This window comes from Ischnura elegans, chromosome 4, assembly GCF_921293095.1.
Source record: "Ischnura elegans chromosome 4, ioIscEleg1.1, whole genome shotgun sequence".
In the NCBI taxonomy this organism is placed as follows: Eukaryota; Metazoa; Arthropoda; class Insecta; order Odonata; family Coenagrionidae; genus Ischnura; species Ischnura elegans.
The window spans coordinates 102970875-103092701 of record NC_060249.1 but is presented as its reverse complement, the minus strand read 5'-3'; the positions used below and the strand labels follow the sequence as shown (position 1 = coordinate 103092701).

Genomic DNA, 121827 nt, shown 5'->3' with positions numbered 1-121827 from the left:
TCTTCATGGTCAGAAAGTCTATTGGGAAAAAATTCTTTACACAGCCAACGACTACTTGGTCCAAACATACATGGAATAAGATAAATTGTGATAAATGATAAGCGTGGAGAAGAGGAAGCTGAATCCAGACGCTAGGCTTTACTTCAGAAACGCTTGGAAACTTATGTTCAACATAATAGGAGAAGCGTAAGACAATTAAGGTGCTGAAGTTGATACAGAATTCGGTTTTTCCTTGAGGAAACCTACAAACCGATAATATATCACAAGGATAAGGTAGAGTGTGACATGTGCATGTGGGGAAAAACGCATACGACGGACTCGGAGAGTAAACATCAATGCGAGGGATTAAAAAAGTAAACCTCACGGCCACAATGGACCTGAGGATGGCAGATAAGCGAGGAACGGGGAGACTTAATAAAATAAGGAATAGGTTGATAAACACGATCCATTGATAACGAAGATATGGGAATAAGAAGCGATCATAGTCTAACTCGTACGCATGCTATGCAATCCCCGTTACAATTAAACTATGTAGTTGCCTACTCTTCAGGATATTGACAATTTTTACACGCATTCTGCCATTTGCTTACCTATTAGTGTTGAGTGGTTGAGCTGCTAAACCTAACAAGATCACAAATTGCTCATATTTTTATTTTGAAAACGATTCCCAAATCAGTCAAATCATACTCCCACAGATCGGTAATGTTTAAACCGATTTCCCTACACAATACAATTTCTAGCATAATCAAACTAAAATTGTTTTTGGATGTCATTAACGTTGGTCAGAGGCCTACAAGCGGGCGGAAAACCCCGTCACTTCTCGATCGCGAACGTTGCTCGGCTGAGCCCGTACCTGGATCCACCTAGCTTGGGCTTGAACTGGAAAGCGCCAGAGATCGACCAACTGGACGACCACCTTGTCGATTTATGTAACAATAATTCCTATTCATTGCCTGTTCAGTAGGCCGTTGGCTACCTGTTCCTTGTCCGAGAGACTAAAGTCAGGCGACTGCTGGCGGAATGTAAATTAGAACTTGTCGTCTGTTTCACGACTGTTAGAAGAGGGTCATTTGTCTCTTCTCTCCCTTTTGTGGGAAACGGCATTCTCTGTTCTTTACTTGTTGGACCACAGTCATTGAACAGGTGGTGGATTGTGCGTCGTCAGTTCGCTGCCTCTTAATTAGGCTGTTAGTTCCCAGTTCGTTGTCCGAGTAACAACAGTCAGGCGATGGTTGGCAGAACGTCAGGTCCCAGCGAAAGATTTTTTTACTTTATAGGAAGGCAGTGGTGGATCTAAGGTGGGGGAGGCTAAAGGGCCTATAGCCCCCCCACTTGGGTACCCAATTTGCACTAGATATAATGGTACTTTTTCCGACCCCCGCTACTGCTGGAATTTTAACCCCCCCTCCATTGTCCCTATCCTGGATCCGCCACTGTAGGAAGGTACTAATTTCCGTGTACACCTGACAACATTACGGCGAAAAGGAAACAGTTCTTTCATGCGAAGTACGCTTGATTATACATTAATTATTTACAGTTATTTTATTTTTTTATTTCATTACATCAATCTACGGATTCGATAGTTTTAATGCGATTAAAATCCAGATTTCTTTCGTAATCCAATATTTTTCGCCATAAAGTCTCTCTTCTCGATTTTATGTTCACATTTTTGTCTTAAGAACTTAATTTTTAACCATACCTAGCTTATTTTTTCAGCGCAAACTGACTTAATTTTTTCATAATTGAGCCGCCAATATCTGCGAAAAGGCAACTATAAGATGGAAAAAACGTGACAGATACCCTTCATGCCAGGAAAATATGCTTTCTTTTACGCTACCATTAACAAGATAACACGAATAGGTGGCGATTTTGCAAAATAAAAACAATTTACGTGATGTAATAAAGAAGCAAAGCAAGATCACGACACTACTACCACTCATGTTGAATCGACACACCAATCACCAACATTGAGATAGAACGAATGTTGCAGAATGTTTACGTAGGATTAACGCATCCAGCTGATGAGATAAACTCTTTGTAGCACCTTCGAGTCACGGGAAATTCTGTTAAAAAAAATTCTGATTGAAAAACACACCCGTGTGATGATATCAGCAAATTCCCCAGTTGCGCCTGGAAGTTCATTATTTCAACCGACGCGACTTTATTTAGATTAAATAATCTGGGAAAATTTTTGGGTGGAAACGCATATATATAAATGCCGATGATACTCAAGTTTTTGCGCATCATATTTAACAATTCTTCCGAGAGATTTCTTTTAAGAGTTCGTAAGTGGAGGAATAACATACATTCACCGATTAGCTAAAGTTGCAAGGGAGGCGAACCGGATTCCAAGGATGAAGCACATAGTAGCTATTCTTTTCTTAGGCTTGGCTCTCTCTATTCAAGGTAACAATTAATTTAGTTTTTAACCCACATTTAGAGACGAGATGAACGCAGCACACATAGTCACCTGTAAGACCCAAAGACCTCATACCAGTCCCAATATTGTCATGGGATCACTTAGTACTTTCAGAATGAACCCAGAATTCCACATTTATACATCAATACAAGCATCACCATATATGGTGATGCTTGTAAGGTCTTGTTATTACTTCTCAAGTAAAGTGAGAAGTAATCTGAATCACATCTGTTATTAGATATATTTCTTGCATTTAGCTCTTCGTAAAATACATTGAATTTCAGACATGACCCATATTACTGCTTGTTTTCGTCAAAATTTGCACACTGGTTCTGGAAAACTGATTTATATATGCCAGAATTTTTATATGTTATATATAAGTTTTATATGATTTCTTGGATACTATGTTGAGAGCTTGTCAAGTTATACAACTCATTAAAGTTAAATATTTTATGCCTTTTCAAAAAATTCTCATAATTAAGGCAAGATATTACAGTTATTTTATTTTATTATTTCATTATTTCGATCTTGCATTTCATTATAGCTTCCTCTCTAACCTATCAGGTCCTATCTCCTTACACCAAGTAATCTGATCACTACCACATAACTTTACACTATTCAATGGTGAAAATGGTATCAGTGCAGTCAGTGGTTCACTTCATGAGTAACCAATCAGCCCTCGACAAAAATTAGGGCTCCTAGCACTTAATCATGCGATTGGAGGCAGACTACCTAAAAAGCAAAGATGCCAATAGGCCCCAAAGTAGTGGGGCTAGGTTATTTTGGCTTTCATGAATTCTTCTCGGGTTCTCAGCCAGGTTAATTCTGTCATATAATTTTAGGGTGAAATTGAACTTTCAAACAGTAACACGGCCTTGAAGATGGGAGACAAGTCATCTCTTGAAACGTTGGCTTGGATGACAGAATTAACCTGGCTGAGAATGCGAGAAGAATTCATCAATAGTATTCACCAGGAGTAATTAAAATCGTTTATTATTTTGGCGTTGCTCGAGTTTTTTCTCACCTTACTATGGTATCAATAAATTTTAATTATCTATCAGCACATCAATTCATCATCATTATCATCATAACTGGTAAACATTCCTAAGATTTTGAAAAAGGCTATTCGGGCTTCCAGCCGGGTGGTCTCCCTCCATTCTGCCGATGTTTCAGAACACGAGTCGGGTTCCATTCTCAGGGTTAATGGTGAGTGGATGAAGTTTACCAGCTTATATAGTCTTCAATTGGTTGTACAGTCTAATGTGATTGGCTGGGAGGCTGCCAACCTTATTTTCATAAGTATAAGGTTTTTCTGTCTTCTTGTCATGGTTTTCATGAGGCTCCTCTTCTCTCCTCCTCTTCTTAAGACTTCCTCATTACTAACTTGGTCAATCCACTTGATTCCCATCATTATTCTGTAGCACCACATTTTGAAGGCATCTAACCTTGATTTTTCTGCTGCTGTCATGTCCATGCCTCACTTCCATGACAGCCAGGGGTGGATCTAGGATAGGGACAAGGGGGGGACTAAGTTGGGGGTAATTTCCCAGCAGCGTTGGGATGCTGGGAGTCCAAATCAAATTTCCATTCTATCTAGTGAAAATACCCAAGTACATATATACTATCCATAAATCTATACCAAGTATGTACTACAAATATACTATCTTTAGCTCCCTTAGCCCCTCTCTGGAATTGCCACTGGATTGTGACATATCAAAAGCGTGTAAAATAGGCCCTCATTTTAGAGCTAATTTGTATTTCATTTCTTAAAGTAGGTTAATATATAGGAAAATATATCTAAATACTTTTGTACAAATATTTTCGATTTTATCTAGAAAGGGATTCGACCCAAATGGAAGGGACTCATTAGCCGCCCTCCCCCCATAGATCCGCCATTGATGACAATTATGTCGAGCACAACAATTGTATGAACTAATTTCATTAAGGGGAATTAAATTGCCATTAAATATAAAAATACACTTAAGTGAAGTAAATGTCATCCCTTCACTCCCCAATGCTTGGACTGCCTATAGATACACAAGTACATTAAGCTCCACAGGAAATACTGTATTTCTCCGAATATAGTCCCCCTCTGAATATAGTCCCGCCCCCTAATTTTGAGGCTTCAGTTTCGGAAAAAGTTATTTAAAATGCGTTTGAATATAGTCCCCCCCTTTACTTTTGCCACAGGCATTTTTTTAAAAAAAGGGGGGACTATATTCAGACATATACGGTATCTGTCTTCAGATGGCTGAATGGTTAAAAATACAGCATAATTCAATGCAAAAAATTATTTTTTATACAAAACGCTGCAATGCACAAAAGTGGATCAACCCAACAGAGTGATAATTGCATCTATACATTACCACCCTAAGTGGGTACAATAACTCATAAATCGTTTTTTTTTCATTACTTTTCACATATTTTTTTCCCCCAGGGAGACCTAATAATGAACCATACATCATTGGAGGTGTTCCTGTGGAGCCCAGAGAGTTTCCAGAAATGGTAAGATCACCCAATCATCATTGACAACAAATATTCCAATGCCCATTCAAGCAGCATGCATCACCATAAATAATTAAGATACTCTGAAGACTGGATTCTACCTGAGCATAGATATCTTCTAAGTTAGTGATGCTGATTCTCCAGTCATAAAATTTGAGCCCTGAATATCATCTAAATATGTCAAGAATGTATTGTACTATTAGTGGCAATACTATACTATTAGTAAGTTGTTATTGTGGTAGCACTATATTAGCCCAATGGAGAACCCACATCCAAACACACTTAAGAGAGTATCAGCCAGGAGCAATAGCCATGATTAATATTTCCATTCATACAGAAAAGAGCAAGCCCTTAGAGTAAAAGGAAAAATATTCAAATGATTCAAAAAAATTAAAAATTTCAAGTATATTTGTACATATATCCAAAGAATAGATTAATTGAAAGTTTTTAAAGCTAATTATTCAGCTTTAAAACCTTTAAAAGAGAATTATTGTTTGCAAAACCTTTCAAATGAGTATGTCCTTTGATCCTAGCCCATTCTATCCTCAGGCTATGAGTTGATCCCAGTTGGAATGTTTTTAAAATGAAAGGTGTGACTCATTAACTGAATAGGAAAGGTACCTTATAATGAATTTGAATGCACAATAGGGTAGTTTCCTTCATCAAAGAAAACGAAGTGCATTTATTGCTATTCGTTAGCCACCATTAGGGTTTTCATAATATACAAATTATTTGGTTTTAGAAATCCCAGTTTAAACGAATGGCAATGGTCAATTTTATCCTCATTTGAAAAAGGCCAGATTGGCACCCATGCGATTCCACTCCATGTGACGTCACAGGGACCTAGTTTCTATACGAGTAGATAGGAGTTTTACATCGTCTGATATTACCAATGCATGCATGAGTCACAGAGCTCAGGGAAACATCTCTTAATAATCACTTATTAAAACTGTCTAAGGCCGGAAAGTTTCCTTCGTTTGACAAGGTATTAATAATCCATATATAAGCCAAGCGCTACCTGCTAGCAGGGTACTCTGCTACCTGCTAGCAGCCTGCGTCGTATCAGCGCTCAAGCCTCGCCTCGAGGTCACCTCACAGGGCGGCAGCGGGAACCAGAAATATGTCACACCGACTTTTCCCATCATTCCTACTTAGCCGTCGTATTTTCGCACGCTTGAAAATCTTCACTTTCGTTTAATCGCGAAAAATAGATATCTTCATTCGAAAATCTAAGATCATGAAATACATACTCCAGGAGTAATAATCTTTCGATTTAGGCAATAAAAAAATATTAGGAAACCACCCTATGGAGTCACATTAAAGACAAGTCCTTAAGATGAAAAATGATGATATCATCCCTATCTTTTTCATTATTCTTTGCGTTTCCGTATATTCTCTAGTCAAGAATTCAGCCTCCACTCTCTTGCCACAATATGTAGGGCTAATATGGAGGGAATTATGTACAGTACATACACTCCCGATTATCCAGGCTAATGATGGGGAGAGATGGCACGAATAATCGGAAAACACAGATAACCCATACTTTCGCTTAAATGTCTTGTAATGTTCATAATTTACCTAAAATAAATTATATATTATTATTTATGGAGGTATTTTGTTATTTTAGAGTGCTTCCCAGACTCTGTGAGAGCTTTCTTTGCCAGTTCGCAATCTTTTTAGTGGCGATAACACGGTTGTACTCTTATTATTAATGCTCCATGTAAGGCCTGGTTTTGAAAACCAAACATCAGTGGCTGTGTGATCACCGATACAGAAAAGTGGTTTGCACCAATGCTTTTAAACCACTGCTCAACGTTGGAAACTACACTTTCAGGCACGACGTCACGTAGTCGCGTCTCTCACAAGTTGCCCGGGTTGCAACTGCTGCAGGACGTGTATCTGTGATCACGGAGTGCGGTCGTGCACAGCGAGGCTTGGAAAACAGGAACACGGTGCTCCCATGAATGCAGCTAGTGTGTGATCGCTTCCATTTCACAAAGGGTATTCTAGCAGAAATAATAAGCCCGGTATATTCTAGCATTAACGCCGTAATTTCGGTGATTTTGCGTCCAATTTTTTATTTTTTATTATTAAGATCGCGGAAAAAATTGAGCGGCAGTGAAAATCATGCACGGATAATCCGCAACCCGGATATACCACAGCCGAATAATCGGGAGTCTGATGTTTGAGCACCCCACCAATTAGTTTAATTCTTGGGGAGTTTGAAAGCATTATTCAAACATGATTACTTTTCTTCCACAAAGCAAATAATAAAAGCAACCGGAGCATTTTAAAATTTAAATTATGTAATATCTTTGGTTATAAAATTACTAATTTCATTACATTTCATGAAAACCTCAATTTTTCCTCTACCAAAACTCAATTTAATAAGACAGATTGAATACTCGTTTTGGATCTTTGGGGAAGGTGGGTAAAGTACCAAACTGACTTTTCATCTCTCTCGCTTGAATAGTAAATTAGGCACTCCATGCAATGCTGCACTGAAGGCCTGTAATTTACAACAGTTGTGAGATTTCTAAACTTGGATATAAAACAAGAATATCTATACTGTACACTTTTGAAGGGACTGCCTAACGGGTGTATTGCTATATGTCTTTTGACACTGACGAACGCAGGGAGACAGGTAACTCGAAGATCCAAGCGTGACGGAGAGGAATTTTTGCATATTGAAATTTTAAAAAATTCAAGACAGGAAATTTTTCAGTTCACATGAATGAAAACTAAACACTGCTAACAATATAAAAAGAATACACATCAAAACACATCAGAACCTACCCCAGGAGCACCTATGCTCTGACCCTCAACTTTTTTATATACATAGTTACATTTCTTAATGCCTCCCAATAACCAACACTGAATTTAATTTTCTGCAATATTCCAACAAAATTTATAGGTGACCTATTCAAAGGCATGGTTTACCGATGCATATGAATTGATTACAAAATATCAGTGCATGCAAACTGCTAAGCATTGAAGCGCCCAATAGAGCAAAATTCGGACTACGTGCCTGTGTCTCAATGAAATATCTCCTGCATAACTACAAAACTACGCACCTGTCACTGGCCTCCTATGGCATCAGCCACCTGGCAACAGTCACATAAGGCTAATGCCAGCCAATTGGAGGGCAATGATGCTGCCCATGACCAACCCTCAATCAAGTTGAGTGTGGTCACACACAAGGAATAGTAGTAAAACTAGACGAGTTGAAGAAATCTAACTACAGTTTTGAAATCAGAATGCTTATTTTAACTTAAAACAGCTTAAAAATTGAAGTCAGCAGAAATAAGATAAAAATTGTTCCCCAGTGTACTCATAGGTAACCCCAGTTATCTCACTGAAGTGTAATTTCAATTATTTTTTTGGAAAATAACAAATCATTGACTCATCATCTTCTTTTCACCCAAGTACTTACCCATTCATGCCAACTAAAAAGTATTATAACTATGAGAATTTGTTTTTCAAGTACATACATCATATTTTCAAGTCCATAAATCATTTTGTCAAATGGACAAATACATATATCAAATGCATCTTCTGTCATTGCTGCGTAGTTTTGACAAATAGCTGTAATATTTATACAAGAATTTTTTCGATGGTAGGTTTCTATTCAAATTGATGGCATGCCAAGATGTGGAGGGACCATATTATCAGAAGGCTGGATCATGACAATTGCCCACTGCATGGTGTAAGTATATGCATTAGCAAATTGTTATCTTTACCAGAAACTTTGATAAAGAAATAACTCCATTATACATAATTACCGTAGTATCCATAAAGAATAGCATCAATACATGTAATAGTTTTAGAACCACATATTTTATGTGCATCAACTTCTCTGCTAAAACTTTATTACAAGATGTCACCACATATGGCAGCAACAGCACCATCTTGAATTGAAATTTATGACAAAAAATACATTAAGAGTGGCCCTTTAATAACACTATTTAGATTATTTGAGGGTTTGTATGAAAGATATATGTAACATCATTTATGTTCTTTTCAGGCATAAATAGTTTCTATAGGGGTACCCGAGGCAGAACGAGGAGGTGGGGCGAAAAACAGGGTAAGTGATTTTTTTGAGTGCGAAAAAAGGTGTTGTGCAAGCGGCAATAACTATATCTAGTCCAGATTGGTGTTGCTTATAAGTTAAGCAACACCAATCTGGACTAGATATAGTTAATGGTTATTGCCACTTTTTTTTCACACTTAAAAATTGCTTACCCCATTACACCCCGCCACCCTGTTCCACCTCGCATTCCCCTACATATATACTTTCTTTCCTACAACTTATTTTCACTAAAAAAACTTTCATGGATTCGGAATACACTTTCCTAAATGACTCCCAATCACCATAACCTTGTTGATACTTTTCTAATCACCAATCAAGGATAACATACAATGTGTGGTTAGCATGTTTGCAACAGCATACACATTAGCAAATAAAAAAGTATAAATACCTTTTTCTCCTTTCTAGCTATGATATGCATGACTACGCTGTAGTTGCAGGATCTGACAACTTAGACAAAGATCAAGGGACAAGACACTCTGTAAATAAAATAATAATTCATCAGAACTACAGCAAAGAGGATTCTTGGAGGAATGACATAGCTCTTGTTTCGGTAATACTTTTGATGGCTTGAAAAACTCAATTAAGAGCAATGCACTTTTTATTGGATGAATTTTATGCATCTTCTCTCAATTATATACAAACGTGCAGAGAGAATTAGTATCCCAGATGGCACATCCATTGTCCTACCTAGATACAAAATGTATTAATATTGTACTAAAGCATGGGCTAGAGAAGTTAAGTACTAAATTTTTCAAATAAATTTCAGCAGGTAATTAGAAATATGTATGTGCTGGAAATTTTAATTTATCCAGGCAATTAAGTAAATAGCTTTACGTACAGCATTCATATTTCATTAAAGTACAAATAAATAATTCTCACAATGCTGCATAATATCCACTTTTTAAACAATACAACAAGATACCAAATCACATTCTATATATGTATCTGACATAATGCATCATGAAACTTACTTGGAGGCAATTTCTGAATTGCTTCTTTTATATCCTGGCTGTCATTTGCCCAATATATATTTATCTCATTTATACATGCTTTTTACTTAAATGGTATCTAGATACAAAATATACCAAGAGTAGTAAGAAGTAGTTTGTTACTGGATGGTATACAGATACAAATGAGATACTAAGGAAACTGCTACCTGGAATGCACCTGCTTTAATTTATAATTTTTTAAAGTACTTAAATATTAATTTATATGTATCTTCTTAATGAAGGTAACACCACCAATTAAACTTGGAAGCATAAATCAGGCTGGAAAATTGGCAGACCCTAGTGAAGGAATAAATGAGGGGGATATGGCAACAGTGATTGGATATGGTTCAAATAAGGTATGAAGCGCTCATTTATCAAAACTATTCTCTTATGCTGGCTGAAAATCAAGAAAGATCTGGGACATGAAGAAGTACCTACATATTAGTACAACCTCATTAGTACTCCTCTCTGGTATTACGTATATATAAGTACATATATAGGTTTGTGTCCAACCCAGCAAGCCACTTTGCTGGGCATGTGACGCAAGTCCCTAACAAAAAAAAGGAAAAATAAATGCACACACTGAGTTCCATATAGCATTTATTTAAGCCCTTCATTGCTTGGGGGAAAAATGAATTCTTGCACGTATCCATTAGGCAAAAGATCTCTTTTAATTTGCCACTTCTGTCGGACCTAGAAATATCATGAGGTTCCCAAATGATGCTCTTCGTGTCATTATGACTAAAGTGGCTTAGAGGACAATACAATTAAAGTAGCTTTAATTGTTTGCTGCAGCTACTTCTTACTAGTAACGCAAGCTGTTGAATACAGGAAGAGGTTGTACACTTGTTTTCATAGAAGGGAGACAATATGATTGAAAAACTAAATAAGATGAAGAATTATCATATAAAGAAGGATTAAAGAGGGAACTATTTGACTGACAAAGCAAAAATTGGTGAAAGTAAACATAAATGTATTACAAAAATTAGTATTTTGGTAATAATGCCCACTAATACAATTAATTCAAATGAAGACAAAGAGTATGAGAATATGTGTATCAAGTCCACTTCATCATTTTCACTTGATGGATACTTGGAATTCTCTAATTGGAATTCATGAATTAAAGCCAATCCCTTACAGTAGTAACAGTTTTCCTGAGGATTTTGCTCTTTCTAGTACTAATTTTGTAATTTTGAATATGTACATACTATGTATGTGCATAAATTACCAGAGGTGGTAAATAGGGTTGAATAAGGGGGTGATTGATTTTTACACTCCAGGTAACTTCCTTAGTTTCCCACTTTCATCACACTTTTCAGAAATATTAGTAGGTACACCTGAATCCCAAACAAGATCCTCTGAATTTTTTTCCAGAAGTTTTGCCTTCACAACTTTTAACTCCTAATTGTCACTACCACAACCAATGCCCACAGGCAGCATCAACATTGGAATTTCAAAAACTGCAAGCTAATTAAACCACAGAAATAGATTTTTCCACAACTAACTAATCAACTATCTGATATATGTATGTATTTCTATTTTAAAAGTATTGGTAAAATTTAATCTCTACATTGGTAAGCTTAAGCTTATTCACCCAATTGGATGCATATAAATAATAATCTCAAGTTGATTAAAAAAACTCACCTCATTTCATTAGGCTTGTCACAAGCATGCATGAAAAATTCAAATTACTTGAACCGAAATGCAAACCACCAGGATTGGAAGCTTGGTCCCTGGCCAACAAAATGGTTCCAATTCTAGGTGAAAAGAGGTTACACCTAGCAGATAAATGAAAAGAATGCAGTAAATTACAGTATCATTCATTCCCAGACAATATATACGTGTACGTACTTTCACTTACAGTATGAAGGGCTTCCGACCAATGTTTTAGAGAAAGCAAACATAGCAGTCAGCAACCATGACCAGTGCAACACCATATACAATTCCAATTTTGGCCTGAATGTCCATGACACACAACTCTGTGCTGGCATGGAAGGACGCGGATTCTGTGGGGTAAGAGCAATTTGTCTCACTCCAGTAGAGAAAAACAGTAAATATGTTCTAGCAATTATTAATATTTTAAGTTCAAATGCAATTATTCTCCAAATGAAATGTTGTCAACAGAGCCACACATAATGAAGATGCTTAGTGCAAGATGAGCTACTAAGACAAATGGAGGCGAAGCAAAAGTTTTTGGGGGATTCAAAAAATATATCAATGGTTAAGTTCTACACGTATCTCAAAAATAGCAACTTTTCAGGAGAGCAAAAGAAACAATTTATTTTTTTAATTGTCCACTGAAATAAAAAACCAAAAATTCATAAAACTGAAAAAGAAGCATACATTTGCAAACAAAGAGTTGTGTTTTGCTTGAATTTTATTTTTTAAATGTCATTACACTTTGTTTAAGATACCTGTCTCAAACCGGCCAAATTTTGAGATATGTGCCGTTAGAAGTCAGCCATTGATGTGTACAGTTGGGTCCGGATTAAACGTTTTCACATTGAATGTTTTTCCGCATTTAGAATCTATTTTTAGGGTTTTCATTTCATAACTGAGGTCATAAAAGTTTTGCTGTTCGATATTATTTTGCCCGATTTAATGTTTTTTTATTATGGTTGGTTAAAATGATTAACAAAATCTTTGAATTTCTGGTCAGCAACAAAATAATTCTCATGAAATTTTAGCACTAATGGATTGAACCAAGGGTATGATTCTTCATCAGCATTCTTCTGCGCATGTAGCGCTGGCACCTTCAACTTGCAAGCAAAGTTATTTGTCTTCACGTAATTTTTCGTTCCCCTTCTTATTCAAACACTTTTTATATCATATTTGATCTAATGGAGTTCAGTCATCCCTTAATAACCAGTAAAAACCTTATCTTTCACTTCTTGAACCTGACTTCGATGATTACTGATGACACGAGTTATTCTCCGAGGGCCCCTACTATGATGGTTTTCTGGGAATGTTTTTCATTGATAGCTTATGCACCTTTCAACTTTCAACTCTACTCTCTATGGGAAGTCCATTGTTATTTCAATATTTATCCAGTCCACTACTTTCCCTTCAAAAGAGAAGGCCCTATATTATTTGCGCAGTTCACCCAAAGATTTTTTCTATAATCCATTCCAAGGTCAGTTTCTATGGATGAATCATAAAAGAACCAAGGAAGTGTTTTCCCTGACATGATGGTGGGTGAGAGTATTCTTTCTCAGTGGAAGAACATCATATTACATCGTATTTAGATATCCCGGAGCCCATTCGACAACATGCAGATGGCTATCATCAATGTCAATTCAAAGATCTGCTCCTATTTTATGTCAAAAGAGACTGGCAATCACAGTTTTGACAACTGTATCACAGTCCATGACTCTTTAATCATCGAGGGAACATGAGTAATATGCATTCAGTGCCTATAAAGATCATACCTTGAGAATTTTAATTTGCCTGCAATAGCTGGTTTGCATTGGAGATTTACGAATTGAACGGGAGGATAGTTGGTCAGTATACACAAAGAAGATACATGCATAGTTTTTAATTAACCTTTGGATAATTTAACATTTTCCCAAACATTTCTATTGATAACATCATTCAGCCAAAATACATGTATGTACATATATATAAGCTGACCACTAAAGTAAAGTCTCCATCAAACTTGGTTACTACAACCTTATTTTATATTCTTTCAATTTAATCAAGCTCTAAAATTGATTATGATTATCAATAGAAAACTCAAGGCTATCCACAGTGGAGATTTGGACTTTTCTATTAAAACATATACCGTATTTCTCCAAATATAGTCCCCATCTGAATATAGTCCCCCCCCTCCTAATTTTGAGGCTTCAGTTTCGGGAAAAATTAAAAAAATACGTTTGAATATTGTCCCCCCCTTTACTTTTACCACAGGCATTTTTGGAAAAAAAGGGGGGAATATATTCAGACATATACGGTATTTAAGATCATAATATCACAATATTTTTGTTACCTTAGAACTACTAACCAGCTTAACTCTAGAGACCCATTCTTTATATTGCTTAAAAATATATAAAGCAAAATATTATCAGTCAAAGTACATCTAATTAACTATTGAGAAGCATTAAAAACATATCACACAATTCAAATCAGATGTGGTTCCATAGTACCACATTCTGTGAATATGAATGCTTCAATACCAAAAGATTTGATCAACTACCTTGAATACCAAGGACTATCGGTAAAGATATGTATAATTTAGGGATGAGTCGATTCCACTTTTTTTCGATTCCGATTCCTTCAAATCGATTCCCGATTCTTATTCCTTCTAATAGGTGGGATATTGATTTATCTGTTGCCTTGCTGTCATTAAAATTTAAGAATTGAATGGAATAAAATAACAATAGCCATGGTGGCTACAGTCGTTTGGCAGAGGTGGCTAAACAATAATGTAGCGTTCATTGCATCCATACATACCAGAGCAGCCTGGCGGGTGCGTGGTGGCGGCAAAACGCAACCTGTCGAGTCCGCCCGGAGGCCGTCAACTTTCATCAAGGGTTGCATTGATGAAACTGGGATGTAAAAACGCGAATGTGTCTAAATTTTTATCATTGACACAGACGCGTGTTAGTCTATGAAAAAAAGTTACATAAAAAAACCTGCTCTCTTCGTGAATTTATAAGAAACTTTTTTTTCACAGGAAAACTCGCTCTGTGCACGTTTTCATTACATATCATCAAACTTCAAATATCATTCGAAAATAAAAAATATATATTTCGATCTATCATACCTTAAAATTGGTGGTCCAGATGAATTCTCCAATGGTGATTCATAATCGCAATAATTTGATTTACCGCGACCAGCGGTTAATAAAAGAACGAAAAACAGGTGCATTGCTTCCCGATCCCGTGGTTTCCAATTTTTTTCTCTGAGAGTTGCTCATGAACACATGCCATTTCAGGGTTCCTCGGTTTGTCGCTCTTGCCAACATTTTCATGTTTTCCAAGGCCGCTTAGGTATGTTCGTCGCAGCACCCTCGTGCTGGGCGTATCCTCTGCGTGGGCAAAGCTGACACCGTGGCTGCTTAGGTGTGTGGCAACCTTCATGCCCCAATCTTATAGTCTATGCTTAAAACATGGAATCAATGGAATCGGAATCAACTTTAGGCGACCGATTCTCAATTCCGTGCCCGAGAATCGGTGGAATCGAGAATCGACATTTGGAATCGACTCATCCCTAGTATAATTAACCATCAAGGAACATTAAAATTTTATAGCATAACATGATGGTCACAAATATTGCTCAAGCAATAATTAAGATATTCTCATCTTTCAGTTTGACACAGGAAGTCCATTATTCATCAAAGGAAAAGTCATTGGAATATCCTCTTGGACTTACAAGTGTGCAGAGCCTGGATTCCCAGAAGTTTTTACATATGTTTCAAAGTATATTGACTGGATAAATGATAATCTTAAACCCTGAAACATTCACTTTTAATACCTTTCCCAAGTTTAAGTGCATGGTTATTCAGAGCAATTAAGCCATCTCATCAATGCAGAGGGTTGGGTTTAGGTTTAAGAAAATTATGAATCATTGAACTTGGATATTCCATCAGTACACATTTATTGAATTAGTACAAATTTATGATAACATACAAAAATATTTACAATGCATCCTGAGGACTGAAACTGATCACATTACAGCACAGGTTATATACATTGATATTAACATTTCTCAACAATAAATAACATTTAGAACAACATTTTCTTTCATTGAAACAACTGATGTGAATAACTGTGCATTAAAATTTCATAAAATGTTGTTCTCTTTACTATGCACTGAAATTCTTTCAATGAAATAAAAAACTGACTTCATTTTACTTTACTATTCTCTCAGAATTTCTAACTCTTCTGGTGACACATGAAGCCGAATTTCTCTTTCAGTTATCAAGTCTTGAATTTGAGTATTTTCTTCAGGTAAAAGACGAGCAGCATCTAAATAAAATGCCTATGTAGAGAAAGAAAAACAAAGAATTATACAAACCTTGAGCACAAATAATCATTGATTATAAAACTATATCAAATTCAAATTCAACAGTAACCTGTGAGTAAATCAATGATATTTTAAGTAACTGAGGCAGTTTTGATATGACAGCTACGTCTGCCTTCATGCTATCTACCAGTAGACATTCCAAGCAAATAAACAAGGGAGGCACTTAACAGCAGGTCACTTTGAACTGAATGGGTTGATTGAAAACCTGAAGATAAATTTCATGCCTGATTGTTCTTGCGCAGATGTACAGACAAACAAAAGGTGGGTAGAATCACCCATGACAGAATCACTGAGGCTTTCAAGATGGTGGTGTTAAAATGAATAACAGCAAATGTATGAAGGCAGTTCTGTGAATTCCCTTTTCTTGCTCTGCTGGCTGCATGATTCTGCAAACATTTCTTTTCTAGAACCATTGCTGTTCATTAGAATGGAAAAAGAAGATTGTGACAATGAAGATGGTGAAATTATTGAGCATCCTCTCTTTTCTTGAAAACTAAATAGCAATAACAATGCAGATATTTATGTTTCAGGATGATACACATTGGGATGAGAGTCAATAGGTCTGAAAAAATTTATTAATATGGTTTACATGCATATTAAACTAGTTTACATGAAAATACAACACAATGAAAGAGAGAAAAGGGAGTAGGTTCACGCATCCCCAAGGTAATTGCACAGTAAGAAGTACAATTTCATAGAGAAAAGCTGCAAAAAGGTAACTAAAATGGAACCACAAAATGTTATGTATCTGCATGATAATTGGGGCTCTTAGATTGTGGTAAATAAAATCTTCACCACACGGAATAAATAAGGGACAAAAATCAGTACATATAAAAAGCCGGTATAAAGATTCTGTTTGCAGTAAAAGCCAAGCATAAAAATCGTTAAATAAAACCTCTTCCACAAGGAAAATTAAATTTTCAAATACCCAAATGCATTTCCAATGGTGAAAGAGAAGTTTGTCCAAGGTGTCCAGCCAATCACAGCAAAAAAAATCATGTATAATAGGGTGGTTTCCTATTATTTTTTTATTGCCTAAATCGAAAGATTATTACTCCTGGAGTACGTATTTCGCGCTTTTAGATTTTTAAATGACGATATCTATTTTTCGCGATTAAATGAAAAGTGAAAAATTTCAAGCGCGCAAAAACGCGACGCGTAAGTAGGAAAGTCCGTGCGACGCATTTCTGGTTCCCCCTCTCTCCTTGTGAAGTGACCTTGATTGAGGCTCTGAGCGCTGATAGGACGCAGGATGCTAGCGGATAGCTGAGTACCTTGCTGAATGGTAGCGCTTGGCTTAAAAAAGGTTTATTAATACCTTATCAATCGAAGAAAACTTTCCGACCTTAGCCAGTTTTAATAGGTGATTATTAAGACATGTTTCCCTGAGCTCTGTGCCTCATGCATGCATTGGTAACCTCAGACGATGTATAACTCCTATCCTCTCGTGTAGAAACTAGGTCCCTGTGACGTCACGCGGAGTGGAATCGCATGGGCGCCAATCTGGCCTTTTTCAAATGAGGATAAAATTTGACCCTTGCCATTCGTCTAAACCGGTATTTCAAAAACCAAATAATTTGTGTATTATGAATACACTAATGGTGGGTAACGAATCGCAATCAATGCCTATCGTTTTCTTTGATGAAGGAAACTACCCTATTCCCAGTTTTGCAGGGAAATTTAACAAAATTCCAGATTAATTTTATATTCCAGATGATGTCTGACATTCCACGTTTCAATACGGCTGTAAAAATTCTACTAAGCTACAGCACTTAAATTTACGACAAACACATTTTAGACAAGAAAATGGGTGTTGAACTGGCAAAAATTTATGTGAAATGAAATTGAAATCAAAGATTTAGCAATTCCAGGTTGGAACTAAACTTCAAGAATAATTCTAGTGCGTGAATTTTTAGTTTAGGGACTAAAAATTCACCCACAATTCCAGATTTTCCCAGTCACTGGACACCCTGTTGTAGAACGGGAAGTAAGATGTGTGGGTCATACCTAGACGGAGCACGGTTGTATTCTGAGGGGTAGATCTGATTTTGGCACACATTATTTCACAAATACAAAAGCATAAGCCAAAACAATCAAAATTCGGTCCTTGAGGTCATAAAAGTGTGTGGTTATCCTGCTGAATGCAACTCTGCATTACAATTTTGCATTAGCTTAAGATTGTGATGAACTAATCTAGCTTCGCGAGCGACGCGGATGGAGCCGAATAAAATGACCTGTCTGCGGGAAGGAAGATCGGGTTAAATGCTGAGCAGTTACTTACTTAACAAAGGATTTAATTGACACTGCTCAGAATGTGCCCACAGTGCGAGTTCCTTTATATCACACTGCGTCGCATCGGCCAACTACATACAAAGGTGCCAAATTCGAAATTTTGGGCACGCTTGAATTTTTCTAATGTTCGTATCTCTGAAAGTTGGTAAATGGAATGTTTGTAAGAAGAAGACATAACGATCACAATTTACGAGCAGTAATGAGTGGGTCACCATGATTCCATAGGAATGAAGCTTATTATATGATGTTTCGTGGAAACCCCAGTATCTCCTACTGAAGCAAGAAGCACCTATAATTGACGCTCTTGGGCACAAAGTAGGAGAACTTAAACATAGTGCAATGTTTATGACGTGTATATCCACCTTCAAAAACACCATTACGTAGTGTGTTATAAAATGCCGTTAGTTAGTGTACAAACACTGTTGCTTATCAGTCGAACTTTGTGATAAAGTTTACTTTATAATCCCCAGGATCAGACATTAGCAGACCATTAGCATTTCCCTTATGAAACATTTTCAAGAGTCATGAACTTTCCAAAGCTAATAGGAGATTTCAGTATTTTTTCAGACATATCACAGGAATTTTGTTTACGAATCCTTATTTTGACACAAGATAAATTCTAAAATTAACCTCAGAACATTACTTCACACAATCATCAATGAAGATTCAAATAACAGCACCATCTCAAATTTAAAGACAAAAAACTGCAAAAGCTGCTACCCTCTTGATAAGTCTAAGACGTCAACAGATTTATGTATAGCTCAGGGCCCAATTCAGCAACTATGAGTTATTGCCTCCATCAGATTGCAGAGATTTACCTAACAGCCACAACGTGCCCTGGGATTCAGCCTCTCACTAGAAATACATCTTCATTCACAGACACCATTTGACAGCTGATTAATTTGTATATTGCAGTGAAAGTCTTTATAGCAAATTCTGAAGATTCCTTGAAAATCATTCATCAAAATGATGTATATCGAATATCACTTATTTTTTCCAATACAGCAAACTCCTGATTATCCAGGATAATGATGGGGAGAGGCTGCACAAATAATCAGAAAACACGGATAAACCAAACTTTCACTTTAATTTTTTGTAATGTTCACAATTTACGTAAATCAAATAATGTTTTATTATTTATGCACATATTCTGTTATTATAAGTTGCTTCCCAGATTCATTGAGAGCTTAATTCACTCAACCGTGATCTTTTTAGCGGCATTGATGTGACTGTACTCATATTCCTACTGCTCCATTTAGGATTAGGTCCCCAAGAACCATGCATCCATGCCTGTCAGGTCATAGATTCAGAAAAGTGCTTCAAAACTACTGCCCAATGTTGGTCTACACTGTCAGGCACCACGCCACCGTGTCGCATCTCACCTATGTTGACCGGGAGGAAACTGCTACGGGATCTGTGGTCACCAAGCGCAAATGCTCACCACGATGCTTGGTAGACACGGTGCTCCCACGAATGCAACTGGCATGTCATAACTCTATCACGTATCAGCAGTTCTAGGATACCAGGGCTTGCGGCAAACTCTACTCAGGCAAATGCCTGACTATGACTCGTACAATCTCTATCTCCATCATCTCTGCTTCCACTTCCCGCACTACCTTCACTTCTACTATTCCCTTCCTCTCTGGTTTGACCTTGACTGGTCATGGCATAAAGATGCCCGAGTGCAACAATATCTTCAATTCTCTTGCGCTCTATTCAACTGCATGCAAGGCCGTGGCAATAATTGTGCATTTGTGGTATAAATAATACATTTAAATATAAAATTTTTCTTCATTTACCATTGATTAGCTTTCCAGAAGAATCTTTTTTAACAATCAATGAAGAGTTTTTTTCCCACCGCTCATCGCATCGTCTTCTGCAATTCTAGAGCAGACGTCCAAGTAATCTTAAAACATTCGTTATCAGCAAGCAAATAAAATAATTCCGTTTTACAAAGGGAATTCCGATGAAATAATACGCTCGTTGTAGCCTTGCATTAAAATACAATAATCCTTGTACTTCTCCGCCTGATTTTATTTTCTGTAAAGATCACGGAAAACATCAATTGTGTGAGAAACTCATGCACGGAAACTCCACAACACGGATAAACTGCAGCTGGATAATCGGAAGTATACTGTATTACAAAATAAGTAGAATATTTGAATAATCTATGCTTTTCTACTGATCCAGAACTGAATACACCAATATTTCAATACTTACTTTTAAAATAATTACATAAAATACAGTGCAACCTCGATATAACGACACCCCACGGTGCACTAATAAACACTCGCTATAGCGAATTAACGCTTTACCGGAGGTGGAGCAAATAATAGCCAATATACCTGTTGCAAACAGATTTACAGGAACAGGAGTGGTGCGGCGACAGATAAACATCTATCCGATAAACGTAAGCATAAATCCAGACGAAAGGCGATGTTTTTTTGGATCACTAAATTTCCTTACTCAAATAACGACTAACTATTCAAACAATTTATAAGCGCCGCACTGAATAAAAATTATGCAAAGCTTTGTTTCATCAATCATTATATTTATCGAACGACAGTTTACCACATAAATTTGAGACTGAGCACTCCATTAACTTCATTTCTAACAGATCGCTAGCAATTACAGAGGTTAAGGAGTCTTGATGAAAGTCTTCCAGCGGTGAGACCCTCGCTATGGCGAGAGCCAACACCGAAAGGGTCTCGTAAAAACGAATTTTTTAACACGCTTATTATAGGGTCAATTGACGGTGCATCGGCTATCTCTCGTAATAGCGGGGGTGTCGCTATATCCCGTACTTGCTTTAACGAGGTTCCACTGCATTGAACATAAACAACATCGTAAGGGTAGAAATTTTAAAAGGAGGTACATCAATATACTTGGGCCAAAAATAGTTTACATTTTGCAATTTTAGAGAAATCTAAAGTTATTAATTACCTTCACCCAAGGGCATTCTTGAAGACCTCTGTAAACAACTCCCTTGCAGGTACTTGGTCCTTCCACGCCTCCCACAAAACGCAAATACAATCTCCAAAGCAGTGGACAGCTTTTAGTTCCTGAATCAGCAACTAAACGACGAAAAACATTTCGCAGCCTATTTGCACCAAAGGAATCGTGAACCAATGGTCCACCTATATTGGAAAAAAAATTATGACAGATGCTCAATACCTTATCCAGAATTACTCTATACATATATGTATATGTATAGAGTAATTCTATGTATATGTACCGGTATATTAAGTTTTTTGTCTTTATTTATAACTTATTATTCATAAGGTAGGGAATGTTTCAAATTAATATTTTCAATCAACAATTTCATCCCAAATTTGAAGCACATACTTAACCCTTAACCAGTAACGTGCCATTCTTGTTACACTACCAGTGACGTGTGGTCTGGGAGACCGCATTAAATCAAAAATTCATAAAATGTTGCAACACCACTTTTATTGTTTTGTTTAATTTTTCTTTAAATGCTTCATCATTCTAAAACTTATATTAAAATTTTTGCATTCCCAATATGAACCAATTTGTCAGTAAAATTTGTTATTTGAAACAGGATCAAACAACTGATGACAAAAACACTTGAGTTATAATTATTATATTTAATATTTATGCATCAAAATTTTGCCAGATTTAAAAAAAAGGCCTTAAATGCTAAAGTTGGAAGGCTAAGTAGTAAGTAGCCATGAAATTTATCCCACTTATTCCTTTTCTTGAGGAATTCTGCAGGTGACCAAAATTGCAATTTTTCACTAAAGCACAAACAGGCTTTTTGCATTGGAAAAATAAGAAAGAGGTTTTCCGTGTTTTTGTATGGTGGGATAAGTCTCCATATTGTCCGCATCTCAAACCTTTCAACTTCTTCAGCCTCTTCCTACGGTAGATGGAGAATTTGAGCAGTAATTTATCCTACCTGTCTTGGGACCCTTACATTTGACATTATCCTTCCCATATGGAGTCTAACGAGATCTCCACCATTGATTTAATACTCTTTGAATATTTGAAATAATTCTCAGACTGCTAAAGCTCAAAAGAGTTGACAAAGGAAATATTTCATATTCTGAAAAATACCGTATATGTCTATACCGCATTTAGTCCCCCCTTTTTTTCCAAAAATGCCCATGGTAAAAGTAAAGGGGGGGGACATAATTCAAATGCATTTTTTTAACTTTTCCCGAAACTGAAGCCTCAAAATTAGGGGCGGGGGGACTATATTCGGAGAAATACGGTACTGCCATTGGAAATCTCCCAGATTTGTATCTACTAGAGATGGGTCGAATAGCAGATTTCTCGAACTCGAATATCGAATTCAAATATTATATCATTGCTCGAATATTCGAATACCTCGAATACTAAACGATGAACGCTGGAATGTTTGACTCGGTTGCCTATGCAGCAGGCAACACAAGATTTTGGGAAGTAATTTTGATTTCCTTTCAAGGATTCTAACAGGAATTTAGCTGATTAATGGCATATTTTACTTTTATGGAAAAAATTGGGAATATAATTAATTCAACTAACATCGCTTTACCCCCACTCCTGCTGACAAGTGCTTGCTGACAATCTGAGGCATTTTGTAAAATACAAGCTGTTCTCCACCGGATTTTCTTCAATTATTTTCAGTCCATCTTTGGGAGTTCTCACGAGATAAGAAGATGAATTGGAATTGCTATCAGGGAGAAACCGAATATCCAGAGAAAATATCCCTACGTCTGGGACTGTAACAATAAAGATTTATAGCACCACTCATAAATTGTAACTTGATATATGTTTTCGGAAAAAAATACCGCATCAACTTCTGAGAAGCTCTGCTGCTCATATTGAGTCTCGCCAGAATGCCAAGTCTCCGTCCTATTTTGACATTTATTTCCTCGCGTAAAATGCTTAAATAAAGTCAGAAATGCGTCGCGTTTTGTCTTGTTCTTTTTGAAATTACGCGCACATAACTAATATTTCAATCCAACAAAGGTGTAATATCAATTGCCGAAAGTCATTGTTAGACACCTTTTGGGCTAATAGGTGATTCATGCAGCAGTTGACCTCCAGAAACTGGAAACTTAGAAGCAGGTAGGCTGAAAAAGGTCAGTGGGTGAGAGAAGGGGGCGTGGGGAGCAAAACACATTTCTTTTGTTCTCGTGTAACTTGATATTTTTTTCGAAGCTAAGGTCTTCGTAATAAGATCCCTGCGCGAGCGTGGACCTTTTGTTTGATTTTGGAGAAGAGGAAAGCGTCAGAGTGGGTGAGGCGAGTGCTGAATGGAGGGAGATAGCAGATCGTGGGAAATGCGCCAATGTTACTATCCCACGGCACTGAGCTTCTCCCTATGGTAGTTTCATCTCCTGGAAAAGATTCAAACTAAGTGCCTGTCCTTATTAGCCATAAATGACACATGGTAAACACTTCGTCTCATTTATAGGAAACGCGAGCTGCACGAGCTGGGGCCTTTTGTTTGATTTCGAAGAGGAGGAAAGCGTCGGAGGAGGGGCTGAGGGCTGATGGATGGAGGGGGAAGCGGATTTTGGGAATTGTGCTACGTAGTTACTATCCCACGACACCAAGGTTTTCCTGGTGGGGGAAACCGGGGATTTTCGGATTTTTTCACCCGGATCAATTTAGGTTCCCCACATCAAACTCTCTTCACCGCTCTAACCCGTGAATTTGATGTAGTTCGTCAACTTGCCTAAAACGGCGCTGCATGCACTAAAAGACTAGAGTTCTCTACATTTTTCCGAGTCAACTACAAACGACGTGCGTGCGACAGTGTACGACGCGAAATTCTAAGTATTCGAGGCAGTACTTTTCGCGTAACTATTCGAGACCTCGAATATCGAATACTTTCTAGTATTCGAGTATTCACAGATACTATTCGCACATCTCTATTATCTACAGTACATTTTGTCTCAAGTATCTACGCCACCTTGAGTTGTGTTGTAAAATGCAATCACTACTGGTTTCCCTTACTCTATATCATCATTATCCCTGAAGTGAAGTAGTAATATCTCCACATATTTTATGTTATTTTTAGATTGCTTCCCGGAATCATTGGCAGCTTTATATTTCTGGCTGCAATCTTTTTTGCAGCGATAACGTGATTGTACTCATATTCTTCCTGCTCTGTATAATACTTAGTTTCTGAAAACTGTGCATCTGTGGCGGCAAGATAATGGATTCAGAAATGTGGCTTGCACGAATGCTTAACATCACTGCACGACGTGCGAAACACTGTCACGCACCACAGTCCATATTTGCTTCTCGCAAAAGTTGCCCGGGATGCAGATCCGTGATCACCAAGTGCGATCGCGCACCGCAATTCTTGGAATACAGGAAAACAGTGCTCTCGTGATGGCAACTGGCGTGCGATCACCCCATCACCCAGCAGTGATTATAGGAAACTTGGGATTAAGGAAAACTGACAACGCAAGCAAGCGCCTGGCTATGACTCATGCTGCCTCTACTTCCACTTCCTCGTTTCCTTCACTTCTACTATTCCCTTCCTCTCCAGTTTGACCTTGACTACTCACGGCATAAACATGCCCAAGTGCGACTAAATCTCCGGTTCCCTTGGCCAGTATTCAACCATATGTGAGTCCAGGGCGATAATTACGCGTTTGCAATATGAAATATGTATACATATAATGGCCCAAGATGACATTTTTCTTCATTTAAGATTCATTTACCATTAACCCTTTTACTGCCAGCCCATTTCCGGTGGGATGTGCGAAGACTGCCAGGGCTGTTTTTCGGAATTTGCAAGATTTCAGATTTTAAATTATTTCAGCTAGTTAATTTCATTTAATACATCTATTTTTTCCCAATACTAAAGATATATTTATATCTTAGAAACATAGATAATGGGGGTTTACTTAAATTACAGCCATTGAAAAGGCCACAATCACAAAAAAAGTCAAATAAGTCGGGCTGATAAATCGGTCTGTGGCAGTTTTTACACAACCAGCGAGGGCAGTGGCAGCAGGTGGCCGTAAAAGGGTTAAGAATCTTCGAAAATTACTCTAGTTTGTTTTTCACCTCTGATCATCGTCTGCAATGCTAGATCAGAAGTCCAAGTAAATATGAAACATTCCTTGTCAGCAAATAAAATACTTCCATTTTACGATGGGAATTCTAATGGAAATAAAAGGCCCGGTATAGCCATGCATTAAAATGCAAATATTCTGCTGGTTTTGTGTACGATTTTATTCTCTTTTACAAATATTGTGGAAAACATGGAAGGAGTATGAACTCATGCATGATAATCTGCAACACAGATAAGCTGCAACCGGATAATTGGGAGTATGCTGCATATGACTACACTATCCAAATCCATCTCTGTTCTTATTCATAAATTTCTAATGGAAGTCAACCAGCTTACCTAAGTTGAGTACTGCATGACCCTTTCTTCTTCCCTCCTCAGTTCTCTTTCTTCTCTGCTCAGCCAGCAAAATAATGAAAACCTTTCCTAAAAGTGACGGACATCCACCGCCAGCTCTGCCCAGGCCACCATCAAAATATGACGTCACTGACCACCATGGACTGCCTCCAAAGCCAACATCACTCTAAAATGGGCAAAACAAAAAGCAGTATTATGAAAAAATCTCCTAAGAACTTGATAACACCAAGATAATGCATACTTACAAAGGATATTTTCAAGTTTGGCAATATTTATTTTGTTTTATTTATTAGCTCATATCTTTAAGTTTTGAATTTTAAATACAGTACAATTCCATGGGCCACACTGATACACCTGAAATCTATCTCATTTTTGCCCAAGTCTAAGTGTCTCATTGAGGCCAAATGTGCAGCCTTTGATTGGTTCCATCATGCAACTTGCTTCAAGAGTGATAAATTAATTGAAATGTCACATTTGAAACACTCTTTAATGCTTTACTATGAAAACATAAAATACCTATCTTAACTGAGTAGTAATTGATCATGAAAAACAGCAGCATTTTAACTTTTGCACTATAAAAACAATGAAAGTACATCAATCTGCAATAGAGTGATGGCAGTCATATGCAAAGTGGAAGCATGGTTAACAATGAGTTTTATGCTGTTCCAAAAAGATAATAGCACCAGTCACACAACTCCAAAGTTAAATATGCTCACTTTAATTAATGGTAATTAATTCCATGGTAGTGTTTGGTGGCCATTTTTTAACTAAACTCTCTATTTAACTTCAAATTATGAATAAAAATCGAAATATGTACAGTGAAATCGTAATATTAGTGCTAGAATATTACAATGTCATCTGGTTCTGAATTATTCTGAGATTTTCAGCTTGATAGCTAATCAGAAAGTTGGTTATAATTGAGTTGCAAGCTTTGACTCCTGCAAGAAGTTAACGATAGAGCTTTCAATAATAATAATAATAATAATAATTTTATTTGTCCAGAAGATCATATATTACATGCTAGTTAGGGCAGGCATAAAAAACTTTCTTTCAATCTTTTAAATTGGACTCTTAGAGATAGGACTAGAATGGAGCTTACCTCAGTCACAGCAACAGCTGAGGCAAAGTACACATTCTCAGGAAACTCACTAAGAGCTCTTCTGATAACATCTCCTAAAATTGGGTGCAGACCAGATCTTGCCTCATCAGACCAACGTCTAGAAAGCAGCATTGTTATGTACCCTTCATACATGGCCTCTCTTATGTTTCTTAATCTGAGAAGAAAAAATTTGTGAAACAGACACAAATACACAACAATGTATTTTCCTTAATATGTATATAATAATAAGAATCTTTGATGATCCATCTCAATGAATAGGGAAGCCCAAACATATTATGGAAAGTGGGATATAACTAGGGATGGGTCGAATAGTAAATTTCTCGAATTCGAATATCGAATTCGAATATTAAATCATTGCTCGAATATTCGAATACCTCGAATTTCGAATACCTCGAATACTAAACGATGAATGTGAAAATGCTTGACTAGGTCGCCTATGCAGCAGGAAACCCAAGATTTTGGCGAGTACATAATTGTGATTGCCTTTAAAGGATTCAAACAGGAATTTAGCTGATTAATGGAATATTTTAATTTTATGTCAACAATAGGGTAGTTTCCTTCATTAAATAAAACGATAGGTATTGATTGTGATTCGTTACCCACCATTAGTGTATTCATAATATACAAATTATTTCGTTCTAGAAATACCGGTTTAGACTAATGACAATGTTCAATTTTACCTCATTTGAAAAAGGCCAGATTGGCGCCTATGCGATGCCACTCCACGTGACATCACAGGGACCTAGTTTCTACACGAGAGGATCGGAGTTTTACATCGTCTGAGGTTACCAATGCATGCATGAGGCACAGAGCTCAGGGAAACATGTCTTAATAATCACACAGTCTGCTTGATAAGGTATTAATAATCCTTATTTAAGCCAAGCGCTACCAGCTAGCATGGTACTCGGCTACCTGCTAGCATCCTGCGTCGTAATAGCGCTCAGAGCCTCGCCCCAAGGTCACCGCACTTGCGGCAGCGGGAACCAGAACGACGTCACGCGGAGTTTTTCCCGGCATTCATACTTACCCGTCGCGTTTTCGCGCGCTTGAAAATTTTCACTTTTAATTTAATCGCGAAAAATAGATATCGTCTTATAAAACTCTAAAAGCGTTAAATACGTACTTCAGGAGTATTAATATTTCGATTTAGGCAATAAAAAATAATAGGAAACCACCCTATTTGAGCATTACGCCTCCGTCGTATTTCTTCTTCTTCCCGGTATTTATTTTCCTGCGCAAAATGCTTAAATAAAGTCAGAAATATGTCGTGTTTGGTCTTATTCTTTTTTAAATTACGCGCACATTACTAATATTTCAATCCAATAAAGGTGTAATAACAATTGCCGAAAGTCATTGTTAGACACCTTTCGGGCTAGTAGATGACTCATGCAGCAGTTGACCTCGAGAAAGGGGGAAATTCGAAGCAGGTAGGTAGAAAAAGGTCAGTGGGTGAGAAAAGGGGGTGGGTGCGAGACACGTTTTTATTTTTCTCGCGTAACTTGATATTTTTTGAAGCTAAAGTTTTTGTAATACAATCCCTGCGCGAGCTGGGATCTTTTGTTTGATTTCGGAGAAGAGGAAATCTTCAAGAGTGGGTGAGGCGAATGCTGAATGGAGGGGGATAGCAGATCGTGGGAAATGCGCCAATGTCACTATCCCACGGCACTGAGTTCCTCCCTATGGTAGTTTCATCTCCTGGGGAAGATTCAAAATAAGTGCCTGTCATTATTAGCCACAAAGGACACACGGCAAACACCTCCTCTCATTTTATCAAAAGATGGATGCGGGAAAATGGTCAGTGGGGAGAAAGAGGGAAGGGTGAAACACGATTCTATTATTTTCCGGTAACTTGATATTTTTTTCAAAGCTGAGGTCTTCGTAATACGATCCCTGCACGAGCCGGGACCTTTTTTTGTTTTCGGGGAAGAGGAAATCGTCTGAGGGGGTGGGGCGAACGCTGAATGGATGGGGATAGCGGATCGTGGGAAATGCGCCAATGTTGCTATCCCACGGAACTGAGGTTCTCCTGATAGGGGACACCTGGGATTTTCGGATTTTTTTCATCCGATCAATTTCGGTTCCCCACGTCGAACTCTTTTCACCGCTCGAACACGTGAATTTGATGTATTTCGTCAGCTTGGCTAAAACGGCGCTGCATGCACTAGACGACTAGAGTTCTCATTTTTCCGAGTGAACTACCAACGACGTGCGAGCGACAGTGTATGACGCGAAATTCAAAGTATTCGAGGTATTCGAGACGGTACCTTTAGCATAACTATTCGAGATCTCGAATATCGAATACTTTCTATTATTCGAGGTATTCGAGTATTCGCGGATACTATTCGCACATCTCTAGATATAACCCATTTGTGGCCACTTCATTTTCAAGTTTCACTTCTGTTCTATGTTGTGCTTTCTCCACGTATACATATGAGATATAACTGGAGAGATAAATATGATTGATATTTGTTTCCTCCATAGTTACAATTGCCTAATGAGGCCTCACAAATGAAAAATTCCTTTTCCCCAAACTTAAAATGGCAATGGCTGTTCTAAAAAAAACAAGGTGAGATAGCAAAATAAAATCTAAAAATTGGCTTATTATTACTATAATGATCAAATATAAGTTCTGTAATCAAAATCTAAAAGCCAAAGCATGTGATAGCGGGAGTCATAGCTTGGCCAAACTGGTGTGAAACGATGAAACCTATATCAACGATAGTTTATCTCCACATACCTTACAAGCACAGGATTATATCTGCCACCACGCAATCGACGAGGTCCAGTTAAGTCAGCATGATCCACTTCCTCCTCATCTTCTTTTTCCTCAACTTCCTCCATTTCCTCTACAGTGACTTTGACTAGGTTCTTGAGTGCTTCCTCAAATGCTGCCCCAGCAGCCCAAACAGACTCAGTCAATGCTAACAGCCAACCTCGACAACTTACCCATTCAACAACAAAATAAGACTGAAAGCATTCTAATCCCCCTCCTCCTCTACTGTTCAAGTCCAAGCATTTACATCCCACTTCATGTGCTTCAGGGTACTGACATAAACCACAAGTTTCCTTGACAACGTCCTCTGCCACAGTCTTATACCTCTTGAGAGAAGATTCAATATCTGACCTGCTGACGACTTTTTCCAAAGATTCCACAGGCTTTCCAAGTCCAAGGCAAGTCAAGAGAGCAATGACTTTCTGCTCACATGTGGTGGCACTAATTTTCTTTGGTCTAGCAACATCAGGATCAGTCTCCTTTAGTGTTCTCTTATGAGGCATTGCCTTCGCTATTATCGCATTTTTTCGGACTTTCACGGGCCTGAGGGAAAATTTTCCATTTTTACTTCCTTCCCTATCTTCACCCTCATTAGCACTACTTTCACAAGCATCTGCGGAAAAAACAGAGTCCAAAAACACTTTGGCTGCATTTTTACTTCCTTGCTTATCTTCACCCTCATTGCCACTACTTTCACAAGTATCTGCGGAAAAAACAGATCCCAAAAATACATTGGCCGCAGTCCAACGAGGCCTACGCCCTCCAGCTCCCACAGGTGCTTCTCTCATATCCCAACGAGATCTTTTTATCACATTCTCATCTATACCAACATTCATAACACTCAAATTAATCACTTCCGTGGTTTCTGTACCAAATACCAAGCCCTTGGTGTAGTCAATCTCTTCTGGAGAGTTATCTGGAGAACAACTTGGGTCTGGGAGATCGATACCTTTATTTTTTTCCTCTGACATAGTCCTATCTACTGTCACTCTATCCTCACCATTGAAATGATTTCCACTTTCACTGGAAGTTCCTGAAACTCTTTCTGCATCTTGAATAAGGACAGAAGAGGAAGACACAGGAGCACATGTACCAGATGAAGGACCGGGAATATTTTCGGAAGTCTTATTTTGTTTTTCACAGTCTTCGGATAACTTGTCCACATCATCTTTCAGAATGATTTCTGCTAATGTCCGGTAAATGGAACAGAGTTCAGCTCTGTCCTTTACCCCAGCAACAGGGTACCCACCAAGCGAGGCAGCAGTGAGTAGTGTACTGATTGCAGATTCAGTTTTACCAAGAGCAGCATCAATAAGAGCATATTCCCTGAAAGATGAAAGCGATAATCAATTTCACTTTGGGTACGACTTCTTGGAAACTGATAAATAGGTTATAAATTACATAAGACCATTAACAAATTTATCTGCCAGATAATTTTAATAAACTAACGATTTATATGCTATACTTAAAATATGAGAGATTACTTCAATTACTAAATGGTGGCAATACCAATGAAACAGGGAAAAATTTTAACAATGAAGTCAACCCGGAGAGGAATTAGTTTACAAGAAATTGAAACTGCCTTGAAAAAGGCTTTTATTTTGCATTATTTTATTTGATGCTATATAATCTGCCACTGATCTGTCGGCATAAATGCAGAAAGCAAAAGGCTGCATAGAGCATGTAAAAACAATTACCTACTATGAACATCAAGGGTCTATGCCGCCTAGTGGCATGGAGAAATGAAAAAACAATCGCGCTGTGCCTATCAGATCCATTGTGCCCAACGGAAGTTATTTTTCTAAGCCCTTAGTGTGTAACTGCCATAAAAACGATTTTAAAATTAATATATTAAAATTATGCAATGACCACCATGAATTAGATTCCAGAGAGCAGTTAGAAATTTAAAAAAAATTTAATAACCAGGACAACAATCTCATACTCTAATAAATTTAATCATCTTTTTCTCCTATTCTGAAATCTGTTTCAAAATTCATATCTTTGAATATACATATATAATGAACGAGTCGATGATGCTTGAATATATCAAGCAGGTGTGTAAAGGGTAGAAGATATGGTGTTGTCAATTGTAGCCTAGTCCTGGGTCCATAAGTTGGTAAAAAGTTCCAAAATTCCACCACGTCAAGTAAAAGTAATTCGATATGTTTTATGAAAACGCATATTCGAAATAAATCGATTGTTAACCCATTATTTTCATTGTATTCTATTGGGAAGTAAGTGGAATACTAATACGTACACACACTCCAAATATCATTGGTCAAACTGAAATAGTTATGAAGATATGTCATTTTGAATATTTGCTAAAATAATGGAATCGAACTTATGAGTTAAGTTACATCTGTATATAGAAATACGCAAATCATTTCATATTCTCCTTATGCTATCCACTTGTATTCAATCTATCCATCCACTATCTATAACCTTCAAAACTATGCTCATTGATACTAAATTCTACGTGGTATAGGAATTCGATACATTTTAAGGAAACGCAGATTCGATATATATCGAATGTGAGACTACATACAATACGTATTCCCCCTTTGCATTATGTGGAATACCATTATGTTGATATTTACCAAATTTCATTCATCTGCCTAAAATACCTATCATGTTATGTCAATATTCGTATTTGTTACAATAAACGAAGCAAAATTCGATTATACTGACATCTGTGCAGAAAAATGCTCATAGCTTTCGATTAGAATTTCATTCTAATGTCATCCGCTATCTATTACCTTCTCAACTACACCCGTGGATGCTAAATTTTAGATGGTATAAAAATTCGATATACATCAAGGGAACGCTGATTCGATATATATCGAATGTGAAACCAAATGGAAAAAGCATTCATTTCCCCTGTGCATTATGTGGAATACCAATATGTGCCCATTTACCGAATTTCATTCATCTACCACAAATATTTCTCAAGTTATGTCAATATTCGTTTTTGTTATAATAATCGAATTGAACTTTCGACTATACTATCATCTGCAGGGTAAAAAACCTCATAGCTTTCGATAAAAGTTTAATATTATGGTCATCCACTATCTATTTCCTTCTCAACTCTGCCCTTGGATGCTAAATTCTACGTGGTGTTCGTATTCGATATTTTTTTAGGAAACGCAGATTCGATAAATATCGAATTTTAGACTACATAGAAAACCTATTTTCCCTGTGCATTATGTGAAATACCAATATGTACCTATTAACAAAATTCCATTCATCTACCTCAAATACTTATCAAGTTATGTCAATTTACTTATTTGGAATAATAATCTAATCGAACTTTCGATTACACTCACACCTGTCCAGTGAAATGCGCATTCCTATTGATTCAAATTTTATTCTCTGGTCATCCACTATTTATTCCCTACTCAACCTTCCCCGTGGATGTATAATCCTAGGTGGTATAGCAATTCGATATATTTTAAGAAAACGCAGATTCGATATATATCGAATGTGAGACGATATACAGTACGTATTTCCAGTGTACATCATGAGGAATACCAAGATGTACTCATTTACCAAATTTCGTTGGTGTAACAAAAATACTTATCAGGTTATACCAATTCACTTATTTGGTATAATAATCGAATCGAACTTTCGATTAAACTGACACCTGTACAATGAAATGCGCAATGCTATTGATTCAAATTTGATTCTCTGGTCATCCACTTCATATTTCCTACTCAACTTTCCCCGTGGTGTTTGAATCCTACGTGGTATAGCAATTCGATATATTTTAAGAAAACGCAGATTCGACATATATCGAATGTAAGACTACATACAGTACGTATTCCCACTGTACATCATGAGGAATACCAAGATGTACTAATTTACCAAATTTCGTTGGTGTAACGAAAATACTTATCAAGTTATGCCAATATACTTATTTGGTATAATAATCGAATCGAACTTTCGATTCAACTGACACCTGTACAATGAAATGCACAATGCTATTGATTCAAATTTGATTCTCTGGTCATCCATTTCATATTTCCTACTCAACTTTCCCGTGGATGTTCAATCCTACGTCGTATAGCAATTCGATATATTTTAAGTAAACGCAGATTCGATATATATCGAATATGAGACTACATACAGTAGGTATTATCAATGTACATCATGAGGAATGCCAAGATGTACTCATTTACCAAATTTCGTAGGTGTAACGAAAATACTTATCAAGTTATGCCAATATACTTATTTGGTATAATAATCGAATCGAACTTTCGATTAAACTGACACCTGTAAAGTGAAATGTGCATTGCTATTGGTTCAAATTCAATTTCTGCTCATCCACTTCATATTTCCTACTCAACTCTCCCCGTGGGTGTTAAATCCTATGTGATATAGCAATTCGATATATTTAAAGAAAACGCAGATTCGATATATATCGAATGTGAGACTACATACAGTACGTATTCTCAATGTACATCATGAGGAATACCAGGATGTACTTATATACCAAATTTTGTGGGTGTAACATAAATACTTGTCAAGTTATGCCAATTTACTTATTTGGTATAGTAATCGAATCGAAATTTCGATAATGCCGACACCTGTACAGTAAAATTCGCAATGCTCTTCATTCAAATTTCATTCTATGGTTATCCACTACATATTTCCTACTCAACTTTCCCCGTGCACGTTGAATCCTATGTGGTATAGCAATTCGATATATTTTAAGAAAACTCAGATTCGATATATATCGAATGTGAGACTACATACAGTAGGTATTCTCTATGAACATCATGAGGAATACCAAGATGTACTTATTTACCAAATTTGGTTGAGGTAACGAAAATACTTGTCAAGTTATGCCAATTTACTTATTTGGTATAATAATCGAATCGAAATTTCGATTGTATCGACACCTGTACAGTAAAATGCGCAATGCTCTTCATTCAAATTTCATTCTATGGTTATTCACTATATATTTATATATCAACTTTGTCCGTGGATGTTAATACCTACAAATTATAGCAGTTCGATATAATTTAAGAAAACAGAGATTCGATATATATCGATCGTGTGACTGCATAGTAAGTATATTTACACAACAGATTGTTAGTAATACCAAGATGTATCTGTTCACCAAATTTCGTTGGCCTAACAAATATACTTACCAAGTTATGCCAATTTACGTATTTGGTAAAATAATCGAATCGAACTTTCAATTAAACTGACACCTGTAAAGTGAAATGTACATTACTATTGGTTCAAATTCGATTCTCTGCTCATCCACTACATATTTCTTACTCAACTTTCCCCGTGGGTGTTAAATCCTATGTGGTATAGCAATTCGATATATTTTAAGAAAACTCAGATTCGATATATATCGAATGTGAGACTACATACAGTAGGTATTCTCTATGAACATCATGAGGAATACCAAGATGTACTTATTTACCAAATTTGGTTGAGGTAACGAAAATACTTGTCAAGTTATGCCAATTTACTTATTTGGTATAATAATCGAATCGAAATTTCGATTGTATCGACACCTGTACAGTAAAATGCGCAATGCTCTTCATTCAAATTTCATTCTATGGTTATTCACTACATATTTATATATCAACTTTGTCCGTGGATGTTAATACCTACAAATTATAGCAGTTCGATATAATTTAAGAAAACAGAGATTCGATATATATCGATCGTGTGACTGCATAGTAAGTATATTTACACAACAGATTGTTAGTAATACCAAGATGTATCAGTTCACTAAATTTCGTTGGCCTAACAAATATACTTACCAAGTTATGCCAATTTACGTATTTGGTAAAATAATCGAATCGAACTTTCGATTACACTGACACCGGTACTCTGAAATACGCAATTCTATTGGTTTATATTCCATTAGTTGGTCATTCTTCATGTTATGCTGGCACAACTATCTCCAGCGATGGATATTCCAAATAGTTATTACCATTAGATAATATTCAAGAAAACGTAGATTCGATATATATCGAAAGTGAGTCCTCAAACAGTAGTCCTTTTAACATTGCTGCATGGAGAATACCAAGATGTACCCATTTGCCAACTTTCATTGGTCTATCCTAAACACCAACAGAGTTATGTTCATTTGCTTTTTTCAATGGCGGCATAGGGGACCCTAAGAGCCAATGGTCCTACCCATCCTGTATTCATATGCATATCCATATTCATGAGATAGCAGATATTAATTTGGAAACAATAGAAAAACGCATTTCGAAAAATGGACCGTGGTCTTTGGTTAAGAATCATGGGCCGTATACATACCCAATGCAAGTTCCCAATGTCTACTGCCATGCTCCCTCCTATAAGGCGATGCGAGTTTTTCTTACCGAGTCCGACCACTTGCCGTTTGGCGGGGAGGAATGGCGGCGATCGCCGGGAAGCCAAAAAAATAATTTGGGAAAATTTCAAAATGAAATAATTCATTAACTATTACGATACCTAATTAAAAAAGAAAACCCAAAGTCTAACGAATAGTTAGGCTTGTGCCAACAACTTCGCGAGCTACATAGCTTAAGTTTCGTTCGCCAGCTCTCAAATCGAAATCACATAAGAACGCGTGTAAATCGATATCTCGAAAACGGTTCGACCTATACGCTTCTTACCAATGCCAAAAAAATCGGCCAAAAAACTAATGGTTCCCATTTGGATCTCGTCCGCGTGCGGCGATATTAAGTGGGCCATATCGCGAATTTATTTTTTTTCCATAAGAGCCCATGTTAAAGTAGATCGATATATCTCGAAAAGTATCGAACTTTTTGTCATTTTCAGATTTATTCTCCCGATGAATATTTTTTTAGTTTTACCCCAAAAATTCTCACCTCGATCGGCCCGGCAGTTTGGGCTGCGAATTTGTATCAATCACACAATCAGTGAATTAGTTTCCCACTTTATATATGTAACGAGTATATAATGCTTGAATTCTTCAAGCGTGTCGTGGTGGGTAAGGAGATATGGTGGTGTCATAAGTAGTTGTGTCTTGGGTCCATAAGTTGTTGAAAAGTTCGAAAATTTCACCATGTCAAAGGTAAAGCCAGTCGATTAATTTTATGAAAACTCATATTTGATATTAATTGTAACTTAGCCCATAGTATTCATTAATTTCTATTTGACAGCAAGTGGAATACTAATATGTACTCACACACGAAATTTCATACCTCTAACTGAAATAGTTATGAAGATATGTCAATTTGCATATTTGCTACAATAATCGAATCGAACTTATGAATAAAGTGACATCTGTATTGAAAAATACACAAATGTATTCATACTTTCATTAATATATCCATACAAATTCATTCTATTCATCCATTTTCTATAAACATTCTCGAATATGCCCGTGGATACAAAATATTATGTTGTAAAGCAATGTGATGCACCTTAAGTAATCGAATTTTCGATATATATCGAATGAGAGACTAAATACAAAACATATGTCCTATGTGCATTTTGATGAATACCAATATTTACTCATTTACCAAATTTCATTCATCTACCTCAAATACTTTTCAAGTTATGTCAATATTCGTATTTTTTATAATAATCGAATCGATATTTCGAATATACTTGCATACTAAAAGTAAAATGCTCAGAGATATTGATTAATATTCATTATATGGCCATCCACTATCTCTCACCTTCTCAACTATGCCCGTGGATGCCAAAACCTACGTGGTATAGCAAATCGATACATTTTAAGGAAACGAAGATTCGATATATCGAATGTGAGGCTACATACAAAACGTATTTCCCCTTGGCATAATGAGAAATACCAATATGTACCCATTTTCCAAATTTCTTTGATCTACCTGAAATACTTATCAAGTTATATCAATATTTGTATTTGCGATATTAATCGAATCGAACTTACGATTATACTGACATCGATACAGTGAAATTCTCATTGCTATTGATTAAATTTGCGTTCTATGGTCATCAAATATCTATTACCATCAAAACTTTGCCCGTGGATACTAAATACTATGTGATATAGCAATTCGATATATTTTAATGAAAAGCGGATTCGATATATATCGCATTTGAGACGACATACAAAACGTTTTTCCCCTGTGCGTTATGAGGAATACCAATATGTACCCATTCACCAAATTTCATTCATGTATCTCAAAAAATTCTCAAGTTATGTCAATATTCGTATTTTATATAATAATCGAATCGAACTTCGATTTTAATGACATCTGCATGGTAAAATTCTCATATTAATTTCTTCGAATTTCATTCTATGGTGATCCACTATCTATTTCAATCACAACTATGCCCGTGGATGCTTAATTTTTACGTAGTAAAGCAATTCGATACATTTACAGAAAACGCAGGTTCGATATATATCGAATGTGAGACGACATACAAAACGTATATCCCCTGTTCATTATGCCAAATACCAATATGTACCCATTTACCAAATTTCATTTATCTACCTCAAACACTTCTCAAGTTATGTCAATATTACTATTTCTTGTTATAATCGAATCGAACGTTCGATTATACTGACATATGTGTGGCAAAATGCTCAAAGCTATTGATTCGAAATTCATTCTATGGTCATCCATTATCTATTACCATCGCGCATATGCCCGTGGATGCCAAATCGTATGTGTTATAGCAATTCGATATATTTTAAGAAAACGCAGATTCGATATATATCGAATGTGAGACAAAATACAAAACGTATATCCCCTGTGCATGATGCCAAATACCATTATCTACCCATTTACCAAATTTCATTCATCTACCTCAAACACATCTCAAGTTATGTCAATATTCCTATTTCTTATTATAATCGAATCGAACGTTCGATTACACTGACATATGTGCGGCAAAATGCTCAAAGCTATTGATTCGAAATTCAATCTATGGTCATCCATTATCTATTACCATCGCGCATATGCCCGTGGATGCCAAATCGTATGTGTTATAGCAATTCGATATATTTTAAGAAAACGCAGATTCGATATATATCGAATGCGAGACAAAATGCAAAACGTATATCCCCTGTGCATGATGCCAAATTCCAATATCTACCCATTTACCAAATTTCATTCATCTACCTCAAATACTTCCCAAGTTATGTCAATATTCCTATTTCTTATTATAATCGAATCGAACGTTCGATAACACTGAAATCTGTAAGGCAAAATGCTCATAGCTATTGATTCGAAAATCATTCTATGGTCATCCACTATCTATTACCATCGCACATATGCCCGTGGATGCCGAATCGTATGTGCTATAGCAATTCGATATATTTTAAGAAAACGCAGATTCGATATATATCGAATATGGCACTACATACAAAACAAATTTCCTCATTGAATTATGAGCAATACCAATATGTACCAATTTACCAAATTTCATTCATCTACCGCAAATACTTATAAAGTTATCTCAATATTCATTTTAGTTATAATAATCGAATCGAAAATTCGATTATACTGACACCGGTTCTCTAAAATATCCATGTCATCTGTTTTTTTTTCAATTGGTTGGTCGATTTAACATGTAATGCCGGCACAATTTTCCCCGGAGATGAGTATTCCAATAAGTTATTAACATTCGATAGAATTAAAGAAAACGTAGGTTCGATATATATCGAAAGTGATGGCCATTACTGGACTAAATTTTATATGGTCATAATAACAATACAATGATGTACCTATCTGCCAAATTTCATAGGCCTAGGTGAAATGCTTTGGAAGTTATGCTCTTTTCCATTACACCATTGCAGTAAATTCACCTTCTAAGCCTATGGCCAATGTCAATGGGAAATCCGTATATATAACAAATGACTGTTGTACATGCGATACCGAATACGTAATGAAAAAATCAATACTTAAAAAAGTTATGCCGTGAGGCTTTACTGGGTATAGACCTATGTTAGCCCTCCGCAAATTTCACCCGCCTAAATACATTAATGGGATAGGGAAATACGTGTAATTCTTCCGGAGACCGACCACCGCCCGTTTGGCGGCGAGGAATGGCGGCGATTGCCGCGGGCTCAAGAAAATAATTTGGGAAAATTTCGGAACGAAATAATTCATTAAATATTACGAAACCTAATTAAAAATGAAAACCTGGACGTACCGGAGGTACGTTTGTAGGCATGCTTTTTTGAGCTGAATAGCCTAATTTTGAAGCGCCAGCTCTCAAATCGATATTTATCGATCGTCCTATCTCGACAATGTTATTTCGATAATGATAATAACTCGGAATCTATTCGACATACGAAAATTCCGAGACAGCCAAAAAATCAGGTAAAAAATTAGATAAATTGTATTAGGCGGCGACGGTCCTACTACTTTTGCAAGTGGGTCAAAAAAAATTCCAAAGTTGGTCCATAAGAAAAGCATTGTCGATTTTCAAAAATTATTTCGACAGTGATCGAAAGAGTTCGACGAATAACGAAGTTACCAAAAAATCGACCAAAAAATCTATTATACGTCAATGGGAGACGATTACCCTGAGACGCCAAGTTTAGTCGTAATTATGGAAATAGTTATAGTCCCATAAGGCTGCCATGTTAATTCAACTCGATATATATCGAAAAGTATCGCACTTTTCGGGATTTTGAGATTTTTCCTCCCGATGAATTTTTTTTTAGTTTTACCACCGAAAATTTCAACTCGATCGACCCGGTAGTTTGGGCTGTGAATTTGTATCAATGAATAAGTGATCAATCCGAATGCAGCTTTATATTATCCAACGAGTATATAATGCTTGAATTCTTCAAGCGTGTCGTGGTGGGTAAGGAGATATGGTGGTGTCATAAGTAGTTTGGTGTTAGGTCCATAAGTTGTTGAAAAGTTCGAAAAATTCATCATGTCAAAGGTAAAGCCATTCGATTCATTTTATGAAAACTCATATCTGATATTAATTGGAACTTGGCCCATTGTCTTCATTTATTTCTATTTGACAGTAAGTGGAATACTAACATGTACTCACACACGAAATTTCATACCTCTAACTGAAAGAGTTATGAAGATATGTCAATTTGCATATTTGCTACAATAATCGAATCGAACTTATGAATAAAGTGACATCTGTATTGAAAAGTACATAAATCTATTCATACTTTCATCAAAATATCCATACAAATTCATTCTATTCATCCATTATCTATAAAAATTCTCGAATATGCCCGTGGATAAAAAATATTATGTTGTAAAGCAATGTGATAAACCTTAAGTAATCGCATTTTCGATATATATCGAATGAGAGACTAAATACAAAACATATGTCCTATGTGCATTTTGAAGAATACATATATTTACTCATTTACCAAATTTCATTCATCTACCTCAAATACTTTTCAAGTTATGTCAATATTCGTATTTTTTATAATAATCGAATCGATATTTCGAATATACTTGCATACTAAAAGTAAAATGCTCAGAGATATTGATTAATATTCATTCTATGGTCATCCACTATCTCTCACCTTCTCAACTATGCCCGTGGATGCCAAAACCTACGTGGTATAGCAAATCGATACATTGTAAGGAAACGAAGATTCGATATATATCGAATGTGAGGCTACATACAAAACGTATTTCCCCTTGGCATAATAAAAAATACCAATATGTACCCATTTACCAAATTTCTTTGATCTACCTGAAATACTTATCAAGTTATATCAATATTCGTATTTGCGATATTAATCGAATCGAACTTACGATTATACTGACATCGGTACAGTGAAATACTCATTGCTATTGATTAAAGTTGCGTTCTATGGTCATCAAATATCTATTACCATCAAAACTTTGCCCGTGGATGCTAAATACTATGTGATATAGCAATTAGATATATTTTAATAAAAAGCGGATTCGATATATATCGAATTTGAGACGACATACAAAACGTATTTCCCCTGTGCGTTATGAGGAATACCAATATTTACCCATTCACCAAATTTCATTCATGTATCTCAAAAAATTCTCAAGTTATATCAATATTCGTATTTCATATAATAATCGAATCGAACTTCGATTATCATGACATCTGTATGGTAAAATTCTCATATTTATTTCTTCGAATTTCATTCTATGGTGATCCACTATCTATTTCAATCACAACTATGCCCGTGGATGCTTAATTTTTACGTAGTATAGCAATTCGATACATTTGCAGAAAACGCAGATTCGATATATATCGAATGTGAGACGACATACAAAACGTATATCCCCTGTGCATTATGCCAAATACCAATATGTACCCATTCACCAAATTTCATTCATCTACCTCAAACACTTCTCAAGTTATGTCAATATTACTATTTCTTGTTATAATCGAATCGAACGTTCGATTATACTGACATATGTGTAGCAAAATGCTCAAAGCTATTGATTCGAAATTCATTCTATGGTTTTCCATTATCTATTACCATCGCGCATATGCCCGTGGATGCCAAATCGTATGTGTTATAGCAATTCGATATATTTTAAGAAAACGCAGATTCGATATATATCGAATGTGAGACAAAATACAAAACGTATATCCCCTGTGCATGATGCCAAATACCAATATCTACCCATTTACCAAATTTCATTCATCTACCTCAAATACTTCCCAAATTATGTCAATATTCCTATTTCTTATTATAATCGAATCGAACGTTCGATAACACTGAAATCCGCACGGCAAAATGCTCATAGCTATTGATTCGAAAATCATTCTATGGTCATCCACTATCTATTACCATCGCAAATATGCCCGTGGATGCCGAATCGTACGTGTTAAAGCAATTCGATATATTTTAAGAAAACGCAGATTCGATATATATCGAATAAGGGACTACATACAAAACAAATTTCCCCATTAAATTATGAGCAATACCAATATGTACCAATTTACCAAATTTCATTCATCTACCGCAAATACTTATAAAGTTATCTCAATATTCATTTTAGTTATTATAATCGAATCGAAAATCGATTATGCTGACACCGGTTCTCTGTAATATCCATGTCATCTGTTTTTTTTCAATTAGTTGGTCGTTTTTACATGTAATGCCGGCACAACTTTCCCCCGGAGATGAGTATTCCAAGAAGTTATTAACATTCGATAGAATTAAAGAAAACGTAGGTTCGATATATATCGAAAGTGATGGCGATTATTGGACTAAATTTTACATGGTCATAATAACAATACAATGATGTACCTATATGCCAAATTTCATAGGCCTAGGTGAAATACTTTGGAAGTTATGCTCTTTTCCATTACACCATTGCAGTAAATTCACCTTCTAAGCCTATGGCCAATGTCAATGGGAAATCCCCATATATAACAAATGACTGTTGCATATGCGATACCGAATACGTAATGAAAAAATCAATACTCAAAAAAGTTAGGCGGTGAGGCTTTACTGGGATCATAACCATGTTAGCCCTCTCCAAATTTCATCCGTATACATGCACGTATGAGATAGGGAAATGCGTGTATATCTTACGGGCATCGACCACCGCCCGTTTGGCGGAGAGGAATGGCGGCGATTGCCGCGGGCTCAAGAAAATAATTTGGGAAAAATTCGGAATGAAATAACTCGTTAAATATTACGAAATCTAAATAAAAATGAAAACCTGGACGTACCGAAGGTACGTTTGTAGGCATGCTTTTTTGAGCTGAATAGCCTAATTTTGAAGCGCCAGCTCTCAAATCGATATTTATCAATCGTCCTATCTCGACAATGTTATTTCGATAATGCTAATAACTCGGAATCTATTCGACATACGTTAGTTCCGATAAGGCCAAAAAATCAGGTAAAAAATAAGAATCAACGTATTAGGCGGCGAACGACGTACTATTTTTGCAAGTGGGTCAAAAAAAATTCCAAAGTTGGTCCATAAGAAAAGCATTGTCGATTTTAAAAAATTATTTCGACAATGATCGAAAGAGACCGACGAAAATCTAAGTTATCGAAAAATCGACCAAAAAATCTAGTTTACGTCAATGGGAGACGTATACCCTGAGACGCCTAGTTATGTCGTAATTAAGGAAACAGTTTTAGTCCCATAAGGCTGCCATGTTAATTCAACTCGATATATATCGAAAAGTATCGCACTTTTTGGAATTTTGAGATTTTTCCCTCCGATGAATTTTTTTTTAATTTAACCACCGAAAATTTCAACTCGATCGGCCCGGTAGTTTGGGCTGTGAATTTGTATCAATCAATAAGTCATCAATCGTTTTGCAGCTTTATATTATCCAACGAGTATATAATGCTTGAATTCTTCAAGCGTGTTAGTGAAGGGTATATAGTTAGAGTAGTGTCATAAGTAGTTGTGTCTTGGGTCCATAAGGTGTTGAAAAGTTCGAATATTCGCCATGTCAAAGGTAAAGCCATTTGATTAATTTTATGAAAACTCATATTTGATAATTATAAGAACTTAGGCCACTGTCTTCATTTATTTCTATTTGACAGCAAGTGGAATACTAATATGTACTCACACACGAAATTTCATACCTCTAACTGAAATAGTTATTAAGATATGTCAATTTGCATTTTTGCTACAATAATCGAATCGAACTTATGAATAAAGTGACATCTGTATTGTAAAATACACAAATCTATCCATACTTTCATCATAATATCCATACCGATTCATTCTATTCATACATTATCTATAAACCTTCTCGAATATGCCCGTGGATACAAAATATTATGTTGTAAAGCAATGTGATACACCTTAAGTAATCGCATTTTCGATATATATCGAATGAGAGACTAAATACAAAACATATGTCCTATGTGCATTTTGAAGAATACCAATATTTACTCATTTACCAAATTTCATACATCTACCTCAAAGACTTTTCAAGTTATGTCAATATTCGTATTTGTTATAATAATCGAATCGATATTTCGAATATACTTACATACATAAAATAAAATGTTCAGAGATATTGATTAATATTCATTCTATGGTCATCCACTATCTCTCACCTTCTCAACTATGCCCGTGGATGCCAAAACCTACGTGGTATAGCAAATCGATACATTTTAAGGAAACGAAGATTCGATATATATCGAATGTGAGGCTACATACAAAACATTTTTCCCCTTGGCATAATGAGAAATACCAATATGTACCCATTTACCAAATTTCTTTGATCTACCTGAAATACTTATCAAGTTATATCAATATTCGTATTTGCGATATTAATCGAATCGAACTTACGATTATACTGACATCGGTACAGTGAAATACTCATTGCTATTGATTAAAGTTGCGTTCTATGGTCATCAAATATCTATTACCATCACAACTATGCCCGTGGATGCTAAATACTATGTGATATAGCAATTCGATATATTTTAATGAAAAGCGGATTCAATATATATCGAACGTGAGACGACATACAAAACGTATTTCCCCTGTGCGTTATGAGGAATACCAATATGTACCCATTCACCAAATTTCATTCATGTATCTCAAATAATTCTCAAGTTATGTCAATATTCGTATTTCATACAATAATCGAATCGAACTTCGATTATAATGACATCTGTATGGTAAAATTCTCATATTTATTTCTTCGAATTTCATTCTATGGTGATCCACTATCTATTTCCATCACAACTATGCCCGTGGATGCTTAATTTTTACGTAGTATAGCAATTCGATACATTTGAAGAAAACGCAGGTTCGATATATATCGATTGTGAGACGACATACAAAATGTATATCCCCTGTTCATTATGCCAAATACCAATATGTACCCATTTACCAAATTTCATTCATCTACCTCAAACACTTCTCAAGTTATGTCAATATTCCTATTTCTTATTATAATCGAATCGAACGTTCGATTACACTGACATATGTGCGGCAAAATGCTCAAAGCTATCGAATCGAAATTCAATCTATGGTCATCCATTATCTATTACCATTGCGCATATGCCCGTGGATGCCAAATCGTATGTGTTATAGGAATTCGATATATTTTAAGAAAACGCAGATTCGATATATATCGAATGCGAGACAAAATGCAAAACGTATATCCCCTGTGCATGATGCCAAATTCCAATATCTACCCATTTACCAAATTTCATTCATCTACCTATATTATTTCCCAAGTTATGTCAATATTCCTATTTCTTATTATAATCGAATCGAACGTTCGATAACACTGAAATCTGTACGGCAAAATGCTCATAGCTATTGATTCGAAAATCATTCTATGGTCATCCACTATCTATTACCATCGCACATATGCCCGTGGATGCCGAATCGTATGTGTTATAGCAATTCGATATATTTTAAGAAAACGCAGATTCGATATATATCGAATATGGGACTACATACAAAACAAATTTCCCCATTGAATTATGAGCAATACCAATATGTACCAATTTACCAAATTTCATTAATCTATCGCCAATACTTAAAAAGTTATCTCAATATTCATTTTAGTTATAATAATCGAATCGAAAATTCGATATTACTGACACCGGTACTCTGAAATATCCATGTCATCTGTTTTTTTTCAATTGATAGGTCGTTTTTACATGTAATGCCGGCACTAATTTCCTTCGTAGATGAGTATTCCAATAAGTTATTAACATTCGATAGAATTAAAGAAAACGTAGGTTCGATATATATCGAAAGTGATGGACATTAATGGACTAAATTTTATATGGTCATAATAATAATACAATGATGTACCTATTCTTCAAATTTAATTGGCCTAGGTGAAATACTTTGGAAGTAATGCTCTTTTCCGTTACACCATTGCAGTAAATTCACCTTCTACGCCTATGGCCAATGTCAATGGGAAATCCCTATATTTAACAAATGACTGTTGCATATGCGATACCGAATACGTAATGAAAAAATCAATACTCAAAAAAGTTAGGCGGTGAGGCTTTACTGGGATCATAACCATGTTAGCCCTCTCCAAAGTTCATCCGTATACATGCACGTATGGGATAGGGAAATGCGTGTATATCTTACGGGCACCGACCACCGCCCGTTTGGCGGAGAGGAATGGCGGCGATTGCCGCGGGCTCAAGAAAATAATTTGGGAAAAATTCGGAATGAAATAACTCGTTAAATATTACGAAATCTAAATAAAAATGAAAACCTGGACGTACCGGAGGTACGTTTGTAGGCATGCTTTTTTGAGCTGAATAGCCTAAATTTGAAGCGCCAGCTCTCAAATCGATATTTATCGATCGTCCTATCTCGACAATGTTATTTCGATAATGCTAATAACTCGGAATCTATTCGACAAACGAAAATTCCGAGATAGCCAAAAAATCAGGCTAAAAATTAGAAACAATGTATTAGGCGGCGAACGTCCAACTACTTTTGCAAGTTGGTCAAAAAAAATTCAAAAGTTGGTCCATAAGAAAAGCATTGTCGATTTTTAAAAATTATTTCGACAATGATCGAAAGAGATCGACGAAAATCTAAGGTATCGAAAAATGGACCAAAAAATCTAGTTTACGTCAGTGGGTGGCGATTACCCTAAGACGCCTAGTTTAGTCGTAATTAAGGAAATAGTTTTAGTCCCATAAGGCTGCCATGTTAATTCAACTCGATATATATCGAAAAGTATCGAACTTTTTTGAATTTTCAGATTTATTCTCCCGATGAATATTTTTTTACTATTACCACCGAAAATTTCACCTCGATCGACCCGGCAGTTTGGGCTGTGAATTTGTATCAATCAATAAGTGATCAACCAATCTGCAGCTTTATTATATCCAACGAGTATATAATGCTTGAATTCTTCAAGCGTGTTAGTGAAGGGTATATAGTTAGAGTAGTGTCATAAGTAGTTGTGTCTTGGGTCCATAAGGTGTTGAAAAGTTCGAATATTCGCCATGTCAAAGGTAAAGCCATTTGATTAATTTTATGAAAACTCATATTTGATAATTATAAGAACTTAGGCCACTGTCTTCATTTATTTCTATTTGACAGCAAGTGGAATACTAATATGTACTCACACACGAAATTTCATACCTCTAACTGAAATAGTTATTAAGATATGTCAATTTGCATTTTTGCTACAATAATCGAATCGAACTTATGAATAAAGTGACATCTGTATTGTAAAATACACAAATCTATTCATACTTTCATCAAAATATCCATACAAATTCATTCTATTCATCAATTATCTATAAACCTTCTCGAATATGCCCGTGGATACAAAATATTATGTTGTAAAGCAATGTGATACACCTTAAGTAATCGCATTTTCGATATATATCGAATGAGAGATTAAATACAAAACATATGTCCTATGTGCATTTCGAAGAATACCAATATTTACTCATTTACCAAATTTCATTCATCTACCTCAAATACTTTTCAAGTTATGATAATATTCGTATTTGTTATAATAATCGAATCGATATTTCGAATATACTTACATACATAAAGTAAAATTCTCAAAGATATCGATTAATATTCATTCTATGATCATCCACTATCTCTCACCTTCTCAACTATGCCCGTGGATGCCAAAACCTACGTGGTATAGCAAATCGATACATTTTAAGGAAACGAAGATTCGATATATATCGAATGTTAGGCTACATACAAAACGTATTTCCCCTTGGCATAATGAGAAATACATATATGTACCCATTTACCAAATTTCTTTGATCTACCTGAAATACTTATCAAGTTATATCAATATTCGTATTTGCGATATTAATCGAATCGAACTTACGATTAAACTGACATCGGTACAGTGAAATACTCATTGCTATTGATTAAAGTTGCGATCTATGGTCATCAAATATCTATTACCATCACAACTATGCCCGTGGATGCTAAATACTATGTGATATAGCAATTCGATATATTTTAATGAAAAGCGGATTCGATATATATCGAATTTGAGACGACATACAAAACGTTTTTCCCCTGTGCGTTATGAGGAATACCAATATGTACCCATTCACAAAATTTCATTCGTGTATCTCAAAAAATTCTTTTTGGCGGAGAGGAATGGCGGCGATTGCCGGGGGCTCAAGAAAATAATTTGGGAAAATTTCGGAATGAAATAACTCGTTAAATATTACGAAACCTAAATAAAAATGAAAACCTGGACGTACCGAAGGTACGTTTGTAGGCATGCTTTTTTGAGCTGAATAGCCTAATTTTGAAGCGCCAGCTCTCAAATCGATATTTATCGATCGTCCTATCTCGACAATGTTAATTCGATAATGCTAATAACTCGGAATCTATTCGACATACGTTAGTTCCGACAAAGCCAAAAAATCAGGTAAAAAATAAGAATCAACGTATTAGGCGGCGAATGACGTACTATTTTTGCAAGTGGGTCAAAAAAAATTCCAAAGTTGGTCCATAAGAAAAGCATTGTCGATTTTTAAAAATTATTTCGACAATGATCGAAAGAGATCGACGAAAAACGAAGGTGCTTAAAAATCGACCAATATTTCTAGTTTACGTCAGGGGGAGGCGATTGCCCTGAGATGCTTAGTTATGACGATATTAAGGAAAAGGTTTTAGTCCCATAAGGCTGCCATGTTAATTCAACTCGATATATATCGAAATGTATCGAACTTTTTTGAATTTTCAGATTTATTCTCCCGATGAATATTTTTTTAGTTTCACCACCGAAAATTTCATCTCGATCGATTCGGCAGTTTGGGCTGTGAATTTGTATCAATCAGTCAGTCATCAATCACTTTGCAGCTTTATTATATCCAACGAGTATATAATGCTTGAATTCTTCAAGCGTGTTAGTGAAGGGTATATAGTTAGAGTAGTGTCATAAGTAGTTGTGTCTTGGGTCCATAAGTTGTTGAAAAGTTCGAAAGATCCACCACGTCAAGTTAAAGATCTTTGATATATTTTATCAAAACGGATACTCAATTTTAATCGAAAGTTAGCCCATTAGCTTCATTATTTTTCTATTTAGCAGCAAGTGGAATAATAATAAGTACTCACATTCCAAATTTCATTGGTCTATCTTAAATAGTTATGAAGATATGTCAATTTGAATATTTGCTACAATAACCGAAACGATATTATGAAAAAAGTGACAGCTGTATTGAAAAATACGCAAATCTAGTCATACTTTCATCAACATATCCATAGCGATTTATTCTATTCATTTACTATCTATAAACCTTCTCAACTATGCCCGTGGATACTAATTATTATGTGGTATAGAAATTTGATACATTTAAGGGAAACGCAGATTCGATATATATCGAATGTTAGACTACATACTAAACGTACTTCCCCTTTTCCTTATGAGAAATACAAATATGTACCCATGTACCAAATTTCTTTGATCTACCTAACAGACGTATCAAGTTATATCAATATTCGTATTTGCTGTATTAATCGAATCGAATTTACGATTATCCTGACATCTCTACAGTAAAATACTCATCGCTATTGATTAGAGTTTTGTTCTATGGTCATGAAATATCTATTACCATCAACATTATGCCCGTGGATGGTAATATTTATGTGATAAAGCAATTCGATATATTTTAAGGAAAAAGGGATTCGATATATATCGAATGTGAGACGACATACAACACGTATATCCCCTGTACATTATGCCAAATACCATCATGTACCTATTCACCAAATTTCATTCCTCTACCTCAAATAATTCTCAAGTTATGTCAATATTCGTATTTCATATAATAATCGAATTGAACTTCGATTATACTGACACCTGTATGGTAAAATTCTCATATTTATTTCTTCGAATTTTATTCTATGATGATCCACTATCTATTACCATCACCATTATGCCCTCGGATGATTAATTTTTACGTATTATAGCAATTCGATACATTTGAAGAAAACGCAGATTCGATATATATCGAATGTGAGTTGACATACAAAACGTGTATCCCCTATGCATTATGCCAAATACCAATCTGTACTTATTTACCAAATTTCATCCATCTACCTGAAATACTTCTAAAGTTATGTCAACATTCCTATTTCTTATTATAATCGAATCGAACGTTCGATTACACTGTTATCTGTACGGCAAAATGCTCATAGCTATTGATTCGAAATTCATTCTATGGTCATCCACTATTTATTACCATCGCACATATGCCCGTGGATTCCGAATCGTATGTTTTATAGCAATTCGATATATTTTAAGAAAACGCAGATTCAATATATATCGAATATGGGACTACATGCAAAACATATTTCCCCAGTGCATTATGCCAAATACCAATATGTACCCATTTACCAAATTTCATTCATCTACCTGAAATACTACTCAAGTTATGTCAATTTTGCTATTTCTTATTATAATCGAATCGAACGTTCGATTACGCTGACATTTGTAGTCAAAATGCTCATAGCTATTGATTCGAAATCCATTCTATGGTCATCCACTATCTTATACCATCGCACATATGCCCGTGGATGCCGTTATTGTATTAGTTATAGCAATTCGATACATTTTAATAAAACGCAGATTCGATATATATCGAATATGGGACTACATGCAAAACATATATCCCCATTGCATTTAGTAGAATACCATAATGTACCAATTTACCAAATTTCATTCATCTACCTCAAATACTTCCCAAGTTATGTCAATATTCCTATTTCTTATTATAATCGAATCGAACGTTCGATTACACTGACATCTGTGCGACAAAATGCTCATAGCTATTGATTCGAAAATCATTCTATGGTCATCCACTATCTATTACCATCGCACATATGCCCGTGGATGCCGAATCGTATGTGTTATAGCAATTCGATATATTTTAAGAAAACGCAGATTCGATATATATCGAATATGGGACTACATACAAAACAAATTTCCCCATTGAATTATGAGCAATACCAATATGTACCAATTTACCAAATTTCATTCATCTTTCGCAAATACTTAAAAAGTTATCTCAATATTCATTTTAGTTATAATAATCGAATCGAAAATTCGATTATACTGACATAGGTTCTCGGAAATACGCATGTCATTTGTTTTTTTTTCCATTGGTTGGTCGTTTCAAACGTTATGCCGGCATAAGTAACTCTCAAGATATGTATTTCAAATAGTTATTAACATTCGATAGAATTAAAGAAAACGTAGATTCGATATATATCGAAAGTGATGGACATTATTGGACTACATTTTATATGGTCAAATGCACAATACAATGATGTACCGTTTCGCCAAATTTCATAGGCTTAGGTGAAATACTTTGGAAGTTATGCGCATTTCCGTTTCACCATAGCAGCAAAGTCACCTTCTAAAGCATGGGCCCATGCCAATGCAAAATCCGTATACATAACAAATGAGTGTCGCCTATGCGATACTGGTTTCGTAATGAAAAAATCAATACTTTAAAAAGTTATGCCGTGAGGCTTTACTGGGTATAGTCCTGTCAGCCCTCCGCAAATTTCACCCGCCTAAATACATGAATGGGATAGGGAAATGCGTGTATTTCTTCCGGAGACCGACCACCGCCCGTTTGGCGGAGAGGAATGGCGGCGATTGCCGCGGGCTCAAGAAAATAATTTGGGAAAATTTCGGAATGAAATAACTCGTTAAATATTACGAAATCTAAATAAAAATGAAAACCTGGACGTACCGGAGGTACGTTTGTAGGCATGCTTTTTTGAGCTGAATAGCCTAATTTTGAAGCGCCAGCTCTCAAATCGATATTTATCGATCGTCCTATCTCGACAATGTTATTTCGATAATGCTAATAACTCGGAATCTATTCGACATACGAAAATTCCGAGAAAGCCAAAAAATCAAGTACAAAATTAGATAAATTGTATTAGGCGGCGACGGTCCTACGACTTTTGCAAGTGGGTCAAAAAAAATTCCATAGTTGGTCCATAAGAAAAGCATTGTCGATTTTCAAAAATTATTTCGACAGTAATCGAAAGAGTTCGACGAAAAACGAAGGTACCAAAAAATCGACCAAAAAATCTTGTTTACGTCAATGGGAGACGATTACCCTGAGATGCCTAGTTATGTCGTAATTAAGGAAACAGTTTTAGTCCCATAAGGCTGCCATGTTAATTCAACTCGATATATATCGAAAAGTATCGCACTTTTCGGAATTTTGAGATTTTTCCTCCCGATGAATTTTTTTTTAATTTTACCACCGAAAATTTCATCTCGATCGATTCGTCAGTTTGGGCTGTGAATTTGTATCAATGAGTCAGTGTTCAGTCAAATTGCAGCTTTATTATATGCAACGAGTCGATGATGCTTGAATATATCAAGCAGGTGTGTAAAGGGTAGAAGATATGGTTGTGTCAATTGTAGCCTAGTCCTGGGTCCATAAGTTGGTAAAAAGTTAGAAAATTCCACCGCGTCAAGTTCAAGCAATTGGGCAAATTTTATGAAAACTTATTTTCGATGTGAATCGAGAGTCCGCGCATTATCTTAATCATTTATGATTAAAAGTAAGTGGACCACTAATATGAACACACTCCAAATTTCATTGCTTTAACTGAAAAAGTCATGTAGATATGTGATTTTGAATATTTCCTACAATAACCGAGTAGAACTTATAAATAAAGTAACATCTGTTTTGAAAAATACGAATATCTATTCGCATTTTAATTATGTTACCCATTTCTCATAATTGTTTTCATCTTATATCTATACCCTTCTCAATCATGCCCGTGGATGCAAAATTCTACGGCGTATAGCAATTCGATACATTTTAAGGAAACCCAGATTCGATATATATCGAATGTGAGTCTACGTACAAAACGTATTTTCCATGTGCATTATGAGGAATACCAATATGTACCTATTTACCAAATTTCATTCATCTGCCTCAAATACTTATCAAGTTATGCCAATATTCGTTTTTGTTATAATAATCGAATCGAACTTTCGATTATACTGACATCTGTACAGTACAATGCTCATAGCAATGTAATAGAGCTTCTTCCACTGGTCATCCACTATCCATCACCATCAAAACTAAACCCGTGGACGCTTAATCCTATGTATTATAGCATTTCGATACATTTTTAAGAAAATGCTGATTCGATATATATCGAATGTGAGACAAAAAACAAAACGCATTTCCCCTGTGCGTTATGTGGAATACCAATATATACCCATTTACAAAATTTCATTCACATACCTCAAATAATTCTCAAGTTATGTCAATATTCGTATTTCGTGTAATAATCGAATCGAAATTTCGATTATACTGACATCTGTACGGTAAAAATCTCATAGCTATTGATTCGAATTTCATTCTATGGTCATCCACTATCTATTACCATCACAACTATGCCGGTGGATGCTAAATTCTATGTGATATTGCTATTCGATATATTTTAGGGAAAAGTGAATTCGATATATATCGAATGTGACACGACATACAAAACATATTTCCACTGTGCGTTATGTGGAATACGAATATGTACCCATTTACCAAATTTCATTCATATACCTCAAATAATTCTCAAGTTATGTCAATATTCATATTTCTTATAATAATCGAATCGACATTTCGATTATACTGACATCTGTACGGTACCAATCTCATAGGTATTGATTCGAATTTCATTCCATGGTCATCCACTATCTATTACCATCGCAAACTTTCCCGTGAATGCTAAATCCGATGTGTTATAGCAATTCGATATATTTTAAGAAAACGCAGATTCTATATGTATCGAATGTGGGACCACACGCAAAACATATTTGCATTGGGAATTATAGGGAATGCCAATAGATATCCATTCACCAATTTCCATTCATCTACCTCAAATACTCCTCAAGTTATGTCAATATTTGTCTTAGTTAAATTAATCGAAGCGAACTTTCGATTATACATACACTGGTACTCTTAAATACGCAAGTCAATTGGTTTATTTTCCATATGTTGGTCGTTTCACATGTTATGCTGGCACAACTTTCCCCCGTGATAAGTATTCCAAAAAGTTATTAGCATTCGTGTAAATTCAGGAAAATGTAGTTTCGATATATATCGAAATTGATGGCCATCTTCGGACTAAATTTTATATAGTAATATTTAAAATACAATGATGTACCTACTGGCCAAATTTCATAGGCCTAGGTGAAATACCTTGGAAGTTATGCTCATTTCCGTTTCACCATAGCAGTAAAGTCACGTTCTAAGACATGGGCCCATGTCAATGCAAAATCCGTATACATAACAAATGAGTGTCTCCTATGCGATACGGATTTCGTAATGAAAAAATCAATACTTTAAAAAGTAATGCCCTGAGGCTTTACTGGGTATAGTCCTATGTTAGCCCTCCGCAAATTTCACCCGCCGTCATGCATGAATGAGATAGGGAAATGCGTGTATTTCTTCCGGGGACCGACCACCGCCGATTTGGCGGGGAGGAATGGTGACGAATGCCGGGGACCCAATAAAATAATTTAGGAAAATTTCAAAATGAAAAAATTCATTTACTATTACGAAACCGAATTATAAAAGAAAATCAATTTTGCCCGTGGATGCTAAATTCTAAGTGGTATAGCAATTCGATATATTTTAAGGAAACACAGATTCGATATATATCGAATGTGATACTACAAACAAAACATAACACCCCTGTGCATTATGACGAATACCAATATGTACCCATTTACCAAATTTCATTCATCTACCTTGAATATTCATCAAGTTATGTCAAGATTCGCATTTGCTATAATAATCGAATCGAACTATCGATTGTACTGACGCAATTACAGTAAAATGCGCAACGCTATTGATTTAAATTTCATTCTTTGGTCTTACACTATAATATTCCTCCTCAACTTTGCCCGTGGATGTTAAATCCCATGCATGATAGCAATTCGATATATTTTAAGATAATGCAGATTCGATATATATCGAATGTGAGGCTACATAGTAAACATATTTACACAAAAAATTATGTTCAATACCATGATGTATCAATTCACCAAATTTCATTGGTCTAACAGTCATACTTATAAAATTATACCAATATTCGTATTTGCTATAAAAATCGAGTTAAACTTTCGATTATACTGACACCTGTACAGTAAAATGCGCAATGATACTGATTCAAATTACCTTCTGTGGTCTTACTTTATAATATTCCCCCTCAATTTTGCCCGTGGATGTTAAATCCCTTGTATTATAGCAATTCGATATATTTTTAGAAAAAGAATTTTCGATATATATCGAATGTGAGACTACATAGTAAACATATTTACACATAACATTATGTGTAATACCAAGATGTATCAATTCTTTAAATTTCATTGATCTTACAGTAATATTTATTAAGTTATACCAATATTCGTATTTGCTTTAATAATCGAATCGAACTTTCGATTATACTGACACCTGTACAGTAAGATGGGCAATGCTACTGATTCAAATTATCTTCTGTGGTCATACACTATAATATTCCTCCTCAACTTTGCCCGTGGATGTTAAATCCCTTGTATTATAGCAATTCGATATATTTTAAGAAAACGCAGATTCGATATATATCGAATATGAGACTACATAGTAAACATATTTACACATAACATTATGTGTAATACCAAGATGTATCAATTCATTAAATTTCATCTATCTTACAGTAATACTTATTAAGTTATACCAATATTCGTATTTGCTGTAATAATCGAATCGAACTTTCGATTATACTGAAACCTGTACAGTAAAATGCGCAATGATACTGATTAAAATTACCTTCTGTGGTCTTACTTTATAATATTCCCCCTCAACTTTGCCCGTAGATGTTAAATCCCTTGTATTATAGCAATTCGATATATTTTAAGAAAACGCAGATTCGATATATATCGAATATGAGACTACATAGTAAACATATTAGCACAATTCATTATGTGTAATACCAAGATGTATCAATTCCCCAAATTTCATTTGTCTAACATTAATACTTTTTAAGTTATACCAATATTCGTATTTGCTATAATAATCGAATCGACCTTTCGATTATACTGACACTTGTACAGTAAAATGCGCAATGCTACTGTTTCAAATTATCTTCTGTGGTCTTACACTATAATATTCCTCCTCAACTTTGCCCGTGTAAGTTAAATGCTATGTATTACAGCAATTCGATATATTTTAAGAAAACGAATATTCGATATATATCGATTGTGTGACTACATAGCAAACATATTTATACACCAGATTTTGAGTAATACCATGATGTATCAGTTCACCAAATTTCGTTGGCCTATCAAATATACTTACCAAGTTATGTCAATTTTCGTCTTTGGTAAAATAATCGAATCGAACTTTCAATTACACTGACACCGGTACTCTGAAATACGCAATCATATTGGTGTTTATTCCATTAGTTTGTCATTAAACAGGTTATGCTAACACAACTATCTCCAGTGATGGATATTCCAAATAGTTATTAGCATTAGATAATATTCAAGAAAACGTAGATTCGATATATATCGAAAGTGAGTCCTCAAACAGTAGTCCTTTTAACATTGCTGCATGGAGAATACCAAGATGTACCCATTTGCCAACTTTCATTGGTCTATCCTAAACACCAACAGAGTTATGTTCATTTGCTTTTTTCAATGGCGGTATAGGGGACCCTAAGAGCCAATGGTCCTACCCATCCTGTATTCATATGCATATCCATATTCATGAGATAGCAGATATTAATTTGGAAACAATAGAAAAACGCATTTCGAAAAATGGACCGTGGTCTTTGGTTAAGAATCTCCGTATACATACCCAATGCAAGTTCCCAATGTCTACTGCCATGCTCCCTCCTATAAGGCGATGCGAGTTTTTCTTACCGAGTCCGACCACTTGCCGTTTGGCGGGGAGGAATGGCGGCGATCGCCGGGAAGCCAAAAAAATAATTTCGGAAAATTTCAAAATGAAATAATTCATTAACTATTACGATACCTAATTAAAAAAGAAAACCCAAAGTCTAACGAATAGTTAGGCTTGTGCCAACAACTTCGTGAGCTACATAGCTTAAGTTTCGTTCGCCAGCTCTCAAATCGAAATCACATAAGAACGCGTGTAAATCGATATCTCGAAAACGGTTCGACCTATACGCTTTTTACCAATGCCAAAAAAATCGGCCAAAAAACTAATGTTTCCCATTTGAATCTCGTCCGCGTGCGGCGATATTAAGTGGGTCATATCGCGAATTAATTTTTTTTCCATAAGAGCCAATGTTAAAGTAGATCGATATATCTCGAAAAGTATCGAACTTTTTGTCATTTTCAGATTTATTCTCCCGATGAATATTTTTTTAGTTTTACCACAAAAAATCTCAGCCCGATCGGCCCGGTAGTTTGGGCTGCGAATTTGTATCAATCACACAATCAATGAGTCAGTTTCCCACTTTATATATCTAACGAGTATATAATGCTTGAATTCTTCAAGCGTGTCGTGGTGGGTAAGGAGATATGGTGGTGTGAATGGTGGCCTGGTCCTGGGTCCATAAGTTGTTGAAAAGTTGGAGAAATTCACCATGTCAAAGGTAAAGCCAGTCGATTAATTTTATGAAAACTCATATTTGATATTAATTGGAACTTAGCCCATAGTCTTCATTAATTTCTATTTGACAGCAAGTGGAATACTAATATGTACTCACACACGAAATTTCATACCTCTAACTGAAATAGTTATGAAGATATGTCAATTTGCATATTTGCTACAATAATCGAATCGAACTTATGAATAAAGTGACATCTGTATTGAAAAATACACAAATCTATTCATACTTTCATCAAAATATCCATACAAATTCATTCTATTAATCCATTATCTATAAACCTTCTCGAATATGCCCGTGGATACAAAATATTATGTTGTAAAGCAATGTGATACAACTTAAGTAATCGCATTTTCGATATATATCGAATGAGAGACTAAATACAAAACATATGTCCTATGTGCATTTTGAAGAATACCAATATTTACTCATTTACCAAATTTCATTCATCTACCTCAAATACTTTTCAAGTTATGTCAATATTCGTATTTGTTATAATAATCGAATCGATATTTCGAATTAACTTACATACATAAAGTAAAATGCTCAGAGATTTTGAATAATATTCATTCTATGGTCATCCACTATCTCTCACCTTCTCAACTATGCCCGTGGATGCCAAAACCTACGTGGTATAGCAAATCGATACATTTTAAGGAAACGAAGATTCGATATATATCGAATATGAGGCTACATACAAAACGTATTTCCCCTTGGCATAATGAGAAATACCAATATGTACCCATTTACCAAATTTCTTTGATCTACCTGAAATACTTATCAAGTTATATCAATATTCGTATTTGCGATATTAATCGAATCGAACTTACGATTATACTGACATCAGTATGGTGAAATACTCATTGCAATTGAATAAAGTTGCGTTCTATGGTCATCAAATATGTATTACCATCACAACTATGCCCGTGGATGCTAAATACTATGTGATATAGCAATTCGATATATTTTAATGAAAAGCGGATTCGATATATATCGAATGTGAGACGACATACAAAACGTATTTCCCCTGTGCGTTATGAGGAATACCGATATGTACCCATTCACCAAATTTCATTCATGTATCTCAAATAATTCTCAAGTTATGTCAATATTCCTATTTCATATAATAATCGAATCGAACTTCGATTATAATGACATCTGTATGGTAAAATTCTCATATTTATTTCTTCGAATTTCATTCTATGGTGATCCACTATCTATTTCAATCACAACTATGCCCGTGGATGCTTAATTTTTACGTAGTATAGCAATTCGATACATTTGAAGAAAACGAAGGTTCGATATATATCGATTGTGAGACGACATATAAAACGTATATCCCCTGTTCATTATGCCAAATACCAATATGTACCCATTTACCAAATTTCATTCATCTACCTCAAACATTTCTCAAGTTATGTCAATATTCCTATTTCTTATTATAATCGAATCGAACGTTCGATTACACTGACATATGTGCGGGAAAATGCTCAAAGCTATTGATTCGAAATTCAATCTATGGTCATCCATTATCTATTACCATCGCGCATATGCCCGTGGATGCCAAATCGTATATGTTATAGCAATTCGATATATTTTAAGAAAACGCAGATTCGATATATATCGAATGCGAGACAAAATGCAAAACGTATATCACCTGTGCATGATGCCAAATTCCAATATCTACCCATTTACCAAATTTCATTCATCTACCTCAAATACTTCCCAAGTTATGTCAATATTCCTATTTCTTATTATAATCGAATCGAACGTTCGATAACACTGAAATCTCTACGGCAAAATGCTCATAGCTATTGATTCGAAAATCCTTCTATGGTCATCCACTATCTATTACCATCGCACATATGCCCGTGGATGCCGAATCGTATGTGTTATAGGAATTCGATATATTTTAAGAAAACGCAGATTCGATATATATCGAATATGGGACTACATACAAAACAAATTTCCCCATTGAATTATGAGCAATACCAATATGTACCAATTTACTAAATTTCATTCATCTATCGCAAATACTTAAAAAGTTATCTCAATATTCATTTTAGTTATAATAATCGAATCTAAAATTCGATATTACTGACACCGGTACTCTGATATATCCATTTCATCTGTTTTTTTTCAATTGGTTGGTCGTTTTTACATGTAATGCCGGCACTAATTTCCTTCGTAGATGAGTATTCCAATAAGTTATTAACATTAGATAGAATTAAAGAAAACGTAGGTTCGATATATATCGAAAGTGATGGCCATTATTGGACTTAATTTTATACGGTCATAATAACAATACAATGATGTACCTATCTGCCAAATTTCATAGGCCTAGGTGAAATACTTTGGAAGTTATGCTCTTTTCCATTACACCATTGCAGTAAATTCACCTTCTAAGCCTATGGCCAATGTCAATGGGAAATCCCTATATATAACAAATGACTGTTGCATATGCGATACCGAATACGTAATGAAAAAATCAATACTCAAAAAAGTTAGGCGGTGAGGCTTTACTGGGATCATAACCATGTTAGCCCTCTCCAAATTTCATCCGTATACATGCACGTATGAGATAGGGAAATGCGTGTATTTCTTCCGGAGACCGACCACCGCCCGCTTGGCGGGGAGGAATGGCGGCGATTGCCGCGGGCTCAAGAAAATAATTTGGGAAAATTTCGGAATGAAATAACTCGTTAAATATTACGAAATCTAGATAAAAATGAAAACCTGGACGTACCGAAGGTACGTTTGTAGGCATGCTTTTTTGAGCTGAATAGCCTAATTTTGAAGCGCCAGCTCTCAAATCAATATTTATCGATCGTCCTATCTCGACAATGTTATTTCGATAATGCTAATAACTCGGAAACTATTCGACAAACGAAAATTCCGAGATAGCCAAAAAATCAGGCTAAAAATTAGAAACAATGTATTAGGCGGCGAACGTCCAACTACTTTTGCAATATGGTCAAAAAAAATTCCAAAGTTGGTCCATAAGAAAAGCATTGTCGATTTTTAAAAATTATTTCGACAATGATCGAAAGAGATCGACGAAAATCTAAGGTATCGAAAAATCGACCAAAAAATCTAGTTTACGTCAGTGGGAGGCGATTACCCTAAGACGCCTAGTTAAGTCGTTATTAAGGAAATAGTTTTAGTCCCATAAGGCTGCCATGTTAATTCAACTCGATATATATCGAAAAGTATCGCACTTTTTGGAATTTTGAGATTTTTCCTCCCGATGAATATTTTTTTAGTTTTACCACCGAAAATTTCACCTCGATCGGCCCGGTAGTTAAGGCTGTGAATTTGTGTCAATCAATAAGTGATCAATGACATCGCAGCTTTATATTATCCAACGAGTCGATTGGGTGCTTGAATTCTTCAAGCGGGTAATAAGGAGGGTGGGAACATTGTTGTGTCACGTGTTGTCGAGCATTGTGTCCATAAGTGTTAAAAATATTCAAAAATTTCCCTGCCGGTTTTTGAAAGGGTAAGGAACTTAATTGTTTACTTTTAAAATTATTTGTTATTTTCAATGTGATTTCATTTGACGGATAGTTCATTATTTGAATCGGCTAAGTTTAGCACTGAGACATAATTGGAATAAGGTTTTTAAAATTTCAGGACAGTGATGATTTTGTGGTTATTTTTCAACTCTTAAAGTCCAAAAGCGTTGTGATAAGCGAAACTTGAAAATGAAACGCAGATTCCTTAGATAAATATATAAAGATGTACCACTCGCAAAACATATGTCCATAATGCAGTGTGTAAAATACTAAATTGTAACGATTCCCCAAATTTCTTTGGTACTAAAAAATAGTTATTCTCAAGATATTCCAATTTGAAAAAAATAGCTTTGGCATATTTGCTATCTTTATCGTATCGAATTATCAAGTATACTGACACATGTATTTAAAATTCGCAATCCTGTTCCAGTCTTCGATCATAAACCCTAAAATTCCTGGTCAACTATGTACGTGGATAGAAAATCCTGTATGTAATAACAATTCCATATATTTTAAGAAAAAGCAGATTCGATATATATCGAATGAGAAACTATACACAAAAAATATTTCAATTGGGCATTGTGAGGAATACCAAGATGTACCCATTTACCAAGTGTCATTGGTCCAACGTAAATACTAATCATGTTATGCCAATTCGCGTATTTGCTACAATTATCGAATCGATCTATCGATAAAACTGCTATCTGCACTGTAATATCCGCAATGCCGTAGATTTTAATTCCAGTTAATAGAAATCTTCTCTATATTTCCTGGTCAACTATGTCCTTGGATGTAAAATCCTATATGTTATAGAAATTCGACATATTTTAAGAAAAAGTAGATTCGATATATATCGAACGTGAGACTAAACGCAAACAATATTTCAATTGGGCATTGTGAGGAATCCCAAGATGTACCCATTCACAAAATGTCATTGGTGCAACGTATATACTAATCAAAATATGCTAATTTCAGCATTTGCTATAACTATCGAATCGATCTATCGATTATACTGACATCTGCACTGTAAAATCCGCAACGATATTGATTTTATTTCCACGCTATGGTCATCTTCTATATAATTGCTGGTCAACAATGCCCGTGGGTGTAAAATCCTAAATGTTATAGCTATTCGATATAATTTGTGAAAAAGCAGATTCGATATGTATCGAATGTGAGACTACATGCAAAACATATTTCCATTGGGCAATGTGAGGAATACCAAGATGTACCCATTCACCAATTTTCATTGGTCCAACGTATATACTAATCCAGTTATGCCAATTTGCGTATTTGCTACAATAATCGATTCGATCTTTCGATTATACTGACATCTGTAATGTAAAATCCGCAATGAAATTTTTTTATATCCAGTCTATGGTCATCTACTATATAATTCCTGGTCAAGAATGCCCATCGGTGTAAAATCCTATATGTCATAGCTATTCGATATAATTTGTGAAAAAGCAGATTCGATATGTATCGAATGTGAGACTACATGCAAAATATATTTCCATTGGGCAATGTGAGGAATACCAAGATGTACCCATTCACCAATTTTCATTGGTCCAACGTATATACTAATCCAGTTATGCCAATTTGCGTATTTGCTACAATAATCGATTCGATCTTTCGATTATACTGACATCTGTAATGTAAAATCCGCAATGACATTTTTTTAATATCCAGTCTATGGTCATCTACTATATAATTCCTGGTCAAGAATGCCCATGGGTGTAAAATCCTATATGTTATAGCTATTCGATATAAATTGTGAAAAAGCAGAATCGATATATATCGAATGTGAGACTACATGCAAAACATATTTTCATTGGACATTGTGAGGAATAAAAAGATGTACCCATTCAACATATTTCATTGGTCAAACGGAAACACTATTGAAGTTATGCCAATTAACGTATTTGCTAGAATAATCGAATCGATTCTTCGATCATACTGACATCTGTACTTTAAAATCCGCATTGCTTTTGGTTTAAGTTACAGTCTATGGGTATCTACTATATAATTCCTGGTCAAATATGTCCTTGGATGTAAAATCCTATATGTTATAGCAATTCGATATATCTTAATAAAAATTATATTCGATATATATCGAGCGTGAGACTACATACAAAACAAATTTCCATTGGGCATGGTGAGGAATACAAAGATGTACCCATTCACCAAATTTCATTGGTCCAACGGAAACACAATTGAAGTTATGCCAATTAACGTATTTGCTATAATAATCGAATCGACTTTTCGATCATACTGACATCTGTACTTTGAAATTCGCAATGTTTTTGGTTTAATTTCGGGGATATGGGTAACTACTATTTATTTCCTTGTCTACTATGTCCTTAGATGTAAAATCCTATATGCTATAGCAATTTGATATATTTTAAGAAAAAGTAGATTCGATATATATCGAGCGTGAGACTATATACAAAACATGTTTCCATTGCGCATTGTGAGGAATACCATGATGTACCAATTCACTAAATTTCATTGGTCCAACGTATACACTTATCATTTTATGCCAATTTCCGTATTTGCTATAAAAATCGAATCGTACATTCGACTATACTGCCACCTGTATTGAAAAATTCGCATCCTATTGATAACCCCTCCATGCGATGGCCATACCCTTATCCCTCTCTTCTCTACTATCCCCGCTTTCAAAATTTCGCCTATGTTCTTATATTGGTGACGTATATAGGGCGATGCGTGTATTTCTTACGGGGACCTAATACAAAAAGATATAAATTCATATTGATATATCTTCGTTAGGAAACAATACTCATCTAAATAATTTATGTGTACGCATAATTCAATTCTTCCCTTACATATTTTTATAATTTTTATCCCCGTAACTATGTAAATAGGTCTGAAAAATGGCTCAATCGAATGCAACTTTTTATCGATCATAACTTCGACTGTAATCGCTCGATTCGCTTGATTTAACTTTTGTCAAAGAAATGACATTAACAGTAGTATTATTTATGACTTTCACATTCATGCCTTGATTTAGAAAAAAGTTATTAGCGATTTAAGCGTAACCAAGGAGATTGGTATTGATATAACTCGCACATGAATCGATCGAGCGAAATGGTCATCATTGCAAAAGTTGACCATTTTGATAAAAGTATTACTCTGAAAATTTCATTTCTCTAGCTTAAACGGTTGCTATGATATTCAAGATTGCATGCTCCACAAAAAAATGGCGACAATGATTTTTCGCGTGCAGGACATTTTTCGGAATTTAATTATGAATAACCCAAGAGGGATACGGAGAAAGTGAGCTCAAACGTGAGGGTTCGGAGAACCCTCTAACGGTTTTTCCTAAAGAGTCCAAATTTTCATATGGCACATGTCTCAAGGCTGAAATCCGAGTTTGAAAATTCGCCCATCACGACAATGTTAAATCGAAATCGTTTATTCCTCGGAATTGTTTCGACGTACGAAAATTTTAAGATAGCCAAAAAATTAACCAAAGAATTATCTAACTTTTTGGCAAAGGAATTTGTCGTACGATTATTGGAAGTTGGTCAAAAAAATTCCTAAAGTTTTCCCATAAGAAAAGCATTGAGAGCATTCAAACAGTAATAAAAAATACTAAATATCAATTCGTCGCTATGGCAACCACACCAAAAAATCGACCAAAAAATCTAGTCCATGTCCATTGAATATCATGTTCCTCGGACGTTTAAAAGTACAAAATTAAAGCGAAAAAGTTGTAGTCCCATAAGGCTCCCATGTTAATTCAAGTCGATATATCTCGAAAACTAATCGACTTTTTCAACTTTTCAGATTTTTCCTCCCGATGAATTTTTTTTTACTTTTACGTCCAATATTCCATATACCCACACCTATCACAGTTTGGGCTACTAATTTGTGTCAATCACACAATCAATTAATTAGTTTCCCACTTTATATATGCTAACGAGTCGATTGGGTGCTTGAATTCTTCAAGCGGGTAATTAGGAGGGTGGGAACATTGTTGTGTCACGTGTTGTCGAGCATTGTGTCCATAAGTGTTAAAAATATTCAAAAATTTGCCTGCCGGTTTTTGAAATGGTAAGGAACTTAATTGTTTACTTTTAAAATTATTTGTTATTTTCAATATGATTTCATTTGACGGATAGTTCATTATTTGAATAGGCTAAGTTTAGCACTGAGACATAATTGGAATAAGGTTTTTGAAGAGATGATTTTGTGGATATTTTTCAACTCTTAAAGTCCAAAAGCGTTGTGATAAGCGAAACTTGAAAATGAAACGCAGATTCCTCAGATAAATATATAAAGATATACCACTCGCAAAACATATGTCCATAATGCAGTGTGTAAAATACTAAATTGTAACGATTCCCCAAATTTCTATGGTACTAAAAAATAGTTATTCTCAAGATATTCCAATTTGAAAAAAATAGCTTTGGCATATTTGCTATCATTATCGTATCGAATTATCAAATATACTGACACGTGTTTTGAAAATTCGCAATCCTGTTCCAGTCTTCGATCATCAACCCTAAAATTCCTGGTCAACTATGTACGTGGATAGAAAATCCTGTATGTAATAACGATTCGATATATTTTAAGAAAAAGCATATTCAATATATATAGATCGTGAGACTACACGCAAAGCATATTTCCATTGGGCATTGTGAGGAAGACCAAGATGTACCCATTCACCAAATTTCATTGGTCAAACGGATACAATAATCAAGTTATGCCAATTTAAATATTTGCTAAAATAATCAAATCGATTTTCCAATTATACTGACATCTGTACTGTTATATCCGCAATGCTATTAGTTTAACTTCCAGTCTATGGGTATCTACTACATAATTTTTGGTCAACTATGTCCTTGGATGTAAAATCCTATATGTAATAGTAATTCGATATATTTTAAGAAAGAGTAAATTCGATTTATATCCAACGTGAGACTATAAAAAAATATTTCAATTGGGCATTGTGAGGAATACCAAGATGTACCCATTTACCATGTGTCATTGGTCCAACGTAAATACTAATCATGTTATGCCAATTCGCGTATTTGCTACAATTATCGAAATGATCTTTCGATAAAACTGCAATCTGCACTGTAATATCCGTAATGCCGTGGATTTTAATTCCAGTAAATAATAATCTTCTCTATATTTCCTGGTCAACTATGTCCTTGGATGTAAAATCCTATGTGTTATAGCCATTCGATATATTTTAAGAAAAAGTAGATTCGATATATATCGAACGTGAGACTAAACACAAACATATTTCAATTGGGCATTGTGAGGAATCCCAAGATGTACCCATTCACAAAATTTCATTGGTGCAACGTATATACTAATCAAAATATGCTAATTTCAGCATTTGTTGTAACTATCGAATCGATCTTTCGATTATACTGACATCTGTACTGTAAAATCCGCAACTATATTGATTTTATATCCACGCTATGGTCATCTTCTATATAATTGCTGGTCAACAATGCCCGTGGGTGTAAAATCCTATATGTTATAGCTATTCGATATAATTTGTGAAAAAGCAGATTCGATATGTATCGAATGTGAGACTACATGCAAAACATATTTCCATTGGGCAATGTGAGGAATACCAAGATGTACCCATTCACCAATTTTCATTGGTCCAACGTATATACTAATCCAGTTATGCCAATTTGCGTATTTGCTACAATAGTCGATTCGATCTTTCGATTATACTGACATCTGTAATGTAAAATCCGCAATGATATTTTTTTTATATCCAGTCTATGGTCATCTACTATATAATTCCTGGTCAACAATGCCCGTGGGTGTAAAATCCTATATGTTATAGCTATTCGATATAAATTGTGAAAAAGCAGATTCGATATATATCGAATGTGAGACTACATGCAAAACATATTTTCATTGGGCATTGTGAGGAATAAAAAGATGTACCCATTCACCAAATTTCATTGGTCAAACGGAAACACTATTGAAGTTATGCCATTTAACGTATTTGCTAGAATAATCGAATCGATTCTTCGATCATACTGACATCTGTACTTTAAAATCCGCATTGCTTTTGGTTTAACTTACAGTCTATGGGTATGTACTATATAATTCCTGGTCAACTATGTCCTTGGATGTAAAATCCTATGTGTTATAGCAATTCGATATATTTTAATAAAAATTATATTCGATATATATCGAACATGAGACTACATACAAAAAAAATTTCCATTGGGCATTGTGAGGAATACAAAGATGTACCCATTCACCAAATTTCATTGGTCCAACGGAAACAGAATTGAAGTTATGCCAATTAACGTATTTGCTATAATAATCGAATCGATTTTTCGATCATACTGACATCTGTACTTTAAAATTCGCAATGTTTTTGGTTTAATTTCTGGTCTATGGGTATCTACTATATATTTCCTGTTCTACTATGTCCTTAGATGTAAAATCCTATATGCTATAGCAATTCGATATATTTTAAGAAAAAGTAGATTCGATATACATCGAGCGTGAGACTATATACAAAACATGTTTACATTGCGCATTGTGAGGAATACCATGATGTACCAATTCACTAAATTTCATTGGTCCAACGTATACACTTATCATTTTATGCCAATTTGCGTATTTGCTATAAAAATCGAATCGTACATTCGACTATACTGCCACCTGTATTGAAAATTTCGCATCCTATTGATAACCCCTCCATTCTATGGCCATATCCTTATCCCTCTCTTCTCTACTATCCCCGCTTTCAAAATTTCGCCTATGTTTTTATATTGGTGACGTATATAGGGCGATGCGTGTATTTCTTACGGGGACATAATAGAAAAAGATATAAATTCATATTGATATATTTTCGTTAGGAAACAATACTCATCTAAATAATTAATGTGTACGCATAATTCATTTCTTCCCTTACATATTTTTATAGTTTTTATCCCCGTAACTATGTAAATAGGTCTGAAAAATGGCTCAATCGAATGCAACCTTTTATCGATCATAACTTCGACTGTAATCGCTCGATTCGCTTGATTTAACTTTTGTCGAAGAAAAGACATTAACAGTAGTATTATATATGACTTTCACATTCATGCCTTGATTTAGAAAAAAGTTATTAGCGATTTAAGCGTAACCAAGGAGATTGGTATCGATATAACTCGCACACGAATCGATCGAGCGAAATGGTCATCATTGCAAAAGTTGACCATTGTGATAAAAGTATTACTCTGAAAATTTCATTTCTCTAGCTTAAACGGTTGCTAAGATATTCAAGATTGCATGCTCCACAAAAAAATGGCGACAATGATTTTTCGCGTGCAGGACATTTTTCGGAATTTAATTATGAATTAACCAAGAGGGTTACGGCGAAAGTAAGCTCAAACGTGAGGGTTCGGAGAACCCTCTAACGGTTTTTCTTGGAGATTCCAAATTTTCATATGGCACATGTCTCAAGGCTGAAATCCGAGTTTGAAAATTCGCCCATCACGACAATGTTAAATCGAAATCGTTTATTCCTCGGAATTGTTTCGACGTACGAAAATTTTAAGATAGCCAAAAAATTAACCAAAGAATTATCTAACCTTTTGGCAAAGGAATTTGTCGTGCGATTATTGCAAGTTGGTCAAAAAAATTCCTAAAGTTTTCCCATAAGAAAAGCATTGAGAGCATTCAAACAGTAATAAAAAATACTAAATATCAATTCGTCGCTATGACAACCACACCAAAAAATCGACCGAAAAATCTAGTCCATGTCCATTGAATATCATGTTCCTCGGGCGTTTAAAAGTACAAAATAAAAGCGATAAAGTTGTAGTCCCATAAGGCTCCCATGTTAATTCAAGTCGATATATCTCGAAAACTAATCGACTTTTTCAACTTTTCAGATTTTTCCTCCCGATGAATTTTTTTTTACTTTTACGTCCAATATTCCACATACCCACACCTATCACAGTTTGGGCTACTAATTTGTGTCAATCACACAATCAATCAATTAGTTTCCCACTTTATATATGCGCAGCATACGCAATGTAATATGTAACTAAGGTTACAATAATATAACAAATACCTAACATGTAATTTACACCTGATGACAATGATTATTCATCAAGACCTGGGATGCTTTCTTTAAAAAAAGAAGCGGTACAAGTAATAGATATTCATCCAAGAAAACTTAAAGTGGCATACCACATAGTTAAAAATGAGTTAGTAAATTTCCTTGGCCTAGAACTAATAGATTTCTCTATATTTGGTGGTATGACATCATGAATTTGTCACACAGCTGTAAGGGAATTAATATCACTTCACAACGTCACGGAATTTCACAAAGCTAAGAAAATTTATGTCCTCTAGGACAGGAATCTCAGCAAAAGACTCCCAAAATTGAGTGGGATTCAAGCAGTAATTTTTTCTCACTCAAATCTCAAAAAGTCAAGACTCGCACAGACCTATAATGGGCAGGTAAACTTGAACCATCACAAGGTTGGTGGATCACACCTCCCTGTCTAACACCAGAACCCTATCACTTAATTCTTCCATACCTACCATCTTACCCGGCTGCCCATTTAACACCAAAACTACCCCTAGTCGACTTTTCTGCCCACCACTAAACATAAACCGGAAGCCATCACTCCAGTAATCCCCATTATCCTTCCACCTCACTTTGCGTAGTCTTAAGATATCTATTCTCTCTTTCTCCATTTCCTTTTGAAATTTTCTAGCCTACCTGCCCCTATTATTGTCGCACCATTTGATGTCCTTATGTACAATGCTGTCATTTTGATGCATGTGTCTTAATGACGAGATAGCTGGCAGAGTCTCCCACTCACATTCCAACAGTGTTTTTTATATGACACCATCAGGGGGACTGATCATGCGGTTGACGCATCATAACTTAAGGACAATTTCTTATTAACCTTTAAGGTGATCTAATTATCAAAACAATAATCTAGCTCAATGGTCAATACATTATCATAAGGAAAGCAGCATGCAATATGTCAATACACTTCCATAGGCTAAATAATGTTGATTAGGCTGGTATAGCAAAACAGAGATAAAAGATATAAGCTTTAAGAGAATCTTATGAATAAAATTCCCCATTGTACCACCAGGTTAAGCATTTAAAAGCTTTTAGGATAAAAAAATTTTGCTCTTAGCAAAGAAGAGGCATAAAAGCAAAAAAATGTACCAACGTACCGCATTTTTGACCATGCCATGTGGACCTGTTAACAGTTAAATTGCGTAATTATGTACATTCAGTAAAACCTGTTTCAACATACCTATATAGAGCAAGTGAGCTGCGATTTTCTTCTTGAGAAAGAAATTCCTTTAGGGTAGATTTCAAGCTCTTTTTCTTCTTCTGGGGGATTGAGAAATTAGCACCGGGTGATGAATAACCTTCAAGCATCAGAAGCCATCGCTCAAATCTTAGCCACCAAACTCCAAAGCATTGCCTGCAAAAGACCGTGGAAAAAGAAAGAATTATCAATATCTAATCAATTCATTTTTGTCAGATGATAAAATTGAATTTAAGTAACACACAAAACATGATTGCTTAGGTAAAATTTAAAAAAAATAAACTTTTTCAGGTCAGATCAAATTCTGTGACCCCTGCTGGTTGCTTCTTTAGAGGCATTGGAGTTTGAAGTTTCTTTCATTATATATATAGAAACTTCAAAGTATCAATGAAAAAATGTATAGGTATAAATTCAATTTGCAGCAAATGCAGTTCAGTGTTCCATCAAAAATAGTTCATATCATTTGCTAACCAAACACAATTTCATTTACATTTACACAGGAATGTACTTATCTAAACACACTAAGCATCAAGCAGGCATCAGTATTACCCTATGTTACACAAGCAAATACATTTGAAGAATATTTATTTATTCCCATGGGTTAGCCTTATTTCACATTACCCACCGAGTTGTCTTTCTCTGAGCTAAACCAATGAACTGATTGGCTTAAGCTGTGAGTCTAAAGGACATTTTATGCTTTTAAAGTAGGTTGAAATTGCTATTTGACATGAAAACATAAAGACTGTATTTTTTTTTAATTGTGCGAGGATTTCTGTCTTCCACAAACTCACTATGCATTAATGAGCCTGAATATTGCAAATGGTTAATTGCCCCTGAAAGTTTAAATAGCGGAGCATGTCAACATTTAGGTCAACTTTGCCATGGCTCGTATAGACTTGGTCAAAGTTTTTTTGAAGTACACACCACATTAACTGGATTAGCCATTCCATTAAGTTATTTGAGCTTTATCCCATCCATTTACATACACCCATGTCTCGTATAGCGCAATTTCGATATAGCGCAAATTCGTTCCTCGGGGAAACATTGCAACGCAGTGTAGCCTAATCAAATATCTTAAACGCTCTAGTGATAAAACGTGAACTTCTGCTAAGTACACACGAAATTTCTATCATTTTACGCATATTAATATTATTGCTTGCCTCAAATCTTCTTTTCTGTTTATGTATTAATCGAAATCCATTGCTGTGCAATGGCCAAAAGTATTACTCGTCATTGGGTCCAGATAGCCAGCCTACCGAAGTAATTTATCTCGTCTCCTTAACAGAATGAGTTAATTTAGATCATTAATTAAGCGTGGGGCTAGTGGAAATGAATTTTTTTTAAGCAATACTGGTTGAGACGTAATTTTTGCCGTCATAGGTTATCGGGCGATTGACTTCCAGGTAGAGGGTCTACACTAAAGCCTTCAAGGTCATCGGTATTCACGGGGGAGAAATGGAGCGGTGGCCGAGTTGCGCATGAATAGCATCAACATATAAGAGGGTCTCAAACACAATGGCTTCGTTCCCTCCCCGCTGTCGTTGGCCCTCTGCGTCTCAAGAATAGTTCAGCAGTAGAAGGTGATTTCGATAGAGCCATGCAGAGTAAAAACCAAGAGAAAATGGCAAAAAATAGGAATGCGGGTAGAAAAATCAAGAATTTATCAAGAAAAACCATAAACCTAGAAGAGAAATTGATATAGGTCAATTGCTTTGTAAATGGAGAACGTCAAAGCGATATTGCACGGAAGTATAAACGCACGATGCCTTATTCTGAATAAAGACGAAGTTAAAACACCAGTGACCTCAGCTGCTCCAACTTCAACCAAGCGGTCTACACATACGGAAAGTTCATAGTGAATCAGTACAAAAAGACGGGAGTGGTAATCGCTCCGAGACAGTTAGTGAAAGCTCCGGTTGGTTCCAGAATTTAAACAGCAAGCAGCTATTTTCAGTGCGGCGATATCAGGTGAATCTGCAAGTGTTGATAGCGCAGTCACCACAACATTTTCTGATGAACTCCAAGCTGTGATTGAAAGTGGCTCCTTTCCCCCTCAACTAGTTTTTAGTTAGCTAATGACTCGGAGGACTTCAAATTAAAATAATTTATCATTCATAAACTCCGCTAGCTATGAAAAGGCATTCAAAGTAGCATTTGCCCGTCACTTCGATGAGCGACAAAAGGGCCTGGGTGACACAATAGTTGTTTTTAGACTGGTTGGAAAAATCGTCAACTGCCGGCAATGCATTACGGACCCCTGAGATAGCAGATGGTAGCCCACCCGCACGACAGGAGGGAATTTCAAAAGCATGTAAGAATTTTTTTTAACGGGAATAAAAGTCTTCAAATGCGTGCATACTATCTTTAAAGATATTTTAAACTAAAAAACATTTATATAAATAATGTTTTCTAAGGCTATTTATGGGAATATATATGTTTTAGAGGAAATTCAATACCCAAGACCTATGCTACCAGGAACGCATCCCTATCTTCCCAATGTTAAAACACTCTCGTATAACGCAAATTCGTATAGCGCAAAGACCCCAAGGAACGCATCCATTGCGCTACACGAGACATGGATGTATTCCATTTTACCCAACCAAACATGGACCACACACATTACTATGCAACAGTAAGTTCTCTATCTATGAACTTTCAGAGATACAAATATTTAAAAAATTGAAGCGTGCCTGAAATTACAAATTTGGCACCTTTGAGGTTGCCCAACACAATGTGGTGTGACGTTGTGGAACTTGTCTTTAGGCATAATCTGAATGAAGTACCAACTAAGCCGCCGTGAAGTCAGGAGCTGTTCAGCATTTTGCCTTCCAGTGGGCAGCAAATATTTGCTGCCTCCAGCCACGTCACACACACAGCAATATCAGTGTCTCACCATTGTGAGTTAATGCAAAATTGTAATGCAGTGTTGCATTGTGCAGGATAACTACACTTTTCACTGCCTTACTCAGGTTTTCCCACTTACGGCAATCTCGGAATGCATCTTGCTCGTATGTCTTGTAATTACTGTATTTTAGACTCTGAAGTTAATAACATTTGGCTCGACTTGCTATCACATAACATCCACCATTCAACCTTATCCTGAAGGATACTTACCTTACCAGTCGGTCGTCGGTCTGCGCTGGGCAGTGGTGACACAGGCGAACCGATCCGGTTGACTCTAAGGCCCTGATTGAGTGGGGGCTGAGCGAGGGACTCGCGGAGTTTATATACCCTGATAGTCAGTGCCAGTCACCCCTCCAGATGGTGGGTCGGCCATTGCCGATGCAACATAGTATGTCCCTCGCAACAGTGTATGTCCCCACAACATTTTATCCTAAGCCGCCCTCAGACAGCATTGTGGGTCGGGTGATGCCGATGTGGCAACAATATCCTCACAACAATTTTCCCTAAGATTGATGGGGAGTACCAAAATGCCCCTCTTCAAGTAATCTGAGATCTTAGAGCTACAAGCAACATTTATTAGAAAATTAGAAAGAAATTAAAAGTTTAAATAAATCACTCACTTTTCTAAGGGTGAATTCACAACGTTGGCTAGGATTTTAAATAGCTTCCTGATAGAGAGTAAATAAAGATCTCTTCCTGGGCGAGGTAATAAATACTGTGGTCCTCCTCCTCCCGCAATCATTTCACTCAAAAGATCAACCGGCAAGGCCTTCTTTCCCCAATTCCAAGGTCCTGAAGGAATGACATGAAAGCGAAAGAAAAATAAAACCAATTAGCAAAGCAGAGATGTAGGAATGAGGTTGTTCCCTCTGACAAAAAAATTGTAGTTTATTTAAATAATTAGGAGCTCATAAATATTAATTGAGTTCATACTACCGTATAAGCCTGTGTAAGAGGCGCACCCCTATTTTGAGCATCGAAGCTATGTGGCATTTTTTTATCCTATCGTGCGGTGTTGCAGACGTATGCCTGGAATTTCGACAATTATCGAAATTTCTTCTTTCAATACGAATTGAAAGAGGAAATTTTGATAACTGCGGCGGTAACAGCGGCATAAGAGGGAGTAGTAAGGGTTCCGATCCTATTTTTGCACATGCCGTTGCTCTACGATGCTAGTCCTACTCACGAACAATTTTGCTTAAAAGCTCTCACAGGGGTATTGAAATAGAATTGCAGCCGTGGAAAATTTTAAGGCAAAACACGAAAGGCACATAGTATGAATCTTCCCAAGAGAATTGACCACAATCGGGGCAATCTCAGCGCCGTAGGATAATAACCACGTCGTAGATTTAATGGAACCACACTCGCCCTCCATCAGCCAATGCCTCTGCCATTTTTTTCCTTTCCGAGACCCCACAGGAAAATAGGAAAAATATCAAGTTACAGGGGAACAATGGAAACGTGTTTTATCCCTACCCCATCTCACCAACTGACCTTTTACGGTCTACCAGGTTCAATTCCTCCGGTTTCTGGAGGCCGAATGCTAGGTGAGTCACCTACTGAGCTCGAAGATATCTCGATATCTTTCAGCAATTGTATGGCATGCACGAGGTTCCAAAAAGAATGACACCTAACGCGACCTATATCTGACAGCATTTAAGTTTTTTAAGCTCTAATTGATTTACACAAAGATTTAGAGTTAAAACAAGGCTTGAAATACGGAGGGGAGGGAACGTGCTCCTTCCCCTCGGCCTCTCCTCAGCGCTCTTCACTTATAAGAATTTGTGATTTCTTCTATTCACCATTTAGTCCAACAATGAACACTCTCATTCGAATTTTTTAAACCGCAGGTTTTGACACCAATATCATTTTCTGTTGCAAAAATCCTCGTATTAGCGTCTGAAGATGATTTTTGAAAAATCAGGTCCTCAGCGTAATGGAAATGCTCGGCAAGACAGATGTTGACTATTAACCAGGTACGTCCTTCAAAACCATGCGTTTCCCTATGTTTGATAAGCGATTACTATTTGCAGTGTAAATGCCGCAGGATGCCCACTCGAGGCAGTAAATTTAGCGCGCCCTCCGGAGGGAAAAATCCCACGCGATCTTTTCCTCTGGGGTACCTGCGTGACGGGGGGGGGGGAGGGGGAGGCGATGCTTACAAGAAAATCAAACAGGAGCACTTTAAAAATATGTCACTAAGGGAGAAACTCCCCTCCCTGCTGCTTGTTTTTGACCGAGGGTTTCAGATGACTGAATCACGCTGAAAACCAAGGCCACTCAGTTCCCCTTGGACTTGCGACCGGTGAAGGGGAGGGGGGAAGATAAGAAGTTTGTGTAAGAGGCGCATCCCCATTTTCGGCTGCAATTTCTGGGAAAAAAGGTGCGCCTCTGACACGCGCTTATACAGTAAGTAGCTTTTCCACTACACCCACATTTTTTCCCATTCATCCACTGCGTCTGTTTTCATTAAACTTTAAGAACTAAAATGACACATATTGTAATTCATACTAATATATTTGAAGTGGGACAGTTAATTATCAAAGCCTGCTACACATGTGTTTGCTCAAACAATTGTGAAAAAAACATTGACTTAAGATATTGAACTTGAAACAATTGAAAACAACATTGAATTTATTCAAAACTGAAGGTAGACAAACTATTGATTTTCTACTTCGATGGTAAAATTAAGAGACATTTTCCTTTGTCAAACTAAATCAAATATTTTATCAAAAAGATATTTATATTATTTTGATTTTCCTAGCCCTCATTCAAAACTAATGGGTGGCTGTCACCCTTTCAGTGAAATTACGGACTGTGATGCAGTATTGCCTACTTCCAGGGAAGTGATCATAAATGTTGAAATTCCAGAATAACCATGGTCATACATTTCCACTATTATCAATCTCCTATTGTATCATATCATTTTTACATACAACCTATAAGCTTCCTCACAGCAAAACTATTTCAAAAGCTACATTAGTACTTTAACCCGTTAATGCCTAATGGTACCAAATAGTACCAGCTGGTAGTGCAGTGCCAAACGTAACTTTTTTGCCATTTATTGTAATTTATTAGGGGTTTTGAGAGTTTTAAATTAATTAAAATATTGTCAATGACATTTTTCTGAAAAGTTTGTAATTTTAACGCTGTAATTAAAGTATTTAGAGCCGTTTGAAAATTGGGAATTATCAATTAGCCCAAAAAAAAAACTGAATTTTTAGAGCAAGCATTTCGATTTTCTTTGCTTATGCCTCATGTACTGTTAATACAAAAGTCTTATTATGTAATTATGATTGTTATAACATGTATATCTCAGATAAAGTATATTTTTTTGAGGTGAGCCTAGAATTTGGGATGTAATGATACAAAAAAATATTTCGTGGTACCATATGGTACCTCTAGGCGTTACTAATATGTACTGGTAAAATAATAAATTTTGCACCTAATGACTCAGAATTTCATTGACATTTAGATACAGTGAGTCCTCGTTTAACGTCACCTACCGTTCCTGAAAAATGTGACGATAAACGAAATGACGTTAATCGAAGCATAATTTCCCATAACAACAATGTAAAAATTGAATATCGGTTCCTAGACCTCACAATTCCTATGCGAAAAAAATTTGGCGTATCATATCTGGGGCATTTTTTACGATGGGAATGCCGAACTATGGCATAAATACGGGTTCCTGTCTTCATCGACGACAATAGCAGCAGTGACGTAAATCCTTCTCCATTTTTTTATCTTCCCGTATTTGCTTTTCAGCTTCGCTATGGAGTGGGCCCAATGAATGCTACCAGACGCTAAAGACCGGGTATCCAGAGCACCGGTCCATAGGCCCTACCATGGAGTTTATATTACTCTTAGTGTGGAGTATTTATGGGCCCTATGTTCGCTACGATAATTTCTTTTTGGACCGGTCAGGAGCGAAATCAAAATGGCGGAAATGCGCGAGGGCGGGCAAACTGGGATTATGAAATCGAAAAGATGGTTTTAATTGCGAATTGAGGCGGGTGGGCGTCGCCTGGGCATCATCATTGCTGAAACATCGTCGCAGTAACAGGAACCAAAATTGTTGCGAACATTGTTCTCTAGGACATTTTCGTGGAAAGGTCTCTGATGCTAAAATTTGCCAAAACCGTAATCGCAATTAACAACATACACACCGTTTTACACTTTGAATAGACTTACCGTATTACCGCCAACGAAACAAGCAACCTGCAACGCCTGCCGCTTCGCCTTTTTTCTCCCGCGAAATTTAAAATACGTGACGTTATCGCAAAGCGAAGGGGCGATAAACGAATAACGGTCTTAAAATTTTGGTGACGTTATCGCGAAATGACGTTAAACGGGGTGACGTAGAACGAGGACTCACTGTACATGATTACCATGAAAATCGCACAAACTTTTTAATTCAGGTGTTACCGGGTTAAGGAACTCTTGCAAAGGGATTACAGCCACAGCAAAATTCCTTTTCTGGAATCAAATGGATAACTCTACTGCACAAACGCTGAAAAATCGCACACCGAATCAATACCACTCATCTTCGAGCCCAACTATATGAATGCACTCAGCAGGCAGTAGCCGCAGCATAAACGCTCACCTCGAATTATCCAAGCTTCGGAGGTGTGCGTATGTGCTCCGGCTACTGCCAGCTGAGCGCCTTCCTATTGTTGGCCGCCCAGATGAGCAGGGGCCGTATTCTGTAACTCCAAACCGATCGGTGCGGCACCGATTCGTCGGGTGCGACGTCACACCGACTCCCGGTAAGAAGTCGTGCGATTCTGTACGAACCCGGTCGGTGCGGCACCGACGAGAGGACGGGAGATCGTCGGTAGCCGTACCGACAGCGAAGAGGTGTCGGTACGGCCACCGACTAGTGGGTTTCATGAATTCCCCGGTGCGCATTGTACGTTTTATTTTGTTTTTACCTCATCACCGAGTAAATAATGAGGTTTTCTCCAATGTTATCTTTTTCTGCCCCTTCGAATACGCCTCTATAATTCACTGTGTCATCATCTATATTAATTACCTTGACAGAAATATAAGATAATGGTTAATAAAAATGAGGTTTGCTAACATATAATGACTTTCTCTCATTTATGTTACCGCACTTTCACTCGCTTGTAATAGGCTTTATTTCTCTCTATCATCATTTACTTGCTCCTTTGACATAAAAAAGATATTTTTGATTAAATATGAGTTTTGCCGCAATGTTATCACTTTATATCACTCTGAATAGGCGACTGTTATGTCACTCAATCATCAATTTGGCGTTTCTCTCGGCATAGAAATAAGATCTTTTTATTTAAGTATGAAGTTTGCCACAACGGTATCAGTTTCTTTCATTTTTAACGGGCAACTATATTTCATTTCATCGTCAGCCATTGATTCCCTTGACGATAAAAGAAGATATTTGTTAATAAGTATGAGGTTTACCGCAATATTATCATTTTCTCTCACTTGGAATGCGCAACTTATACATATGTATTTCACCCAATCACAATTTATTTACTTCCTCGTCATTACACTTCTTTTAATTGCACCCAGCTCCATATTTTTATAACAATTTCCTAACTTGTTCCTCTAATATTACATTTGCATTTGAATCCTACGTTCACGTTCCATGGTATGCTATTTTCGTCTGCTACGGTGCCGATGGCATTACCTTCCGTTGATAACATTTATACGGAACTTACTTAATGACAACTATATTACCAAATCATGAATAAATAGCATTATACGGAACCAATATTTAAAAAAAGAAACTACGATCTCAAGGATAGTTTCAATAATTCATTCCAGCAACAACAATCTCCATCACATACAAACTTTATTGTGATGTTGTAATATTGTTTCCTTCGATTCTGTAGGTACAGCAATACTACCACACATTATATAAGCATTGTTAACAACTTATCCAATATCGTTTATCTTAATCTAGCAATAAGTCGTAATTTCCGCAAATAAAAAGATTGAGAATGACGACAACAAACTGTGCCAATGAGTCTTCACTTGTTTTTACCCTTCTTTCATTGGTGGAGACACGTGAAACTTCGGATATATTCGGATTTTCCCTGTTTGGGAAGGAAGGGGAACCGTACCGACTGGTTTGAAACCGACGACCTTACAGAATCGCTGAAAGTGTCGTCGTCGGTGCGGAATCCGTTGTCGGTACGGTTTGATGTCCAGTCGGTGGGCTTGAAAGGGAAACCGACCGGTGCGGCACCGACGAAATACAGAATACGGCCCCAGATTTGATTCAGTGGGCAATTGTTGAGCATTTAAGCAGTGGATGGTTCAAAATAAAACAAGAATATCCTTTGTTATGGTAAAGTAATTCAAATTTCATAGGATATCCCTATAATATTAGAAAATATGCCCTCTCTAATACCACTTATAAAGGCTTTTTAATGGTGATACATATCTAACACAACACTACAACCATGAAATAAAAGAAGAATAAATAAATCAGATGCATCCAAGAAGGCATCTGACATTTACAGGCAAAATGTGTATGTTACTTAAGCAAAATTATGCACTCACCTCCAGAATATATAGCAGTCAGCAAAATTTCTGGGGTGTCACAACACCAAGATGGAAAACCACAGCGTCTCAAAGCAGTGTCCCTGCATGGCAGTAATGGAACCTTTAGCAAAAGTAGGGCCACAGAGGCTAAGCGAGCAAAAATACCACTTGCTGCCAGGCCAACTGTGGCCAAAGGCTGGACCAATTCAGAAACATCCTCAGGGAAAACAAATCGCTGTAGGTCACCTTCTGATTCATCTTTGCCAGAAGGTATTAGTGGCAGCCATCTAACAGTTTGCCTCAAACCTTCTATCCTCACCCAGATTTCAGACAAAGGAAGGCCTGATTTGAATACTTCTGTTTCCAGTTCCTCTGAAAAAAATAGATAAACCAATAGATACACATTTATTCTAAACTCTCTACTGCAACCTACCAACGCACAGGAACCCATTAAATAAGATCTATATTTATGAATTCACATCTAATGAGAAAATTATGGGCATTAAGATTGATTTACCTTGAGTCGTTGCCCTAACAATACCCCCGAAAATTATTGGATGTCTTTTCTTAGTTTAATAGTTAGTTCCCATTACGCCACCAGAATGGAAAATTGGCGCTGCGCCATCATCTACGTAATCTCGGAGAACTTCTCGACGGAAACACCCCCCACCACTTATGTAGGGTCGACTCAGAAACGCATGTAGGGGCCTTTTGTTATGTAGGGACGACTAAGAATACGGCCCTAAAGCTTCAGACTTAATTCCGATTCTATTCAATGATCGGGAATTGCCTTTAATATGTAATCAAAATAATATTTAATAGAATTGTGTAAAATACTTATGCATTACACGAAAAAGAACACAGAAAAAATGGCCCACTTGAATTGTAATACACCCATGTCTCGTATAGCGCAATTTCGATATAGCGCAAATTCGTTCCTCGGGGAAACATTGCAACGCAGTGTAGCCTAATCAAATATCTTAAACGCTCTCGTGATAAAACGTGAACTTGCGCTAAGTACACACGAAATTTCCATCATTTTACGCATATTAATATTATTGCTTGCCTCAAATCTTTTATGTTTATGCATTAATCGAAATCCATTGCTGTGCAATGGCCAAAAGTATTACTCGTCATTGGGTCCAGATAGCCAGCCTACCGAAGTAATTTATCTCGTCTCCTCAACAGAATGAGTTAATTTAGATCATTAATTAAGCGTGGGGCTAGTGGAAATGAGTTTTTTTTAAGCAATACTGGTTGAGACGTAATTTTTGCCGTCATAGGTTATCGGGCGATTGACTTCCAGGTAGAGGGTCTACGCTAAAACCTTCAAGGTCATCGGTATTCACGGGGGAGAAATGGAGCGGTGGCCGAGTTGTGCATGAATAGCGTCAACATATAAGAGGGTCCGCTATAGAGTCTCAAACACAATAGCTTCGTTCCCTCCCCGCAGTCGTAGGCCCTCTGCGTCTCAAGAATACAGTTCAGCAGTAGAAGGTGATTTCGATAGAGCCATGCAGAGTAAAAACCAAGAGAAAATGGCAAAACATAGGAATGCGGGTAGAAAAATCAAGAATTTATCAAGAAAAACCATAAACCTAGAAGAGAAATTGATAAAGGTCAATTGCTTTGAAAATGGAGAACGTCAAAGCGATATTGTGCGAAAGTTTAAACGCACGATGCCTTATTCTGAATAAAGACGAAGTTAAAACACCAGTGACCTCAGCTGCTCCAACTTCAACCAAGCGGTCTACACATACGGAAAGTTCATAGTGAATCAGTACAAAAAGACGAGAGTGGTAATCGCTCCGAGACATTTAGTGAAAGCTCCGATTGGTTCCAGAATTTAAACGGCAAGCAGGTATTTTCAGTGCGGTGATATCAGGTGAATCTGCAAGTGTTGATAGCGCAGTCACCAAAACATTTTCTGATGAACTCCAAGCTGTGATTGAAAGTGGCTCCTTTCCCCCTCAACTAGTTTTTAGTGTTGACGAGATGATATTATTTTGGAAAAGAATGCATTCTTGTTCATTCATTTTCAGGGAAGGAAAACCTGGGTCAGGTTTCAAGGCATTTAAAGACTGTTTCATGTAGCTGCTTTTGACTCGGAGGACTTCAAATTAAAATGATTTATCATTCATAAACTCCGCTAGCTATGAAATGGCATCCAAAGTAGCATTTGCCTGTCATTTCGATGAGCGACAAAAGGGCCTGGGTGACACAATAGTTGTTTTCAGACTGGTTTATAAAAATCGTTTACTGCCGGCAGTGCATTACGAACCCCTGAGATAGCAGATGTTAGCCCACCCGCACGACAGGAGGGAATTTCAAAAGCCCGTAAGAATTTTTTTTAACGTGAATAAAAGTCTTCAAATGCGTGCATACTATCTTTAAAGATGTTTTAAACTATAAATATTATATAAATAATGTTTTCTAAGGCTATTTATGGGAATATATATGTTTTAGAGGAAATTCAATACCCAAGACCTATGCTACCAGGAACGCATCCCTATCTTCCCAATGTTAAAACGCTCTCGTATAACGCAAATTCGTATAGCGCAAAGACCCCAAGGAACGCATCCCTTGCGCTATACGAGACATGGGTGTACACACTTACATTCTATTTCTTGACGATTATGGCTATCACTAGAGGCACGAATTTTTCGCGAAACGATTTTTCGCGGAATGACGCGAAATATCAAGATTATTTGGGATAACGCGAAATATATTATCCTAAGCGAAAATAATGCGATTTTTAAAGAATTTTTACTGGATATTTTGCAAAAATGTTGCTTATGTAGCAAAACCTCTACCTATAGAACATCTTTTCATCGTAAAATCCTCATAGACGGCCAAAATTCAAGCATGTAACAGAGGGAAACATCTTTGTATCGAACCCCATTATTTTCGACAAACCTCCGCACTTATATACTATCTTGTATACTATTAAGAGTGAGACCCCGAGACCGCGAAACTATCTCCACCGAATGAAATATTCCGTGATAAGTTTTGTTCTTGCTCCCACTTGCTATCTCATTTCTGCAGGAAATATTACTACTTCCGACTATTAAAATCTATCATTTTAAGCGCTGACGGAAAATTTCCAATTGAATTCATTCAAATACCCGTACAATACTAATCATCGGACGCGTTCTACATGTACAAATCCAACGATTTTACACATCTTAGAGACCTTTAATTGGGAATCAAACCATCCAATAAGTTATGTTAATCATAATCCGTCTTGTATTCTCATCTTTATTCGTCCGAGTATAGATGGGTAAATTCCGTAATTTTCAATTGAGGTAGTGGTCAAAATTGCCATGATTTTCAGGGGCAGCGGTAATTTACGAAAATTACCGCTGTAATTTCCGAGTTGCACGTCTCAACGTCTGAGCACCAAAATATCGCCAACGTCTGAGCTGCAGTCGCCAAGCGATATTCGTTTGTTTTTTTCTCGTTGTCGCAGCGCGATTTCTAACTTTGTCCCGGCACGAATGTCACATTAGTGATTACATTGTAGTCAGTTCATTACATTGTAGTCCCCGCGGAAGCCGGGAGTGGAATAGAAGGAATGGATTGTGATTGGCTAGATGCTTTTCCACTAGCAGTCTGTTCCGTATATTCCACTCCCATGTGAACTCGGCTTGAGACATCCCTACATTGCGTAAATTGACCTAAGGAAAATGCCGAAAGCAGTAACTGTGTTTGACCGCGAAAATCAGTTTCGCAGTGAAGGTTTCTATGTTTTTGATAAACAGAAGAAAATATTAATGTGCAAATACTGCAACTGCCGAATTGAATGGGCACGTAAAGATACCTGTGCTAAGCACTGTGAGGGTGCAGGACATAAGAAATTCAAAGAAGAAGCGAAGGAGAAGGGTCAATCAGTGAAACGGCAAGCTTCACTCCAAGAAACCTACCAAAGTTCTAAAATGGCAAGAGTAGAAAAAAATTATTTCGTTATGGCCACCTGTAAAGCATTTTTGGAAGCCAATATTCCAATAGAAAAACTAGATAACCTCAGTCTGCGATCGTGGATGAGTGAATACATCCCAGGTGAGCAACTATTTAATTTTTCTCTATATTTTTTAGCTAGTTATATTGATCTTTTTCCATATAGCCTTTGGATATGGCTTGCTTTAACTTCTAAACTTAACCTTGCTATACTTAAAATTATGTATACTATCTGTAACTCTGACAATATGGTGTTTCTCTATTCAAAAGATACTACTGGGCTGGGCCAGATAACATGGAAATTTTGTGTTGCATTTAATATTTCGTATTTTTTTCAGGTGCTGGAGATTTGCCTTCAGCTGATATGATGCGGAAGACTTACATCCCTCAAGTCCGAGAAGAAGAGGAGGCATTTATGAGACAAAAAGTAAAAGACCAACAAGTTTCAATTCTCTGTGATGAAACAACAGATAGAAAAGGGCAGTGTGTTTTTCTAGTTTTAATTAACATCCTAGAATGTAGTAACAGCTCCAAATTGTATGTCGGGGGGGCAAAGATTTTATCCAATGCTAATGCTACTGAATGTGGTCGGGCAATAATTGATGTTGTTAACAAGTTGGAAATTTCTTTAACAAATGTTTCTTGTATCGTTACTGATTCTGCTGCATATATGAAAAAGTGTGTTGACAGCCTGAAAGTCCTGTTTGGTGAGTCCCTGGTGCACATACAATGCTGGGCACACAAACTTAATTTAGTGAGTAATATTTTTCAGATTAATTTAAAAGAGTTAAATGAGTGTAAACTGCAGGTGAAAAGTGCATTTCTGAATACGAGAAAAAGAAAACATGCATACCTTGCTTTCTTACAGCAGAAGTATTCAGAGGGTGAAAAGAAAGCTAAGCTTTTTCCATCTCCTGTAGCTACTCGCTGGAATTCTTGGCACAAGGCTGTCATTTATGTTAATGAGTATCTATCTGATATCCGAGAATTTTTCTCATTGGTGGGGGAGGGAGGAAGTGCTGTACATAGGTTAAGTAGCCTGACCGAAGAAGAGGTTGCTATTATACAGTGCCAAGCAGCATTTGTTGTTGAACATTGTCAACCGATTGTGAAGCTGCTAGAATGCCTTGAGGGTGCATATCCTTATTCATACAAACTACAAAGCCAATTAATAGACATAGGAAATAGTCGAAAAATTGTAAGTGATGGTAGTTTTGGGAATGACACATCTGGTCTAATAAAAAATCTCCCAAAAAAACTTGCACCTGTGCTGACAGCAGCATTAACTAATACAGCTAATCAAGCTTTAAACAGGCAAAAATCAAGCTTTCACAGTTACAGCATGGAGATACTGCCAAGGGATTTCTTCATTCTATTGGCCAACTTTTTGATGAAAGATTCATGAGATCCACTACAAATAATGATATTATCAGGGCCTCAAAGCATCTACCATTAATGGCAGCACTATCTTCACAAGTGGTTCTTGAGGGTCATGCTGCTGTTAAAAGTGCACTCACGAAAGCACTCTCTAATGGATCTGAATTTGACCTCATGTCAGAATTACTCAACTTAAAAAAAGGTCATGCTGAGTTTGTACATGCAAGTGTTAAATCACTGTCGGTACCAGTGTCTAATGTGGACAGTGAACGTGGATTTTCAGCGTATACAAATATTGTAAGTGACCGTAGAACAACTTTGACACCAGAAAATGTTGAACTTATGTTATCTTTGACATTTGGAGATTAATTGTACTGCAAAATATTCAGATGAATAAATAAATACTGTATTTTTGTGCATGTACCTCAATCATTGTAACCCTATGTCTACGTTATACCTATGTAACCATTTCTGTATGTTATAGACAAAACCATGCATGTACATTCCAAGAGTAAAATAAATATATTATTATTAACTGTTGTAAATACATTAAAATGCAAATAAATTTTCTCCAGAACAGCCATAAATATAGTGAATGCAAGGTATCACCAAATGGCGGCTGAGAAATCTTGGATGAGTCAATATTTTTTAAACACCGAAATTTAGAGCCATTTCCCATTTTTTATCCCGAAATGGGTCATTTTTAATGACGAAATTCGAGAGTTTTATTCACCCCAAATTCTTGCCCCTAGCTATCACTTTCATGAAACTAGATAGGACAGCTGTTACCTACGCTTTTTTCTACTTTAGTGAAAATTCATTCATCTGATCACTGCTATTTTTACAACATTTGAATATGAAAACACATATGCATGTTCTTGAATGCCCTAATTCCACATAGGTACGTATTTCAGATAAAGGACGAAAAATAGTATCACTTACCCAATTCTTTATCAGTAGGCTGGACTCCAATATCAAAAAGTATTTCATCCTTCAGTTCTTCAGATGATCCCACAGTTTTAACATTCAGTTCTAGGTACATTTTTAACAGGGTCCATAGCCTTTCCCAAAGTCCTGCTTGTCGCATGTAGAGTCCAGCACTAAACAAGAGATCTAAAAAAATTATGTAATTGAATGTTAATTACATATTTGAAATAGTTTTTTACTTCATCATCATTTAAAATAAAACAGTTTTAGAAATTCCATTCTTCCATGTAGGTACCCCAATAAAATATTTTTTTCCTGATATAATGAATTTGTATTGAATTTCATAATAGGTGAGCATTTAACAGAGTATACATATTTAAGGGAGATAAAATGAGATTAAGCACCAGCAAAATGACATCAAAGCAAATTAAGTTAAAACACCATGTAAAATTAAATGGAAACAGCTGCGGACTACCAACTGAATGACACCTTAGGAGTAGGATTATCGAATATCAAAGGTATGAGTATACCTAACAGGGTAAGAAAAAATCACCAGCTGACTTTACAGCAAATACAACTTTTCCAGGTAATTTTATTATTGCCAAGGCTTTCCAGACACAAGGGAATACAACCACTTTCCCAGCCTTTAAAGGTTCTCTAGAGGAATAGTCATTCAGAATAAAAATATGGGTCTCTTACCGATGATCTGCTCATCATAAATGATGGGCGCCTTTCCTGTTCTCCTTCGAAAAGCTCTTCCCTCCTTACGAGCAGTTTCCATCGCCTTCCCGTAGTTGATGCTAACTTCAGTAGTGCTGGCTCTAGACTGAAGGATTTTTAAAAAAGCAAGCCATGGGCCTATACTAGTTGCTTCCTCCACTTCTTTTGCCATTTTCTGCTCAAGTTCGTCTGGTGGAAACAAGATTTGCTCCAAGTCGGCTTTTTCTCTCATCAGCAACCATGAACTAGATGAAACAGAAAAATTCAATATAATGCCACATATTACAACACAAGATACAGATTATACATATAACACATGCAGGGTTATAAAAGTCTCTCGCGACAACAATTTTGCTACTTAACAGCATTTAAATTTTATTATTTTAGTATTATTAAATTGATACATAGGTTTTTAACCAGAGTGTAACATTTAATTAGCAGAACACACTCCAAGATTGATATTAGAACCACCAAGATTTGAGAACCTCGAATTAGCATATATATTTGATTGCTACTAAATTTTAATTAATAACACAATTTTTAGATATAACTTCGCTGATCACCATGTGGTCCAAATGACCCATTAGTAAGGACATGAAAACTTTGCAAATGCAATATGTACTGCAAATTTCATAATCTTTCATCCTTACATTGATGTTGTTACTACCAAAGTTAAATTGAAGCATATGGAAGCCATGTTTTTCCATTTAATAAGGATCTAGACAGTTTTATTTTCAAATTTGCACTAACACATGGTGGAAAAACAGCAATCTACCACAGGATTTCACGAGATCCAGATCAAGATTGTGAGTGATTAGAGGTGTTTTGTCAGCAAGTATTCACCATCTACTATCCGTCACCAATGGTATAGATTTTTTACCTGGCTTCCATTTGCTTGTTCTTAAAAAGAAATACTAGCAAATGATGAAAAATTTTAATCAAAAGAAAATTAGTTCACTCGTTTCATTAATTAATAATGACCTTAGAGGCAGTCAGTGCATGCAAATTAAAAAGTTGAAAGAAATTTTGAAAATGCTCTTCTTGTCACAAATATGACAATGTGGTAGCATATTATGTAAAAATAGTAGTGGCAGACAAGATAAAACAAATATGCCTTCCTATTGAATAATATATCCACAAAATGATAAATTTGAGTCAAAATAAAGTCGCCTTCCTTTTCTGGCAATGTCAACTATTAAAAATGGAGGCGCTAAAAATCCTGGAAATAACACCAAGTTCATTTTTATTCATTTTCATTTTCCATGAACAGAGTGAGGTCTCAGAAGACAATGGAGAGGGAGGGGAGTCATTCATGAAAATTGAATCACTCAGATCATATAAGGATTCCCTCATAAAAGCAGCAAAATATTAAAACAGACCCTGTATAATAAGCAATAAGAATGGCCCTAATTTTGGCATGTCATGCAAGCAATAAAGATCTACTGATATACATTTGATACGGAATTGATTACTCTACTTTGATTGTGAGACAAAGGCAATGCATAAATGGGAAGACAATGTAACTCAACCCAGAGAAACAACAAGACAATGGAAAACGTATCACCAAGTCCTCAGCCGACAGAAACCGACAACTTATCCTTTTCTTAATTTTAACCGATAGGGTAGTTTCCTTCATCAAAGAAAACAAAAGGCATTGATTGCAATTCGTTACCCAACATTAGTGTATTCATAATATACAAATTATTTGGTTCTATAGATCCCAGTTTAGACGAATGTTAATGGTCAATTTTTACCTTATTTGAAAACAGACAGATTGGCACCCATGCGATGCCACTCCATGTGGTGTCACTGGGACCTAGATGCTATTAAATGCTATACAAATAGTCAGGAGTTTTACATAGTCTGAGATTACCAATGCATGCATGAGGCACATAGCTCAGGGAAACATTTCTAAATAATCACCTATTAATATTGCCTAAGGTCGTAAAGTTTCCTTCGTTTGATAAGGTATTTATAATCCTTACTTAAGCCAAGCGCTACCTGCTAGCAGCCTGCATCGTAGCAGTGCTCATAGCCTCGCACCAAGGTGGCCTCACACGGCCGGAACCAGAATGACATCACATGGGCTTTTCCTAGCATTTATACTTAGCCGTCAAGTTTTCGCACTCTTGAAATTTTTCACTTTTCATTTAATCGCCAAAAATAGATAAAAATAAAAAAGCGTGAAATACGTACTCCAGGAGTCATAATCTTTTGATTTAGACAATAAAAAAATATTAGGAATCCACACTATTGTCAATAGTATATATTTTACAATCATATCACTACGGTATCATGAAACATCGATATTCAAATGAAATGATTGCAAAACTCTGGGTGCATGCCATGGTATTGGAAGGTAGTAGAACAGAAAGATGTTATCAGTATGGATAAAAAATGATGAAGATCAGCAACAAACATGAAATCAAATCAAATGATTAAAGAGAGTAAAATAGGTAGCAAACAGTAATTACCGAGGATTCTCTTGCAAAGCTTTTGTTAGGATATCCAGTTTCCTTTGTGCCATAGCTCTCCTGGAACATCCTCCACGAAACTGAAGCTCAGATGCACGATCTTGGAACCTCAGGAATTCTAACCAAGCCCTAATATTATGTGGATTTTCCACCAGCTTCCGGTTAAATGAACCTGTAGCATATTGAACTTCCAACTCCAGTCTTGAAGTCCTCCAAATACCCTTAAAAGTTTCCCCTGGGATCTCAATTTCATTTGCTTCCACACTTTCCACCCCTTCCTTTTCCTCTTCTTCTGCATTACCCTCAAGTATTTTCACCTTGCCATCTGTTACACTTGCTTGATAATACCGTCTAAATTTACCAGTGAGTTTACATGAATTGCATAAGGAAGAATAAGGGATACCCATTGGAACAAAGTACTTGCGGACAAACCTGCAAAAAAATAATTGCATAAATGAATAAATTTTATTGTGTACATACAGAAAAAAATAATCTGAATTTTACTTATTATCAATGATAATTTAGGTAGCTGAGCAGGAAAACGAAAGTGTCACTGCATTCTACTGCCACCTCAAATATGTGGTCTCCTCTCAGCAAACGAGCACTTTTCTACCTGACCCTCTCTCTTTCAATGTCCAGATTAGCCATTATGTATGATGCTGGCAGTGCCATCAGTCTTTGTGTGCTGCTATAATTCAAAATTTTTAGTATAAATACTATACATAGAATGTAAGAACTATGACATCCAGCCAGTGATACTTTTCATAGTTCAAGGAATGTGAAACCAATAAAAATACACATGAAATTTATTATTTTCTTAGGCACAATGCTCAGAGACAGAATAAATTGCAGTATAGCACAAAAAGATTTTTAAAAAGTATTTTATTTACCAATTGCACTACTTCAAAATAATATTCAACCTAAAGTAGAATGCAAATTCAACTATCTGATCTCTATACAGCTGACTTGGAAGCTAACCTTACCTAAAAAGCCTAGCACAAGTGGTAATGCAAAGTAAGTAATTTGTTTCGAAAGAAAGTTAACAGTAGCTCAAAATTGCCTCAAAGAGTGAAGGATGGAGAAGGTGGAGAGGATAGTAACCCTGCCCTTAATTCACCACTGTCTGGGCTTTTGTTCATAAAACATGAGAAACATCATCATATACTGTACCATTGTGATTCAGCCTTATTATAGGTTTTACTGGTTAACATAGGTTAGCATAGATCATACAAAATACCCTGGTCTATCCCCCAGGACTTACAGGCTTAAACCCTTCCTAAGTATTTTCAACTGCTGACACATCTAGCTGCTGACAACCCCAATACTCCACCACGGTCATACATATCCAAATAGTTGTAGTTGATAGGCAAAATTGTTACACCTTCTTACACTGAAACCAACAAGGGCACATCTATAGACTCTGCTATGGCCTTAAGCATCCTTATGAATTTTTTACATACCTATGCACCACTCAATGAGATAAAGGTTTAGAAAGATATTCACAATGAGAATGAACCACCAGACCAAACAATATTATTGTAAGAATTTGCTTAAGAAGATGAATAAGGGGGAAATTATAATTATTTGACTACCACAAGGGTGAAAATTATTGCAATGATTTTTTGTAAAATTGCTAATATGCGTCATCACATTTAAATGTGGAACTAATTATGTACATGCACTATAAAAGGAAAAGCAAAAACAACGAAATGCTTAATTATTACAAGAGTATTAAGTGGCAATTACGTCACAATAATAATAAAAATAATATTATGAGCATAAAAAAATGGAAGGAAATAACTCCATAATTCACATAATCATGTAATCATTTATTATTTTGCTACACAAAAAGTGTTATTCAACTATTAATGCCTAAGAAAATCAGGCAAATGCTCTGCATGCAATTTTAAAGGGATATTGACTCAAAGTATATACGAATCTTACATATAATTCCTTCCTATTGAGTGACACAATAAAGATAGCTAACAAACTGACGCTTTTCTCCGATGAACCAGCCTATAAATCAACTTCCTAACAAAAATAACGATACCTTGAATGAATGAACAGTATTTACACATGAATATGATTATTTATTTCAATAACACGGTACCTCATGATTACTAATCAATCAAAAATTTCCTTGCGAAAGTAAACATCTATTTTTTGCAAAACGTGAAGAGAAAATGAGTTTGTTATGTTCACCGAAGCTTGTCATCTCATTCTAAATAAAATACAGACCTTTTATTTTATGAAAACATCTAATAGGTATGTGATACATAGAAGAACAAAACCAAGCATATACGGAATGAAAGATAAAATATATAACAAAACATCAATTGTTAACATATAAATCTGAGTAATACGTACACCGGAATTGCCGGACGATGTAAGGTATTCACACTCAAATTTCCACCTTGTCTAGTCTTATCCTCGTAGTACTTTGCATTCACATCGTCCAGAAAACCAATATCATGCCCCCTGTAAAAAACAATGTGACATTATAATAAGTTATCGCTTACAGATAATACATCAATGACCTTCAGTAATAGAAACGCACATTTCTTTCAATCGGTGTTTCAGATGTTTACTGCTTTTAGATTTTTTCTTTTTCTTCTTATGCCGATGCTGATGTGATGACTTGGGTGATGGAGATTTTATAAATTGGACTTCTGGTTCACTGTCATCGCTAATGTCCACAACAGGAGGTGAATCAATCTCTATTACTTCAGGAGATTTATTAACAGGAGTAAAGCTAGTGTTCGAAAGCCAAGCTGTAAATAAATTCAAAATATATGTAGAAGGGTAGACGTAACAGAATAGCAAAAACACATGTTCCATGTAAAAATCAAACCTTGACTCTGTCCATTAGATCTACTCTCGATTTCGGGTTTCGCACTAACAGACGCGTCGGCAAATGCAGGGAAAAGAGACATGGTTGAAAATAACGCAAACTCTCAAGAGTCACAAGCTATTGTTTACACGAATTTGTATCTTCTCCCTCCTTTCATGTTGTTTTCCTGTCCGACCCATCGATACCTCTGAAAACGATATTACGATCGATTGTCTGTTGACTTTCGATATATAAATATCGATAACCTCTTTTCTTCGCGGGAAGATTGAATGCGAAAACATTTCGTCAGAAAATTCTAAGATTTAAATGGACAAAAAGGCAATAAGAACCTAACAAATTATTCATTTCTCCATATAAATTCACTTCATAAAAGACTTCTATTGCTCATCTCCCAAAAATATGGAATCACTGCTGTGTATAGGTATGTTTTTCATGTGATCTCAGAAGATAGTCACATACTTATAACTTAGGACCCTGATGAAAGGTTGTCCACGTAATGTTATCACCGAAAAAAAATTATTTAAAGAAGAAAAGCCTATAAATTAGTTTTTCCTTGAAAACATGGAGCAGAAAAAGCATGGAAAGAATTTGCTTTGGAGGGGGTGGTCGAGGGTCCAATGGTTCGACCCCAGTATGCGAAAATTTTTGAAAAATGACATGCCTGGAAATACATTTTACAAAATTTTGGCATTTAAATTTAACTTTCAGCAGATGCAGTTATTATTTGCCAAAACTAGACAGTAGTTTTAAATATTTTTTTATTTCCCTGAGGCTTTGGGGGGATCTATCTCCTTATCCCCACCATAGTTACGCCACTGATGCTACAATAAAATGCAATAATTATACAATGTTGTTCATGATCATTGTAGTTGAAGACACCATGATACCTCAACTGTAAAAGTGCTCAACAATCGCACACCGAATCAAATCCGCTCATCTATAGTAGCCCAACAATATGAATCCACTCACCTGGCAGTGTCTGGAGCATAAACACTCACCTCCAAGCTTGGAGAATAGGAGATGAGTGCTCCGGGACACTGCCAGCTGAGCGGATGCGTACTGTTGGGCTCCTAGATGAGTGGATTTGAATTGGTAGGCGATTTTTGAGCGTTTTTGCAGTGGAGGTATCGACTAGGGCCAGGGAAATAGCACCAGCCACTCAAGGAGGTCGACTTAACCTCTCAAGTGTGTGCAAGCATATGCATCACTGCTATTCTGTTCCTATACAGTGCTTTCATCGTAGGCAGTGGCGTAGCAGGTCTGGACCTCCCCTGAAATATAAAAATACAATTATTTTCCTTTGTAAAAGAAAACAAAATGTTAAAAAAACATGAATTAAAAATATTTCTTTGACAATGAAGTTTTTTCGATTATGTAAAGTATTAAATTAGTTTAAAACGCATTACTTAATACCCCGTGTTTTTCAAAAATGTTCACTTCTGGTTTTGGACTCCCCCTGAACGAAATTCCTGGCTACGCCTCTGATCGTAGGTATTTAAATCACCCAGGGTGCTTTAATTTGGAGGCACTGAAGCTCTTGTGCAGACATTAAGTAAAATATTTTTTGCGTCGTAATTGCTCACTGAAAAAAATTTCAAAACATTACTTTTTCTTAAAAATTGTTTGAACATCATAATAGGGTTGTTTCCTTTTATTTTTTTATTGCCTAATTCGAAAGATTATTACTCCTGGTGTACGTATTTAACGCTTTTAGATTTTTCAATGACGATATATATTTTTCGCAATTAAATGAAAAGTGAAAATTTTCAAGTGCACGAAAACGTAACGGCTAAGTATGAATGCCGGGAAAAGCCCGTGTGACATCATTCTGGTTCCCACTGCTGCAAAGTGAGGTGACCTTGGGGCGAGAACATGTGCGCCACTAGGTGCAGGCTGCTGATGCAGGGTGCTAGCAGGTAGCAGAGTACCCAGCTAGCAGGTAGCGCGTGGCTTAAGTAAGGATTATTAATACCTTATCAAACGAAGGAAACTTTCCGACCTTAGGCAATATTAATAGGTGATTATTTAGAAATGTTTCCTGAGCTCTGTGCCCCATGCATGCATTGGTAATCTTTGACGATGTAAAACTCCTGACTATTCGTATAGCATTTAATAGCATCTAGGTCCCAGTGACACCACGTGGAGTGGCATCACATGGGTGCCAATCTGGCCTTTTTCAAATGTGGTTAAAATTGACCACTGCCATTCTTCAATTATGCTTCCAAAATGCATCAAAAATTCAAATATGTATTCACTAGAGGGCGAAATGTTATTGTGGTATGGATATTTTTTACAACATTTTTCCTCTTTTTATTTATAAGAAGGAGAAAAAAATTGGGTAGAATTAAAAACCTTTCCTTTCTCATTACATCGAGAAAAACTGTTTCGACTACATGTTTTCCGATTAAGTACATTTTGACGCATGGTTTATTATTTATTCACATTGATATGGGCAAACCTAGAAATACATATGTACTCTTATATCCACCAGAGTTGTGGGAACCCACATTTGAAAGGGCGATATTTTTTGCTTCATAAATTTCTTCATGAATTTTCAAGAAACTGTGCTATGTAGCAGTTTGTCTCAGTTACTAAAATTGTAATTATTTCATCATCAAAATTTAACTCCATTGCCAAGGGGTCCTCTTTACATGGAATGGGCAATATTTTTTCCATCTAAATCACATGCAAAAGTTAGAGGTGCATCTTCACAGCCCATCTCTTCCCAATTTTTTTCTTGCACAGAAAAATGAGATGGTATAAATATTTGTGCCTGGAGTCAAGGGAGTATCCAATTGAAACTTCTGAAGTGATATCAGAACATTCTGCACTCTTTTCTTCAAGAGAGTCAAGCACAGGCTCATCGTATAACTCACAAGAGCTAGAAGGCTTGGTCAACTAAGGAGGGGTTCAGATACGAATGGGACCCAAGGCCGAAAAAATAAAACCACCAAAGCAAACGTAGGTGTGATAAAAACCCAACGCTCAGCTTCAAGCGTGGTAAATTAGATACCAGATGCTGGCAGGTCTTTGAGGTTCCGAGAACTAATGAGTGACAATGCCTGGACGGCCCAAGCCTTCACTATCATTGCCACTATGAAAGAGAAAGGAAATGATGAGGCAGAAAAGCAGAAGATAATGAACCACAGAGGAAGGCATTCAGTGCCCCCCTCACAGAACACACAATCGCTAAGAAAGCACATAAGTCGGAGTGTGAGTGGAAGACTATCTTCCATGAGCGTCCACCAGATGCCACTCCTTGAGGAAGCATCCTGGCATCAGCTGGAAAAAATATTCTAAAAGAATACGAGCACACAAACAAAGGCAATGAAGAGGCACAGAGCAAAAGCAGGCAGATGTCTCACATATATACTCACTAAAAGTACGTATTTGAAATCTTAAGAGATAGGGATAGCAAATGAAACATTCAGATGCCTATCATGTGTCGCACACTCTTGAGGCATGGCATACAGAATACGCAGACGTTGCATCGCTCACGCTGCGAGAAGGACTATGGGAATTTAAAGTAATGCTTGAGGGGTTAAACTGGAATAAAACTAGTTCTTTCAGTAATCAAGCAAACACTGGATGTGCAAGGGACTTCCTCTGCTGCTATCTTGGACATCTGATGTGAATCTGTGTATCAGTTGGCATGACTATGACCATGGCCCCCTCTATCTACATATTTTATTATGTTTAAAATGGTAACTATCATGCATATATTTCTGAAAATATATTTAGTTGATCTTTTTCAAAATTAATGATCAGGTTACAGAGGAAATAAAAAACAATTCCATTCTTAGCCCATGAACTACCATAAACTGTCGGCTCTGCTTCCAGACTCAATTCAATGAAGTTATTTTTTCAAAATGCAAAAGATAATGTCATACACATTTTCTATGTAGGTAACTATCAAACAAATGTATGTACATGAAATTTAGACAGTTGAGATGGTAATTGAACATTCACCAATGAATGATATTAGAAAGATACTGAGGGCAGCAGCCAGACATCCTCCAACTGCTTTGAAATGCCATTAAACTATTTTGTAGTGAAAGGGCAGGCTGCTGATATCCTTTGGAAACTGTGTGCTATGTGCAGGCAGCGTGGTACATTTTGGTGAGAACACAATCCCTGCCATACACACCTCTTGAGGTCAGTGACGCAGCGAGGGGGGATTTTGAGAGATAAAAGCCCCCCCTCAGAGCTCAGAGAAATTTTTAACTTTAATCCATTTCACTTAATTGGATTAATATTACTAATAAAATAGTGTAAGGATTGATGAAATATCACTCAGTAATCCGTAAAACTCACCATATGGAACCATTAATCTTAAAAATTTTCTAGGGGAGGGCACACGCACCTCCCGCTTACCCTGGTGGGTATTCCACACCCTCAGACCCCCCAGTATTAGTTCTGCCTAAAATCCCCCCTACCCTTAATTCCTACTGCACCCCTGCTTGAGGTGGCCAATACAGTAGTAGTACATAGAAGTAAACCTTATATCTGATGCTTCTCACACTTGGTAATCTTTCCTAGTACCCTATAAATATTTGGATTACTCTTTCATTTCACAAGTTTCACTCTTCTGCATCTACATGTGCGACATAAAGAAAATGTTTTTGAGAAGCTGTCCATATTAATGTTAGTCCTAGCGACTTCAAGTGTGCTGAAGACCTTCATACAGATGAGACACTGATTGGTTGTCTGCTGTACGAATGAGATCAACCACTGTGGAGACGGATAGCACGGATGGCAGTTGGTCGTCCTTTGACAGTACTGAAGATCCGCAGATAGTGGACGTGCCGGTTGCGTAGCAGACATCCTTTGGCAACCATATCCTGTGTGGTTTACTCCTTGGAATGGGCTTTGGGGTGAAGAGGTGGATACCTCCCTTGTCTCTGATAAAGTACATTCATTCTGTGTGTAGAAAGGTATTCAAGAGTGATGGTTGTAATGAAATGGATTGGTAAGATAAAATGTCTACTCCTAAAAGGCACTCCATATATCCAAAAACTGGCAATCCAAAAAGGTTGAATAATTTCAGATCAATAAGCAGAATAGAGCTTCAGACTTAAAAGAATTATTATTAGAAGAAAATGTGAGGAAGCAGAGTGACTATGAAGAGCTTGGATTTGGAGCCTGGGTTGAGATGAGTAGCATGTTATGGCATTATTATGAGGAAGTGAGATGAGGCTGTGGAACTCTGGTACAGATGGTGATGTGGGTACGATATGAAAATGTGATGCATGGGTTCAGAATGCAGGTTCAGGAGGATGAAAATAATGATTGTGAAACTGGGGGATGTGGAGCTTGAGTGTGGAAGGGCGTGCAGCTTTAGTGAGGATCTGGGTACAGTTTTGGGTTGTGAGCTGTGAGTGTGGAATGCAAGTGCAGTTTGGTGTTGATGATGTGGATGCAGTTTGGGAAAGTGCAGCATAGATGTGAAACCCAGGTGCAGACAGGGATTCAGCATCAAATTTTGGGGGAGTTCATGACCTGGGTCTGGGTAGTATGAAAAACCCCAATGAAGAGAGGGGCATATACTCCCATATAAAATTTTTAAAATACCAATTTTTTATGCATTTTCGAGCTTAAAAATTTGTTTTATTCTTAAAAATAGTTGAAATTGAACAATTTTAGAGATTTAATGGTACAAAAACTATTAAACTAGTAAAAATTAAAAATTACTCCTGTGACCCCCCCTGGATCTGCCATTGGTGCAGATGTATGTCAAGGGTGAGGGTGCAGTTTTGGGATGTTGAGCACAGACAAGGAATCAGAATGCACTAGGGCGATGAGAATGTGGGTGAATTTTTGAGTGGTAATGCAAGGGTGTGGACCCCAGGGGCAGTTTCATGATGAGGGCGAGGATAAGAACACTGGATACAGAGGGCAAATTTTGGATATATGAGTCAATTGAGGAAAAGACCAGTGTGTATTGCTTTGCAATGGATGCTATTCACCAGTCTCCCACATTCTTTCCTGAAGATATGAATATCCAGAAATGAGAGATGTCTGTTTGCATATATCCATTTCCATAATGAAACAGAATCTCAGATGTGTAGGAACGGATCAGGATTGGAAATAAATAAGACGGATATTAATTTCACACGTCTATTCGCGATCACGGATGAACAACGACAAACCGGAAAAACAAGTAAAACAAAAAACATACAAAAAGGAAGATAGTTCACCTTCATAACACTTGGTGTCTCTGCGTAGATATTACAATTATAAGATTACAAATAACACACCCCTATAATCTAATAATTGTACCAGCTTAATTGTACTACAACCAAGAGTATGTTCAATTTGTCCAAGCACAACAATATTGATTAATTCAAACCAAGACCTTCAACACAAAAAATGTGTTTTGGACTGTGAAGTCCCTTTGTCATAACATCAGCTATCATCTCATTCGTGGGAAGAAACAGTAAATTTATCACTTCACTTGATACCACCTCCCTCACAAAATGATGCCTCACATCTATATGCTTTGTTCTATTGTGGAACACAGGATTTGAGGCAATCTTTTGGGCACTTTGGTTGTCATTATATACATTTATGACCCCACAGTTCCCTAGCAGTTCTCCAACCAATCCCTTTAAGTACACTGCTTCTTTTGCAGCATCTGATATGGCCATATACTCAGCCTCGGTGCTCGAGAGAGCAACAGTCCGCTGCTTCCTACACTCCCACGACACAGCAGCACCAGCGTACATAAACACATACCCGGTATAAGATTTTCTGTCACTCACATCACCTGCCCAGTCTGCATCAACATACCCACTTATGTCACTTCTGTTTTGTCTGTACACAAGTCCAAAATCAATAGTCCCTTTTAAGTAGCGCAACACTCTCTTGGCGTACTCCCAGTGTTCTTTACCATGAATCTGCTCAAGTAATTCACAGCAAACATATTATGTCGGGCCTTGAGCACACAGATATATACAAGAGTGAACCAATGAGGTTCTGATAAGGGAAATTAGTCATGTCATTTGAGGAAGCCTCTAATTTCAAATTGGGTTCAATAGGGGTCGAAGCAGCCTTTGCATCTTCCATACCAAACCTTTTCAGTAGCTCTACAATGTACTGCCTCTGGTCAATTTTTATGGTGTTTTTGCATCTATCCCTGGTAACCCTCATGCCCAGGAAATGACTTACTTCCCCCAAGTCCTTCATTTTAAATTTCATCATCAACTTCTCTTTAAGGTGTGTCACCTCAGTCGAGTCGTTGAAAAATACAAAAAAATCATCAACATACACCGCAATAATTACAATTTTTTCACCAGTAATTGTGAAATACATGCAAGACTCGTAACCAGATTTACTGTATGCCATTTCAATTAGTGAAATGTGAACTTTATCGTTCCAGTTCCTTGAGGATTGTTTCAGCCCATACACTGCCCTTTTCAGAAGGCAAACTTTGTTCTCATTACCTCTAGCAACAAAACCCTCTGGTTGGTGCATGTATACTTCTTCATTAAGGTCCCCATTCAGAAATGCAGTTACTAAATCTAAGTGATGCACTTCAAGTTTCAACTCAGCTGCCATGGCAAACAGCAGTCTGATGGTGGCATGCCTGACCACTGGTGAGAAGGTTTCCGTGAAGTCAACCCCTTGCCTTTGCGAGTAACCTTTTGCAACCAACCTGGCCTTCCACCTCGAGACATTGCCATCAGAGTCTCTTTTTACCTTAAAAACCCATCCGGATTTCACAATATTTTTGTCTAGAGGCTTGTCCACTAGGGTCCAAGCATTATTTTCAAGAAATGATTTTATTTCTTCCTCCATTGCACATTTCCACTTGGCACTGTCCTTACCTGACAGAGCTTGACTCACAGTTACAGGCTCATGTGATTCCTCAGAGGTGTAGTACAGGACATAATCTGGGAAGTCTTTCCTCTGCCGCTCCCCTATTGGAAATTTCTTATAAGTCTTACAGAAATTCTTATAAGAATTCTGTAAGACTTATAAATTTCTATATGTCTTACAGAATTCTGATAGGATTCTATAAGTCTTACAGAATTCTTATAGGATTCTATAAGTCTTACAGAAATTCTTATAGGATTCTATAAGTCTTACAGAAATTCTTATAAGAACTTTGCATTTCTTACAGAATTCTATAAGAATGTTGCACAGGTCGCATAACTTTCAGGTTTTTATCCGGCAGGCATTTAAGTCACCATAACTTATGTTGGCAATTGATAATTATTCAAGAAATTCTTATAAGATTTTTTTGGAAATTATGTACAACTCTTTGTTAAGTAATGTTCTGCTAAATTATTGGCGTTTTCAGCATGGTATTTGACATAAATGGTTCCAAGAAGTGGAGGCTTCTTTTTATGAGACTTGTTAATATATACCTGAGAGCACACGAAAAATTGTAGACTCATAAAATCTGTCTGTTTCGAGTCTATAGATTACTTAACCGATGGAAGTTCGATATGGGCCATGAATAAGCACGATGTATACTACGGTTGCATACGTTGCAGGATACGGTTCCCATGGAAACCTTGTTTGGTTGTTAGGTTGCTAGGCATTGCTTTTATATGTTGATCATTCACCATGTTTTTGTGATAGCAGTTGAATAAAATAAGTCGTGTGCTTCTAACAAAAATAAGGCATTTACCTCATTTGGTAAGTCTTACAAAACTGGCATTCCTAAAATCATGTTACCTTAAACAGACAGTTTCGTGGAATTTTCAACTTTTCATCATTAATTTAGATAGACACGTATATTTTTCAGATTTTGGCATATCTAATATAAGTGGAAGTTTTAATGAAAACAGTGTTTCAATGGACAAAGTGAGTGATTTAGTCGTCTCTGAAGAGAATGAGAATGAATTTGTATCAGTAAACCTAAATAACATCTGCACAATTATTATTTTATGGAAAATACATAAAATATTATTCTCAATCAGTGTTTCTGGGATTCCAATTAATTTCCCTAAATCTTGCACTTATTGTTAGCCATATTCTACATATCCTTTTCTCCAAATGGCATCAAATTCCATTTCACTTTGCCTATTTCTTTCATTATCTATCCAAATCTGCATGAGGAGGTCATTCTCTCTGGTATCTTAAATAAACATTGCTCGTATGTATTTGATTTATCAATTTTTCCTTTTCATTCCCATATAATTTCTTGAAGTATCCCAAGTCGAACTTGAATTTTATTTCACTTGCTTCTTCAATTTTCCAGGTTAAATCATATTCCATACTGCAATTCCTTTATATTTCATTGCGTAGTGATTGCCAAAGTCATATTCTTTTATCAGTCCATCATTCTAGGATATCGTTGGTTTCATTGCTTTTAGTTTCTTTTAGCATGTGGGGACGTTAACCCTTTGCAGAACCCATGACCTGAAGGACCTCTATGGTATCTCGCATTGTCTGGCCAGTCAGGTGAACTTTACAGAACTTGAATGTCCTTGCTTGATGCACACTAATGATAGACATCTACATTTGGTACATGGGAAATCATTAGGTTTGCTGTGTACCAGATATAGGCACCTACATTTGGAAAAAATTAGGCATAATGCTAACTTTGTACTCTTAGGAGGGATGTAAATCTCATGTAGCTTTTTATAGAAGTTTGTGCAAGTGTTTTAAGCATGATGATATGATATTAATAATAAATATTTCCATGAGAAAATTTCTTATAAATAACATTTTGTAATTGATACTTATAAGAAATTTTCTTATGAGAAAAATTCTTACAGAAAAATTCTTTTAAGAAAAACGTCCAATTTCTGATAAGAAATTTTCTTACAGAAAAATTCTTATAAGAAATTTTCTTATAAGAAAAATGCCCAATTTCTGATAGGAAATTTTCTTATGAGAATTTTCCAATAGGGTCCCTCTGTGGATACCTGGATTCACCCTCACCCATTTCCTGGACCTCTGGGTTTGCCTGAAACTGGACCTCTGGGATGGCAACATCTGATGGCTGGGTCTCCTCAGGGAGTCCATTCACATCTTCTGGAACCAACTCTCCTGTACTGGGTGAAAACATCTCTTCCAAAAGAACACGCAATCATTTCCTCCCCCCAATTCAACTTTGCATCTCTTGTTGAATGAGCAGCCAGTGTCTTTACAAAAATCAGTATCATGATACGAGTCCTCAATAAATACCACATCTCTGGCTCTACATATTTTTCCAGGATTTTCAGTGTCAAATAATCTATAACCCTTGCTCTCATCACAATATCCCACAAAAATATACCTTTTTGCCTTTGGATCAAGTTTTTGACGCTTTTCACGTGGTACATGCGCAAACGCAATACACCCTAATACTCTCAAGTGAGACAAGTCAACTTTCACCCCACTCCATTTCTCTTCCGGTGTCATATCAGTGATAACCTTGTGGGGGGATCTGTTCTTTAAATAAACAGCCGTGTTAGCAGCTTCTGCCCACATTCTCTTGTCACACTTCGACTCAAAAATCATGCACCTCACCTTTTCCATCACTGTCCTATTGACCCTTTCAGCCAACCCATTTTGTTGCGGATTGTAGGGAATAGTCAGCTGATGCTTGATACCGCTCATTCGAAGGAAGTTTTGAAAATCACCATTTACATACTCCCCCCCATTGTCAGAACGGACACATTTAATTCTCAGGCCAGTCTCATTCTCCACTTGCAATTTGAACTCCTCAAAGGTTTTTCTGACCAAACCTTTAGAATGCAAGAAAAAAGCAAAAATTTTTCGGGTGTAATCATCTACAAATGTGAGCATGTATTTTGCTCCATTCCATGATGGTACATCCATTGGCCCACATAGATCTGAGTGCAACAATTCCAGTTTTTCCCTGGCCCTCTTATGCTTTGATGGCCTGAAGGGCTTTTTGCACATTTTACCTTGAACACATGGAATACATTGAGCTTTCACATCGTCAACAAAGGAGATACCAGTAGCCATTCCATTTTGCAACAAATCCATACTAATCCTATTTAAGTGACCCAGTCTTTTATGCCACAAGGATTGAGATTCACTTTTAACAGTGACATTAGCCCTTTCCTCTACTACATTGAGGCGATATATCCCACCAAATTTTGATGCCGTTACAACAACATTACCATCAATTTTACAATCATCATCTAATATTTTGCAACCTTCACGATCAAAAATCACAATGTACCCTTTAGAAACTAATTTGCTTACAGACAACATATTAATACTCAAATCAGGGACATACATAACATCGGAAATTGTTGTAAAATGATCATTACCATGTAGTTTCACTTCCACATCACCAATACCATTGGCAGATACTTTATCATCATTAGCTACAGTCACTTGCGCATTAACATCCCCTTTAAAATTACACAGCCAATCTTTTCGTGCAGTCATGTGCGCGGTGGCACCAGAATCAACATACCATTCATCCGACTTTGTACTGACCCCAAGAGCAAAGAACAGTGCTTTGTCCTTAGTTTTCCAGCCAGATTTCGATGACCCGGGTGTTGATTTTTCACTGGCGTTAACCCTCTTTGGACACGCCGGCTTGACATGCCCAACTTCAAGCTTGCTGGGCCCATAACCTGTAGGAACGGATCAGGATTGGAAATAAATAAGACGGATATTAATTTCACACATCTATTCGCGATCACGGATGAACAACAACAAACCAGAAAAACAAGTAAAACAAAAAACATACAAAAAGGAAGATAGTTCACCTTCATAACACTTGGTGTCTTTGCGTAGATATTACAATTATAAGATTACAAATAACAAGATGTGAAACTTTCAAACATTGAAAAAATGTGTTCAGGCCTATAGATCATGATAACAAATGATGAGTGTGTTACCCACATACCTGAAGAAATTAAAAAAAAATTAGTTGTAAGGTTGTAAACCAGAAAGCCACAGATCTCCCAAATGGATCAATTGTCACCTGGTCATAAATATAATGGACAAGAGCATTGATATAGACATTATTTCAATCCTGTTCAAATTAGGTAGCTTTGGTACTGTGAGTCATTACCCACAGTAGAAATTTAGGTAGTTCAATTCAAATGACCTTCAACCTTCAACTGCAGATGTTGTATTGTCACACAAAAAAAGAAGCAGCAACCAAACGAGGATAAAACTTCGTTTGAATAGAAAGAGACCCATATCATGGAAATTCAAAAAATGCCAACTCGCTGATTGACAAATATTTATGGGTGAAAAAAGGGGTCATTTTGACCCCTGCAGTACCTCTCATGTTAAATGTGATGGTCCAAAGTAGGTAATTGATAGTGCAATCCAAGGTAGCCCAAATAAAAGGAGTGTGAAAAAAGTGGAAACCATCTCTTAATGCCAGCTGTTTATTTTCCTTTAATCTGAGCAATGTATTAAACCACTGTGACAATTACTCTTTTTCTTTCTTTTCTTTATCATTCTCACACTGTTAACAGGGAGTTCTTGAAAGAAGAGCAGTTTCTATCCCTAAATTTAACATATTTATCCACAAACCAATATCCTTCTATGACTCTTGTCACCATTATCTTGCAAAAGGGTTTGAGTAAAACCTTTCTTTCACATGAGATCCATGTATTTACTGGTCAGAAATACAAATTTTCCTCCCCCAAGTATGTTCTAGATAGACTAACTAATCTAAATGCATTTTCAAATACTAGATGAGTATTTCCAAAGTTTTGTGGGGATCTTAAATGAGATGGGGCTATAAAGAATTCTGAAATATTTTATTTGTTCTAAAATACTATTTCACTTAATTACCTTCAAATTAGGTTAGGCAAAGGCCATGAGGAAGGGTTACAACTGATAGGAGAGAGATAGGTGGATGAGTGGGGTGGCCCAATGTTTGACTTAATTACAGGCTGAGTGGTCCACAGGTGATCTAGTGAAAAATCCCTGGACCATTCTCTCAGGATGATATTCCATTTCTCTTGGAAGAGTAAATTTGGTTTCACCAATGGTCGCCTAAATGATGGTATGACATTTTACCAACCTATCCCTTCCTTTCCAATCCCAACCCCATTGCCATTGTAATGTTCTTCATAAAGATTGCTCCTCCTTATTTCCTACCCTTCCTCTCCCCTACTGAGGTGAGGGGTAAAAAAGGAATCAACTTGTAGACCCTGCCTCAGGAGTGTATCCCCACAGGATCTCGATCCAGCTGGTCCACAGACACAGGGGCGCAGCTAGGAATTAAGGCTGGGGAGGGTTTAGGTGCAACTAATACCAGGGTGGGGTACATGGAAATATGGAATATCTACCAGGATAAGCGGTAGGTGCGAGATTTATAAATTGCAAAATTTTAAGGTAAATGGTTCAAAATGGTGAGTTTTACGGCTTTATGAGGGATACATATTTTATTAATCCTTGCACTATTCTGTTAGTAATATCAATCCAATTAAGTAAAATGGATTAAACTTAAAAATTTCTCTGAGCTCTGGGGGGGTTATCCCCCAAAAACCCCCCTCGCTGCGCCACTGCACAGACATGCTGGGATCCACTAATCTAAGGCGTCCCCTGAGATAATCATGGTGAATAGTGGGCAACCTGTAACACATTGAGCCTTTTCCTCTATTCTTGGAATGAATGACCCCATGAAAGTAGTTTGTCCAGTCGATGTCTTAGAAGTCAAAGTAATCAAGTATCAAAGAAAGATATGGAGTGGAGGAAATTACTTGATGATGAAACTGTTGTCTCAGAACTTGAAAGCATAATGAAAATGGGTGCCAAATGCCATGTATGCATTGGAATCATGGCCAGAACTTGCCATGATTCCATTGCATACATGGAATCATGGCCAACTAGGAGTTTGGTCAGTGAGGGAGGGGGGGAAGAGTGAGACCAAAGATGAGTTTGCAGCCCCCTTCCCCTGAGCCCCATCGTACCTATCGAACCACTATATCATAATACCTCTGTTATCTATTTTTTAAGGCTTGGAAGTTGAAGTTACACACCTAATGTATGCTATCAAGTAGTTTTATTAATGAAAAACACTTTTTATTAACACTTATATTAATTCATACATTACACCTGCATTGAAATATTCTTATTTTAAGATGCTAAAATACATTTATTTGTAACATGACTAATTAAAATAATTTGTTTGTATTGTAACTAAATTGCAATGACACAAAATTTGAAATTCAGTTTTCAAATTTTACCGCCCTGGGCATGTGCCCCCCTGTCCCGTCGTTGTTACGGGTCTGAATGGAATAATCCAATATCTCATCCTAAATTTATCTGATGTGATTTTTCGCCTGCATACCAGTCACCTTAACTTGTTCAAGTACTCAAAAAGCCTTGGAAAATATACCAAAATCTTCATTGTGTCAAATGGATCAAGGAGATAAACTAGCATAGGACTTGGATTCTCCATATCTTGAGTGAGTGATATTCTCGCCCATACGGCTTAGTCTAATGTGAGCTCTACCCTAAACCATCAAGACTAATCTTAGAGTTGAAGTATTGTTTGAGAGAGAGTTATAGCTGATGGAAATGTGTGTAAATGGGAGTGAAGGTGACAATCGGCTCACGCAATTCAAAATGTGAGAGTTGTGGCAAAGGGATAAGATGATATGAAAACTGAGGAAAAAAATCAAACTTAGCAATGTGCATAAAAATGCAGAAATAGAAGATTTAGACAAAGAGGATTTATGACAAGGGAGTACTTTATTGGAGGGAATAGATTATCAGGCACTAATATCACACCCTACTCCACTTGCAGTAACAGTATATACACATGGAACTTATCCATTTTGCTGGTGAAGCACATCCATTCACACACAGACATGTTTATGTTTCTTTATAGTGATTTCCGTGATTGCTTATGAGCGCCTTCCCCTCTGTTAATTCAATCTCATATATGAATGATTTTTAGCATGTGACTGAACAAGGGTGTACCCAGGATGAAAAGTGGGGGGGGGGGATGGGGCAAGCCATGGTTGTTCAAGTTGTTGGTAAGATTTAAGCTTGGAAAAGGTGAATGAAATCAACATTTAATGGAAACTGTAACAGCTCTTTATTAGTTTTTAAAATTATTTGCTTGAAAAATCATTTTCCTTTCCTTTTCCTTCAAGGCATTTGCGAGTTTTGCTTCTATGGGGGTCATCTGCTCCTTCCTGCCCCTTGCTAGGTACGCCTGTGTGTTTGAGTTATATAAATTAAAAAGAATTTTTTGAATAAAAAATTTCCTGTTATTTTTTTGCCATTCAAATTGCTTTCAGAAATGGAGAAAATTATTTCCAAGTTAAACATCGCAAGTTTTATTCTTTTGAAATGATAGCTTTTACCTATATACGAGTATATTATCTTTGATTTTTAGCTGTGTCGGATTTAGCACTAGGCGTGGAAAGCCTTGGTTCTAGGGCCTCGGCCTCAAAAGAGGAATCGCAGGCTAATAAAAAGACAAATTGTTTGTTTATGTTCTTATTGGAATTTTTTAAACACATTTACTTTTAAAACTTAAAAAAAATAACACAGTGTTATATTTAAGTTTTACAGGCCAGATTTTAAATTTTCACATTAAGTAATCTGGGAACACAGGAAGATGGGTTGGAGGGGGGGGGGGGGGAAGGAGAAGTTTGGCGGGATAAAGGGGCCAAAGGTTTGTTTGTGGGGCCTCTTTGCCTGTTTTGCTTTGGGCCTCAAGGTTCTAAATCCAGCACTGATAATTAGAAATGTAATTTTGCATTTTTTCTAGTTCTTCAGTATTTTAGTACTAATTTTCTGCTCCTGGGAGATTGTGCGTGGCTTCATACAGATTTCCTCATTACGTACATACTCATACTCGTTTAAATGGTAAGCCACTATGACCTATTTCACTTCCACAGAGTTAAGCCGGCAAGGATCTCAATTAACACGGGAAGTTAGTGATCTCCTACTCTCCTTGTCAACCGATTCCCATCATATTTCACTGAAACTGAGATAATGGGTCGCATCATAAATACAAAATATTGCAATTTCCTTTAATGGCCTAACATTGCGCAAGAGAAAAGAAACTCTGAGGTCACAGAAAATTTCATGATTTACGACATTGGGAAGAACAGCCATCGGATGAGGTCATAAAACTGTGATAATGACGTTTTTCAAAATCATATATAGGACGCATTATGAAAAAGCACTGCACGAACAAGTGACTTTGTATGCAGTCACGTGCACGGGTGCAAAGTTAAATACACCAACGGATGAAGTTAGCCATGAAAAAATATCCCGGCTAAGTCAAATATATTTTCATGGCGAACTTCATTCGTTGGTGTATTTAAGGACATATTATGCATACTCATCATAATTACTACAAATAAAACTTGTACCTACATGTAAAATTTTTTGATTTTGAAAAAAGATTTTGTGGCAGAATGACGAGCGAAAAATATCTGATTTGAATGAGGCAATATCAGAATTGAATAAAGGGAGAAAGACGGAATGTTTTCTGCTTTAGCTACTACTCACTACAGCGGTGAGGCAATACCAACTTCTGTTATTAGAAGCCATAACTTATCCGCTTCCGATAGAGAGGATTTAAGCTGTACAGTGATTTTGAGAAGTCATTGCCCTCCTCATTTGAACTTTGAAATAAGATGTGCTTCAAATTTTCATTTTTCAGATAAGATTGGTGTTTTGCAAAATGCAATATCTGTTATCAACGCCAGGTTTCTCCTAGGCTGATTTTCTCAACGGAAAATCCCTCCAAACTTTTTAATGCACATACCTACTGGTGGAAGAGATTCCAATTTTTAACTTTCCTAAACTAAATTTATCGAGACCGGCAAACTTTGAGATAATGCTGGAAAATGACAGTGTGTCAAAACCGGCCGTCTCGATAATTGGTTTAAAAAAAGTGTTCAATTTCAATTGTATTCACCAGTAAATGACTGAATACTTACACCTCATTGATCGAAGTTCCTCAAAGTTTTAATGTAACTCTTGCTATGAAGATTTTTTTATGTTATCTCAGGACTAAGATGGTATTCTGTCCGTTTTCAAACGTAACGAGAATTTTAAGCGGGGATACTCATTGCAGTAGCACAGCGAGGTCTCTGAGCTCTGGGGGGGGGGGGGGGGGATAAACCCCCCCCCCAGAGCTCAGAGAAAATTTTAAGTTTCATCCATTTTACTTAATTGGATTAATATTACTGATAGAATAGTGTAAGGATTAATAAAATATCCCTCGCACAGCCGTAAAACTCACCATTTTGAACAATTTATCTTAAAATTCCGCAAGTTGTTATTAATCTCGCACCTACCGCTTATCCTGGTGGGTATTCCATACCCCACACACCCCGGTATTAGTTGCACCTAAACCCCCCCAGCCTTAATTCCTAGCTACGCCCCTGACTTATAGGGCTTTAAGAGCACGAAGTAATGGTCATTTGTAATTTTAAACTGACGAAATAAGGCGAGAGTTTCAATGACATCAATTAGCAAGACTCCTTCAAACTGGTTTACTCTTCCATTCATTCATTGAACTAAAAAAGAATTTTGAAACAGTTGACTTCGAGTGTCATTTGATTCGGAACACGGTCAAATGCTGTGCATTGAATGCACTGAGGCGTCGGAATTGCTCGCTATATGACGAGGCGTTATGAACGGCGCTCATTGGTCTTCTATTCACGCGGCGCTCTTATTGACGCCTATACGAAACGGGAAAATTGGAGCTTTGTAACTGGTGCCGTAATCGAGATAAGTGATTTCCAAGAGTATTTTTTCTTGATAATTTGATTGCCGTGGGAGAAAATGATCTGGCTTAAACCATCAACAACTAGAAAGGGTGAGGGTGTGAGGTCGATTAGGTGCTTAGAGGCTCTGAAAATCCTAAAAATCACGCTGTTTGCATATAAACAAGATTACGTCACCACTCCGCAGTCCGAATTGTTAGTTTTTAGGGCTGCGAATGACGTGACTTCATGGGATCGACTTACCATAATGAATTACAAAGTTTTTACATTTGATTATGAAAAGGGTTTAGTATACGAATAATACACATTCAGAATGGGGGGGCAGGGCCTTTTCCTGGATCACCTCGTATTTTAAAGATTTTATAAGATTGGGAGTTATCGATGTCTTCTTCCCGTATGTGAGCGTGGTGATAAGCATATTACCCTAAGAGTGTCACACCTATAAATAATCACCAATTTAATCTGATGAATGAGCCCATTACCCAAAGTAACTGTGTTAAATTCTTAGGTCTTCTGGTTTCAGACGACCTAAAATGGACACCACACATTGAAGCCATTATGAATCGAGTTAGCACTGGTATTTTTATGCTTAGAAGGCTGGCCCCATTTCTATCTCTTTCTACCCTCAAACTTATCTACCATGCTAATGTTCATGCTCATATATCTTATGGAATTATGTTCTGGGGAATTTCACACCATGCAAAAAAATTATTTTCTCTTCAGAAGCAAGCATTGAAAGCTATGGTTCGAGTGCCTAAGAGGACTCCTGGTAAACCGATCTTTTTGGACCTAAAAATATTAACACTTCCCTCCATTTTTATCTTGAATTGTGCCACTTTTGTTAAAATGCATCCTGAGCATTTTCCTAGGAATCATGAATGGCATGACTACCACACTCGCTCAAAATGTGACGTTCACCTCAAAAGTCACCATCTATCTCTAGCTCTCAAGGGACCTCATCACACTCCATCCATCATTTTTAATAAACTTCCATCTGAACTGAAAAGCTGTCCCCCTTCCCTATTCAAAGTTAAATTATGTAATTTTTTAGCAGGTAAAGCCTATTATGATATTAGCGATTATTTAAATGATTCTATGTAATTTGTATTATTATTTATGTAATTTGTATCATAGTGATTTTTGTGACGAAACCATGCAATGTATATTGCCAGTTCGGTGAATAAAAATTATTATTATTATTATTATTATTATTATTATTATATGATAAACTGCAACTACTAGGCTATCTATGGAAAATCTTAGAAATTTCCTTCCTCATAGGGAATTTTTTCCTTTATGTAGAAACATTAAATTATGGTTTCACTAGTAGTAGGACCCGTCCGCCTCTGTGATGGTGCGGGATTCCTTTTCCCTTCCAACCCTAGCCTAGCCTAGTCGTCGGGCTCCTACCGCGACGGCGCCAACTGCCGGACAACTGCCGTTTCTGCAGATTGTAGAGAATATGAACGGAACAACATTTTCGTTCGTTGATTTATGTATATATACCTGAGGAAGAGGCTGAGATTTACGTCCAGCGCTTGTGAAATCATTATGCATAGTGCTCCATCCTAAACCAATTTTTTACAAATTTTTGCCAGTAAAATACATGAAATTTGTCGCAGGAGAAATGTTGCATTTTCTTACAGCAAAAGAAATTGAAATTTCGCCTGATAAGGGTATATATATATATGGGTGCTACAGCAGTAAATTGACTCCACTATGCTCGAATAACACTTCCTGGAATGACTCGAATAAAGTTAAGGGCGAATTTCATCATGTAATGAAGAGTAATTGTATATTTTTTCTGGATTTAATTTCGCATTTACAGAATTTCAAAATTAATGACTAACCCAGAAATACCGTAAACGCAAGAGCATTACTAATTTATTTAAATCGGAAATTAATTTACTGTATATATTTCATAAAACGTTATAAAACAATTTCCGTACTAGATTCTCATTCCCTATATGTTGCATTTGGTCTGCGTATTTATCAATTACGAGCCATGGAATTTGTTGTTTCCGGTTTTTGCTGGCAAAAAACTCACCCAGGAATTAAAAGGCTAACGACGAACACGAGGACTTGGATATTTCGTGCAATTTTGTGGAATCAGTTTTCCTTCCAGCATCGGCTCGTGCCGAGTTCATATATCTTGAGGTTTTTGGTTACACGGTATTTTACGGTTTTGTGAGCCTGACTTTTTTCATTAAATAAGAGACATGAATATGATGTTAAATATTGATAAATTTAACTTACCTTCATTCATCTCTTGGAAATGTATCTCTTCGTTATGATTGGATCACGACGCATCGCGGTATCTTGGTCACACCTTAAGGCATCAATCATTCCAATAAGCATCCATTGTGACGTCATGACTGTTCTCCAGACTATTGTCCTCGAGATTATATGCCAATTTACGCTTAATTATGAAAACGTAAATAAAATGTGAATTTTTAAGATTTTTTTTCGATCAATTTCTGTATAACATAAAGTTACTCCAGTAATTAACATTCCTAGAGGTAAGGTAGGTTACATAAATTATCTTCAGTGATGAAGGTAGCTAGCCAATGCGTAATGGCTCATTTATTATGGCGATAAAGTTCACATCTCCATGACTGGTGGTAGGTATGTTTCCCATGACTTTATTCCACACTGTATGTTTAACCAACATCTCAGATTTCTCTGGATGATATTATTCACACTTAAGCCAATTGTGGAGCTTGGCTACGATTATTTGGAGCTTTTCAATCTTACCTAGCATATAAATAGAGACTCTAGCATGGCTGCACCATATAAATAGTGCTAGAGCCACCTCCACGTGGTGAGTTCTGGATCACCCTGAGAGCCGGAGTGGCACCTGTTCTCATGGTGGGCGACGAGCAGCAAAATTTGGAACACTGAGACATTTTCGTAGACGATGTAGCCTGAGCAGTGCGTTAACAGTAGTTCATAGGCGGGCCATAGGGAGATGAGGATATCCTTACTTTAGGATTGGAGAGGGGAAAGATGTTGTTCTATATAAGTGGAAGGGTCATATTAGTGCGATCATGCCCATAAGAGTTCAGCAAATTGAAATCACGCCATTGGTTACCAAATATGCCATTAGTTAAGAAATTTTCAAGGTTTTTTTTTTTACGTTTATTTGAATTTTTATACCGGTTATTGCATAAAAAACGTGAGTATTCGATCTATGTGGCTTATCTCGACAATTCCAGACATGACTGGTACAGAATCGGCTAAAATTAACTTTTGAAATCACGACATTTATCTCCGAAATAGAAAAAGAGGATATATATTGCGGGTTGCTTACGCTCAACCAGAGATTTGTTATAATTTTTATCGAAAAACTATTGGTACCAATGAATGCAGCGTCTCATTCTACATTAGAATGCATTTTATAACTAATGCAGGGCGCAGTATTAATTTTCATGCTGTAATTGACGGCTTGGAGCAGCGCTCCCGGCCTTATGGAGAATAACATAGGAAACGAATCGCCATAAGATCCCATTCTGTCAACTGAATGTGGAGCGCTCTATACGACGAGAGTCAAATAGCCCGCGCGATTGGAGCTGTGAGCCTTAGAGCCATCTGAGCCACAGCTCCAGAACTACTACGTCAAAAACGCATACGCTCTGATAACATGGGCTTGGTCCTCCTCTCCTCAGCTCAACATAAATTGCCCTGGCGCCACTGCAGGATGTCAACCTACAGGGACAACATTTTTTTTCTGTTCATTTGGTATCTCGGGCAACATTTTGACGTATGTCGAACTTTGAATTTTCAAAAATGTTGTTTGATCACTGTCCCTACTCCACAGTCTTATCTCCAGTAAGGAATTCTGGGGATGCATCTGTGGTGATACCTCCAGATTTCGTTATTTAGGCAGAAGTAACTTTCATCGCCTATTCAGACTCCGCGCTGCGTAGGAACCATTGCAACCCTATCGCCTTCCTCTCTATTCCTTATCTCGCAATCCTTCGCGAGCACCACCTTCAACCTATTCCCCCATTATCTAATCTCCAGAAATCTCTCCCCTCCTTTACCCCTCCTCCATTGTCTCGGATCCCCATACCCCTTACCCCACCCCCACACACCCCACCTCGCACGGGCCCTGATTTTGAGACAGCTCAAGCGTGGCCAACGACGATAATACAAATTAACGTGTCCTGCTTTGCAGGCCTCATTATGAAGCGGGGTGGGTCCTTGCCATGGGAGATTCTCTCTCGTAGGAGGAAGGGTGGGGGGAGTTGGTATAAAGGGACATGGAGGTAGAGAGAGAACAGGAGGAACGTCACACAAAGGAATCCTGGTTGCGAATGTGGGTGTTGTGTCAAAAGGGAGAGAGAAAGCAAGGCTGAGTCGAAGGAATTGTGTGTGAGAGAGACGGGGAGAGAACGAAGGGGGTACGAGGTGGGCGTGCTGTATAGGGTGGCTTAAGTGATGACGGTAAAATGATGGGGTTCGCCTCAGTCGGGAGGGCTAGAGTTGGCGGAAACTGGAAATGGTAACACGCTAGGCTTTAAACTCGTATCACACTTATTTAAGCGCACCAAGACTAGCCACGACTAACTTTACAGAGTCACCCGCAATGCACAAGTTGTGCGAAAAATCTTTCGCCATGACCGAGATTCGAACACGAATTCTCCGATTTCCGGTCGAGTACTTTAGCCAGTTAAACTACCGAGGCGACATCCTTCCCTGTGGACACGATTTGGACTGCTTGTCGCATCATATGTTCAGCCGTCCAAACCATCTTGTCCGGTAAAGTCCTCGAAAAATGACGTCTCGGTAACTGCGGGTTCGAATCCCAATCAAGGCGAAAGATTTTTTTCTCTGTGGATTTTTCACACAATTTGCAACTCCGTAAAGTTACCGTAAAGTATCACCGTGGCTAGTCCCGGTATGCTAAAGCAGTGGCGCAGCGAGGGGAGGTTTTGGGGGATAATTACCCCCCCCCCCCCAGAGCTCAGACAATTTTTGAAGTTTAATCTATTTTATTTATTTAGATTAATATTACTTATAGAATAGTGTAAGGATTAATAAAATATCCCTCAGAAGTCCGTAAAACTCAGCATTTTTAGCCATTTATCTTAAATATTTTCCGGCGGAGGGTCCCCGCACCTCCCGCTTACCCTGGCAGGTACGCCATACCCCAGACACCCCAGTATTAGTTGCACCTGAAACCCCCCCTAGCCTTAAACCCTAGCTGCGCCCCTATGCTTAAGTAAATGTGATGCGAGTTTAAAGCCTAGCGTGTTACCATCCTCACCGCTCGCCAACTCTAGCCATACCACACTTAGTTTGATCAAGCATAATACCTAGTACCTGGAACTTGATATTAACCCTTGCATTGTAGGGCGCGACGTGCACAGGAATCAGTTTTTCTGGGCGACTTTTACATTTTGACTTGCTATGTTTTTTTACATAAATAAATGCTCATGATGATTGGTCCTGAAGATGATTGGTCAATTTTGGTTTAACTAAATGCGGCGTTCTAGGGATTTTTTCCGTCATATGCCTGTCAGGCTCAACGCGCCCCGATTTTGAGAATCCCAGACCGCGCCTTACGCAGGGTTAGGTATCCTCAAGTATCATATTGCCTCCATAATTTAATGCAATATTTTCCCCTTATTTTCAGGCTTGGTTTGCCCTTTCTATCATTGCCGCTAAAGATCAAGTGTTTCTTATTTCGGACGTCGTCATATTTTTGACATTTCAAATAAAAGGTGGGAGAAAATAAAATATAATTCGGCTCTTCTAATGCCTAAGATCGCAGATTCCACAGAGGCAGGATATGAGGAGAGTGCAGTTCGGTAAGCTGGTGTTACTCGTTTCCCATTTCAATATTTTTCCATTTACGATAATATTTTATCAATACACAATGATTTTTCTTTCCTTCCTTTTCTTGTGTGGTTTTTAAACGATGGATCTTGCGCTAATATAATGATTTATTTACAAGATATTGGTGATATTTCCAAATGCGCCTCGAATGCGCGTGATATAGGAGCATAGGTACTTTCAAGGTTTTTATTTTGATTGTATATATGGATATTGCGCAACTGCGCAGGTTTTTAGTTTCCTTATTAACACTAAGAAATAAAGAGATGACGATAATTTACACATTTGTTCCCAAATTTCGTCATAAATTTTCCTTCTAATTTCTTCATTCCTGGTCTAAATATCTCATTAGAGATCTTCACTAATGTTCGCTTACAACTATTAGGAGCATATCAGAAACATAATCGTAACGAAACAGTTGAAAGTATTGTTTTAGAGCCATAAGAGACGCAGCATAGTAAGTTTACACAAAAATTTTACAGAACTAACCTCGGCTACACTTAATCATTTCCGTTATCATCATCGTCGTCACCTTGGCAATGACAATGCTTTTCTAACACCTGTTTCGGACCAATAAAACCGTAGTAGAAATAAAGTTGTTCTGTGATACTGATAGTCACAAGTTTCCACTAATCACCGCTTGTCACTTTAAAAATCGGCTGTATTTCATCTGTTATGATGGTGAAAATTCATAAAATTTAAAAAAGCGAAAAAGAATAGCCAAACGACACGCTTGATTACCTCCGCAGAGAATTCAGACCGAAAGTCCATACGACGTAACTCGTGACTCTATGCAATTCGCAACCCGTAGCATGAGCCCTATCGCCACTTGTACCGGAAAAGGTGGCGCTGTAACTTATTTTTGGGGGTGCATGAGGGGGGTTGCGGGGGAGAGCACTCTCAGTGAAGGCGCGGGGGGCCATGGGGGAGGAGGAAGAGCGTTTGTGCGGAGAGTGCCATTAAAGTGAGACAGCGCGACGGTTGGTTGGAGGGGGATGTTTTACTGTTTCCCGGGTGACTAGGGTGTCGAGCGACGGTGAGTTATCTGCGCCCGGGTGTAAAAGCCAGCCGCGCTTATCCGAGTGCATTGTTTCCCTCATAAATAGATAAGAACGGAATGGTGGGAGAATTTTATAGAGTTGTCTTCGCCAATAGTATATAATTCCGTTATCCCCTCATATCCTTCCTTCCGATGTTTCTAAATTCAAATAAAAATGAACAAAATAGGATATTCTCATCTGTAGGTTGAGTAAACAATATTACAGCTCTGACGATGTGAAGGACAAAAGTTCTCTACCTCGATGAATCCGATTTAGTTATGGTGTTTGTCAGTAATAAACCTCTATTGCTTGGATCATCATTTTCAACTAATTTTTTCTGAAGTGATTAACCAAATCAAAATATTCTACTACATCGATAATATCTCAGTATACCTGGGCTCACGTTGCTTGATGTTGAAAATAAGATATGAATACCTGTCTTTTAGTATCCATGATAATGAAATTCCTAATCCACTGAAAATTTTAGTTTAATAGTAGGCTGTATTTAGTCATATAGTATTTTTATATCTTGGTTAGTAAAATAATGTATGGGGGTGAAACTATGTTTTATTAGGAACCGTTGGGTCCCCATTAACGAAATGGGGATTGGAGGCGGATAGCAACATGGACAATAAGACCACTTAGGACCTTTGGTAGGCTAGAAAACCTGAAGGTAGAAATGAAAAGTTTGAACCTCGACGTGCGACGAATCAGTAAAATGAAGTGGCTTGAAGAGAGTGAGTTTTAGAGTGTAAGTATAGGATTATACACAAAGGGTTTCTAAACGGCGAGGAAAGCTGGATGATGAACTGATACAAGGGTGTGCAAAAGAGCCATGCCCAATGAAAAATGGAAGCGGCTTATAGAATATTCAGGAACCATTTCAAGGAACGGAGTACAAGAAGGAATAAAATAAGGGACAGTTACGAATTTTTTTTGGCTGAAAACGAAGGCAAAGTGCAGAAATGGAAAGAATACCGGGAGGAGTTATTCGAAAGAAAACTCAGCACAAACATTATCGATGAGGAAAGTGGAGTAGAAAAGGAGGAGATGGGAGCCATCATCTTAAGATCGGAATTTGGCGCTGCAATAAGAGACCTGCGAAAAAATTGTGATATTTCAGCAGAGCCTGTAAAATGTGCTGGGGAGAATACTTTAACTCAACTGTACAAAGCCACCAGCAATATGTACTCAACAGGAAATATCCCCAGTGACTTCGAGAAGAACATCATCATTCCCATTCCCTAAAAGAAAGGAGCAGGAAAGTGTAAAGATTTTTGAACCATAATCCTGAAGACACATGCATCGAATAAACTGACGAGAATCATTTACAGGAGAATGAAGCGAAGTGCATAGAATTCCTGGATGAGGACATGTTCAGATTTGTGAAAAGTAAAGGCACAAGAGAAGCAATTTCGGCCCTTAGGCTACTCATAGAAAAGAAGATCAAAGCGACTTTTGTCGACTTGGAGCAGGCCTTTGATAACGTGGAATGGAATACAATGCTTAGAATTCTGAAATATATTGGAGTTCTTTACAATAATCGTAGAATTGTGCACAGTTTGTGTTGAAACTAGTAGCTGCGATAAAATGTGAACTCAGCGGTGCAGAAGCAAGAATAGGAAATGGAGCGAGACAAGGGTGTGCACTGTCTCTCGTAATCTTTAATGCTTACATCGAGAAAGCCATTAATGAAATCTAAGAGAAGGCTTTTCATGTTAGTATCCACGGAGAAAGAATAAACATGTAGCGATTTTCTGACAACATAGCAGTCATAGCCGGAGCAGAGAATGATTTGAAGAAGGCTTTGACAAATATGGAAAGGAAAATGGCCATATATCAGCTGAAAATCAGCTACAATAAGGCTAAAAAGATTAGTATGAGTTATGAAGTATAGGAAGCTGAATTACCAGCGACGGATGAAGCATGAAAGAAATAGTCAGTAGAATAGTGCAGGTTAAGAATACAAAAAAGAAGAATCTCCTTAAAGCTGAGAGTAGAAGCATAGAAGTAAGGAGACAATTCATCAGGTGCTACATGTTTCACTAAGGAAGCGAGCTTGGACTTTGACAGGTGCGGAGGAGTCTAGAGTGGAAGCATTCTAAATGTAGTGTCACCAAAGAATGATGAAAATAAAATGCATCGACCGAGAAAGTAGTGGTGAAGTACTAAGAAGAGTGGGTGAAAAGAGAGGCCTTTAAAAAAGCCGTCAAGAGAAGACGGGAAAACTTAGTATTGGAACCGATGCATGAAAAAAACACGCACATCCATCCCGAGTTCTGAATCTATTCAGCTAAGGCCAATTTAAAACTTTTAGTTTTTGTACTTCCTATTATGCTCGTGTTGACGAAAGGATCACATTTATTTTTAATTAAAAAAATCAGCTGAAATACGAGATTGGTCCAAGTTGATCGATTCCTCGTAAACAGTCAAGTGAAGTCAGTAGATATTTCAAAATATTTCTCGCATTGTATTTGGGGCATACCTGGGTCACCACTGAAGCTGGTAAGCATATATACATTGAGTTTTGAGCGTGGTTGAACGTTTGGATGCTGATTGGAGGGTGAAGCCTTCGGACACCCTGAACTCCCTTACATTGGTACCCCCAAGGTTTCTATGATATGGCCCAAGGTTGCCCCATTCCCCTCAACCCTGTGCCACTTTACTCTGAATGTGTGATACTACAAGCTGCGGCTTAGTCTGGGATGAGCCCTATCCTCACCTATCTAAACCAATCCTAATGACATAGTCATGCATAGGATAAACATGTTTTCGTTAAAAAATGGCTCTACATTAATTGTAAACTCAATAAAAAGAAAACAGTATCTCGTAGCAGACTGCCAAATACTTCGCTCAAAGACATTTTAAAATATTTTTTACATCAAATTAGGTGTTATCAAATATATGGGCCACAACGACACTGATTTAAAGGTGAAAGAAGAATGAAAAAAATCAATTTCTTCCATCGCAAACAACTGCCTAATCGCTTCGCCGGCATTCGTCCAATGGAATGAAACGACGGGGGCTTTTTGCGTCTCCTTCCCACGGAACGACATCATCGGAGCGATTTGCGTGCTCGGGCCTTTCAGCGTCAAAGCAAAGTGGCTCCTTCTTTTCTTTCATTCTTTTATTTCTCTTACCGTGCCATAACACTCGCCCTATTTTATGCATGTCTCTCTTTCTTTCTCTCTTCCTCCTGATGCTGTGAACTGAATATATATTTATTTAATTCTTTAGGATACTCAAATGGAGCAAAAAATAAATAAATTACCCAATCACATTATTCTAAAAAAATTAAATATCATATAACTTACATTTGGAATATGCTTCCCTACCGAATTGAGGCACGGATAATGACAACCACGGAGAAATCCAAGGTTCAGGTCTTCGAAATATGGCGCCACAGAGGAATAATGAGGATCAAATGGATCGACCGTGTAAGAAATGAGGAAGTCCTAACAAGAGTAGGAGAGAAGAGAAGCCTCATGAAAACCTTGACCAAAAGACGGAACAACCTTTATAGGCCATATCTTGAGACATGGTGACCTGATGAAGACAATCGTCGAGGGGCAAGTAGATGACAATAACGAAAAAGGTAGGCCTCGAATGAAATATATGGATCAGGTAAGGAAGGATGTGAAAGAAAAGAAATACGTCGATGTGAAAAAATTAGCTGATGGGAGAATTGAGTGCCGAGCTTCGTCAAACAAATTTGAATATAGTATTTTTGTATTAGCGATGAAGATAAAAACATTCGACGTCAACAATACAAAAATATTTATTTTAGCCATTTAAAGAAATCTTAAGGAAAACTCGCAAGAAAAGCAAATCTTAAAAACAAAATAGAGGATTAGTAAACAAACTTTAACAAAATTATAAATAAAATATTTATTTCTCTCTCTTCAAATAAAAGCATACTATTTCATTGATGAATAATGAAAAATTCGGCAAACCTGAGCAAAACAGGAGAGAGAGAGAGCGATGCGTTCCCTACTTGTTTGCGATCGATTTTGACCCCCAGCCCTTTATGTACGTGTGTGGTGTCGGTGAAGTCCAGGGACGGATTAAGGTCGTTCTTATAGGGAAAATTTCATTTTTTTCCGATGAACCTCGATGGTATACGAAACCTCTTAGTGATAATGCGTTTGAGGTCTCAAATGCGCAACCAACTGGCTTTTAAATATTCATCAATAACGCTGCAGAACAACCATTTTGGTGTCTTAGATCTGAGACTTGTTTTTGGCTAACTTTTGGCCTCCGGATAAGAAAATAACCTTAGTTTTTATCTACCACGTCCACTCTTTAAGCAATAGAAAACCATGTATGATGTTTGGCACGATACAGTGGAAGTTCTTAGTACTAGTAAAATTAGGCATTGCAATATTTCCACTGAGTTTAAACAGGATGCCATCTTTTTGTATCATATATCATACAAAATTTGCATATGACAAAATTGAAATGGAAATTTAACCTTGTATACTGCCCATACTCAATGATAACCGATGGGTGTGAATTGACAACGAAATAGAAATGTATGCAGCCCGCTCAAAACTGAAGCTCCCCACAAAGCAAACTTTGGACTTCGTGCCTGCGTCTCAGAAAACTAACTACAATTTTGAAATCAGCATGCCTACGTTAC

At 36.7% G+C, this 121827-nt stretch overlaps 2 protein-coding genes across 3 annotated transcripts; one reads left to right on the top strand and one right to left on the bottom strand.

Moving 5' to 3' along the window:
• The first annotated feature begins 2148 nt into the window (after positions 1-2148).
• On the top strand, positions 2149-15854 carry LOC124157851 (trypsin-3-like). The gene is made up of 7 exons (XM_046532899.1): positions 2149-2406; positions 4857-4924; positions 8545-8630; positions 9420-9564; positions 10246-10359; positions 11867-12016; positions 15311-15854. The coding sequence occupies exons 1-7, from the start codon at positions 2355-2357 to the stop codon at positions 15455-15457; spliced, it is 762 nt and encodes a 253-aa protein (XP_046388855.1). The 5' UTR covers positions 2149-2354; the 3' UTR covers positions 15458-15854.
• LOC124157850 (nuclear exosome regulator NRDE2) lies at positions 15575-92857 on the bottom strand. 2 transcript variants are annotated; one of them, XM_046532897.1, is made up of 14 exons: positions 92669-92857; positions 92375-92588; positions 92185-92295; positions 89818-90249; positions 87323-87588; positions 86639-86809; positions 80381-80734; positions 74452-74623; positions 70910-71083; positions 29570-30931; positions 26812-26986; positions 25695-25878; positions 21263-21456; positions 15575-15982 (listed from the first exon to the last, which is right to left on the bottom strand). In XM_046532897.1, the coding sequence occupies exons 1-14, from the start codon at positions 92748-92750 to the stop codon at positions 15860-15862; spliced, it is 4014 nt and encodes a 1337-aa protein (XP_046388853.1). In that variant the 5' UTR covers positions 92751-92857; the 3' UTR covers positions 15575-15859. The 2 variants fall into 2 exon arrangements, with proteins under 2 accessions (XP_046388853.1, XP_046388854.1); XM_046532898.1 differs by lacking the exons at positions 92185-92295; positions 92375-92588; positions 92669-92857 and adding an exon at positions 91079-91170.
• Positions 92858-121827: the final 28970 nt, after the last annotated feature.

Coding starts and splice junctions, on each gene's coding strand:
- LOC124157850 (XM_046532897.1), bottom strand. CDS start 92,750: ATGTCTCTTTTCCCTGCATTTGCCGACGCGTCTGTTAGTGCGAAACCC. Junction 25,879..26,811: donor CAGCTGTTGCTGTGACTGAG/GTAAGCTCCATT, acceptor TGCCCATTTTAG/AGTGATGTTGGCTTTGGAGG. Junction 15,983..21,262: donor AAGAATGCCCTTGGGTGAAG/GTAATTAATAAC, acceptor TTCTCTACATAG/GCATTTTATTTAGATGCTGC.
- LOC124157851 (XM_046532899.1), top strand. CDS start 2,355: ATGAAGCACATAGTAGCTATTCTTTTCTTAGGCTTGGCTCTCTCTATT. Junction 2,407..4,856: donor CTTGGCTCTCTCTATTCAAG/GTAACAATTAAT, acceptor TTTTTCCCCCAG/GGAGACCTAATAATGAACCA. Junction 12,017..15,310: donor AAGGACGCGGATTCTGTGGG/GTAAGAGCAATT, acceptor CTCATCTTTCAG/TTTGACACAGGAAGTCCATT.